General features: G+C 32.7%; 2 protein-coding genes, 1 long non-coding RNA gene and 1 other non-coding gene across 6 annotated transcripts; 2 read left to right on the forward strand and 2 right to left on the reverse strand.

The window, feature by feature from the left end:
• The first annotated feature begins 14563 nt into the window (after positions 1 to 14563).
• LOC129948061 (homeotic protein ocelliless-like) lies at positions 14564 to 56477 on the forward strand. Of its 2 annotated transcripts, none has more exons than XM_056058878.1 (8): positions 14564 to 15156; positions 26235 to 26306; positions 39760 to 39986; positions 41353 to 41504; positions 49846 to 50315; positions 50403 to 50526; positions 55903 to 56097; positions 56168 to 56477. In XM_056058878.1, the coding sequence occupies exons 2-8, from the start codon at positions 26266 to 26268 to the stop codon at positions 56267 to 56269; spliced, it is 1311 nt and encodes a 436-aa protein (XP_055914853.1). In that variant the 5' UTR covers positions 14564 to 15156; positions 26235 to 26265; the 3' UTR covers positions 56270 to 56477. The 2 variants fall into 2 exon arrangements, with proteins under 2 accessions (XP_055914853.1, XP_055914854.1); XM_056058879.1 differs by having other exon boundaries at positions 39763 to 39986.
• A 385-nt stretch (positions 56478 to 56862) lies between these two features.
• Positions 56863 to 120655, reverse strand: LOC129948062 (E3 ubiquitin-protein ligase ZNRF2). The gene is made up of 4 exons (XM_056058880.1): positions 118908 to 120655; positions 67690 to 67785; positions 60234 to 60339; positions 56863 to 60167 (listed from the first exon to the last, which is right to left on the reverse strand). The coding sequence occupies exons 1-4, from the start codon at positions 119521 to 119523 to the stop codon at positions 60110 to 60112; spliced, it is 876 nt and encodes a 291-aa protein (XP_055914855.1). The 5' UTR covers positions 119524 to 120655; the 3' UTR covers positions 56863 to 60109.
• LOC129948669 (U11 spliceosomal RNA) lies at positions 77650 to 77807 on the reverse strand. The gene has a single exon (XR_008781955.1). It is a non-coding gene; the product is annotated as a U11 spliceosomal RNA (small nuclear RNA).
• LOC129948063 (uncharacterized) lies at positions 108147 to 109284 on the forward strand. Of its 2 annotated transcripts, XR_008781822.1 has the most exons (3): positions 108147 to 108348; positions 108419 to 108561; positions 108656 to 109284. It is a non-coding gene; the product is annotated as an uncharacterized LOC129948063 (long non-coding RNA). The 2 variants fall into 2 exon arrangements; XR_008781821.1 differs by having other exon boundaries at positions 108147 to 108561.
• Positions 120656 to 121896: the final 1241 nt, after the last annotated feature.

The following is a 121896-nucleotide window of genomic DNA, read 5'->3' on the forward strand; positions in this document are numbered from 1 at the left end:
GCCATCCCTTAATAAGTTAAGAAAAGATTTTCAAAAGAATTTTGTTACTTTTTCTTTCATCCACATGCAGAGCTTTCTACTAGTTTTTTTGAGTTATTAAAACTTTTATTGGATTGGAATAAAACAAGTTTCTGTTAATTTTGGTAGTTGTTTCTTTCACCTTTACTTTTAATCATTTTGTGAATTAGTTTAGGTATAAATCCTTTTGATATTGTTTAACGATATTTCACTTAACTCTAACTTAATTGCAGAAATTAAGGATTCAAGCATATTGATTAATGTTTAGATCGGCAATTATTAATGTAACTGACAGCTTTCAATATAACAACAACTTTTTCACAGTTGTGATAGGGAGTTCAAATGATGAAATTAAAATGTTAACCTATCAGGTCTACCGAAATTGAATAGTTTTATCGTCTAAAAAAAAAACCACTTGATACCATTCTTTTTTCAGCTTATTTGAGTTCTGAAAAACTCTAATCGCATAGCTTTCGGTTTTTCGTTAATTGTCGTTTTCTAAATTTAATTCGTTTAATATCGCTCGATTTTTCATAAATCTTAAAACTGTTGAGCGACTTGAAATTTTTTTTTATCAGAATAAGAAGAATTTGAGCGACACCTTAAAACTGCTAGTTTTCAAGCTGCTGTTTTTGAATTTTTTTTACATTTCTTTATGACTTTAATAAATTGTATCAGTTGCTGCATGTAAATTTTACAAGTGGAAGAAAACAATACTCGATGTTTTATTTTAATATTTTTGAAATTTTGTCTAAACATCTTAGAATCCACAGATAATACAAAAACCCGCAATATTTAAGAAAAAAAAGTATTTTTAAATATGTTTGTGGGTATTAAGTTGAAACGGAGTGTACCTAATTTCAAAATTTTGTTGTTTAACACAAAATAAGGAGGTAAGAAAAATTTTAACTCCGCAATTTGAACTTTTACTGAATTCTTATTAATGGAATTTATATAAATTTTAATCCTTGTTTATTGTTAAATACAAATGGGATCGTGACATAATGTCGAAGGACAACAAGACTTTGGTGAACTTTGTACTATGTCCATTCATTGAAAAAGAGTTATCAAAAGGATCATTTGTTATTTTAAATACATTTTTTTATTTCTACAAATCTCTGCTAAAAAAAAATCGAAAATATTGTTCATTTCATATTTAACTCTTAACTCTTTAAAAACTTTAACTTAAGGCAGTCAGAAAGTGTAGATAATTATCAATAATTAAAACGCGAGGAACATAAGAAAATATTTGATTTTATAGAAAGGCTGTTTCATAACCTTCAAGAATTTGCTAAGTTGTTTTCAAGAACCATACGGTTTTCGAGTAACGGCAGTTTTAATGAATGTTTGAAAAACACTTAATTTTTGTTCCCTGATCATTTTTTGGAGATTTTTCCATTCTTTAAGTATTCTTTTCGAGGTTTGTAATCAACTTCTTTGACTATTTCTATTAACAAAAATTAAACTTTATAACAAAGCGAAGATTGTAAAACTTCTACTTGCTTCACCTTTTCAACCTATGATACCATGAACGCTTTTTCAGCTACGAACATAAATCCGTCTGTAAGATTTCGGCATTTTTTATGTGATTATAAATACTGTTTCCAGTTTAGCATACAAATAAATACCATGAGTACGAAAGGTAAACTTATCAAACTGTTACTTTTGTATTCACTGCCAGAACAATTAATTACGACGACATAAGTCTTAAACGAAATCGCAGATTTCCTGATGACAATAACACCACAAATTAAATCTTCGTTTAACCCCTTAATACTTAGCACTCTGCAACTGTTTAACATTTATGTCATAATCACCAAAACTCATATCAAATAATCAACCCTTCAAATCAAACAAAACCAAAAAAGAAAAGTGAATGATTCAAATCAATATTCTGTGTTGATTTTCTCCATAAAAACAAAGTCATAATCTATCTGAGAGTCTATCTATCTATCGTTCCTGAGGTACTAAGTGAAAATCCAATGTAACGCATATAATCATGTTAAACCTGATACCCATTAGCAGGGTCATCATAGCACAAATATAGCGCCATAGAATCTCTCATAATCATCATTTGAACTTAAAAGCTGGGTGTAAACAAGCTCGAGCCCACGTCAAACCCTAAAAACGAAATAATACATATCCTTCCAATAAAAGAACCCAACAAAAGAAGAAGAAGAAAGAAAAAATAAGGACTAAAACTCTCAAACGAACAAAATTTGTAACACATGTCAACACAAATAAATTACATTTCATTGAGATTTAATTTCGCAGCCCCCTTTTGGCGGGGTTGATCGTCCTCGTCCTCGTACTGCTCGTATAGAATAACGTAGTGGTGGCTTTTTAGCCTCAAAACCACCAACTTTCGATTCGGCTAGGATTTCCCAAAGGATAAGTGCTTACTTCTGCTTCTGTACTGCATATTATGTGTGCCATTACGGTAAGGCATCATTGTAGCGGCAGGAACGTTTTGATGTTAAGCAACTCAAGACGACGAACCAGGAGGACTAAATCAATGAAGGCGAATCGAATTTTCCACCCTCTCTCTTGTCCAATGAGGCGCAGCATAATCTCTCAAGGGATTGTTAAGTCGTCGAAAGACAAGGCCCTGACTCGACATGGCACTTATGCTTCTGTTGCGGTGACGATGATAGAACTTTTATTATTTTCTGACATAAGTATCGTCCCTTGTTCCAATCTTCCTGAGCCGGAGGAGCAAGTTTACCTATAAAAGGTTTTCTTAATACGTCTCCGCAACAATAATAACGCGCTAACATTGCAACAACATGTCCTTAATAAAATTTTAACAAGTGTAACAATTTAGCTGAGCATTGGGTGGCTCTGATTCAGAACTCAGGCCCGTTGGCTCTGGAGCTTCATTTGTACACAAACTTTTAGAACCCTGTACCTGTCAAGTTGAAGCCGAATTTCGCTTCTCCTAACAGACAGACAGTTGGTGTTTCGTTTATAGTTCGCCACGGACGGGTGGTCTTTGGGTTTGGGTGGTGGTTTAAAAGGTTTGACGTTTTGGGTTTGGAAACCCGGTCGGGCGTGCAAGGTAATTACAAATCTATTACTGGTTTGCTTTGTATGCATAGAAAAGCAGAGATATTGAATTTCGCATGGCATACGGTCGATGATGATGATTTTGCTGTTGCTGTTGATGCTGATGGATTCGAAGATGCGCTGGTAGTTCTGTTGAAGAGGATTCCCAAGAGGCAATCTATTCATATAGTACATCGTTTTTGGAATTCATTATTGCGGTGCGGTGGTGGTGGTGTTGGCTGATGGTCATGTAATATTCCATTTGAAGCAACAATAGCTGCAAAGCTGTCCTGTTTTGATGGCGAATTGAATTTCATTTACTTGGGCTTAATATTAAAACTCAAGGATCTATTTCATGGCATTTAAGCTATAAGGAGTACTCATTTATGTGTGTTATCAAATATACCATATTGTTAGGGTTAATAAGATTGGAATAGGACCTTCCATATACAAAACTTTATATGTGTTCCACTTTGATTTTACGGAATTAATTTAAGAACGCAGGTAAATCTTGAAATCATACTTGCGTGTTGAGAGTAATTTACAAATATACAATAATTGTACACAAACAAAATACAAAATATTTAATGGATTATAAATTTTAATTAACGATACATGTGTTAAAAGTGAATAGACCAGTTTTTTAACTGTCTTAAAATTTAATATTAAGAAAGTCAAGCATTTAAATAGCCCTTATATAAGCGACTTTGAACCAACTAAACTCAAGAAACGTATTTATTCAAAAATACAAAACTTAATTTTTGATAAGGAAAATATTATAGAAGTTTTTGATTTACAATCTTCACTGCAAAATGTTTAGTTTTGCTGCTTTTTCACACATCCTAAAGGGGCTATTACTACACTTGAAATGTTAAAATACCGTGTGAGTGTTAGAAAAATAGAAAGAAATTTAAAAGTAGAAATCAGTGCACATTGTTCTTAGAGTTATAAATATCAAAACGAGAGTGAAAACAGAGTTGAGGAAGGGATTACTCATTCTTGATGTGCGGTTGAAAAAGAATCTCTATACTTGACATAACGACCGAAATTGAGCTGAGAGGTAAATTGACGAGCTTTCCTAGAAGTCCAAGAATTGCCACAGAATTGTTTGATGTGTGGAACGCAACTGTTTTTTTTTCAAAAAATAATTTGTTTTGTTTGTCAATTTCAAACTATTATTTTGTTAACTATAAAATTAAGTCAAATATGTGGCGTATATTGTTAAACGTTTAAAACCTACTCTAAATTATTTTTAAATTCGATTTTAAAAATGAATTTTAGAATGAGGGTAGTATCTTTGATAATTTTAAATGGTATAATGTATACTTTAAAGCTAAAACACTCTTCTAGCTTTAAAAGCAGCAAAATGTTTCTATATCTTTTGTAATGTATGGATTTTGATCTATTTAGAAAACTAAAAGTGTTTAAACCTCGAGCTTGTCCATTGAAAGGGCTTAAAAATATTGAATTTTACTCAAGATATCGTTTTGATAAGACGACTAAGATTCGATATTTAATTGAAAATATTAAAAAGCCAATAACAAAAAAATTTGCAAAATCTCATCGATTCTTTATTTGAAACGTTAGATTGGTCCATGACATTTACTTTTTGAAGATAATTTCATTTAAATGTTGATCGCGTCTGCGTGGTGCATTCGGAAAGTCCAATTTTGGGTAACTTTTTCGAGCATTTCGGCCGGAATAGCCCGAATTTCTTCGGAAATGTTGTCTTCCAAAGCTGGAATAGTTGCTGGCTTATTTGTGTAGACTTTAGACTTGACGTAAATCGCATGATCTTGGTGGCCAACTTACCGGTCCATTCCTTGAGATGAATTGTTCTCCGAAGTTTTCCCTCAAAATGGCAATAGAATCGCGAGCTGTGTGGCATGTAGCGCCATCTTGTTGAAACTACATGTCAACCAAGATCAGTTCTTCCATTTTTGGCAACAAAAAGTTTGTTAGCATTGAACGATAGCGATCGCCATTCACCGTAACGTTGCGTCCAACAGCATCTTTGAAAAAATACGGTCCAATGATTCCACCAGCGTACAAACCACACCAAACAGTGCATTTTTCGGGATGCATGGGCAGTTCTTGAACGGCTTCTGGTTGCTCTTCACTCCAAATGCGGCAATTTTGCTTATTTACGTAGCCATTCAACCAGAAATGAGCCTCATCGCTGAACAAAATTTGTCGATAAAAAAGCGGATTTTCTGCCAACTTTTTTAGGGCTCATTCACTGAAAATTCGACGTTGTGGCAGATCGGTCGGCTTCAGTTCTTGCACGAGCTGTATTTTATACGGTTTTACAACAAGATCTTTGCGTAAAATCTCCCATGTGGTCGAATAACACAAACCCAATTGCTGCGAACGGCGACGAATCGACATTTCACGGTCTTCAGCAACACTCTCAGAAACAGACGCAATATTCTTTTCTGTACGCACTGTACGCATTCGTGTGGTTGGTTCAATGTCCAATAAAGTAAACTGAGTGTGAAACTTGGTCACAATCGCATTAATTGTTTGCTCACTTGGTCGATTATGTAGACCATAAATCGGACGTAAAGCGCGAAACACATTTCGAACCGAACACTGATTTTGGTAATAAAATTCAATGATTTGCAAGCGTTGCTCGTTAGTAAGTCTATTCATGATGAAATGTCAAAGCATACTGAGCATCTTTCTCTTTGACACCATGTCTGAAATCCCGCGTGATCTGTCAAATACTAATGCATGAAAATCCTAACCTCAAAAAAATCACCCTTTAATTTCACAAAAAATGCAAGTCCTTGTGACTTAACATTTTTTCAGAAGAAACATCCACCAAATTGATGTCGTTAAGTGTATTTCCGATATAAACAGGAAAAACACTAATTTCCATTACTTCAGGGGCAATGCATGGAATGGTATTTCTTAAGGTTTGCTTTCAATTTTTGAACAGGTTCTTTAGTTAGAAGAGTTTTTTAATAAACTAGACTCGGGTTTATATTTTTAAAAATATTTATGTAAAATATTTAATTGTTTTAAAATAAAAGTTCAGTAATCGATTATTGTTTTGCGAGAGGAAACTGGCTAAGTATTATCAGTGACTTCGAGGTTTAAAATTCGAATTACTCTGGTCATATGCCAAGAGTAACTTCTCTCATATTGCCAGGTGACGGTGGGGACATATAACGCAATTAGAAGCATAAAGCGGGTTGAAAATCGCTCTGAAGTGTACAGACGAAGACTTGATGCTCAGTTAAACTACCTAACCGAACAAGAAAATTGGAGTAGTGAAAATATTTTAGATAGTGTACGGCAAGCATCTAGTATGAGAAAAAACCCCCAAGTTGTATATTCGTGGTTGAACGGTTTGACTGGGAATGCATGAAACTTCTCAAAAAGTGTTTCGCTCTTCTTAACCTTTTTAAGAAGAACAATTTCGTGTTTTTCAAAACACTTAACCTAGAGGCGAACAAACAATATTAACAGCTTTTAGTTCAAAAACGGAACCTTTTTCACGGAACCGGATTTCAGTGGTGTAGCAACTGGTCTCTCATCATGTAAGGACTCAAAAACATTTTGGTCAATAGTGAGGATGTTAAAGTGTGGCATCTTCGATGTTGGCAGTTGAAAAACTTGCTGGTCACTTCAAAGTTCTTCTGAACCCGTTATCGGTTTACCAAACGTTTTAATATGCTCTACCTTTAGTGAAAATCCCGGAACTTGATGGACCAATTTCAATGAAAGAGTTGCAAGATACGTTGAAATCAAGGAAAAATGATAAGTTTCCTGGAATTAACGGTATTCCCGTTGAATTTTATAAAAATGCATTACAAAATTTTTTAGTTCGTATTAATTTATTCTTTAACAGCGCCCAGACAACTACAGGGAAATATCGTTTTTACCGTGCCTTCGGAAAATATTCACCCATCTTCTATACCATAGGTTAACGAAATGGGTTAAAGATAAATTACTACTAAGTATTTTCCAAGCTGGTTTTCGACCGGGTCTATCAACATATATTTGCACTCATTATTACAGTCAAGATATGTTTAGAGAAAATACGATACGGTTAAAAGGAGTGCTTTAATTTATAAAATTTCTACCCTAGGTTTATCAACAAAATTTCTCAACTTATATAAACTTCTTATAACCGATACCTCTGCTGCTTTATGGAATAGAAGTAGTATGTCTAATTTCTTCAATACAAGTGCTGGTGTTCTCCAAGGTTATGGATTAAGTCCATTAATGTTTGCACTATATATTGATGACGTATCCAAAGATTTCCCTGGTGGTGTTAAGGTTGGTTAAACATTAATAAAAATGCTCCTATACTTGGATGACATTGTATAGGGATGATAATCCAATAGCTTTGCAGTTAGTCGAAAATCATGGTTTTTCAAAATACTCATCGAAAAACAAATCATAAATCAGTTCAAATACTTAGGTTTCTTGATAACTCGTAACCTTGATTTTCGCACACATGTAAAAGAAAAATGCACTGCAGCCAAAACGGCAATGAATCTTATGTGGAATAATTTCTTCTGTAACTGCTAAATTTAGAGTGTTTGATGCAAATATTAAAACATGCATGTGCTATGCAAATCAATTGTTTGGCTATCAAGACATAGAACAGTTTGAAGTAATTCAACGCTTATTTTTTCAAGTGCATCTTTAAACTGGATAACTCAACACCTACATCAATCCATATTGAATCCGTTATGCCACAAGTATTTTAAAAAAATTTAAAGTCAGATGCTGATCACATAATAAAAGTTATGAAAAGCCTTGATTCAAATCTTTAAAACAGCACTTAGACGTCAAATATCACCTTTCAAAGAATGGAATGATCTAGCTTTTAGCTCACAGCGTAGACTTCGACCTCAATAATATAGCCCATATACAGATTGGCAGGACTTATTCTACAGATGTATAGCTAAAATAGATAATTCTCTGTATTTGCAATGTCTGAATAGACAGAGCGCAAACATTGACAACTAGGCTTATAGGTATATATACAAAATTAAACTACACACTTTTTATTCGAAATTATTTTAACGAAAAACTCTCTTTTAATCGAATGAGTGTTATATTTAAAGCAAGGACTGAAATACTTTGCTGAAATTATAGACCTTATAGAACTGACCTTCGCCCGATATGTAGTTAATGCAATCGCAATGAAACCGAAAATGTGTATCATTTTCTAGCTGTGTGCCCAATCTTACAAGAAATACGCAGGCTTTAACTCTCAAAGAGTTTCCTTGCATTTGAAGATACAAAGGATCTTTTAAATGGTTGCTCCGGTTGGAACATTCTTTGTCTCTATATAAAACATGCCTTAGGTTACCGTAACTGTTTCATCGATTGAATTTTAAACTAATTTAAATGATGATTTAATAAAATGTAAATTTTTTTTCTGTTTAAGCGTGTTCTTCATTTTTTTATTTTTTTTATTTATTTCAAATTTCTAAATGTGATATAATAATTTAATACTTATATATTTTCGTAAATGTTATACTATTTTTTTATTTATATTTATAACTTTAACCTTTTCTTTCTTTTTTACTAAAAACTCCAAATAAGTCAATTGGGCAGACGGCAAAATTTTTGTCAAGCAATTTTTATATCAACAAAATGTAAACAATTATCGATAAATTAAGAACATATTAGTAATAAAATAATAATAGAGGCTTGTTACTACTTGAGGCCTATGTTTAATAATTTTTTTTATATTTCAATAACCTTTTATCATAATTTATATTGAATTTTTATTTAAATTACATTTAAGGACACAATTACACTGCAAAAATGTGTTTACCAACACTTCCTCCCTTTACTTTTTTTAATGGCATGGCAAAATTTTATGAGGACATTATTGTCTTAAATTGTGTCTTCAAATCTATATAGGATATATTGCACTGCAAAAATCGATCTTATTTTTGTTTAGATATAAATATTGAAATAATCTTTCAAAGTTTTCTGACAACAGCATTCAGAAAAAATAACTTTTCCAATCCTTCCAGTTTTCATGATTTATTTTCCAAATAATTTGGCATAAACTGACACTAGATTATTAAAATAAGCTTGCTTTGCCTCATTGTAGAATAATTATTAGATTAATAAAGGGGTTACACTGCCCTAGAGGTAGAAAAATTAGGGTTATTAGGGATTTATGCGGTATAAATACTACAAAATATATTATATCTATAGATAACTTCCTAATCTTTTCATTTTGTTAACATTTTAAAAGTTTTACGAAATATTAATAGAAACATTTTGTATAAGATGAATTATGTATTAATATTTATTTGGTTTTGTATGTTTTTGTTTTTTTTTTTTTGTTAAAAAAGGTGTCATTTGGATTGTTCTAAAAAAAAATTTACAAAATTTTTACAAAATGTGAAAACCTTTATTCTTTGATGTTCAATTTTAAGGGTATCACTTTTGTTCGAAAAAATCGAGGTTACAATTGTTTTTATTTCCATTAGTTATTATTTTAGAATTCTTATCAAATTGGTATTACGTCACAACGCATAAAATAAAATGTATTCGAAGTCACTAGAGTTATTAATTCGAGAGGTATTTGGGATAAACCAAATTTTTCAATTCTTTTTTAATTTCTATAATATAGAAACCATCTTCACAGTTTTTCGAGAAGTCTATTACCCCGGTATTTCGAAAGTATTGATGAACGGGCATAGGACTTTTTGTACACGCACATACAAACATCTCCCTAAAAACCTTTTATTTAGATTCTATTGCCTTAAAACGTAGGTAATTGTCAAAAATTTGCGTTGGACAAATCGAACCGATTACAATGTTCTTAATAACATTATAAAACTAAAACACTCAATTTATTTTTCACCTTCATCTTTTGTATTGCTATGTCAACACTTTTTGAGGCGGAACTTACAGGTCGTAAACCGTAAAAAAAAAAAATTACGCTTTAGGGAATTATAAGCCAATAAACTTTAACTGTGACACCAATAATATTCAACACTACGATTATCATTTTATATATTTATATAATATGAAACTCTCAGAAAACAGAATTGGTATAGTTTTCCAACAAACGCATTTAGGAAAAATAAGTTCTCTGCCTTGTTTTAATCTCATCATTGATTTACCAAATAGATTTTTAAAAAGTGGTTGCTAAATCTGCAATTTTGTAAAATTCAAACTGATCTTAAAATACTATTGAATTAAACATGGAAGTAAATTAAATCAAGGGCTTAGACCACCCTAGAGACCGAAAAATTCCCGGATTTTTTTATAAATACTAGAAAATAAACAGAGATCATTTTTGCGATTTATTTTGTACCTATTTTTTAAGGGATTGACAGCTCCTGTAATTATTTCGAAATCATTACGAATCGAATAGTTTCTTTTTACATAATTTATAATAACTGCAAAAAAAAGAACCTAGGATTTTTACAGTATACTGAATTTTTGAAGAAATGGTGCACTTCTAGAGTGAAAAGTAAAAACAATTTGTTTATAAAATTGTAAGTTAATTTTGTATAGCAATTAAATGAACTATACAATATAAAAAAATCCCTCTTACTTTAAAAGAAAACTGTAATTTTCAAGATATATTCAAAATTTCAAGTCTACCGGTTAAAATTTGTCTGAGTTATGAGTCCGGCCAAAATCTAGAAATATGTTATTGAAATATAAATTCATTTGTAGTTTTGACTAGTAGCAAATTGGGATTACTTTTATACAATACTATAGTGCAAAAACTGAGTACTTAAAGATTTTCTTTTGTCATAAAATTTAAGGATTTAATTAAATACTGTTTGTGGTCCTAATTTAAAAAAAAAAAATATTTTTTGGGGTGAATGCATACATTTTTCAAATAGATGACCACTTTTAAATGCAAATTCAGTTTTCACTTCTTTAAGTTCCTCTTTTTGGTGATCAGAATTAAATTACTAAATTATAAAACTTTGATAACTTGGCTTTTAAAACAGTACAATATTTAACAAAATCTTACTTTGTTCTTATAACTATTTTTTTACTGTTTTTATTAAGAATTTGTTGAAGTTAGTTTTCTAGAACTAAAATGCAGCACTGAACTTTTAAAGTTAACCCCTTAGACTTTTCAAAATATTAAAGTTACATACAAGTTGTCTGCTTTATTCGGTATAAAATTCTTAAAATTTAAATTCTAAAATAATATCAGAATAATATAAAAAAGATATTCCCACACCTTCTCTCTAGACTCTAGGTATCCAAGATTAAACTTACATTACCTATATTAATTTTCTACCCATCATATTATAATCATCGCTAATAGAGGTGAATTTACAGGGATGTAAATATCCACAGCGCGAGTTATATTCCCTCAGGACAATAGTAATTTAATTTGTGCATTTTCCCTTCACATTCTTTTTTTTTGCATCAGGACCTCATTCCGTCCTAACTACCTTTCACATTTTTATCTTCTTCTCTGAATGTTTTGGTATTACAATTTCATTAGCCAGTTCTATACTTTATATATGTATGTGTATAGAGGAAAGCTATATAACAATTATTTTAATGAAATTGCCATACCAACCAATTCGTTTTGCAAGAAAAAAAAGAAATAATAAAATATTAAAAAAAATAGAAACATCATCATCCTTATACCTTACAACACATCATCATAACATCCCTTTTTATGTTTGTTTCAAATTCATAACTTAAGGATCGTTTTGGGGGTGGGATACGGATAGGTACCATTATAAATATACAAAAGACTCAAGAAATACAAGAAACATAGCCTGAGGACGGGGTTAAGCAGATGCAAAAGCGAGTGCCAAAACATCACTAAAGGTATATATCAAAAACAACAATACAAAAATAAAAAGACGTTAAATCCTTGACTACAAACTACTATCCTATCCACCACCCGCAAAAGAAAATCAAAAATGTATCTTTTTAAAAAATAAAAACCTCGTCTATTCCCCTCCCCTAACTTAAACAAGAAAAAATCCACAAATAGAAGAATGAAAGAATAAAAAAAAAGAATCGAAAACATTAAATAACTCTTGTGTTTTCGATTTCAAAATGAAATTAAATTTAATGAGCATTTTGTTGAAGATACATATCTATCTATAACTATAGATACTAAAGTGCGGGTGTATCTATATACAATTTTATATAAGTATAGATACATAGATACTTTGGGAAGTCAGTCATCAGGCAAAGCGAGAGAGATAGAGATGATGGCAAAGCAAAAGGAAGAGAAGAAATAAACGAGAGCTCTATGTGATGGGGGGATAGGTACCTATCTATCTGTCAAGAAATTTAATTCTGCCTCCAAGACACAAAATAATATATAAAAGTTGGGGGAGAGATAGAGACCACCCACACCAAAACTCAAACCCATTCCTACACCTATCATCGAAAAATTTGCTCTAGGAATTCCCTCTGGGAACTTTCTGATGTCGGTGGTTCAGGAACAAACTAATATTTCATGAGAGCTGGAATACTCCTATATCTATAAAAAATGTATCTATACTTTATATATATAAAAAAGAAGAAAAAAAAATTGGCTACACAAATGCTAGCCGTAGATACACAAGTAGTTACTTTTGTTAGAATGAAGAATATTAATGGGAACTGGAGTTGTGGGTAGGTAGGTAGGTGCCTATAGATACTGTATCTAACTATGTATCTATAGCTAGGTAGCTCTTTAGATAGCTCCATACCTTACCTATACCTATACTATGCCTTCAAGAATAACAATTTTCCGTTTTTCATTTCAACATCAACGTCGTCGTCGTCGTACTCACTCGTGCGTCGTTTTGGTAATCGTAGTCATCGTCATCGTCGTCTTTTTCGTTGTTTCGTTTTGCAAATAACAACAAAACGTCAAGAAAAATATAAAAAAAAAAACAAACAAATCTCTAGGTTTGTATCTATGTATCTTCATGTATGAATCTAAAAAATACCACTCAACCGAGTATATGTACGGATACGGCTACGACTACGGCAACGTATACGGGGCAAAATCATCGCATATCGTCATCAGGAACTCCCACAGTCCTGATGGCGAAAAATAAAATGGGAAGCTCCGCCCAGCTCCAGCAACAGCACCAGCAACACACAAGAGCGGATGCCCATTTCTCAAAAACCTGGCTGTACTCGTATACACACGTAAATTCTCTATACCTTCTATCTACGTTCGTTCCTATAACATCATCCATTCGTATAGGTATCGTTCATTATGCCCCCGTTTTGCTCCAGGCGCAGAACTTGCGCACAGATACTTTTTGCCATTCATCTCGTCTTTTTTTGAAGTGGAGAGTATCTCTATCTACCTTTTATAAAATACCAAAAACGTATAGGTATCTACATAGAGTTCGAGACCATATCCAGGCTTATGTACCAAAAGAGGAAACCCTGATAAATGGTGCTTGGCTATATATGATGTTTTACACCCTCTCGCATAGGTAGGTATAAAAGGTGGACAATAAATGCGGTAAATATGTTGACTAAACTTTGGCGTATCATTCGTGAAAGTGATGCTCATCGTGTCATCTCTCATAGAAGGTACCTACCTAGTCATCTCCTCATCATCATCTCATCTCCTACTATAGGTACCTTACAGTGCGTCTATATATCTCGACCCATCTATAGAATTTTTGTCGAAGAAAAATGTTGTTTCTACGACGGATACGACGACGCACGGCTCAATAATTGTTACTTACCTTTGCGTTTGCTTATTCAAACACAAAACTAACTTACTGTCTCTTTGTTATAAAGCGAGATATATGCCATATAGCCATATCCTATCCAGAGATACCTCCGCTCGGGTCCACCAGATCCAAGTCCCACTCCTGGCGAGATGCAATGTGATGTGGTGTTGTGTACCTACCTAATTGGATATGATGGAACCTCCTATCTCTAGATTATGTTTGGCTCTACAATTGCGTAACAAAACAATAATTATAATGTTACATCGATTGCGGCTTAAGAAGCGCTTTCGAAATGAAATTCAAAATCGAAATAGCTGTTACTACATTTCAAACCGTCACCATCGAGCCGCCATTGCATTGCAATCAGCAGCACGAGGACGGCCATTTTATGTGATGATAAAAAGGTTAAAACCGACTCTGCTCCTGCCAGCAGTTAATTAGAATTACATCTTCTGTGAATTGTTATTTAGATACAAATTTATCTCAAACAAAAGGGCTACACACACAGATACCTACTCGTTTTACCTTCCTTTGGTATAAAGTTTAATCACATTTTCGAAAACTAGTTTTCAAATGATTGTGTCTGGGCTGAGGGCGCTACTGCTGATGGGAGCTGTTAGCTGGAACTGGTGTGGGTTTAAGTTTTGGGTTGGGGTTTTGAAAGGGTGGTAACTTTTATATCCCATCACCGTGTATACGTACGACCGACCGAACGAACGACCTCGCGCCAGCCATCAGCCATCGCATTTTCTCGAAACTCGATCCATGATGCTGGGGCGCATCCTTTTTGTATCCTTTTCTTTCTTCTTCCTCCGATGATGTAGTGTAGAGATACATAAACAGAAAATTTTCTATCCGCAAGAGATAGTTGGGTATTTTATTTGTTGTTGCAATTTTATGTTGCTGTTTTATTCATTTCTTTTTGGTTTTTATTTTGTACGTAGATATATTTTAAAATTTATATTCTGTGTCGGTTTCCTTTTGCTGAACTTGCAAACTTGTTATATTTGCACACGGATTCGGATTCAGATTCAGAGATTCAGATTCGGAATCAAAATCAAAATCACAATCGGGTACTTGAACGCTTTAAAAAACCTCCTCATCGCACATCATATAGTGTTGGCTTTCAGTTAGTGTGTCGTCCTTTTGTTACCAAATTACTTCTTTATATACCTAAATTCGTAAAACAAAATACAATAAAATAAAATAAAATAAAAAAGACTGTATATATGACCAGGATGTGCTGAAGGTGCTGTGAAAACTGGTGTGCTGTGGAATATAACTACTTTAACTACTTCGTCCTTTATTATCAGAAGTTCGAAGTTCGACTAACTCTCTCCGCAGCCGTCGCCGCGTGTCATAGTGTATAATCTGCTTTAATTAATTGCTATCAAAAAAAACTACGAAATGTCTGTTAATTAATGTGAGTTTAAATTTTTGTATATACCTACTTTACCTATATAGTTCTATAGTAAATATACATAAATTGTGCGTGTTTATATTTCTTTTTTCATTTATGTGCCTTCATAAAAATAAATAAATAAAAACAAAACCAAATAAAAATAAAAATAAATATAACAAAAATAAGGATAACATTTTGTGTATATTAACTACTTTCGCTGGGATTTAATTTGTGTTTAATATAGCGATTTAATATATATACGGTCGTATAACATTCGAATATAAAAACAAAAATTATGATGTTTCAGAAAAGTGAAATATAAAATAGGAAAATAAACTTAAATAATGTATCGTAAACTATAAAATTAAGGATTAAAGTTAGTTTCTTTTTTTGTGTTTATTTTCTTCATTTCTTTTTGTTTTGATTTTATATTCAAACATTAAAATTAAGAAATATTTTTGTTTACATAAAATATTTAAGCACCAAAAACTATGCAATGACAAAGTGAATTATGTACTGTATAAAAATATAGTGGACTTAATTATATGTTGCGTGTACGTTATCAAGATATTTTCAGCTTGCAAAACCTTGCAAAACTTTGTGCCAAAATACAAAATTCCGTTGAATCTTAATGAATTAGTTTATATTGTATATATGTATATTGAATAAAAATATGAGTACTTTCACTAATTTTGAGTGCATTTGTAAACATTAGGAAAACTTTCGTTTTTGTTCTTTTTTTTAATAGTCAAAAAATGGAGTTAGCTCTAAGCCGACAATATGTCAGTTTTTTAGTTTGTTTTTGTTTGTTAACCTTCGAAAAAGCTGAAAAAGTTAAATATTTTTAACCTAGAAATTATATATAATACCGTACTTAACCTTTGACGAATGAGCGTTTATCTATATTTGTCTATTTCTCTAGTCGTTTTTGTGTAGGTGTAACATTTTTAGTCTAAGAAAATACCTGCCTAAATCAAATCAAGGATTAATTTTGTTTTTATTATTATTATTGGGTTTGTTTTTATGTTCATAAGTGCAGTATATTATGTACTCTATAGAGTTTAAAGTATTCATACTTTCATAATATTTAATAAAACTAATATACACATAGAGTTAATTTTTTGAAGTACTTTTCCATAGAATATTGTCACACAGGATATTTATATTAGTGTTTATTTTAAATTGAATTAGAAAAAAAAATATATGTATATGTAATGGATTTTTCTATTTAAATTGATTTGAACTTGAATTAAAGGATTTGAAAGTTTAAAAATAGTTTCATGTGGGCTCTTTTAACGCAGGTATTACAATATGGCTCATTAACATTATTTCAAAATTATCTTGTTTATAGTTAACATTCGTCTTATATTTTCGTGTTTGAGAAAATTTGAAATGACCTGTGTTTTGAAATCTACCCATAGTATAGTAGGATTTTACACTAATAAAACAAAACCAATATCCGCAGTATGAATACTACCGATAAAAGTTAGAGTAGAATCTTACTAGGGATGGGTTTTTGACATTTATACGAGTCTCGAATGGATCTTATGTGATTTCGTTCTCAATCAAATACTGGTACGATTGATATTGCATTTGTATCTGGATGGCTGTGTTCGTTTGGAATCATGTGTTTTCCATTGGAGAAAAAACAAATCTGATACTGTTGATATTATTTAGTTTTGTTAATGAAAATGGACTTACTGGGCTTATTTTGCAAGAGAAAATAATAGAAAAGATAGTTAAGTTTTGCCATATTTCTACCAAAAGTTTATCTCAATTTAGATTAAATAAATCTTTTTGGTGTTTCAACCGCACAAGAAGATTTAAAAACTGATTAAGTTTGATAGGACTTTCTAAAATGCAAATGGTATTTCGATGTTTCTTATGAAGTACAAGTGAGATAGTTTGATTCGTGTTAAACAATGAGGAACTGAATAGTTCAGCACCATATAAGAATATGCTACCTACTCCATGTGCAATTTTTTTTAAATTTGATTAAAACAAAACTATATTTTTTGAAAACAAACATGTAAATAAACAGACCATAATGCATTATCTGTAAAACCAACTCCTCTTTCTTCCCAAATTTGTAATTGACTCCAATAATCGGGTCGAATCAAGCTCATTTCAACTCGACTCAGTTATATAATGGCTGAATCATAAGCACGCTTCGGCTGCGTTACGGTGGGCCTGCTTCGAGGTGGCTTTGAATGACATTTCCATTATTTCATCCTTCCAAAGAGCAAATATTTTGTTTGTTGACAAATATTTTGTTTGTTGACGTTCCTTTCCTTACGATTGTCAAACGAAACGTGAGGTCGAAGCTCCATTGTGACATCATGCATTGAATTCCTATGGCTGAAATCGTAAACGTGAGGTGAAGCCGAGCTTAAGCGTGTATGGGATTCAGCCATAAAGAATCGAGAGTAGCTTCAAGCTCGCTTCAACACCACATGTTAATGTAGTAGTCTACGAACAAACCCCCTTCTTGAAGTTTTTATTTTATGTCAAAGCTGCAATTGTTAAATGAACTTTTTTATAGAATCTCAATTTCCAGATTTTTTCTTACCATTTCTTTTTGAAAATTGTCCATTTTATTATAGTAAGTTTTTTTTTCTAAGTTAATTTAAACATTTGACTTTCACAAAAAAATCTTCTATTTGTGTGTGTTTTTTTTATTATTATTCTGACAGATTTTCTTTCAGTTGTACCAATATGGAATACTACTATATATGGAATACCAAAAACCGCACTTATTCTAAGTTATAGCACGATTATCTAAAACAAAAAAAAAACACTTCAAAACATAACACATCGTTTTATTTCATTTTTTTTTAAGTATATGACTTTTTTATAATAAACATTTAGCAATGCAATTTACAAGATCTTTAAAAGACTTAAATCAATTGCGGTGACTGCATTAAATGAAGTGAAAAGCAATTAAGATTCGTGGTTTGAATTAAACTTTTAATACAAATACAAATTTAAAGTAATTTTTAAAGTCATGATTTAAAGTCAATTATTGACTAAAAGTCAATCTAACTTCGAAGTTTCCTCGATATTTTAAAGTTTTTAAAACCATTCAAAGATCCAATTTAAAAGTCAGTAAATCATTTGAGTGCAGTTTTTTGACGTACATTTATAAATATTATAAGATTATCTAATTAAAGAAAAAAGGTGCATATATTTATATCAGAGTTGGGAGAAAATGATTACGAAAAAATTCCATTAATACTTAAAAATGCAATTCAATAATTTAAACTAATAATTACATGCAGTTCAAATACTTGAAATTGGATTACATGAACGTAATTGAAAACAAAAGTAATTATCAACGAAGTTAATTACTTTTCCAGTTATCATAACACAAGAGTGTAATTAAATATTATTTTAGACAAATGCAATTTATGCGATATAACAAAATAATTTCCTAAAATACTTAGTTCTTTTATGTGTGTTACTTTAAATTAATAAAAAAAAATGGTCAATCGATTACATCTACCGTGTTAACCTTATGACATCCAAAACTTTAAAATGTCAAAGAGACTGCTGTTGATTTGACTTTAAGCCATTGTTTGTTTGCTTTGCGAAGTAAAATACTAATTTATTAAAAACTATTAAAAACGGTGCATCTGAACACGACTTAAGAGTGACAGTTCGTGACAAACGAAATTACGCTTTTTATTTGTCTTTAAAAATGTAATTCTCTTTTTTTCCTGAACAGCTGATACTTTTATGTTCAAAAGTGAAACGAATCGTTCAACTGATTAGTGTTCCGATTTCACACAATTCCAGAGACAGATTTCTGTCAATATAAGTTTTTCGGTGGATTTCAATCAGGAAAATTTTGTCAATGACAGAAACTTTTAATGACAGCCCTATCAAGAAAATTCAATTATTAAAACCAATGATAGCTACTCGTATAACTGGCGCCTAACAAATAGAAGCGCTGGCATCTGACACCTGTCAAACTCAGTTGAAGCGTCATAATATTAGTTGAATGTTTAAAATGTATGATACTTAGTCACTTAACAATATTGAAAAAACGGGTTAGAATCATTAATACTTTTTACAAGGAAATCGGTACCTTTTTTAGGGAGAAATCTAGATGTACTTAAACATGACTCAAGTTTTGGCCGAGTTAATGAATTGTGCAATGAATTGGTTAAACTTACGTCAAGTGTTTTATGAATTGTATTAGAACCAGCCTTAAAATTTTCAAAAACTATAACTTATGTGAATACCGTTATTTTTAAAATCATAATTGATAATGATATTCCTGAACATTTTTACAATAATTCTTTATTTTGAAAAATATTTTTTGGAACGTTCGGTTTTTAATCTTGAACACAGTTTAATTCATGGAGAATTGAGATTTCAGTTGAATTCATGAACTTTTAGAATTTAACTTAAAAAATAACTTAAGTTTTGGGCATAATATTTATAAAAACAAATCCATTACGAATGTTGTTGTTGGAGGACAAGAAAACTATGGTTTCATCGTATTTTTGTAGTTCCAAAAATTGTATACTTTAAAAACGTTTCTTGCAAGAATATTTATAGATGGATAAAGATCATATTGCTCTTTTCTGCACTTGAAAAACATGGTTAGTTTAAATACAGATATCAAGAAAAAAGTTAAAATCTTTTAGATGTTTTGTTGATTGATTGATCTTAAGGCTTTCGAAAATTCAAAGCTAAATTAAGCCATTTATTACTGATAACTTGAATTGTGTTACTCGTATGTTAGGAAATGTTCCAGTCCTCTAGACTGTTTTCTTTGGGGATAAGTTAAGTTATTGTTTTATACAAGCCGACAACGACGATGACGTAAAAAAAGCTCAACAATGAAGGCGAACTAGCGTTCGGTTCCGCCGAAATGTGTTGTCGAGTCATCGAAATCAAGGTCCAAGTAATCAAAAGTTGCAAACGAGATCGCGATATTGACATGAACGAAGTTAAATTATGTTAATAAATGTTTTGATTTAATAGTAAGGATTTTTGAAGTATCTCAAATGGTTTGCGCTTTATGGAAACAAATAAGTTGTCAAGTCTTTTTTGGAAAACTCTTGAGCAAGTTCTAGTTTTTAAGGGAATAGGAAGCTATAAGTATGGGCTGCGTCCCAGTTAAAGTTAATCATGGTACTTTGTCAATTTTAAAATAAAACTTTAAGACATTTTTCATGAAGGGGTCATTGCACCCCTGTTATAATATTTAGCTTAGACTTTTGTTTTAAAGAGGATAAGATAAGGGTTAGTGCAAAAAACCATCATCCATAATTATGTATTTGATTTCCACACACAAATTAAGACAGATAATTTTTTAATATCGACTTTAGAAACTCTATCTTGAGAATTGTTTAATATAAATGAAACCCATGTATGTTAATTTTAAAACATAGATTTAGCTTTCTGTCCAGTATATTTATCCCAGTAATACATGGAGTCAAGTATAACCTAACTTCAGAGAAAAGGACCTCATTTACCACATGTGACTTTAATTTTGTATTATTTTATGCTTTATTTTCTAGCATTGCGTGAGATGCTTATAGAATTAAAAGGGCTTTAATTTGTTGTATGTGTAAAGAAGGAAAACAAATATCAAAAAGAACATCGTGTTTCAAAACCTTCACCATTGTAAACGTACATATTTATACAGTCCACCTTCAAACAGAAAAAGCGCATTCTTTTCTATACTTTGTTCCAACAATTTCGTCCCTTTTTATGATTTTACTTCTTTTTTATTTTAGAGCAAGTTCTTTCTTCCAGAGGCAATTGTTAAATCGAAATTAATACGGCTTCGCATAATAACAAGGACTTTTTCTTCGTTTCCCTCATCATATAATATATAAAATATATATATACGGAATATGGTTGTTCTCTTTTATAAGTCAAGTATAGTTTTGTACCCAGAGCCGAAGAGCTGAAGCTGAAGCCGGAGGGCTTAAATATTATTTGCCCACCTTAGCCGCGACAAGGACACTTGAGACTCATGAGCTATGAGCATGAGTTTGAGTTTGAGCAAAGCATAAATGTTGGTTGAGATTGTGAGAAGGGGGTGCTTTATGAAGGCTCTGCATAGCAGGGGGTAGTTAATATTGGCATTTATATATCGGAATATGAAGTGTTTGCGGATGTCAAGTGTACAACCGCGATTTTCTGTGTATAGTAGGTATTATATGAGGTTGACACCACCTTCTACTTCCTTCCTTTTTCATCAATGTTGAAACTGTGAGACGTATTGAATTCACGTCCTTATTATTTTTGATGTAATATAAAAAAAGGAAAAAAATAATGTTAACTGTTGATAACACATATTAGTTTCGCATCACTTGTGCGGGTTGAATTTGAAGGGTTTTTGATTTATCATTATTATTGCGGTGCGCGGTATCCGTATCCCTATCCCGTATCCCTTCATGTCCTGCGGTATAGAATATATTAAAAAATATAAAAGAAAACAAGTGTTACAGTGTAAGGTGTAGAAAGTTAATTAGATGAAAATGATGATATTTGTTTTGAACTTATATCTTCTTCATATGACATCTGGAAAAAATCATATCTTATTAGAAATTTGTGCATTTAAGAGTGAAAAAAGTGGTGGAATATTGCAAGAAAACGGTTTTGTATATTAATTATATGTTCAACAAGATTTCAGCGCTTTAATTGTTTTGAATTAGTCTATTTAGGAATAAAGCTTGTAAGGAATTTCTGTATACGATCAGTGTAATGGTGATACTTCATTTTACAAAAGCCTTAAATAACTTTAACAACTTTTAGTTCTTGTACTACACCCCCTCCCCCTCAGCTAATATACTTACCTATACCTATCTTTATTTATTTAAGAAATCACTTATTATGAGTCGAAACGGAACTTGGAAAAATAAGCAATTTCTTGTTAATACAGGTGTCCCACAAGGGTATGTCTTAGGTCCTTTACTTTTTTTCTGCATTTTCCATAAATTTGGATCACGACCCGAGAGCCGAAGAGACTTTTATCGGTATCGGTCTAAGCCTCGGACTCACTTTTTTCCCCTCAGTTGTTTCATCGGCAGTGTCTATGTCTATTATTAAATGTGAGCTTTGTTCATTAAGGTAGTAGAAAATTGAAGACGTTTGACGGTTTATTAGCTGGCAGATATGTAATTTATTTTTTTATGTAAAATGTCAAATACTTTGACCTTGTGGTAAAAATGATAATTAATACTTATCGTGCTTACTAACAACTTACTCATGCCCTTATAATAAGCCTTTATAGTAGTTTGGCGCTTTCTATAGGCTAACTACTTACTTTGAAATTCTGAAGTGTTAAAAAAGTACTTACGCCATTATCCTTAACTGTGTTCGGTGTATATTTGGATCAAATTAAATTTTTCATAATATTTTAAGAAAATGTATTGTTCAAATGTTTTTATACACCTAAAATATTATTTAGATTATTTCAGATTTGCACTGTGGAAGTGGTTCCTCGCACAAGAGTTAAGCTTTTTCCAATATTTAACTTGATCGAATAATGAGCTTATTTTTTGTCTTCTAGCAAAAACGTTGCTTCTCAAAATAGCTTTATGATTATTCTACCACAAAAAAAATTGTTTTTTTTTTTGGGTTTTTAAATGATTATAGAAGAAGAAAATTTGTGTTTCTTCTAAAGTCGCAAAAGCAACTTATTTTTTTTTTTCTGCTTCAAACTTTTAATTAAGTTCTGATGACTTTTATTTTTGAACATTTTTAAACTACTCTTAAGTTTTTTGTGTTAACTTACTACGGAAATTTAATCGATAATTCATTTTTATAAAATACTAGCTGGACGTTTTTTTGTATGATATTTCAATCGATTAGGATATTAAACAAAGAATAAAATAAAAGACAAATAAACGGTGATTTTTTAAGAGCTTGAAAACTTAAAAAAAAAAAAAACGCATACAATTTTCAAAATCTCATCGATTCTTTATTTGAAACGTTAGATTGGTTCATGAAATTTACTTTTTGAAGATAATTTCATTTAAATGTTGACCGCGGCTGCGTCTTACATAGGTGGTCCATTCGGAAAGCCCAATTTTGGGTAACTTTTTCGAGCATTTCGGCCGGAATAGCCCGAATTTCTTCGGAAATGTTGTCTTCCAAAGCTGGAATAGTTGCTGGCTTATTTGTGTAGACTTTAGACTTGACGTAGCCCCACAAAAAATAGTCTAAAGGCGTCAAATCACATGATCTTGGTGGCCAACTTACCGGTCCATTCCTTGAGATGAATTGTTCTCCGAAGTTTTCCCTCAAAATGGCTATAGAATCGCGAGCTGTGTGGCATGTAGCGCCATCTTGTTGAAACCACATGTCAACCAAGTTCAGTTCTTCCATTTTTGGCAACAAAAAGTTTGTTAGCATTGAACGATAGCGATCGCCATTCACCGTAACGTTGCGTCCAACAGCATCTTTGAAAAAATACGGTCCAATGATTCCACCAGCGTACAAACCACACCAAACAGTGCATTTTTCGGGATGCATGGGCAGTTCTTGAACGGCTTCTGGTTGCTCTTCACTCCAAATGCGGCAATTTTGCTTATTTACGTAGCCATTCAACCAGAAATGAGCCTCATCGCTGAACAAAATTTGTCGATAAAAAAGCGGATTTTCTGCCAACTTTTCTAGGGCCCATTCACTGAAAATTCGACGTTGTGGCAGATCGTTCGGCTTCAGTTCTTGCACGAGCTGTATTTTATACGGTTTTACACCAAGATCTTTGCGTAAAATCTTCCATGTGGTCGAATAACACAAACCCAATTGCTGCGAACGGCGACGAATCGACATTTCACGGTCTTCAGCAACACTCTCAGAAACAGACGCAATATTCGCTTCTGTACGCACTGTACGCATTCGTGTGGTTGGTTTAACGTCCAATAAAGTAAACTGAGTGCGAAACTTGGTCACAATCGCATTAATTGTTTGCTCACTTGGTCGATTATGTAGACCATAAATCGGACGTAAAGCGCGAAACACATTTCGAACCGAACACTGATTTTGGTAATAAAATTCAATGATTTGCAAGCGTTGCTCGTTAGTAAGTCTATTCATGATGAAATGTCAAAGCATACTGAGCATCTTTCTCTTTGACACCATGTCTGAAATCCCGCGTGATCTGTCAAATACTAATGCATGAAAATCCTAACCTCAAAAAAATCACCCTTTATTACAACAATTTCAAAAGTCTTTATTTGGAAATAACATACATTTTTCTTAAAACAATTCGTTATAATCAATAATGTTTGAACTTAATGACAGTTGATAAACAAAATTTTAAGTCAATTCCTAAGAAGTAAAAATTAATAAGCTTTTTATTATTATTTCAAACGCGAGCACGCTAAACATAATTGGCCACGTGAAAAAGCTGGATTTTCTGGATCCAACTACACATCGAAATTCTTTGAGTTAGTGACTTATATTAATAGTCGTGGAAAATGACAAACCATTTGGAAATTGCAGTCGTCTGAATAAAAACTCTTAATTTGTAAGTATCATTGGGATTCGTGTTGGTAGAACTAGTTTATGTTAAAATTTTCAGTTTAAAATTATAGGTTCAAGAACATCGCCCATATTCATTTCATGAATAATCTTGTACGATTGCATAGCTTAGGTGCATTTAAATTTCGAAACAATATTGAAAGGTGAGCCAATTTTTAATCGCAAGCTATGTGATGGCATTTTGGGTAAATCCAGCATCCAGTGATCGTCAGGGACGGTAACAGTGTCAATTCATTTGACCAATATCTCATAACGGGCAATGATTGTGTTATTTTGAAGTTAATAACTTTTAAATGAAAGCCTCTTTCGTATATTCTATATATGGTGCAGAAATTGTCTGCAATTTGATGTATTAAGTGTCTCCAAGCAACAAATTATAACTTCCAGCTCTTCTTCCTTCTTGTGTGAGCGGATTCCGTTGCATTGCTTGGCCAGCAATTAAGTCTTTACGCTTTATGAGGAAATATTTTTTGAGAGGATGGTCAAGTTCCAAGGCTGATAATTTTTATTTCGCCAGAATTAATTTTCAGCCTCACGACTTTTCTTCATCTTTCCTCTCCACACTTAATTGTCATATGATGGAGATCCATGATCCTTTTTGAGGAAAAACGAATAAAATCCGCGTAATGCAAGTGCTTTAAATAGGATGTCAAAGTCCATTGAATCACTCAGCTACCTGACAAAGCTGCGCCGAGTCTATCGCTTATTACCAGCAAAAACAATATTGGAGACAGAATACAGCCCTGTTTGACTCCACTACGGAGTCCTCTGACAATCTACCATCGTGTAGAAAGTGACACTTAGATACATCATATATTGCTTTCATAATAGCAATTAGTTTTTCTGGGATGCTGCTCCTCCGCAAAGCTAACCAGATGTACTTTTCCTGTTGACGCAATTAAAGGCCTTCTCGAAGTCAATGATCAGCTGGTGTAGTGGTGGTCGATATTCAACGCACTGCTCAATTATCACAGGGTGTTGATGTGATCAATACAGGAAGATCCAGCGTGGAATCCTGCTTGTTCAGTATCGAGTGTGGCCTCAAGGTGTTCTCTGATGCTTTCCAGTATGATTTTTGCTACTATTTTGGCAACGGTGGGTAGAACGCAAATACCTCTCCAGTTTTTGTACTTTGTAAGATCTCCAGGATTTTTCTATAAGCGAATGAAACAGTTCGCTTGATGACGTTGGCGCTGCTTGTAAAAGCCTTGCGGGTATTCCATGGAGTCCTACCACTAAGTTGTTCTAAAGTGCCTTAATTGCGGCAAAGATCTCATCTTCACTGGGAGGTGCTATGCGGATTCGGGGATTAGTTTGTTCGGGCGGGAAGACATCATCGGTTGCACGTTGTTATCGAAGTGGTCTTTACATTTAGATTTAGTTTATTTACCCTAAGTGCAAACAAGAAACTGTTAAAATAAAACTGCCTCCGATTCTATCATTTTTTCCAGCTTTATTTTGTTACTTTTTGCAAACGTTTGAAAAACGATTCAGTGTAAATTTAAAACGTTTAAAGGCATATTCCAAAAAAAAATTAATACCAATTTTTTTTATCTAAAATTGAATATTTTTAATTTTTATTTCAGAAAACTTTACCTGTGGAAATAATTGTCATCTATGTTATTACTCGATATGTGGAGCTCATCTCTATCATCTGGGTAAGACAACAAATGTATTTTAATTAACAAAATTTAAAAACAAAAAATCAATTATATCCCGAAATGGCTTACAGATTATTTCACTGTCATCTTTTTTCGCCCACAAAATTAAAACAAAACAATATTTCCCACATTAAAAGCTATCAAATTCAAAATTTTATTAGAAACCACCAAGGCTCCCTGATATCTGTCTCTTTATAGATTATAAAATCTAAATCACGACCCCCTTGTGTGTTTTTACTCTCACGTTTTATAAAAATAGTTTTTTTTTAAATATACTCGTATTTATTTTTTAAATTGATCTCATAATGGACGAATTCCTTAAGTCGTCTAAATTCTTTTATCTTTCGGTCTCGGTTGAGATTTTAACATTTTGAGATTTCAAGATTCGATATATGTATATGCGCATGCATCATGCGATTGAGAAAACGAAAACAAGAAGCTCAAATATCGTCACCATTTAAGTCGTTTCGTTCGTCGGTACGAAGCGGCACGGTGCGGTGCGGTGAACCAATCAAAAACAAATAAAACTTAAAATATTCGATCGGAATTCTTTTTGTTTAGAAATTTAATACTCATATAAAAGTGAGAGAATTCATTGGTGGTGGTCATATGAAAGGTGGCCATCAATGACGAGAAAACCCCCAACCAGCAAAAGACATCTCCACATCAGAAAAAGGGAGACATTTTATACATATATATATTGGAAAAGGATTAAAGTTAATACCTTCCTTCGAGAACATATGAATCTTAGGGTTTGATATAGGAATTCCATCAACAACGCACCCAACACAAAGTGCAATTTGATCGACCGATCGAATTTTAGAAGGGAGACGAAGACGACAAGATGACAATAACACCGCGCCGATCGACGAAATGAACACACACACAGAAAAAGAAGTCCTGAGTCGGTAAGGATAAGACGGAGAAGTCCCTTTGTCTGAAATAATAAAACATTACAAATATATATGTAGGTACCTTTATGTATTGCTATAGGAAAGTATATGCAATGTATTTTTAACGAACTATATTTAAAAAAAAATAAACTATAAAACGCAAGAACCATTGAAAGGGCGTGAGGATTAAAAAAAATGACTATCGTCTTTTATTTTTCAGATCGAATTCAGTTTCCTTTTATCAGTTTCTTTTTTTGTCAATATAATCCTTTAGAGTAGAGTGACACCTTAATAAAAATAAAAACGAATTGAAATTCTTTTATTATAGAAAATTATTTCGTAATGATCTGATTTCTTAACCTAAGCTACTCGATCCGTAGCTAGTTATATAGAAAACCCCTTGAAAATAATCTAACTCGAGATTTAAATCATATAAGATACATAAAGGTCTATTATCGCAAGGAATAAGTCTTATAGACATTAAAGTGCACAGACTATTACCTTTTTATTTAATATGAATTTACTTTAATTTCATTCTCACTTGAACATTATTTTTGAGAAGGATCACGGCACAATATGATTTGCGAGAAAAATGAATATGACATCAATACCAAATTTTCGCAGATTGACTTTATAAATTTTAACATTACAATTCTTCTAATTCTAATTGGAAAAACATAATTTTTTGGAAATTGATACGATACAGAAACAGTTTTTATCGAAAATATATGGAATGCTTTTCTTTAACTCGAAAACTTAAAATATTAGTACAAGACAGACATATTTTTGGATGCATTTTTTATTATTAAAGGATGGTTCAATTTTAAAGGCCTATGTTGATTTTGAGTAAAACATAAATTATTTTGAAATCGTTGTCATTTCTTTTTATTATGATAAAATTCGTATAGTTCAAGTACGTATGGAACAAAATATCTGTGAAATAGCCGCCGTGACGCCGGAGGAACACCTTCATCCGATCTTGAATTGTTGTTGGCTTATTTGTTTCAAATAACTCTAAATTTGAATTCCAAATTGGGCCATAAAATAAATAACTTTAACGCTTTGTTCGATAGTGTATCTTTTCTTAGTTTAAATTGGGTTAGGTTAAAATTGAGAAATGTCTTGACGTTTAGGAGTGGTTCACATACATAACGTCGGCTCCGAAAACCCAGCCACCATTTATAACTGTTTTTATGTCCGCTTCGGGAGCGAGTCCTTTTTTTCAATTGTGCACTATTTTTTGCAATAAATTGAATTCCCGTATTACATCCATGGTTTCTTGTACACTGGTGTACCACAAGGTTCCATACTGAATACTCTCTTGTTTTCTGCTTATGTAAATGAACATCCATCTTCAATAGATAATTGCAGCTCTCACTTGTATACTGATGACGTTCAGCTTTACTTCAGCTGTCACCTTGGCCTTATCGAACATGGAGCTTTCTGCGTCATTGAAGACCTTAAGAGAGTGGCAAATTGATCCTTGTCAAACGGACTTATGTTGAACCCTAAAATATCCAAATGTCTTGTAATTCTGGTTTCTACCAGGACGCTGGTATTTTTTTTCCTGGTAAAATAAAGATTATCTGGAATCTGGTAAATAGAACCAGGAAATTTACTTTCTGGTGTATTTTCTCCTGTTAGATAAAACCAGTCTTCTGGTACTTACTATCAGAAATACTGGGTTTAGTTTAAAAATTATCTTTTTGTCTTCTGGAACATTTCACCATCAAGTTTTAGTACAGTAAACCTTTCAAGCCCTTCCCGCCAAATAATCGTAAACTACATGGCGCTTCAGATAATTTAGTTTAGAGAAAAATCTGTATTTCTTTATTTCTTGGATATATTAGAGAAGATGTTGATGTCCATGTTTTCTTTAGGAATACCTTATGAGTTATTTTGACTAGAAAATCCCGGTATATTCTACCAGGAAACAAAAATATTCATGGTATATGCTACCAGAATTCTGGTACATTTTTACACGTGAAACAAAAATATTTCTGGTATATTCTACCAAAGTTCTGGTGGGTTCTACCAGGAAAAAAAGAATTTCCTGGGGCTTCCAGAATTCTGGTACATATTTACCAGGAAGAAAGAATATTCCTGGTATATTCTACCGCAATTCTATATTTTACCAGTAATACTGGGGAAAATTTGACCAGGAAAAAAACATTCCTGGTTTATTCTATCAGAATAATGGGTATAATTTTTACCAGAAATCTGGTGTATTTTACCAGGAATTTTTCGAAAAATCCCCTGGTTATATTTACCAGTAATTTTGGAAAATTTTACCAAGACGCCTGATAGGAATCTGAAAACCACTTTTTCTGTATAAATTTTGTGGGAAATCCGGTCAGCGGTAGTAGTTTTTTTTTTTGAGTATATGAACTTCGCGAACAGATTTATTTTGTACAAAGTAAATTTTTAAAATTTGGAAAGGTTGTTCAAGCGTTAAACGATTTATGATGAATTGCCAAATATTACTGAGGAACTAGATTAACACAATTTGGCATTCTTAACTGTCAAACCATAGACAACAAAAATTGCAACTTCTCCTGCAGCTAAAAAATCACAAAACCCTTAACAAGATTACTTAAGAGAAAAAAGAGCAACAAATAGTTCTGGGTGGTTTGACTGACATTTAATACTCCCAAAAACTAAAATTAGTTGAGAAGTTGTTAGAAAATTTGTTTTAGACTGACAGGTTTTTTATACTAAGCAATGTGTTCCACAAAACGAATATGTCTCCGTTACTTTAAACTGACTGTTTAAAAAGTGTACATATATATAATCAGCATCGACAAATAAATGAAAAATTGTTGATGCGCAGTGGCAAAATATATATATTAATAAATACACATCTTGAGTTTATAAATGCAAATCTTCGAACTGTCACTTTCACAGATCACATTTGTAAAATTCAGCCATATGACAATTATTTGTGAGCTCTTCTAGACTTCTAATAATAATCATTCTAATATTGAAAATGGAAAGATTAAAGAGATTTCTTATCTTAATTTAGGAAAGACCGTTTAACCCTCCTGCAGCGTTATACGATTTTCATTGATTCAAAACTCACCTGTTCTTCGCGATTAATTGAGCATATGCCAATAATACCTTCTTAAATCTGGGGTTGCAAAAGTATCATTTAATCAGCAATGCTGCGTATGCCTTCTGTGTGCGTTGTTTCACCCGTTAACTCTTCAAATGATTAGCCTCTCCAACAAAAGAAAAAAAAAATAAAAATCTACATTTAGATATAAAGGTAGATACTTTATTTTATAATAATAACGATGATGAAAAAGATTAAATGCTGAATCTAAAATCTCCTAACTCGAAATATCTATAAAACATGCCTGTGGTTCATTAATAAAATAAAGGGGGTGCTATCATCATCGTCATTGCCATCACCGACGACGACGTGTGCCGCCGGTTGTCGGTTGTTGCATAGCAACTTTTGACTTTTTGTTCTTTTCAATTTTACAAATTTTGAAAAATATATACGAGCCATATGCTTATTTTTGTCTGATGGCTATAGTAAATTGTATTCATAACCTAAAATAATATTTGTAATGAGATGAATGTGACCAATTGAGGAGAGGGCTTTCTTTTAAATGAAGTGGTATTTTTATGTTAAGTTAATCTTTGTCTGATGTTTGGTATCCAAGGACACACATTTTTAAAGGCTAATGAAATTCTGGTTGTCTTTCTATAGAGGAAAATAACAATGCTGTGATAAAAGGGAGTTTTGAACCCCTGAATGAAGTTGATGTTTTTTAATTTTGTCACTAATAAGGTTGTCCGATTTTTGATTGAAACGGAATTGAAATTGATTTTTTACCGAAAAGGTATTTTGAAAAAATTGAAAAAAATGTTGATGTTTTAAGGCATTAAGAAAATAAAATCGCAGCTCTTTTGAATTTTGAGGGTATTTCGTTATTTGTTCATTGTTTATATCCAAAATAAAATAAAATAATACCCTTTTATAGTCAACTTGAGCAATTGGTCATATTGCACTTTGGCAAAGTGAAATAAGGCTTTTAAGGATTATTTTTATATTATTCATGATATAGCTTTTTACGGGCCAGATTCAAAAATAAACATTTGGACTTTGTTTTTAATAAAAATAGTTTTCACCAGAATTAAAGTTACTAATTTTTGAGAAAAAATGCTTATAATACAATTCGATTCATTTTATCTTCATTCAAACAGTTTGAGGTTTTTAGAAACATAGACTCATACAGACGTTAGTAGAAAGACAGTCTAAAATCTAAAATTTCTTGATTTGCTTCTTCTTAAATGTGTTCTGTTAATATTCCTCTTTTAAATCAAACGCTATAGTTATGGTTTGATTTCAATTATTTTATTATAAATTACTTCAAAAGTATTTATAGTATGTCATGAAGACCTCATTCATAATAGCATAAACATCATCGCATCAGCATCTTACGAAATGTTTTTTGGAATAAAATCTGACGTTTAATTTTTTACTTTACTTGAAAGCTCACAATTTCATATATGTAAGGACAATAATAAACTTAATTATAATAAAATTAACAGCGGGTGTTTAGCGCCCAATTTCTTCACTTTTGGCCTAAGAGGTCCTAGAACCCAAGCCAGGCACAACACCTGATCGACTGTTCTAACAAAAAACTAATACTCCTCCAATTCTTAACATCACTAATACCCGATCTAATTTCACAACCCAATCTTCGGAAGTAATACCCTTAAAACTGGTCTAATTTTGATTTTGACACCCAATTGTTATTTCAAATATTATTTTTATATTGATTTGATATTTGTAGTAATAAAAAAAATATCAAAATAAGACATCTATTATCTACTATATTATCTTTCTACGACTTATGCCGTCACAATCTAGCAAGGTTATAATGCTGAAGTAGTATCTTTAAAAAAATATCTATCTTATAGCCTTTTCACACCAAACCCAAAACCGGGTTTTCGGCAAAAAGTTTACGAAAATTATTTGTGAAATGTTAGTAAATGATGATGAGTATTTCAAACAACATTTCAAAACGAGGCGCAGAACTTTCGATATACTCTACAATGAACTATAGGATCTGGAAATGCAAGATACATACTTTAGCCTTTAGAAAGCCAATTTGATTTTCAGTAAGACAAATATTTATACGAACTCCAAAAGAACGAATCTGATCCCGTCATTGAGTGGTTTAACAACCACCCAGTATATCACCATCGGATGCGGATAAAATGAAAATATCCAAGTACTTCCTTTCACAAAGGGCAGATGTTCTATACGGTATGGATTCTCTCAAGATTCAATTTTTGAAAAAATTCTTGAAGTGCAAACATTTTCCTAAGAATTTTTCTTTGCCGTAAGTCTATAATTCTTTCATATGCTGTTATTGAGCAGCATATCAGCGCAGACAAGGCTGTAACACAAGCTCGTCGAGTTTTAACTGAAGTTCTGTGGACGGGTGGAATGGGCTCACGACATGAACCAACAAGAACTACAAGCTCATTGGCTGCAGCCATCCTCTTTGTTCACTTCAACCTGTTCTGAACGATTTCGTGTAGGTCCTTATGGCCGGAACAGAAAAAGTCAATTCCTAGTTCCAGATTCGTACCAAAATCACACTCATCCAGAGCGATCACTAAAGCTGTAATGATGGGCTGCAATTTTTCATGACTGTCTCTTTGGTTTCTTCCTATGAGGACTCGCCTGGCTTATCCAAAGCACTGAGGATCTTCTTGGTGTTGGCATCGCTTCCCATGAAGGGGAGATAGCCCACTCAAAAAATCAAATGGGGTGGCGCAACAGTCCGTTGTGAACCAGGGCCTAGTGACTTACAACTCTCAACCATTCCTGTGTGCGAGTAATGTTGTCAGGAATAGAGGGGAACTACAATTTTATGCCGAATCCGAACGGCTAGTTTGAGAAAGCACTTTTTCATGACAAGAATTACTCTTGAAGGATTTGTCAATTCCTCGCAAGAGGCAGTACCCGCGAAAACTAATTTTTTTAAATTATGGTGGCACAGGCAGGGATTGAACCCAAGACCCCTTGCATGACAGTCCAACGCACAAACCATCATGCCACGGGTACTACGGGAGATAGCCCACTGTTGTGGTTTATTCACTGGAACAACGATTCCCACATTGTGGAATGTTTTGGTGCAAATTTTCCTAGCTCGCAGCGACTTAGCCTGCTTACATTAATATGAGCACTGAATTTTTCGAAAGGTTTGTTTGTTTATTTCAACTTTGATTTGCAACTAGTTTTAGAGAGGTTTTATATAAAACTTGTGTGTGGAAAACTTGAGTTTTCGGTGTAGGTTTTCTTCCAAAACCGATAATTTCGCGAAAAACGTGTTTTTGGTTTATTGTGAAAAGCATATAATGAAGAAGTCCTAACAAATACTCGATTCCAACAAAATTAGTTAATACCGATTTGAGTTCTAATTCTAGAACTCAATTGGTCGTCTTTAATAGAATATACTTTACGTTTGTCAACTGTTTTTTTGTCGATTACAAAGTTTTCGATTTCTACGATATTAAACATTTTAGATTCCCCACCAAAACAAATGGTTTCCAACTACACACATTTTAAAGTTTCATTTATTTTCACGTATATATCACACTGGAAATCATATTTCAAAAACAAATGCCATAAAATTATGTACTAGGTTAAAATAATATAAATTTAATTCCAAGAATATTTCTGTCTTGTATTATTATTTAAAGTTCTCAGCCCATAACAAAAAAACAACGGATATTTTTGTTTCAATTTGTAATTTTCTTTACTCCAGGAAAGGTCATAAATGTACTGCAAAACTTCATCGCTATTCGAAATGAAATCTGGCACTCAGTAGTTGTATTTTTTTTGAAGAGGACTCAAATAGTAATTTGATGTTTTTATTGCTTACGTCGATAACCTAGTCTAATTAAATCGCTGATTTTCTTTTGGGAAGGAGAAAAAATGTATAAAATCCAAGGAAATGTATCAATGTTGACAGAACAAAAACATTTCTCATGTGATTGAACAATTCTTAACTTCTTGAACTTTGCGGTCAAAAGATGCCTATTGATGAACCTTTTGTAAATAAAAAAAAAGATCATTTTTACATCCTTCATATTATATCTTACATAAACAAAGTATACCTTAACCTATTTTGAAAGTTGTTGAAAGGTCTACGCATCAAAAAACAATTTCCATTCTAATAATTGCAAATATACAAACCGGCAAAATTACTTTGTACATCAATTCACGGTAAATATACCCATCATCACCTTTTTCCTTTTTTCTTTTTGTTGCCCGCCAACAAAAACAAAATTCTCAATTATCAATTTGCAAAGTACAATGTTTTGAAAACACTTTTCAAATTGCAATCCCAGAAACTCCGAACAATGAGTGTTTATTGCCTCAGTGAGTGTTTGACAGCCTCAAATCACAGAATTTGTCTGAAATCAAATGAACCCATATTTGTGTCTTTCAAAAAATGAAAAAAACCTTTAAGGATAATATAAGATACCTATTCGAATTCGGATGCAAGGGTGAACCTACCTAAAGCCTATACAGTCTGTATTCTTCGTGTTTTTGAAAAACATAGCAAAAAGGAGAAATGAGATTTCCAAATCCGAAAACAATAGCAATTTGCCAATTGAATCCACATTCGTATATCTCTGACCATATTATTTTCAAAACACAATGGATATTTGCTGCTCCTACCGTTGTGTTCGTCATAGTGAATCGTCACTCCGTCATCGACGTTGGTTGTTCGACCAGATTTTGATTTGGATTGGAATCAGGAGGTTCTTCTTTCGGTTTTGGAATGGAATGGCGATGGCGTGTCAGTTGTTGTCATTCATCTATGATGGTGTTCCCTCACGCTCGTCATTCTCTGTATGGAAAATCAATAGGAATCGAGTGTGGCTGGGCATGTTTCGAACAAATGAAGGATATCTGGCCACTTTCGAGAGATCCTTCATTGTTGATAGCTGAATTGCCACCATCAGTATACTCGTATACCCGTTCTAAAGCTGGAATATGCTTTTTGTTCTATATGCTCCGAATACGAGAACGAAGAACTAAGGAACATTGCCTAGTAGTGCACGAATGTGTAAAACATTCTGCTATTTTGAACACGCACGTTTTTCAATTCTCGGTCCGGCTTGGCATTATGTAGGAATAGGAACACTGCACATCACAAACCTATTGTTCCTGCATCCTCGCCTAACTCTATATGCATTCATATTTTGGAAGGTTCTCGGCATATATGTGAGTGAGTGAGTTACCTTTATTTTCGAAATATGTACATCACATATTTTCAAAGAGCTCTCCGAAAAGATCTGGCAAATTAATCTGGCTTTGGGTTCGGTTCGTTCTGTCGTGTCGGTTTGGTCGTTAGTATTATCAATTCTATTCTATGCGTAGTGCATATTACATTGGACTTTAACAATGGGAGCGAGATGTTTTGTTAAAAATCTTACAGAAATTTGTTTTGAATTTTTAGATATGGAAAATGTTTCAACAAAAAACTAAAAGGTTTTATATTCAACAAATAGAACATAATTTTATTTTTAATTTTAAAATGTTTCGAAATGAAAGTAAGAATTTTGCTTATAAATATTGCTGTTATCAAAACTCCTAAGATTGTTTATTTTTGAGAAAATTTATTGCAATTTAAATAATAGTTGTATTGAAAAAATATCAAAATCAAAATAAAATTAACGATATTTTTCGAGCGCACAATCAATTGATTTGCATCAAACAATAAAAGAATATTTTTGGAGATTTATCAAAAAAAAAATAAGTGAATCCGGTTTATCAGTCAGTCATGTTGGTGATTTTCCGGCGGCGAAAAATTTAATAAACCAATCAGAACTAAAGAGTGGTTAAATTTTAAGGCCGATGTTGAGGTTTGAATAAAACACAAATGGTTTAGGAAATAAGTGTCATTTCTTTTCTGTATAATAATATTGGTATAGTTCAATTATGTCTGGACTAAAATATCAGCCAAATAGCCACTGTCACCTCTATCCGATGGTCCACCAAATATTCATTGACGCTGATGAATAATTGAGCTTTTATGCCGTTAATGTGCCGAACTGTCTCATCCTTTAACTCTTGGTCTTGAGTAGTTGCTTGTTTAACGATGTACACCTTTTCTTTTAAATAACCCATAATTAAGAAGACCAACGGTGTTAAATTACGTATCGTTTACATCCGTAACTTTCGATTCGGGCCATTAAAAGTTAGTTATCATCTTCGTCTCATTTTGGAAGAAACACGGATGCCCCCGGCCCATAAACCGCACCAAAAAGTCACTCTTATGACCATCACTCTTGGATTATCATTCGCCCAAATGTCGCAATTCTGCTTATTGAAAAATCCACTGAGGTGAAAATTTGCCTCATCGCTGAAGACGATTTTGTTAGAAAATATATCATCTACTGTTGCCATTTCTTGGCACCATTCTGACTATTGACGACGCTTGAAATGGCCAAAAGGCTTTAGTTCTTGAGTCAATTGTACCTTGTTAGTTGTTTCACATCTCCTATAGACGTTGTGCACGATTTTTCCGATTGTACACATTTTACGATTTTAACAGCCATTTTTATCATAAACTTAAATAACTATAATGCGTAGATTTATTATTAATCTTTCTATGGTTCAAATTGAGTTTGTCTGGAATTCAGAAATATCACATGAAATGCAGAAAAAATACTTGACGTTTAAGCGTGGTTTACATTCAACATCGGTCCAATTTAATGACCTTAACAAATTAAAGGTTATTATTTGAACTGATTCCTAATTTTACACTTTTTGTAGTACAAAATAAGATTTTAAAACATTTTCTATATAAGTTAATTAAAATAAACCAACGTTTTATTTTCCAATACTTCCTAACTTTTCGATCGTTGAATGTGTGGCTCGAAGCAAAATGTGACCAATTACAGGCCTATCTGCAAATTATCAGTGATCCCAAGAATTTTCGAAATGCTTGTCTGTAAAAAGTAAATTTTTTTGTTAAGAATTTAATATCTGAATACCAACATGGTTTTGTTTCTGGAAGATCTACTGCTACGAACTTTTCGTTGCTATGCGATTCTGCACTTTGCGGGTTCGAATATGGTTTACAGACTGATATTATCTTTACGGATTTTGCAAAAGCTTTTGATAAAGTTAATCATAGTATACTAATTTTCAAGCTTTCAAAACTTGGTTTCCATTCTAATTTCATAAAATGGATTTCTTCCTATTTAAAAAAATGGGTTAATTTTTAAAATTGGGAAAGTTTAAATCCAAAGGTATTGATGTAACTGCAGGTGTTCCGCAAGGAAGTCATATTGGCCCCTTGTTATTTATCCTTTTTATAAATGACATTCCGGTAAACTTTAAATATTCGAAGTATCTTATGTATGCTGATGATGTCAAGATTTTCCGGCTCATAAAATCCTCTACAAACTGGCTGAATGGTGTGAATCTAACAAGTTGTTTCTGAATGTTGTCAAATGTCAGAGTCTTACATGTCATAGAAAAAAAACACCTATCACATTTGATTATATACTATCAACAATACGGCTTTCTTCGCTTATTTCAAATGGTTTGCGAACTGCCATTCATTTTCCTCATCTTGTATGCTTTAAATCTGGTGTATTCAGCGTTTTAATCACAACTCTGAGTTTTCCGATCTTGTTGATCATCTCTGAAAACTCACCGGAAAATTTCCTCTGAATGAAAAAAGTAAAACAACTTTAAAACTCTGAACAAACTGAATTGAAAAATAAAACACAATATTGAGTTTGGCAGCATAAACTAATTTTTTAATGAATAAGACGGAGATAAAAAGAATAAATGACAAACCGAGTCACCGAGGCCAGATTCAGACGACATAAAAATTGCATTCCAATAAAGACAACTTTATTGGATAATGTATTGGAAAGTTAGTCAAGTAAAATCTCCCAAACTGTCAAGTCAATTCCACCTACATACACATATCGAAAGTACAGCTAATCATAATTGGAAAATAAATAACTAATATATCTTTAAAATACAAAATACAATTCGATTTATAATTGTAGCTTGACTGAGCAGTGCTTTATCGAGAATTGTGTTTTTGGTAGTTTTTGCACGATCATCTATAGGTAAAATTTCAGGAAAAAATTAAGGTTCAAAATGTTTGACATTTGAAAAACTACCAAGCTGCCTTGGTCAAAATGTACGTTTAAAGAACGCAGTTGCAAATAAAGTTCCTTATGTTGAAAGTCTGAACCTAGTTTTATCACATAAGGTATTACCTACATTTTACATTGTATTCGCGCTTAGAATGTCATTAAAAACTAAGCTTAATTTATAAAAGGAGACATCAGAAATTGAATCAAAGGCATCTTTTATATTTTTATTTTGAATTTATTATTTTTGGGAAAAGCTATATTTAATAAGCTCATCATCTCACGTTTTCAGTTACAAAATCTCATTCTAAGCCCTAGTTTTTAGTTTCCACAGATTATCAAAAGCAAATATAGTGGAGGCTATAATTTTGATCAATTCCAATTTTTTTGAACTTGACTTAATTATCCATGAATTCATCGGATTCCAACAAAGTTTTGGATTTACAACCGTGTCGTAAAAACTGGCCCCTCATATTAACATAGCAGACGTCAACATATTGTAGCAAATAGAAGATCTTCTAATTTCGCTAATGTTCTTCACGGGGTCCCACAAGGATCAATACTTTGGCAACTATTTTTTTTCTATTTCAATTAATAATTAACCACAGAAGACATAAATAGTTAGAAACTGTTTTATCCATTTTTATGCTGACGATGGTACTTGCAAATTCTTATCAGAAGTCCATCTCTTGAATGAGGATTTGCAAATCAATTTCCACCCAAATCCTTTCAAGTCAAAACAGTACTAATCCCTCTGCATGTAAACGACCAAACCATAGCTTATATTGACTTTCGCAGTAATCTTATTGTGATTCTTATTCGAAGTCTAACTTGGAATGTAGATTTTAACAGGAAACGTTAAGTTTAAAAGGTATTCGAATCACTTAATACTTCATTCCACGGATAACCAAGATTCTATAAACAAGACCTCTTTTGCCTTCCAAACATGAAGATCATGAGATTTGTGACTCAATATGTACAAATTTTTCTTTTTTACATAAACAAAAATTAAAAAAACAGTAATCTCGTTTTTTAAGATTAAAAAAGTAATCTAAAGAACCCCGTAAGCCTCATTAATTTTAAATAAAATATTATATCAACAATCCTGTAAGGTATCACTATCATATCAAAGCTTAGCCACCTAAAATACAATCCAAAAGTCAAAAGTTATTATATAACTCCCTTTCAACAAGCACGATATTTATTTGTTTAACCCGACACGCATTATATTAACAATATTAAATTGTATACTTGCAGCTTAGGTTGCACATACATAAATATATGAAACTATGTACATATATATTTATGTAGTTCCATAAAACATCCCTTACCTCTGTGTAGAGTACATAGGGTAATATATGTATATTTTATGTGTGGTGTATATGTTTTTATAATTTCAGCAGATGTCACCCTGATGCAGATTTGAGATTTTCACCATTTGCAACGACAAACCCGACAAATTCATCAGCAGTTGGAATAAATCCAACCCCGTGCGGTGGATCTGGACTTGGACCAGGACCAGGTGTCGGAGGACTCACGGCAGCAATGCCATATCTTAAGCCAGCACCCTACCTTATGACAGTGGATTCATTGCACAGCATGGGTTATCCCACAACAAGTATGTGCAGTAAGTACGCACCCCTTTCTTTTTAGTCCTTTTATCGCTCGCTTTTAAAATATATATAATTTTACTCTTTATTCACTGTATACTGTCGACTGTCACTATAATGTCAGATATAGCAATGTACCGTTGTTGTTGTATAGGGAAAAATGACAAACCTAAATTTTTGACGTAAGGGATGTGTTTTCAAAAAACTACATCATATGAGTACTGAGTCTAGGTACATGTTTATCGCTCTAAAGGTTTTTTGTTTACTTTTCAACACATCATTTTTATACTATGTGTCAAGTCATCAAGCCAAGCCAAGCGCGTTTTCCCGAGAATATCCTGTGAGAAATCCTGCAACACATTCCTAGGGTAAAAATGTATCGTCGAATATTGAGGCCGGAGTAGGTATAAATTGCTTAATTGAAAAACAAACAAACCGGGCCACCCCAAAAACCGAACACTATCATTCCAAAGCGAGAGAAGATTTCAGGAACCCAACCGAAGCAGCAACAGCGGTGGTGGCGGCTGACGTCTGGCGTCTGCAACGGCTTCACAAGCCTCCAGGATATTTGCCCACGATTAGCTCTTAAGAGTTTGACTCTCAGTGTAGTGGCTTTACGCAATTGCGCTTCCTTATTTGCCTACGCATTATTCGCTCCGTTTGGCCAAGTAACAGGCAGGTACGTACGTACCGCCGTGTGTGCTCTGCTCCTTAGTCCTTGATCCTTGTTGTCTGTTCACTTGTCTGCCTATGGCTTTAGCCTATAAATATATGAATTTAAGCAACCGAACCGTGTGGTGCGTCCGCCCGCCTGCACACTGCAAATAAGAATAATAGGAATAACAATGATAATTATTATTGTTGTACGGAATTGAAATGGATTCCGGTTAACACCATAAAGACGTTAACGACCTCTACTTTAACTTGATGGGCTTGAGATGGGATACGAGTGTCGAGAATGCTCTTTAATCATCATCATCACGGTTACGATGGATTTGCCAACCCTTAGACTTGGATGAGCTGCACGTGCCGTAGTTTTTATTAGGCAACAAACCATAAACAACCTGACGCGAATTTTATCGGAATGTACTTAAATTTGTTAGTTCTAGTCATGGTTGCTTCTTGACAAAATTCCAGAAGTTCTTGAAATCAATGACCCTTGGTGCTTGAGGCATTTGACACCTCGTCCGTGTCGTTGTTTAGCTTAGGCGTTTTGTCACAGTCAAAAGGTTTATTGAAGGTAGATTAGGTAGACGGTACTCAAAAAAAGTTCGTATTTGTTGTGTTCCATTTATATTGTTTTTCATTTATGTACATTTTTGAACCAAAAGTACTTTTTAAATCAGATTAAAAATATATGTTTTGATGGGTGGGGGTTTGCAGATAATGCACGAAAACCGAGGCGGGAAAGGACCACCTTTACCCGGCCACAACTAGATTTGCTGGAGATGTTGTTCAATAAGACAAGATATCCGGATATATTTATGCGAGAGGAAATGGCACTGAAGATTGCTTTACCCGAATCGAGAGTTCAGGTGAGAATTTATGTATTGTTTAAAACATATTTTTAATTTTGTTATATTTTAAATTAGTTTAAATTTTACATATTTTGTGTACTTAAATGGTAAGAAAATGAAAGTATGGAAGGAAAGAAAGTAGTACACACAAAATTCTGCTCAATTTTTGAATTTATAATATTTTGACACAAACGATTTTTTAAAACATTAGACATTTAAAATATAGTATTTTGACATAGAGTATTTTGAATGAGGTATTATACGATCCATATAGTATTGTTGTCAAACAATATTGACTTGTCAATAGGAACGTTTGTTTCACATTAAACAAATAAGTAAAATGTCAGAAATGAAGAGTGCTTTCCAGGACTTCATTGTCGAAAAGAAATTAATGACGTAAGCATCGTTTTGAATATTTTACTGGGTTTTTAAAAAAATTAGTTTCTATTTCATTACCGTGTCACATTTGTCGAATAATCAAAAGAAAATTCTTTCGATAAGGAGCTTTGATTCACTCTAGTTCGAAAACATGAACGCTTCATTACGGAAGGAAATCAAAATATTATCTTTATCATGTTTTGCTGTTTCGACAACATGAAGTGAATGCATGTCAAGTCAGTCAAGTATACTATACTCACCGTAAGAACATATTAAAATTAAGGCTCGTTTAACACTCCACGGTTTTGACCGTACGACAAAAAACCTTACGGTGACACTTTGTTGGAGGCGCGAAGAAGAGCATATACGCCGGCAAAATGCCGGCGCCGCGCCGTAGAGCAACCGTCTACTGCCACTACAGTAAAAAGCAGCCGGACGGTGCGATAAGCTTATACGATTTCATTCGTGCGGCAGAGTTCGATCAGCCACTTCAAGACACGATTACTTGTACTTACTTACTGAATATATCGTGTTTTGCCGTACGGTTGAAAATTAGCCATTGATCCGGTTTATACCGTCCGGTTTTTTGCCGTACGGTCACAACCGTGTAGTGTGAAACAAGCCTAATTCTATAGGCAAAGCAATGATTCAGACGTATTTTTTGATATTTGGCTAAACCACAACCACGCATTAGGTCGGTTGGTATTTTGACAGGCTTCTTATCGACTTTACGATATTTTATGTTTCATTAAACGCGGCCAAAGAATTTTTAAAACGTATTGTAGCAAGGGCGTTAAGAAGAAACTTTACTTACATTTTTTTGTTGAATTTATTTTATTTGCTTATACCTTAAACAACAGAAGGGAAGACACTGCTGCTGTACACAGATTCTGAAATAAAACAAACATTTTGTCATTGTCAATGACAATACGGCTGTCATCTGTCAAAGTACGATAAAGTAGAAAATAGATCCTTTCGGACGTTGAACTCGAGATTACCATTTTTACGATTCAAAGCGAGCACAAAGCTTAATATATGTACAATGTACATACATATATATGTACATATGTGCATATACTCATATGTCAAAGTATGCTGGACCGAACACGTGAATCTGGCTTAGCTAATAGAGTTTAGTTTGAGGACTAGAAAAAAAAGTTAAGGCTGTTTCTTCATCTTTTTAAATTTTATTTACTCGTACCTCAATTCTAAATATTTCTCGGCAAATATTTTTCCTCGAGAGAATATTTTTCCTTATATTATGCTTTACAATCAGCTTTTAGCACCTGGGTTTTCCAAGCACGATTTACTTTTTTGATTTAGTTTTTCAACAATTTTGTCTATACCGAGACTTCAAAAACTTAAACCCATCTAACTTAGTGCGTGATTTTGACTGCGTAGAATGGAACTCACTGTATTGTATGCAAAATTTAAATAATCAAGTCAGGTTTTTACGGCAAAACGTCGATCAGCTTTTTGAGAGGCATGTTCCTTTATTAAAACCCTTCTCGTTAGGCATACGGCTTCACCTTGGCTGAATAGCGACATCTCTGCTCTGATGTCACGATGAGATGCCACCTATAGTCAATGGAGACGTTACAAACTGGAGTACTTCCAGAAATTGTATTGCAGATTGCGTAATCAAGTTGTCGTAATGGTCAGAACGGCAAAAAGACTTTATTATGAAAATATATTTGTTTCCTTAACCCCTGACAAAAACTATTGAGAAACCTGTGTGCTTCACCCGTTTCATCCCTTACTGAGGAGGAACCAACTACTATCAACAGCTCTCTGAGTAATGCAATAGAAGAGGAAGACATTGTAGAGCAATAATATCGATAAAATCTAATGCTACTGACCAAATGGACCCTAAGTTCTTGAGACTACTGCTTCCATATATACTGCGCTATATAACCTACATATTTAACAGCATATTGACTACTTCAGAGTTTCCTTTAGAATGGAAGAAGGCTAAGATTATCCCCATACCCAAAAAGCAAACAGGGACTGCTACAGAATTTCAGCCAATTGCCATTCTTCCGTTTCTCTCGAAGATGTTTGAAAAAACTATTCTGGGGTAGATCTAATAATATCTTACAATCAACAACCTGTTAAGTACCTTTCAGTCTGGCTTTCGACCTAAGCGCAGCTACAAATCCGCCTTACTTTTTGTAACTGATGAGATAAAAATGACAATGGACAGTGATCATGTTACATTGCTAACACTGTTAGATTATTCAAAGGCTTTTGATACTGTTAACCACTGAATTCTTTGTAGAAAGCTGCGAAATAACTTTGGGTTTTCTTTAGAGGCCTGTAAGCTTGTTCTTTCGTATCTCAGCGGAAGGCAACAATGCGTTGTGGCCAATGGATACTCGTCCACATTTCTCAATGTTTTGAATAGAGTTCCACAGGGATTTATCTTTGGACCATTCCTCTTTTCACTTTACATAAATGAGTTACCACAATTTGATAAACATTGTTTAATTCATCTTTATGCTGATGATGTGCAGCTCCTGATGAGTCGACTTTTTGGGGCTAAAAATGATGCGGTAGCTTTAATGAACGAGGATCTGCTCAGCATTTCACAGTGGTCAGAAAAGAACGATCTCCGCCTTAACCCTATCAAATCAACATCCCTCCCCATCTATTGGAAACATTTTGATCTATCGGGTTGAAATTTGACGACGAAACCATTGAATATGTTAGCACTGCTAGAAACCTAGGAGTAGTATTCAATCGCACTCTCACTTGAAATGACCATATAATAGTGCCATTGGTAAAGTCTATGGAGGCCTCCGCCAAGTCACTCGAAATTTCATCCCGATCAAAACTAAACTGCTACTTGCTAAGACCCTTAAACTACCAATCGTGCTGTATGGGTGTGAAATCTTTTGTAAACTAGACTGTGTGACTAGCAGCAAATTGAATGTTTCCTTATTTATAATCTACGTCGTTATGATCACATATCCATTTTTGCGGTACGGATTTCTTTTTGTAGCCTAGACTGCTTAATAAACTTTCGCTCTCTGGGTTATCTTCATGAAATCATCTTAACACAACAACCTGCATATCTATAATGTAAGCTAAATTTTCCTCATTCAACAAGGTCTTTTGCTTATTACCCCGATACAATTTTCTAAATGCTGAGCGTCAATTTTGTATTCATATTGTACGCCTTTAGAACTCTCTGTCCATCGCTATGAGAAAAATAAGAAGCATAAGCAGTTTAATTTTTTAATTTTCAACAATTTTTCAAATAATTGATGTTAAGTTTCATTTTCTTTATATAAATATGTAAATAGAAGTCTTAGGTATATAATTTTTATTCAAATTCTGAAATTAATGTAAAGGCTTGCAACAATTTATAAGAATCATGTCCTACCTTGTAAGCCATTTTCTCCAATAAATAAGTCAATTAACAATTAGCGCCGAATGAATCTAAATATTCCAAATTTTTGGCATTCTAAAAGTGTTCTTACCCGTATTCCTCTTATTTTTGGAAAAAGAGAAGAAACGGACAAAATTCCCGGGTATTTTCAATTGGAATTAGGCTAAATGATGTTCCGCTTCGAGTAAGATCGTTTCGGTCAACACGTATGTAAATCAGAAGTATTTTTTGAGAACATGTTTGACGAATGCTATATTTGTCAAAAATATTTGAGAGTATGGAACTTCCTATGCAAAAGATGTAGTTAAAGTTAATTATTAAATAAGGTTTTAGGTGTCAACAAAAAATTGTCTAACCCAGCCGCATTTTGTTAAGAAACATTATTGCAAATCGCATCAGTTATGCGAAAATCGTGTTGAAAAATTTTCAGAAAAACGATCAAAGCAATGCTATTCATTGATCTGTACCTTAAATAAAAAAAATATCTCCGTTTTCGACAAAATTTCAATTCAACAATCTGTATATTTATAATTTTTCCAAATTTTTCAAAAAAATGTTTCAGAAACGGTTTAAAAATATAGATAAAAATATAGAATATTTAAAATACTACAATATTTGAACAAAAATCAAATCCGTTTAATAACCATATTTGTTTTAAAGTACTGCCATTAATGTCAATTGTTTTCCGAAGTGGAAAGACAAGAAAATACTTTACAGTACTAGTCCATCATTTAATGCTAAGTGTTTTTATTCTAAAAACTTAAAAACCTTATATTTTAAGGACTAAATTAAAAAATAGTGCAAATAATGTAAAGAGTTGTTTTATATTTAATTTTTCACAAGCATAGAATAGTTTCATAAGTCATAAAAAATCAAGAAAAAAATAAGTTTCATAAGAAATTCAAAACACTCTAACTTATGACTTATTCATAATTTGCAGCGGTCATGTTGCTTTACGTGCAACGCATAAAATCGAATAGTGACATGAGTAAGGTAATCGAAGATAATTCAATTCAATATCTCTGTTAGGACTTGATTCGATTTCATCATTTAGACCGGTCAACAAGGTTATGAAGGTGGAAATCAATATTATTCTTTTTCTAAGTGTTTTCAGTGTTTTAGTTCTATCCAACTTCAAAATCAATGTATAACGTCAGGTTTTTGAGATACAGCCTTTTATAATTAAAAAACAAAAACTTATTAGGGTTGCCACTTATATTTCTAGCCTAGGCAACAGTAAGTGATGCCACTTTCAACGGAAAATTTGACATTTTTAACCATAACCTTCTACAGAACATGTTTCATTTGTGTGCGATTTGTGTTGTTTACAATAACTTGCAAAATTCATCGAGGGCAAAAAATGGAATTAACTCGTGAACATTTTCGTGCGATTATTTTTCATAACTTTCGACGTGGATTATCAAGACAAGAGCGCAGCGATGAACTTTATTCTTTCTGCAGCGATAAAGCACCATAATATAGCACTGTAAAAAACTGGTATAACGAATTTAATCATGGTCGGGCGTCGTTAGCTCCAGGACGAATTCCGTGAAGGTCGTTCAAAATCGGTTGTTGTGCCACAAAATGTCGATGCTGTGCATAAACTGATAAAGCAAGATCGGCATGTTACATATTGTGAGATAGGGGCATATTTGGGCTTTAGTATGAGTAGCATCAATAAGATATTACATGAACATTTGGCCGTAAAGAAGGATTGTTCGCGTTGGATCCCGCATAATCTGACAAACGCTCAAAAGAAGGATCGTGTCGAGTGGTGCAAGGAAATGGTGAAAAATACGGTCCAGGTGCTTCAAAGGCTTTGTATAATATCTATACAATTGACGAATCATGCGTATGAGCCAGAAACAAAACAGCAATCGAATGTATGGGTCTTCCAAGATGAGTCAAATTAAACAAAATTTGTCCGCGAAAGAGGCACATCGAAGCAAATTGTTGCCTATCTCTTCAGTATTACCAATCACGGGGCGATCACAGTAGCGTTAGAGCAACGGCTCAAACAAAGGAATTTCGACCAGCCAAAACATCGAATCAATGGGTCATCCTCCGTACATTCCTGATTTGGCAACTAATGCCTTATTTTTATTTCCGCACATTAAAAAAAATGTTCAGACAACGTTTTTAGGCCCCTGAAGAAGAAGTTGATGCATTCAAAAACTATGTTTTGGAGGTACCTCAATCGGAGTGGAAAAAGTGCTACGAAAATTGGTTCAAACGCATGCGAAAGTGTACTGCTTTTTATGGAGAATATTTTGAAAAAACAATAAAACCAATTTTAATCGTAATTCTTTGTTTTTTCATTATTAGGCTTTTTGTGGCTGTATTAATTTATCAAGTCGTTTTTTCCAATAAAACACGTAATGATTTTTAAAATCTACAATTCCTTGCTTTTTAAAAATCGTCTTTAGTTATTACTCTTCACCTGTTTTGCATTGACCTTGAAATAATACGTAAGAATTTATGTTAAATCGGATCTTAACAGAAAAACAGGAAACGCTATGAAAGTTTTGTTTAATCTTATTAAAAACTTAAGGTTATAACATCAAATTTTTAGAATATATTAAAAATAATATAAAAATAATATTGAAACGGATTTTTCTGAGTTTGAGCTTCTGTAGCTAAAATCAGAGTTTGAATGCGAAGTCAGCACTAAAAATTAACTCTAAAACCAATCATTCAAAAACATAAAGGAATTACATTCAAGGTTTTTCAAAACTTCAAAAAGATTCAAATGAAGACCCATATATGTAGGTCATCTCAAAACTAGTAAGAAATTACGAAAAACAAAGTGAGACGCTAAAATGATTTAAAAGTTATCTAGAAGATAGAGATTTGTTCTTTCCAAAATCATAGTAAACAATGTATTTTTAAGGGATATGTTGTGTTGTATCTTGTCGTGAAAAGTGCTTTCTCAAATTATCCGTTCGGATTCGAACAACAGTACTCGCACACAGGAATGGTTTCTAGAGTTGTAAATCACTGGGCCCTAATTCTCAACGGACTATTTCGCCACCCAATTTATTTAGGTTATATTGTGTTTTAACTCAGCCTTAAAAAACGGTTTTTGGTTGTCTTAAGCATTTTAAGAATGGTTTTAAAAAGCTGGTAATAGAACAAAATTAAAGGCGAGATTCTAATTCAGGACATCTTAATCATTAACAAAAATATTTATTAAGTTATTTTTCAACCAGCGTAATCAAGTACGGTATACAAGTTGTAAATTTTATTTTTTTCCGGATATTTTACGTCTGATTTCCAGGCATTTTTTTTCCAGAAAATTCGAAATATGCTGTTCAACTTTCAAGAGACTCATTTGTGTTTTTGTAAATAAATTTTCCAGTTTCGTAAATAGGTCGAATATAAATCTCGAGGTAAAACAGGAAGCAGAAATTCTAATCCTCATTTTCGCTGACTATAAAACGGTTCTCTTCGTATTCCCTAAGCAGAGCGCCGTTTTTAATTGATGTCAAAAATTGTTTAATACTTCTTTGAAATATATTTAAACCTATAAACGTACAAATGTATGGAATATCTATAAAGTACAGAAGGGTTTTACATATTATTTAAATAAGGAAGATTAAGCACATTTTTGTTTATGTTTTTAAATTGGCTTATCAAAACTATTTGGAATTAAAACGGAATCCAATCACTACTCAAAACATGTTATGATTACCTTCCATTCAATACGAAAAACCCGTTTCGAATAACAACGTAAACTATGTATATGTACCAATTCTTCATTACACCCGTAAACTTGTACTTTTCAAAAAACATTCTCTTCAAAAATTAAAAAAAAAACAACAACGTTTTCAAAACTAAAATGCGCAAGCGTAACATTTCTGCAGGCGAACCGCACAAATTACTCAAAGCAGTCCACGCCTTCCCAAGACTCCTCAAAAACAAAAACAAAAAACACCCATCAAATCATGATATTCCGCATCAAGGGTGGGAAACGGTACCCGCCCGACATATCAATGCCTTAGAAGGCACTTTCCGTTTCATTTTCAGTTTCACCCCATAAAACCAACAAGCCTCTAGCTGCGCAAACCAAAAATCAAAACCATCTCCAACATAGGAAAGGTAATTTAAGGTACCTATAATATTCAGTTCAGTATTCCAGTTGAGCGTCTGGCTCTGGACCGATTGAAAAAAATTGAGTAAAGGAACCGTGGACATTTTCTATTGTCATGGATCACGCATGTGTTACTCTTACTGTTCCTGATTTGAGCACACAATTGGGTGAAGGGAAAACCCAAAGAAGTCACGTTTCCTGTACGTGAGTTGAATTTATGTGATTCCGTTCGTAAAAAACGCAGTCACAAACAATATCGTCCCACAATATTAAAACTTAATAGGTAGGAATTTCTGAAGGTTTGGTTCGGTATTCCCCTCATCCCGCTGCGCTCATGGTTCTTCTTTTGTCTAATGGCATCATTATAATGTTGACCCCTATCTGTGAGATGAGGCTATGGCAATCGCAAAGGAAGGATACAAATTAGTTTTTGATTATTTTATTGTTCCGTCCAACAACTCATAAGTCACACTAACGCACGTCCATATATATTCAAACAGGTCTGGTTCAAAAATCGACGCGCAAAATGTCGTCAGCTGCAGAAACAGCAACCGCCAGCCGCCAATCTGTCAACATCGTCGTCGTCATCTTCGTCGGCGACAAGAAACGGGGGCAGTGGTGGCATTCACAGCCACAGCCACAGCAACACCAAGCCCATCCCCAAAGATAGCAATCGCTTGACATCATCATCATCATCCTCGTCGTCGTTGTCTCTGTCGTCCACGTCCACATCAGCGATGACGACGGCCGCGACGGGATACCACAGTAGCAGCAGTGGAGGAAACATTTTAGGGAATCTCACTAGATCGGGATTGCTTTCATCTTTTGTGAAAGTCGCCGATGATAACCATCATCATGTTGGAAAAGTTCGTCCTGTCGCGACGAACAAGTTGAAGGACATGCATTCAAATGTCGGCTATGTTGATAAACTTGGCGCGATGCCAAATACCGCTGCAGCAGCACATATCAGGTGAGAAAAAAAATGGAGGATTATTCTTTTTATTTTTTAATTACTTATTTTTCCTCAACATTAATTCAAAACTTACCTTTTTTGTAGTTCCTTAATAGAAAGTCCCTCTCCAAGAGGGGAAGCATTACCCCTGCCGCATACAACTTCTCCAGTTTATACCAAGTCGTCACAAAGCACCAATTACACTGGGACAGGAAATTTTCAACCTGGGGTAAGTATTTGCTAAGGGTTTAGCGAAGTCTTCAACCCCTTAAATGGGCTATTTTTGCTATAAAATGAGTCTTAGCTAAAATTGTTTTCTTGTGGCAATGTCAAGAACTAAAAATCGTTTAAAAAATATGTCTTTTATAGGAGGTCCCTTTCATATTTTATTTTGGTAAGAATTTTGAGAGGAATAAAAAGATTTCTTGAAACTAGTCTCGAAACAAAGGCAAAGCACAGATAATAAATTTATTTATTTATTATCTGTGGGCAAAGCATATTTACAACATTCATACAAATCATTGCGATGTAAGAAAAAAAGAGTTGTTTAAAATTATAAAAAATATTTTTATGTGAACAATTTTCAGAAAACCAAGAAACAAAAATTTTCTGTGAGCATATTCCAATACCGTAACTTTAACATTCTCCACAACATTTTAAAGACCTATCGCTTGCAGGTAAAAGATGTCCTCCTTGGATTTTTAAACGAGTTTTATGGGATTTTTCAATATTGATGAGATTGTGGCATATGTATATATTAAATATCCGATAAACTTGCAAATATATTTTAGCCAGTTTATGTTTTGTTATGGGTTTTCCATGAGTAAATTTTGATTTTTTTTATGGCGCATGGAACATGATTGGAATTGTACCACGTGTACATGTTGACGAATGCGGTAGACTTGTCAAATACTCAGCTAAACATTTTTTTCAAAATTGTATTAGTATTGGTGCAAAGACGGTTAAATCTGCCAAAAAATCCAGATTTGCAAATTTGATCTTAAATAAAAAATAAATCAATTTATTTTGCCCATGGAATGCAAAAACATGGGAAATTTGTGTTTTGACAGATCTAGATCAAGAATAAATTGAATTATTTTACACGCGGAAACCCCCATTACATTTCTGAGAATTGTGTTCAGTTAATTAGGTTAACAAAGCAGGAGATTAAAATATAATGAGAATTTACAATTCCTTTAAACCTTGAAATAAAATATGTTATTTTCTTGAATTATGTATGTAATTGAGATTTATTGAAGGATCAAACCATAAAAAAATCAACTTTCAGTTAATTTCTAAAATATTGTAAACATGAAAGCGTCAACTCTAAACTCGACGATGACGTAGGATATTTTCACTTGGATTAAAATTAACAATTCGGCATAATGCTATTTATTTTATTTGTTGGAATTTTCGCCATACTGTAGGTTTTTTGGAAAAAATAATATCAAATTATAACTAATATAACCGAGTTGGACATTGGAAAGTCGACTGGAAAGTTAGTTAACAAAAATCTCCCTAATTATCAAAAACTCTACTTATGTCAAAATGACATTTGACCATGTTTTTATATTCAACTAAAAGCTGAACTTTATTAATCTATGCTTTATTTATTTTCTGCACAATTTCATTTGATATTTTGTGAAAAATGGTTGCTTGTCAAATTGGAAAAGGAATAAGAAAAATAAAATACAATGAACTGAGAGCAGAAGTAAGTGAAATAAAAAGTTAAAAGTAACTAGCTGTCTTGCTGTCTTGGTCAAAATTAAAGTTCGAAGGATGCAGGTTATTGCAAATGAACTCTCTAATAAGTGTGTTTTTTTGGTATTCCATACAAAGTAGGTGCTTTGTGTTTTTTTTCTCGTGATTTAAAATAAAGTGAAAGTAAGTGATTGACGAACTCTTTCTCGGAGTAGGTTGGAAAAACTTCTTGCAAATAACTTTCAATGCAATCTCTTTTACATTTCATCCAAGAAAAGGTAAAAACGTTCGTCACACTATCATTCCAATCATCTGAAGAGGAATCCGACGAAAAATCACTATCGGTGTCTAACTTTTTCATTAAGTATTATCTTAGCAATCACTTGATTTTCCATTTGAATAATTTATATATCATTATATTATATATTTATTATATTTTTCACGGTAAAAACACAAAAAATGAAATAAAATAAGCGAGAAACGAAAAATTCACACAATTTCCTATTTGTTTTTTTTTTGACAACTGACTTTTATCTGACTACTCCAACTTGATCTGACGTTTCTCGCGAAACTGTGCTGTCCTGTGCTGTTCTGATCTAGACAAAACCTAGGTGAACACAACTATTGTTTAACACGAATCAAACTAACACATTTGCACTTCACACATCGAAACACCATTTGCATTTTAGAAAGTGCTGTCAAATCATTTTTAAATCTTTTTCTGTGGTTGAAACACCAAAAAGATTTATTTAATCTAAACTGCGATAAACCTTTGGTGGAAACATAGCAAACCTTAATTATCTTTACTATTGTTTTCATTACCAAAAGTAAATAATATCAACAGTAAGAGATTGATTTTTTTCCCCAATGGAAAACACATGATTCCAAATGCACAACTATTCAACGAACACAGCCATCAAGATACAAATGCAATATCAATCGAACCAACATTTGAGAACAAAATCACATAATATCCATTCGAGACTCGTATAAATGTCAAAAGCCCATTCCTAGTAAGATTCTACTCTACTTTTTATCTCTAGTATTCATACTATGGATATTGTTTTTGTTATTCGTGTAAAATCGTACTATACTATGGATAGATTTTCCAACAAAAGACGGGTTATGTTGTCTGAGCCTACCCATTGTATATACAAAATTAAATGCAATGAAGATTATGGTTGGTAGATATGGCAGTCACAAGTAGACGTTGTTGTACCGTTTTGTGACCATTAGCTCGTTAGACTTTTGAATTGAGAAAGAGTATTTTATAACGCACTTACGACTATATAATGACATAACAGCTACGCTAAAGCCATTTCTTCACCTTCAGAAAATAAATCATGTCTTTGAATCTCGTTTCCAAAAATTCATCAAGATCTTTAAGGAATGCCCTTTCGAAGCTTAACATTCAAGAACTGGCCAGGGCAGCACGTGAAAATAAATCACAGTTTCCCTTTTATGTTGGTCTCCGCAACCGCAATAGAAGCGGTTTTATTATAGGTAGCCCTTATCTTCCTGGATATAATAGTCTGTCTCTGTAGGACTGTTCCACCTGCGGTTGGATTATGTCAAAGAAATTAAGTATCTTTTCCCCCTCATAGGTCCAAGAAGAATATATACCATTTCCGGAAATGGGCTATGAAGGGCCGATCCTTACCTGTAGGACCAACTTATCAGCTTGTTCATTTTTACAAATGGCACTAAGGCCTGGAACCCAAACAAGAGTGATACGGAGCACGGCTGGATAGTTCATCTCGGCATTTTTGGTATATTATAGAGCATGTTGTAGTCAAATTGATAGCCATAACAGAATCAACTCCACACTCCATCTTTGACCCTTCAGAAAAGGTAGTGTTATCGAGGTCTTTCGTAACCATGCTTTCCTTTCTGGCAGGAAAGATGGCTTTATATATCTTTTCTGAGGTTGAAGGCAGATGCGCATCAATTCCATCACTATTTCAGTCTTTTAATATTATTTCAAGTTCTACATAAGTTCTTTAAAAAAACACCTGACATAGGTGACTTATTCGCTGTCTTCGGTGAGGATACAGTAGTTGAGCCTACCAAAAATATGTCTATAAACTTATAAACTTAAAGGTATTTTCTTACATAAGCCTAAAATATTTTAAAAATATCAAATAACAAAATGACGTCGGTCGTGTTAACACCAAATATCATCGATATTTATTTAGCTGATTCATTTGAAAACAAAAACCATTATTCAGCATGGCTTGATAACGTTCGTCAATCTCATAACTTTTTGTAAACAACAAAGTTGCATTGCAGGCCATTGCGAAATAATTCTCCTTGGGATCCTTCCTTCAAACATTGTGAAGATAAATAATGCTTGAAAGATGTTCTCGAGATACATTGGCAGCGGAAAAATCGATGGGATTCTTGTTTCTAGTCAAAATTCTGTACGAAAAAAAACCTTTTAAAAATTTCTAGAATCCACATTAAGTAAGAATTAAAATTGTAACAAGAAAAGAAAAAATAGAAAACTACATACGTAATGACACAGAGCCTCTTATTTACTGTTCTCAATAAAAATAAAACCGCTAATTTTACACTTTGACCTCTTTGTTTAATCATCCTTAACTCAAACTTGAAGTTTTAATTGTGTGAGGGACTGGTTCTAATCTATCTTCGCTTGGTGATAGAATGGGCAGGTTCAGGAACCATAAGGGACTTCATTTGTAGTCAACTTCATTCTTTGAACGTACATTTTGACCAAGGCAACTAGTTGGTTTTTCATGTGTCATGAATTTCAAATTCAAAACTTTACTTCACAAATCTATACTTTAAGTTCATAGTACAAGAACTACCGAACACATTATTGTCTACAAAACACTCCTTAGACAAGCTACAAGTCCATTAAGATTTGTCTTTTGTATTGTAAAGAAACATAACTTATTTCTATTTAAAATCGACAAGCAACCCTTTTACAGAAAACATTAAATGGAACTGTGCAGAAAATAAATAAATTATGGAGTAGTAAAGCTCAGCTTTCACTTGAATAAAAAACATGATCAGTTGTCATTTTGACATAAGTTGACTTGACTTGATAGTTAGGGAAATTTTTCTTAACTTTCCAGACAACTTTCCAATAAAGGTGCCGTAATTGGAAGGCATTTTTTGGCAGCTGGCCAATCAGATATTAGAAACTTGCTTTCAAACCCCTTATGTCGCCCGAAACTGACAATTCCTAGGCGTAATACATTTTTCTTGGAAGCATAAACGTCTGCAGCGTTTTATGCTAACCAAATCAGTACACCAAATCAGAACTTAAAACTGGCATTTGAACTTCATGAATCAAATGCATAGCCAAACCTATTTTAATGTTTTAACAATGCATTATATCCTTCACAGTTTAAGGTATCAGGATTCGCCGAAAATCAGAATTTTAAAAATGTATGGAACCACTAAAAATTGCCCAAAATTAAAACCTCTAACATATGTATATAAATATATTTATGATTAACAAATTGTAACTACTTTTGTATGTATTTGTTTATTAAAACTAAATAATTTCTTTTGGCTGACATATTGACATATCTTCTTTTAATAATTCAGTAGCAATTGGAATCGAATAAAGGTAGAAACTTCTTTGACATCCATTTTTAAAGCTAGGTTTTTGCAGATATTAACTATGCATTTAGCTTAGACACAAGACAGAGGCTGGCCCAGAAATAAAATAATTTAAAAGAAGTATCATAAGTGATACCGGAGGTCCCAAAAGGATAAGAAGCCTAAGACTCATTGCCAGGAAAAGAAATTAAACTCTAGTTTGTAAAATTCAGTAATCGGTGCATAAATAACTTCTAATGGTTTTTCTTTCACTTTTTTCCTAATTAAATTAGTAAAAACATTTGTATACTAATTTTTGTTAATAAATAAATAGGTGGCTACTCCATATTGCAACAACAACTCAATTTGGTCACCAGCGGCCATAGAAGCAACCATGTCATCTCCGTCATTAGACTCCAGAGCATCAGCATGGAGTCCAGCATCAGTCGTGGCTGCAGTTTCGTCGCCTACAAATTCATATCAAAACTATCAAGGCTATTATTCAAGTGTCGACTATGCTGGAGCAGCTGTAAGACATCTTTTTATCTTCAAATAGATGCATATCTATCTCATTATAATTTCTTATATTTACTTTAAAGGACAACGCCATCGAATCCGGTTGGATGAGACCTCGAGAAGAGAATTGGTTTTGTGGAAATGCAACACCCAACTGGGATAGCATACAACGAAGTAACAAATAAATTTATTATGAAACCTATTTCCTTAAATTTCAATTTTTATAAAACAAAAATCCTGTAAATAAATATGAAAATGATTAAAAAGTAAAAAAAATGTTATTTTTTTATAACTTTACATTTCGCTTTGTTTTTATTTGTTGTACAAACTAAATGATATCCTTACAAAAAACATTTCATTAATATTTAATTATATTTAATATAATAGGTTTTAGTTTATTATTATTATATTATTATTATTTTTTTCTGGTTTTATTTAAATTTCTTCTTTTTTTTTTTGAACATAATTTTAATCATAATATCACTATAGAATATGAAATATTTACAATACTTAGAATATACAATTGTTTTTTTTGTTTTATTTTTGTTCTTTTATTTAATTAATTAAAGAAACTTTCACATGAAACATTTTATATTTTGTTTGTTTTTATTAATTTACTGTCTAGAGGTGAGATACTATAACCTATTTGCGTTTTAATTTCTTTTCTCTAGTTTTGCCACTTAACTATTAGAAAACAAATCTTAAACATTAAACTAAGCATATAGTAAAACATCCTTACACACCATACTTTTGCAAAATATTAATTTGTTTATATTTGTATTATTATTATTTTGCTGCTGCTCAAGGAATGATATCATTCGAATGGGATTTTGTTTTTATTTTGTTGTTTTCTTATTGAATCACGTTGTTTATTCAACGTGCTATAACTTGTGACTTTTTTAGCCTTATTCTGCTATTCGTTTATTGGTTCAAATAATTATTAATGGGGTTAAAATTCAACAAATCGATCACATGAAAAGTTCGTTGGATATCAACTTTTTTTATAGTTTTAAATTCATACTTTTAACTTAAGCCCAGCTTTAACACGTTTTTATTAAGACTTTAAAAAAACTCAGGGTAAGTTATTACTATGTACTTCTTTAAGCAGTTTCTTAAAATGATCGATTAGTCCCCTGATGGATTTTGGAACATTTACGAAGGCTTATCCTCGCACCATGCCCATATGACTTTTATTAGCAATAACAAAAATGTGTTGTTTCGAAAAGCTTTGAATTTCAAAAATAAATATAAATACGTTCTTCTTTTATAAAAATAAGGTTTTAAATGTTAAGCGGCACTATCTGAACTGATCTTCCGGCTGTTGTGTTTTTCAAACTTCTAGTTGGTAAGTATAAATATTAACCTAGCGCCCATAGCAAATAGCAGAATAAGGTGTTTTCTTTAGTTGTGTTAGAAAATACAGCATGAGATTTGAGGTTTTTTGTTATATGTCTATCTATGCTGATAAATTTTTTAATATATTATTTTTAAATTCACATCAATTAGATTAAAACACGATAGATTACATTAAACGATCTTGTCTGTTGCATTTTTAACTTCCAGATTTTTAAACAGACGTTAAAATGTGTTGATTTTCTTTTCATACAATTTATCTAACTGAATTGCTTTTTGCTTAATTCCAAGAAGAGTCTATTTAATTTGTACAAAAAATTTGTTATACGTTTAATTTATATTTATATATTTATGTACTATACGAGAATAATATATATTTGTTTTATATATATATATTTTTTTTATAGTTTACGTTTTTATCACCAAAAATTTAAATCCCACTTACATTTTTTTTTGTTTTGTGTTTTTGTTTTTATCAAAAATTCATTTACAAAACTTATTAATTATATTATAGTTGTAATTTTTATTTTATTTCAATGATTTATAATAATTTTGTTTTTTAATTATATGTAGATATAATTAATAATTCTCATTAAATCGCTGGCCACTTATTTCTGTTTTGTTTGTTTTATTTTTCTTGTATACACATTTTCGGTTGAATTGTTGTTTTATTTCTCTTTTTTTCGATGGGGTATTTGTTTTTTAAAAATGTTTAATTTTTTTGTTTTTTATTTTAAGCTGGAGAACAAAATAATAAACAATAAGACACATTACGAGAGAAATTGCAAATGAATAAGTTATTGTTAAATTGTTATTTAAAGACTCAAATCAAATTACTTTTTACTTAATTAAAAAATTAAAATGGAGGACTAATTTTTTGATGTTCAGTTATTTCACGAGATTCTAAAAAATACAAAAAATGATAATTTGAACAATTTGGAGATAGTTGGCTTTAAAACGTTTATTTTAGCTAAAGAATTTCTAAACAAAATGGAAGCAGGGAAACTTCGATGTTATTTTAATTTATCTCTACAATTTTCCTCATAATTTTTCCCAAGGACAGAATTTCGAAATTCCTATAATTTTGCACTTTGCTTTGTAAGCTCAAATTTATAATATTTAAATAAGAGCCCACATAAACGAAACTAATTTCTTGATAGTTCCAAGTTTAACATCACGTTTGCATGGGAACATTGGGAAATTTTGATCACGATGGGAAATTTTATTCACGATAGGAAATTTTATTTTTATTACAGAGGTTCCAACAAGCGAGTTTAGAAGATTAAAATCTCAAATATTTTACATCACAAAAACTTAGAAATTTGGCTGAAAATCTCTGACAACTAGAAAGATTCTATTTTCTTTTCATTTTAGATCTTTACTCAGCGCTGAAGATGCCTTAGATTGCCATTCGCCCCTCCAGCCGCAGCAGGCAGCCATAACAAGTCCTCGTCATAGAATAATCGTTTATTTGGATTTCAGAAAATTGTATTTAAATGTAGAAACGTTTAAGTACTTAAAAAAGAAGCTTTCACTATGAATTTTTTACAAGAAAGCTCATGATTGGACCAATTTTTGTTTTTAGCTTTTAGCCGACATCATATAAGGATTGGAAAGTTAGGAAACAATGTAACAGTTTCTGCACTACAAACAAAATTACTAAGAGCATAAAGATATTTAGAAATAAATAGAAATTATTAATTAATTTTTTAAGATATTTATCAGGCTTCTCTCAGAAATTGGATAAATTTGACCTCCACTTTACTTAAGCGGTTTTTTTATTCCACTGTGGGAATTTCTTTTTATCGATTCACTTAAAATATGACTGCTTAATTCAAAGAAGATCAATTCAGTCATAGCATAGCACTAGGAGATCTTAGTTTGCCTAATCAAGCACTTGAGAACTTTAATAAACATGAAATCAATGAAGAAAAAAAGTTAAGATTGGATTTGATTTTGTAGAAACAACTAATTTTCTATAACATTTAACTTCTTCTATTTTGTTTGTTTCTTTTTGTTTTCTTCTAATTTTAGTTTACAATTCCTCTCTATTCACACATTTTGAGTTTTTGTTTTTTTATTCTTTTTTGTTGTTTTAAGTCTATTTCGGTTTAAACATTAAATATTATTTTAAAACAATTTCAATTTCAATGATTTAGGTAAGGTAAAACTTTTGAAAACAAAACTTAATATAAACCTACAATTGAGTTTAATAATAAAATAATATAAACAATGCCATTGAAATATAGATTTTGAGTTACAGAACATATAATTATTAATAGGTAGATAGATAGAGGTACATAACCGTTAAAACAATAATTAGAAACAAAAAAGGAAGGAAATAAAAACAAATATTAATTCACATATGAAGAAGATACAAAATTATTAAAACAAAACAACGGGGATTGTGGAGAAAAATGGGGAATAAAAATCAATAATAATTATAATTATATGTACACATATATATATATATAGAAAAATATTTTGTTTTGGTTTTATGACAAGAATAATAATTTGGTAGGAGTTCTTTACACCTCGCTTCGTATATGTTTTCTTTTCTCTTTTTTTTTAATTTTCTTTTATCAATTTTTTGTTTTAATTTTCTTTTTCTTTGTTATTATATTATATAATTTCGTAAAATAATTATCTAATTAACTTATTAACTAGGTTTACTAATCGCCAGGATGTTCGGGACAGGAGCGATTTACTTCAAACCATCTATCTATACACCTGTTGGGTGAATAAGAAATGCATGTTATTAATTTGGAATTGTTTAAATTAAAATAAAGTTCTTACCCTTTGTGATAGACACAAAGGCATGGCAGCCTTGCAATTACGTCCCCAGGGTTTAATTCCTCTAGGCAGATCACACATTCACCTTTCGCGTCGGTTAAAACATCCTCTGTAAATTTAAAAAAATATATATTATTTAGAATTGAGAGCCATTATTAGTAATTATAAAAATATCAAAGGAAAACGATATAAAATTGCAATTAAAACCTAAGTTTATTGGAAATCAAATAACACAGTTAAGTCCGACTACTCTTTTTTTACAGAAATAAACCTAGCCATTTTTTGACCGCCCTCTAACTTCAGAACCAATTAAGTACAAAACGTCAAATTTGAACTTCGTAGTATTAGTTTCTGAGATACAGCATTTCATGAAAGAAAAACTGTAACTGATTGACAGACTAACTGATCATCAAAATAATGAAGCAGTCCCCGATAACCTTGAAATTGGGGAAACATTGTAAAAATTGATATTATTTACGATTTAGGAGGTTTTTGTTCAACCCCTTTCTTCTACAAGATATATGCTAAGATTACTACTTATAAGGCCCACTTTTCAGCGCTAAAGCTAACTCCGAGTTAAAACCAGAGCAAGTTAATCCTGAATTCAGAGTTAACTGACGAACAAGTTTTTTAGTCGGGTTTTAATGTTAACCTCATTTTTTTTTAAATTTGTTATCACTGAAGATTTATCTACTGAGCTGTCAAAAACTGTAAAAATCGATAGATTTTGACATTTTGTTTGACAGCCACAAGCCATTGTTTTTAATCGCATTTTTTTTTTTAATCAAAATGAATAAACGAAATTCGAACTTTTTGTCCAAATAAATTAAAATGAAAATGTATTTTCCTTCTCAAGGAGTTAAACTTAAAATTTCGTATAGATCCCTAACGCTTAAATCTGAACAATATGCATTGTTCCACAAAAAGGGGCGTGGTATCCACCCACTTTTAAAGCATTTATTGTCTTTTACAAGGAACACTTCTGGTTCTGTTATAAATTAAAATACATTTTAAATTTTAAATAAGACAATGTAATCGAGAATTTGAGGTAAAACACTCGGGGCGTTGTATCCGCTCATTTTTTTTTATACACAGTGGTGCTAGAAACATTCCGGATTTTGTTGGTCAAGTTTATTAATCCATGTTTTGCTACCCAAGAATGTACACATTTTTTTTTATATTTTCTATATTGTAATTAGATCAAACAAAAATGAAAACATGTTATATACACAATAAATGATGGTAACAAAAAATTTAATAAATTCAGAAATTCATCTGCTAAAAACTAACCAGATTTTTGTCACTAAATCTTAAAAATTAATATTTTGTCCAGTAACCTTTATTTTTAATAATTTCTTGGCATCGACAAAGCATTGACATGATTAAATTGTCAATTATTGAGACAGGAATATTCTCCCACTTATTCTTTAAAGCTGCAAAAAGCTTGTTGAAGTGTGCGTTATCTTTCCAACCCTCCTTTTTAAAACTGCCCATAAGTTCTCGATGGGGTTTAAATCGGGAAATTGGGACGGCCACTCTAAGACAAACCACTCTTTTAGAAGCTTGAAGAATATTTGGGATCATTATCCTGCTAAAAAACCCAACGCAAAGGCATTTCCTCTTCAGCATATGGCATATATTTCTAGCATCACTGTATTTGTTTTAAAAACAGAGAAAAACATCAAAAATTAATACATATATAGCGTTCAAGAGCAAAAATATACAATTACAAAGATGGGAATCTTAGGCTGTCGTTTAGGTTTGCCCACAATTTGCAAAGGTCCATATGTCAGAAAGTGTGCGTGGAACTATGAAAAAAACAAAACGCATTTTTAGATTTAATATTCCGACCAATACAATAGCTTTTTTTTTTTAAATTTCATAGGGGTGTTAAAGATGAAAGCAATTATAACCAACAGAAAGTACTGATGTTCTGTAATTGGATTTTGTGTTCTGCAATAATAAAATATTCATGTCGATTACAGAATCCGTTGAATGAGTTGCTGTTTGATTTAGAATTCTTTGACATTTATTGTATGGTAGAAATGTCAAAACTGACAATTAACGCAAACTATTCCTCCAATTGTTAATAATGTTTCGATGTGATTTGTTCCTTTTTCTTATTCAGTAAGAGAGTTTTTTCTATTCTTTTTTAAGCTATATTAGTTTGTTCTATAAGAAAAAAATATTTGTAAAAATATGTAATGAAGAAAAATCAATTTTATTTTACTAAAAGTTATTAATTTTGTCGGTAAAATATGAACTGATTTTTGGAAATGGACTGTGTATAGTTAAATAACATAAGAAAACTAACTTGATTTTATAAAATTTTTCTAAAGTTGATCCAAAATCAAACTTTAATTCAGTCGCAATAAGTTGTGCCCTCGCTATTGGATTTATGATTTTTCGAACGCACCCTTGATGCAATTTTTCGAAGTGAATTCTAGAGTTTGTTGTTAAAAATTAAATTTATTATAATGATTAGACTGTTTTTATAACAAAACAATACATTTTTTTGCAACCAACATTATAAATACAAAACTATAGATCAATGGGAATATTTTCGATGAAAAAGAACAAAAATATGAAAAAAACGGAAAGCAAATGACTGACAAATTGAGCTGTCAAAATTTCGTTTTCACCAGCTCCCTCTACAATATTTGTTGTTGTTTTTCCTATATTGATAAACATAATGTCAAAATTACAAATACAACAATATTTGTGTTTTTTGGAATAGAAATTAATATGAATAACAAATATTTTTTAGCAAGATCACTGCAGATAAAAGGCAAAGTGAGATCCTGCTGTGGATAGAAATTTGACTTTCAAAATCAATTTTCGAGTTTTTCATTTTTAGAATTTTGTACGTTTGTTATCTCTTTAATGCTAGATGGATGTGTTCGTAGAGTAATTTCCAACACACAAACCACCATGACGTAAAACTGAAGATGAACTCTGATATTTTGACAGGATTTCTTTTCAATTTATTTTAACTCAAGACTCAACTTTTGTTAAATTTACTTGTAATTGCATTGCATTTTAGAATGAAACCTAAAAACTATCTTCAAAAATTAAGATAAAGATAAGAAAATTAAAATCTTACTTCTCATTCTGGGTTCCAATGTTGCTAAATCTTAGCGTAAAGGTGGTCTTCGAGTTTTCTGTACTTTGTTTTTTAATCATAAATAATTGTTAAACTAAATAAAATATGGTTTTGTTTTTGTAAGCTGACTCGACTAAGTTGTTTAATTATACGAAAATAGATATAAGCTTTATTATTTGTTTGTTATCTTGCACAAAGTTAGTGTCACAACAAATATATAGCGCCATGTGTTGCACGCGAAGATCTACACATACAGTGGCTCCCACTACTTTTCGAACACATGAGAAATAAATGTTCGCAGTGCATTTTCTCCAAGAAAGTGTACGGAAGGTGTAAAACTTTATAACCATTTTATGTAATATTTAACAGGTTTTTATTTAAAATAAGCCATAAATTATAATTTTAGCCATTCAACATCAAATTAATATTGAAAACAAAAGCAACTCTATAATTGAACACCTCAACATAATCGTATACTTAATTTTGTTTCCCTTCGATTCAATGGTTTCCCCAAGGCGTCGAGGTATTGAAGATACAAGTTTTCAGCATACTCTAGGGCTTATTTTTAGAATTTTTCTTGTCTTAAGGTCTTCAATGTTTGTAAAGTTTTGTAAGCAACTAGGCGTCCCAGTACATCATATTATATGCTCTATTGCATTTTGATTTGGTGATATTTCATGTGTTTTACGCACTTTAGAGTAGTTATACAATAACCAAGACCTTGCTTTATAAGATATACAGTGGTGGACACGAATTTAGCACATTGAAAAGCACTTTCAATTCTTTATTACTTGCAAATAAAGGTTATTTTTTATGTGTTACTATGACTAATTTATATGAAAAAATATTGAAAAGAAAGATACCGTTTTGCGAAAAATGAAGATTGTTTGTGATTCGTTTTGCAATCAAAGAATGTATTTTAAATTTTTGCTTTTTTTTAAGAAAATAATTATTTTTGAGGTAATTAAATATTCCTTTAATGATCTATATTAAAAAAAAAATAAGAAACAAATTAATTTGTCATGGCAAAAGGAAAATAGTGCTCAAAGGAAAAAAGAAGTCAGATCTTGAAAAAAAGGGTGGACGGTAACAGACATTTCTAAGTTGTTAAACAAAACCCCCGGGCCAGAAAGACAACTACAAATAAAGATAGAATTATTTATAGGTTATCGACCAAGGGTCCGTTTCAGACCTCCAGTGCCATTCGAAGCGAACTTTCAACGAATTATGTAGTAAATGTTTCCTTAAGGACAGGGAATATGATCCAAGGTACACCATTAACACGGTGAAACACGGTGGAGGCAACGTTATGGTCTTGGCAGATTTTTCATGGCACGGCGGCGGCGTTGACCACATCGTAAAAATTGACACCGAAATGGACGAGAACGTGTACAGAGATATCCTGATACCCTACGCCGAAGACAATTTGCTGTTATTATGGCGCTTCATGCACGACAACGACCCTAAACACACTTCAAAGTTAGTAAAGTGTGCTTTAGAGGTGAATAAAATCGACGTTATGAAGTGGCCAGCACAATCACCCGATCTTAACCCGATAGGATTTGTGAAATGATGTTAAATATCACATTGAGCAAAAAAAAAAACCAACCAATTTAACACAATTGTGGCAGGAGATTCAAAATGCTTGGTATGCAATTCGAAAATTACGATGTGAGGCTTTGGTTGAAAGTTTGCCAAGAAGAATTACCTCTGTACTGCAAAATAATGGGTTCCCTACCAAATACTAAGAAAAAATTAGAAATGATAACGGTAAGTAAAATTCTATCAAGAAACTGTTGGATGTGCTAAATTCGTGTCCAGGTGAAAAATTGATGTTTCTACATTCCATACTTTTTTCTTCTTACAAATGTTGAACATATTTCATGAAGTACTTTAAAAACATAGTGCTATGTATATGAAATGTAAATAAAATATAATAATAAGAAAACAAATTGAAAATTAAATGGTTTATATTTTCTTTAACCCGTGTGCTGAATTCTTGTCCACCACTGTATGCTTTGCTTTGGTAGCTGTTCTGGTAGAATATGAAATTGTCTAATAGTCCGAGCTTACTGGCAGTGGTCACTTACTGTTGTTTAAAAATTATTTATGTTAGTCCTTTGATACATTTTGCCTCCCACAAAATGTTAGTTCCGAATTCCAGAACTTGCAATACATCCTCATAATAGAATGAACCACAACGTCAAATTCCCAGCTAAACATTTTTTTTTAAATTGCATTCGTATTTGTGCAAAGAGGGGTAAATCTACCTATTATTTTTCTCCATGGAATGCAAAAACAGGGGACAATTGTGTTTTGACAGACCTGAATCAAAAATAAATTGATTTATTTTACCCATGAAAAACCCCATATCTAAGTCTTCCATAATACAAGGTTAACAATAACATTGTCATTTGATAGGAAAATTACCGTTACAGAGTTACCACAGTGCAAAAACAGTGCGTGTCCGATTATGTATAAAAGGTTAAAATACTTGATTTCGTTTTTATTTATTTGCTTATTCATAACTGGAAATGCAGTTTTGTTTATTTAAAATTAACTTAAGCTTAAATATAAATATATTAAAACAACTATTGATAAAATTCTACTAATTCTATATATTTTCTTGGAGAAATTGCATTGCGAACATTTCCATTCTCTTTGTCCGATTAATCGTGGGAGCCACTGTACCTAACGAACCTTTAAAATGTCTAAATATAAAGTAACAATATTTAAAACTCTTTTTTTTTGGGTTAATGGTTAAAATCTAAGTCCATTAGACCACCAAAGAAATTAGCAACGATAACAAAAAAGTAGGTGATATGAATTAAATAATTATTATGGACGTTAATTGGATATTAGGTTGGAAGGTATAATGACATCAACATCACTAAAGAAGATTACCAGGTAATTATTTATTTATTAATAAAAAAAAAGAGTGGCAAAGACACATTTTTACAAAACTGAATTTCATTGTCACCGAAAAGACAACGACAACGACACATGGTTGACGGCAGCGACGAAGAAAAGGAAAAAAAAACACGACTTGGGTTACGATGACACTGACGTACACGTGACGACCGCTTCGTAATGAGTTTTTGATGTTTTGAATTAATAATGATTTTTGGGAATAATTTTGTTAAGAGCAATGCACAAAAATCATTATTGTTATATTATATGAAAGACATACAACTTTTTTTCGGTTCGGTTCGTTTATTTATTCAAATACAGAATTAATATGCTTTGTTTTTTATTTATAGCATTTATGAGAGAATTTATTGCTATTTAATAAAATAATAAATTATTTATTGAAATGGGAAATTCTTATCATAGCTTTGTTTGTTTACAAATATTATGGATCATTTTATTCAACAAAAAAGAATACAATAAACTTTACATTTTGTTTGATATTTTGTGTAATGTTATATGGACTTGTTTTAGTTACATAAACTTTAAGATGATTGCCCTTAAAGTATCTAATATTGATAATTTACTTCGATATCAGTTGTTGTAAGTTAATATGAAAAGCCCTTCAATTTTAAAAATTGTGTTGAAATTGTTATCTTGCTATACCTAAGTTTTATTAGATATTTTTGTTTTAAATTTAATTTAAGGGTCAATAAATTTGAGAGGCAAATTAAATTTGTAAAAGTCGCAATTAAAATAAAAGAGAACGTAACATTGAAATTGAAATACTTTATTGAAATCACTTCCATTCGATTTTGACATTCTTAACAACTTGAAATGCAATTTGTAGAAAAATGGAGAACAATTGTAGGGTCAAGGGTAGCGAAATTCGGGTCAAGGACCAAACGTTCTTTACCACACAAAAAAAAAAACTATGGAATTCTAAGCATTTGTATCATGTCCGAGAGCCAAGTCCTATCCTTAACTGGTGCAAGTGGGTGAGTGGCAATAAGGATAAGAATCTCATTTTGGTGTACAGGATACAGAGAGAAGGATTCTGATAGGAACAACAAGAAAAATAGTAAAAGATGACACCCTTAAAAAATTCAAAACATCTCAAATTGGTGTTAATATCAAAATAATTTGACTTTTATATTTTGTGCTCTCGTGAACCTTGAAATTTATTTCTTTTTTATATTTTAATAGAATTTGTTCTTGGATAGGTATAGCACCTACATACTACCTACCATAATAGCTATGTTATAGCAAACATTATAAAAGAGTAATAAAATTTTGCAATTAACAACGGCAATAAAATAAAAGATTAAATTTAATTTAATTAATTGTAAGACTGCACGATTTGAAGAAAGAAAATTATTGCGGATGTACTTAAGTAAATATAATAATAAATTAAGTCAAAAAATTAATATCTTTTTCTTGTCTACTTACCATTATATGAGAGACGAGGTTTTGTTAGGCACATAACTAAATGACATTCTATGTCATCGGGCAGAACGAATTTACTACAAACTGGGCATTTGATACCTGAAAGAAATAAGATTAGAAAATTTGATTAACGATTTAATAAGAAAATATTTAAAATTTTAAAGCACCAGAATAAGTACGCATCAATAATTTTAAAAAGCATGACATTTAAGTGGTCAACGTTGAAGACTTTTATGTCACCTACTCCCAAAATAGTTGATTTTGAACACGATTATCTGCCATCAAATCATGTTCATTGGGTGGTTTTTGGTCCCAATACGGTGGCAATTATGGCTATCATTGGATTTTATTATTTAACATTTATGTTCGAGATTAAAAACCAATTATGATATTTACCTTTTTTATATTTATCAAAATAAAACTAATATGCTGTTAACATTTTTTATGTACCCAAGAAATGTTCCTTATGTTCATTTTAAATTTGTCAATGTTCAAATCGTTCCATTTTCTTTGCATTTTCAATTGTCACTTTTCCTTTCAATGATCAACTCCAACCTCAAATGGAACTATGTGTCCAATGAAATTTTAATGATTCAAATTCAAATATACGACAACTTTTTCGTTTTCATAGTATTTTGTTTTCCAGCGGAACATATTTGCATATAAGTGAAGCGTCTTCGAGAACGTGTCAAATTAGAACGATAGACACTTAACGTGAATGGAAATTTTTGACTGTGATTAGTTTTCATCATTGAACATTTTGTTTACAGATTTAAAAGTGATTAAGAGAGTCAAATTTGTAATGTTTGGTGTCAAAAAGAAGTTAATAAATTGTATATTTTGGATATACAGTGGTGGCCAAAATAATAAGAGTGGATCATTTTTTTTTTCTTGTAATAATAAAATCTATGCCTTAAACCTTTTAAATTGGAGCAAATTATACATTGACTTGACTGTAAAACATTTTCAGTGCTACCAACCATTAATAATGGTCACTTGCAATGTACCGTTAGTTTTACTCACAAATGTCAGATTTGCAATGGTCGAAAAAATAAGAGTGCTGTGTAGAATTATTGAAGTATTACCGGTCTTTTTCCCATCGCAACTTAGACTTCTTTCTAAGTGTTTAAAGTACATTTATTTTTTAAATAATGGGACGCAGAAGGCCCTAGGACGAACACAGTTTGATTCTGTCACTAAGAGATTAAGACAAAACATACAGTTTCATTGCAGATGCTTTTTAAAGATCTCGATGTGTTGTTGCTAGGGTGCTAAAGAAGCGAAGTCTACCATCAAATTTCACCGAAAAAAGAAAACGCCCAAAAAACAATAACTTTGCTGGACAAAAGGATTGTTAGAGAGGTGTTTAAAAATACAACATCAAGCGGTATAAAAGCAAAAATATTATTGGATATCAGCTCTCGCACAACCCGCAGACGTTTGCAGGATAAACATTTATGTACATGGTCGAATTGTGAGGAATCTTTCACATTCGACATGCAGAAAGTGGCGAAATTGTTGTTTTAGTGACGAAAACAAGATACAGATGAAATGTTTGACTGTTAACGGTCGAATTCTTTTTCTTATGGGGGAATAGGTGCTATATATTGGACAAAAAGAAATATGACCAAGAAAACCTATTTGGACATTTTGCTTTCATATACCGAAAAAAATATGCCTTTAGTGTGGACCTACCAGCAAGATAACGATACTAAGCACGCGGCTAAGGTGGTGACCAGGTGGAATCTTTGGAAAGATTTGAAGAATAGGGTCCGGAAAGAAATGCACTGAATCATTGGAATTGTATAAAATTGACAAAACAGAATAGGGAATAAATTTGCTTCAGGACAATATAAACTACATTTAAATATAGCGAATTTAATTGTGTAATGAAACTTTCCATATCAAAAAGATTTCTTTGAATGATTTACAGTCAATTAGTTCACAATTTGGAGGAAACACGGTAAAATATGAATTTCAACAAATTGATTCCGGATTGATTTCAATGACAACTGGTCCCAAAAAATAGACCCGTTCGTTTACTTTTCAGAACTCACAATTTGAAAATATAAATGTTTGTATGAATATTTGACTGAATTTTTGACCAAATTTGCCAAAAATATGATGACAAAATTAAAAAATATGCTTCAAAATTTTCAACGACTTAGAAAATTGTTATCTTTAATAACTTTCTTTGGCTTTTTAAGACAAAAAGCAGCTAATAAATAAACGGGTAATGACTAGGCCTAGTTTTCAAGTGAGAATCGCAAAATTAAATTCAGTAATATTCCTATAACTTATAAACGAGTATCGAGTTTACGTTTGTCTGCTATTACAGTATATAGTTCCCGACACACGATTCACATAAGTGCGAAAAAGAAAGCAGATGTCAGAAAATGAGAAGCAAAAAAAATGTCAGGTTAGTCTCGGGCAAATTTTTCGTAGGCTCACTTTGGCGTTTCTTCTGTCTCACATTCGTTTAATAGTTCTTTTTCATTCAATTTTCTTGTTGCTGGGATAAACAACATCGAATTTGTTTGAAAACCAGAAAAGTGTGTAACTTCAACATATTTAATAATTTCCAGAATCCATTTCCAAAATCCTATTTATTTTGTTTTATAAATTTTGCTCAACTTCAAAAACTATCGAAAAATTAAAGCCAACGAGGACCATTCAAAACAAAACAAACAATAATTGTCGAATTTGAGGCATGGAACACGAGTCAACGTGTAATAGTGTTTGAATCAACGAATACAAATTTCTATGGAAAGTCAAAAGTGAGTCGTGAGTCAACGTGTAATAGGGGACTTTGCTATCTTTTAAATAAGCAACGCAAAGCTGCGTTTGATAATGAGAAAAATCAAGTTTCGAAACTGGGTAAATATTACAAGTTAACAAACAAGAGATTATTGTAGGTAAACGTCACTTTCCACGAGTATTTGGGTTTTAATAATAGCTTTAACTCTGGTCTTATTTAGCTTTTAGTGATTTGCTAAATCCACGAATTTCTGACGTTTCAAATAAATTAATAGGTCCGTTGCCCTGTTTATGTTTTTTTGCTTTGTTTTTTTTTTTCACAAACTGTCAATATTAAGACACGACAGTGGGATTTGCGCTAGTTTCAATTTCATATGTGAAAGGTAAATTTTGAAATATCAAATCATATTTATTAAAATAAACGGTGTTGAGGACAAAATAATCAAATATTTCAAAGTCAAATATTTCTTCTTCAAAAGTCCCATATCAAGGCAATCACAATAGCTACAATTTAACTTCTTTGAAGACTTGTAGCAACTATATAATTCGCAGTTGCTCTATGTAGCTCAAATTATATAAAATCTCGATTTATTCGGGAAAATAAGCGTCAAGACAAGGTGTAATGGCAATCTTCTGATGAGCCAAACCATTACATCGGGGCGAAACGTATATATGAACACTTTTATGCTGGTTTATATTTATATTTAATTTCGTGATTTTAAACCATATTTATTAAATTTTGATGTTCCAAAATTCGTTCGAAATTGTCATTGCTCAACTAAAATAAATTGGAAAAAGAAAAAAATATGGGAAAGCAGAGACAAATTTTACAGCCCAGGGAGAGTACGATAACGACAAGCTCCTCTACCAAAAACGTTATTATTTATTGTCGACAAAGCTATTGTACTCGTGCCTACAGCCCACATTAAATTTACTTCTAAGCAAGTTCGATTTTAAGAGATATATAATAAATGTTAGTTTTGACAGTTCAAGCCAACTCAACATTTTCGAAGTGGAAAACATGAAACATCATTTCATCATGATTTCATTTGAAGTGCATCTCTTTACAACTATCACAAATGTAAACAGATGAAAGATAACACTTTCAAAAGTTGATTTTCAATCCTTCCACAAAACAAGAGTAAGAGATAGCAAAGAAAATTTACGAACCTATGAGTCCATGAGCTAGTTTACAAACTGTGCGAATTTGTTTTGTAATAAAAAATAGCAACAAACTTCAAAATTTTGACCCCTTTTACAGATTCAACAGATAATTTGTTGTTTACATTGTTGTTTTTATTATCATATTAATTGATAATACCAAACGTGACCGATCAATCTCTACTGGCGCTACTTTGATTTCTTGGTCAAAAAACAAATGACGTTTAATTTCATAATAAAACGTCAAAAACAAAAACAATATAAAAAAGTTAAAATACAGACAAACAAAAAACTTATTATATATTCGTATTTATTTGCATTTTAAATTAAATAATATCTATCTATAGATATTGCTATAGATAAAATTGTAATTAACTTTCTATTCGAATTAAAATCCAGTTTTGGGCGCAAAATAAACTTCCTACATCTTCCATGAAGCGAATAGTCGAGGTTAACTTGTTTTTATAAAGTCACGTATTACTATACAACTATAGTATTTAAGTAAATGTTTTAAAATAAAAATACAAAATTAAAACGTCAATAGCATGCTTCATCGGTATCGTTGGCGGCCAGCAGCGACGACAGACGGCAGAAAGCAGAACGATTAAACTCATTTTACCATATTACAAGTTGTAAAGTATCTACAGTCTTTAGGTACCTACAAAATAACATTGTAGATACATTGAAGGTAGGTATGTTACATTTGGAATAAATTAAGGACAGAAAGTACCTCGAAAACAACAGAAAAACGTAGTTAAGTTTGCTCCAATGAACTGAACAGAGAGGGTAGGTCTGACTTTGGCTCCGGCTTTGGGTAAAAGTTGAGTTGACCAAACCAATTCCTATAGAGTTCTTTTTGTTTAAATTTAAAAATAGAACAATCCATTAAGAGTTATCTTTCCGTAGGCAGGTGACTGTCTGTCTGTCTGTTTGTCTGTCTCCATTTCAATCAATAACTTACCATAAATTCTTGTGCTGCGGTGCTGGTGCCGTTGTTGCCGGAGCGCTGAAGCATTTAAATGACGGAATTCTGTCTCAACATCCGGCATACACGTACTCACAACATACCCCATTGCAGGAGTGGGTTCGGCGACGACGCACGGTTCGTTGGTGGCTTAACTATGGGTGGGTTGTTGGTTGTAGACTTATTTCATATGTTAAGTTCTTGTTGCTTGTTGTTTCAATAAATCCACTTGTGTGTCTCTACAATACGGTTTCAATAAAAAAAACCATTTCGAAATATCGATTGTGGGATGTCTCTCTCAATTGTGTTCAGTGTTCAGAGCGAATCGAACACACCTCATATTTTTTCATTCCCCCCGTATAATGGTAATGGCTCTAACATTCTTTGCACTAACCCCCCTTTTACCCCTTCTCAGATTTATCGATCGCGACATTTATATTGTGACCCCTAATCAAAGTGCCATTGGGTATATGACATGCACCTTCTTCTACTTATCTATAACTATATACTCGCTTAAACTAATGAGTTCTCAAAACACTCAGCCTATACAAGGGTGAATGGGGGGGGTATTTGAATTGGAAAGAGGTCGAGAGGAGGTGGTTGTTATAGGCTATAGGCCATAGGCAGTTATAGAAAGGGGGATATGGTTGTGGAAACTTGTTGCGGATTCATTTATTTATTCAGAAATTAAGAAACCCCACAAGATGTTTTACGGTTCAATGCTGCTGCTGCTTGTGGTGCGAACATAAAGAGAAAGGGTGCGGTGGTGGTGGCTATAGCAATGGTGATGGTGATGGAGCAGCTGTGGGTGATTTGTCTGGGGGAACTGAGTGTGAAGTTGATTGTACCTATACTCAACTCCTTGTAAGCAACATTCCGCCTTTTGCAAACATACTTATAAATTATAATTCCACGTGTGAGGTTGGGGAATGGTGTTTTCAATTTGTTTACCTACTGGCATTTTAAATCTTAATTTATTGCAAAATGTTGAAAGTTATACCTGGATAAGGTTATAAAATTGAAACTTCTGTTTGTCTTCTGCCTCCCTCTCTTCGCCTCCTATAGAGGCTCTCGTGCCCGTAGGGGGGTAAAAGTAGGCAAATTAAAAATTAACAAACCTCTAGAAGAGAGATGCCAAACGTGGTTGCCAGTTAACTTTTTAAAGAGGTGCTTAAAATTAAGACGTGCTTAAATTTAACGAAAGGCCGTCAAAACTATGTCATATGTCCGTTGAGATCTAAACATAAAATGGAGTGCACTTGTACCACGTATTTAAAGTGAGGTTAAAAATAAGCGCCGTTCAAAAAAGAGTCTAATAAATACAGCACTTTTAATCACTGTTTTTGTATCAAAAACGTTATGAATGAACTGTTAAATTCAATTTCCGAATGGATATGGCTATGACTCCATAGAAAGATTTAAGAGTTCAGAATCTACAGTGACAAGCAAAAGTGGTCAAATGTTCTCGACTTTTTAAAAAAATTGTTTAAAAGTAAGAGTTTTGAATAACATTAACATTTTTTTTATTTTTCTTAATTTATTTATTCAACTAGCAATTATAATGTATAATGATATTTAAAAGAGGAATATATTTTACAAAAAACAAAAAATAATATTGAAGCATAGTTTGAAGAGACCAAGTGTGAGAAGACCATTACACTTGGTCTCCACTTCAACGATGGCAACTACGCCTACTTTATAAAACTGTAGCCAACTTCAGGCAAAAAAAACGAAGATGAATTCATTCGAATTCTAGAAGCCAACCGCCATTGACGCCATATTTTTTTGTAAGATATTTTCCTTAGAAAAAGAAAACTAAATTTTAAAAAACCTAGTTTAATAAACGTGTTATATATATATTATATACTATATATCATTACGAAATATCAAAAATATTACATATGTATATCGAAAACTTCTGTGCTTAACATCAAAAAAAGCAAAAACATCGATGTACCATTAATAAAAAAAGGACGGAAACGCAAACGACTACTTTCTATGACTTGGATGCTAGAAAAATGGAAAGGGAGTTGAGAAGTTGTAGATGCAAAACACCTAAGGAGGGAGCCAAAAACATAGACAAGTCAGTTAGTGAATGGACTGCACGCCGGGCACTCAAAAGAATTGGATTAGCTAAAGAAAAACCAAAGAAGCCTCTGCTTTCAGCGAAAAATATTAAGGCCAGGTTAGCTTTTGCTAAAAGGCACAGATATGGACCATAGACCAATGGAAAAAAGTCATTTGGTCCGTAGAGATGAAGATCAATAAATTAGGAATGGATGGTAGAGCTTTTCACGTCCTGGAGAAGGACTTCAACAACATCAAGTTTAGAAGAGCGTGAAACATGGAGGAGGCTCGGTGATGGCTTGGGGCTGTTTCTTGTGGAACTCTATCGAACCTTTAGTAAAAATCGATGGCATCATGAACAAAGAAAATTATTTCGATATTTTGAAGACAAATTTACCAACTTTTACTGCATCCATGGGCTACAATGAGTGTGAAGTGACTTTTCAGCAGGACAGAGATCCCAAACACTCTTCGAAAATTGTCACAGAATGGCCAGCACAGAGCCCTGACCTCAATCCAATTGAAAATGTATGGTCAATTGTAAAATGAAGGTTGGGGCAGAACGAAATTTGTCCATTGATTTTTAAGAGCTTTGGCAACGAATGGAGTCATATTCCAGAAGAATTTCTTCATAATTTGGTGGAAAGTATGCGCGTTGCTCACAAGTAATGAAAAAAATATTATAAATAATAAACGTAAGATTAGTAATCTATCTATAAAAAAGATTTATAATTTTAGAATAATTGAAAACATTTGATCAATTTTGCTCGTCACTGTATATCAGGGACAAAATACCAAACGCGAAAATACCAATTTTTGATATGCCAAAGAGCTATTTCGAATTTTTATGAAAACTTACAACTATTATAATCAAAACAATGGCGGATAATTGAACGATTTAGTAAAGTATTTAAGCCATTTTTAGCATTTGTATCCAATTTTCAAAGCAGTGGATACAATTTTCCAGTCAACAATTGGAAATTCCAATTAATAGTTCCGTTTACTTTTTATATTTTTACAAACTGTCACTTTTTAGACATGTTTGGATGCTGTTTTTTTTTAATAAAAGGCTTGCTAATTGCCACAAGTAAGCAAATCAAAAAGAAAGGTTTAAAATTTTGGACGCCCTTAGTAAATTACACAATATTAAGCAAATTTCTTAGTAGTAAATTGCTAATCCCTTAACAATAGGTTGTTTAAAATTTTGCGCCAATGTTTCCACATAACCTTCTTTATTAACCATGAAAATGAAATACTTTTACATTACATAACAAAAAACTTGATATTTTATGTATTTAGGTATTTTCTATAGAAGTGAAAACAAAACATTGTTTTGTAAAATAAAAACGAATAGACTATGCAACTTTTTTTTTTAAATTTTCTTTCAACCTGTGTAATTTGTTTAAAATGTCAGCAAATGGGAAGAAAACAACAACCACTTTCTCTCTTCTTGTTGACATTTGTTGTTATTTTTTTTCTTGAACTATGTTTTTGATATGTTTTCATCTGTGGGGGTTATCTGTCATTTATTGAAATCGAAAAAAAATGGCGGAACTAGTGTTATTTCACATGCCATATTTTAATATAATTCTGTATTGCTGTCAACGTTAGTTCACTCATTCTTAAGGTCCGTTCCATAGAATCTTTTGCATGCGTTGCGGCAACGTATACAACTGACAGCTCGATTAATTAAATACGTTCTTATCAGAAGCGGTCCAAAAGCAACGCATTTTCCGGGCGCAACTCAAAAAGTACCTATACTTTTAGCATTCTATAACTCTTGTTTTTTTAATTTTTACAAATGATAAGCTGTCATCTGTCAAATTAAAATCAATTATAATTAAACAAAAAGAAACCAACCAACTTAATTTTGTTTCACAAAAAAAAGAAAAAAAGCTTGCTCATTATTTCTGCATTTTGTAAATTATTTTGACAACAAACAAAATATTATTGAATAAATATTTGATCAGTTCTATAAAAATGCTCTGAAATATTTCAGCACGCACTGGCTTTCAGAAATGGAACACACCTAGTAATTTAAATTAAGTTGACCTAAGCTGTCAAAACATCGCAAAGTATCATATCAAGGTCAATGGATTTGTTGTCGCAATGCATACGACGGACGAATATTTTTTGGTCGGACCCTTAAAATGTTGATACTTTTAGTTTTGACAGCTAAAACATTGTGATTCCAAAATAAGTTAAAATTGTATTTGAAAATATTTAATTATTATTATTCGCTGATTACGGAAATCATATTATTTGTATCCCATTTTAATTTGTTAATAAACGTATCAATGCCACTACTTCAATTAATCCTAGCCAAACAAATCAGCTGATAGAAATTCAATAACTATTATAATGTATCTATATAAAGATTTAAACAAAAAAACTAAAATTAACCTCCTGATAAGATACGAATATCTAATTAGAACACAGCACATTTCAAGAGAATGGCAACCATCCGGTTTTTACCTTCGTTTTCGTAAACCTATTTACCTGCCACCACCGTTCCACTGCTAAAACTACTAAACCAATCACCAAAATTCATCAATTATTCTCCACTTCTCTCTACGTCTACTCTACTTGTTTTACGTACACGCAACACCGGTGTCAGCGTCATAATAAATTTAAAAAACAACTAAATGTGAACAATTCTTCAAGTCTACACGTCACGATACGACAACGACACACGGGCACGGCTAATGGCTTACGAATTCAAGAAGATGACATTTCAAACAATTACCGGAACGAATGTGACAATACACTAGAAAAGATACATTCAATTTCAATGAGACTGAGTAAAATGATACTGAGACTGACGGAATTACTAAAACTGATGTTTGATGATACTGCTCTGCCTTCTGCATCCCTTAATTCTGAAGCTCGAAGCCGATAGTGAAGTACTGCACCGAACCGATGCACGTTATTTTGTTAAATGGAAAAGATTATACGTGTAGACACCAACAGAACACAGACTCATCATTCATGAGAATATTTACTAATTTAGATGAGGGGATGCTTGGCGCAATTGTATCGCAGCCTACAATCCCCACGTAGCAAAAAATTATGCACTGGATATGTAAAGCCATACCCCACAGGAGCAGTCTGTCAAATGAGACAGAGCCGCTGCAATGCGCCTAAGGAATATGTTTCAGCGAGTACCCTTTTTAATATCACCTTCGATTTCAGCTTTACCTACAGATACTTCCACCCTTAGTGAGTGTGAATCATAAAGAAATGAATTGTAATTTAGCACATCTTTTTCAAAATTCAAATGTGTTTTGTTCATGTTTAGTGATTTTTCAATGTTGAATGTTTTGAAACTGTGCTGTAGCTGTGCTGAAATTATAGTCATGCGTGTGATGGAAGCCCTTTACTTTTCATATTCATATAAAGTCGTTTTATTTTTCATGTTCTCTTTGCTTCCGTTCTCCCTCCATCTACATTCATGATAAATTTTAATTTATTGTCTTGTCATCTGAGATCTGACGTACTCTACGTCTACACAACACATGAGTAGATTCTTTTGTTAGATTGTTATTATTTTTATTTTTTTATTTTCTAGATTTGCACAATTGTTTGAATTTGTTTTCTTTTTTTTATTTAATTGGCAAATTGATAACTTAAAAAACTTGAAACAGATAAGCGTTCCGCTTTTGTTGTCGAGCTATGAGAGCTTGGAGAGCTAGGTTAGGCTAAGTGAGTCAGTTTAGTAAACCAAGGGTAGGTTGGTTTGTGAGGTTAGGGTTGGCATTTGTATACCTACCTATGATTCGAGATGATGATAAAAGTGATACTCTAAGTTTGAGTGGAATTGAAAAGTTATATCTAGGTAGGTATTATTTTATCAATGGATTGTCATGGCAGCATTTATGGCAGAAATATGTCATATTTATAGGTACCTATACCTACAAGTGGATAAGTTTTGATAGATTTCAATTTTATTGACATCTCTTTAAAAACAAACAGATAATTTATGAAGTAGGTGAGTATTATTTGTGTGCGTTTTTTTTATAGAATAAATAAATCAATGAAAAAGATTGCTTTATCAACTCAGATGCAATTTTATCATATTTATCACTTGATTTTATTTTGAAGCATACTGGATTACATATTATGTTAAAGAATTAAAGTGAATTAAAGATGAAAGCTCATTTTACAGAATCTGTTATTGCTTAAAAAAAATAAGTAATTTTATAAAAGACAAAAACAACATTAAAAAGATGTTTCTTTATTTTATGCCAAAACTAATTTTAAATTTATTTATTCTTAAAAAAAGGTATTACGGTTAACTATCTCCGCTTACTAAAAAGTCCACATTATTGGACAATTTTTGTTTATCAAACAACTCGAATAACTTTGGTTTTATTTAAGTGACACCCTGAACGCATTCATTTACGTTTGAAGAGTGAACAGGTTGGGTGGATAAAACAAAATACTGCATTTAAAATTGTTATCTCAAAGTCAAAATATACTATATTTCAAAATACTGTATATACAAAATACTGTATGATCAAAATGCTGTATCTTAAAATTGTGTAAGTATTTCAAAATGCTCTTAATAAGGCCGAAAAATAAAAATCGTTTTAATAATGTATTAACATATTAACAGCAGTGTTGCCAAGTTGACCTGCTTCATGTCAAATTTGACAAGATTTCATCGCTGTTGACATAAAATGAAATACAAATCTTGTCAAAAGTGTTTTGACTTGTTTTTTTACTTTATTTAAAAATTCAATATGCAACTTTGATGCTGATTCGAATTTGAAAGACTTAGAGTTACAAACTTATCCTTATCTAGGATCAGAGTGCGAGGAAAAACTTAACGATTTGAAGATCAATTCGGAAGTTACCGACGAAGACATTCATATTTTTAGAAAAAATTGCAAAACTTTTATTATCAAGCTTATACAAGAATTACAGCAGAGAGTGCCAAAAAAACAGATAAGCATGCTTTCTGTCGACACATGCCTTTCCCAAAATAAAAGCTGACTTCTTCCAGTTCTGGAAGAGATGAAGGTTGACCCTGATTCAAAAGAAAAGACTTTAAGCCAATGGAGCAATCTTTGTTTCAAAAAATGGAAAAAACATAAAAGAGATGGTGGCTTTCTGGTGCGAAGTTTATTCGTATAAAGATGCCAGTGGAGAAAATCCATTTAAGAAGTTGGCAAAGTTTTCTTTATCAATATTGGTTTTACCAATTTCGAATGCAGAAGTAGAAAGAATTTTTAGTCAATTAAATTTGATTAAAACGAAACAAAGAAACAGAATGCAGCTGTTGTTAACTAATTCTCTTTTGACGATTAGAAATCATTCGCGCAATAAAAACTGTTGCAATAACTTTGCAATTCCTGCAGAAGTAACAAAAAAGGTTAGAACTTATGCTATATACAAAAATATATACATTCAATGAGATGGAATGTGATAGCTCAGATTTTGAATATCTTTAACTTTATGTACCTTAACTTAAGTACCTATGTATGTACCTATTTTTATATAATAATAATTTATAAAATATTATTTGTTTAAATTAACTCGTTGAATTGAAGTTGAAATACTTTTTTTTGTTTTGTTTAGAAACCAAATTTTCAAATATTTGACTTTTTTGACTTTATTTGGAAGAGACAAATAAAGTCAACAAGTCAGAATTTTATTTACAATTTCGACTTGGCAACACTGATTAACAGCATTTTGAAATACAGAATAAAAGCAACTATTTTGTCTCTCTTTTTCTTATTAATAGAGAAAAGTTAGTCCGTTAACTACAAAATCCATTGTTCATATTAAAGGTGTTGGCAAACGAGTGCAGTTGAATCTATATTTCGGTGCTATTAAGTTCAAAGGCAAGCTAATCAGTGTTCTTAGATAACTTTTGTAAAATGGATGGAAACAAATACCTTAACGAAATAACTAAAGAAAAGAATATAAAAGTGGAATGAGTCAAATTAAAATATTGCAAAAATATTCTATTCCAAAAATAGTGATTTGCCGATTAATACAATTTTACAAATCTAAATAGTCATTCCAAATGGTTCATCGCGACCAAGAGACGAGAGGGCAATAATAAAATCAATTAAAAAAGACATTTTCATATCATCAATTGAAATACGAACCCAACTGGACCTGAACGTAAGCGCGGGAACATTTCGGAGACGAGCTGTCGATCGTGGACTAAAATCTTTAAACGCTGTAAAAAAGTCTTTTATTTCCTCCAAAAACAAGCTGGCCAGATTAAAATTTGCTTATGGCCACATCAACTGGAACGTTAGAAAATGGAGGAACGTAGATCCTCCTTTCAGGAGTCTAAATTCAATTTGAGGGATTCCGATGGTTCCCGTTGTGTTTTCAGACCAGCCAAAGAGGCACCGGAGGTGGTAAGGTCATGGTGTGGGGATGTTTTTCAGGGCATGGGCTGGAACCGATTTATCAAATAGATAGTACAATTGATCGTTTCATGTACCGTGACATTTTGCAAAATATAATGCTGCCACACGCTGAGGATCAGTTGCATCTGAAGTAAATATTTCAGCCGGACAACAACCCAAAGCACACTTCCAATACTGTTAAGGCGTGGTTTCAAGAAAACCGGATTGACGTGTCAGCACAGTCCCCAGATCTTAACTCCATAGAAAATCTATGGGAAATTGTAGGGATTAATTGCAAAAATAAAAACGATCTGTTTGATCAAAACAAATTGGCTTGGGAAAGTATCCCAAACAGCATAATAAGCAATTTAATTGACTTCATGTCTTGAAAAAGGTGTTGAAGTGATTAAAAACAAAGAGGTTTGCTAAAAAATACTTACAATATTTTAGTAAGTATAAATGTTTTTTTTTTTAAGTTTTTTTTGTTTTAACCAGCCTAATATTGAGCTTATTGTACTAATTTTGTTATATATAATGAACTATTGCAAAATCAATTTTATTTTATATTTCCATTAGAAACTGTAAATGTGTATTTTAATTTAAAAAACAAAATAAATACAATAATTTTCTTCTTCTTTTTTATTTCTCTAACATTGTAACATGAATTGTTCCTATCATAACCAACAATTGCATAAACAATCTGCCAAAACTTCCAGCGTAATACAGTATTATGAAATGCAACATTTTAAATTTACAGTATTTTGAAATACTGAATATTCACCATACAATATTATTCCAACGCAGTATAATAGAGACCATACAATATTTTGAAATAAAGTTTTTCGATCCGCTCCCGATTGAACACACCTAAAATTTGACATTTTAAGACCTGGTCAAACAGAATGCGGCCAGGTCTGACGGGAACCAGTTTTGCACGTCCCATTCTTTGTCTTCTATAGAATCATACGTTGCTTTTCAAACAGAACTTTATCAATGTCATCGGTTTAAAACTGACCGCCACGTCATATTCAAGTTGTAAATTTTTACAAAGAACACGACACGGTAAAACGTCAAAACAGAAAGAACTAAACAAACAAAGTTATTTTTTTAATATCAAATAAAATTCATATGCAATCTTTATTAGGAAAATCAGAAAGTAAATTTCAGTTTTATTATTTTTTATTTATTATAATGATAAGCTTCATTTTTCACTGTTGTTGCTTTAACTCACTATTAACGAAAGTCTTAAACTACTCACAAAAATTCCTAAGTTTTGTTGTCAATTATAGACATTGTAATTTGTTGAACTCGCTTGCTGAATTTGTTAATTGTCACAAAAAATTACAAAAGCAAAGAAAAGTTGGCTTGACTAGAATTAGAACTGAGCCAATAGAACTTCGAAAGTTAAACGCATTTGACGTTTCAGAACGCGGAGGGTAGTATCGTGTTTAAAGTTACATTGCTTTAAATGTTTAGAGGTTTCTGAGTGTTTACAACACTGAACACATCAAATTTCAAGCGTGTTACGATAAAGAGGGGAAAGCAGGTATAGATTTTGTAATAAATAAATACTTCAATGTTTTATTTGTTAAAAAAAGCTAATATCAGCCCTTAAATGTTTTATTGAAATAAAGCTTTGTTTATGTCAAAAATAACGAATGCCATTTTCTGCACTTTAAATATTTTACAATTTCAAAGCAAAAGCGTGTTAAAGAGCTCTGAACTGAAAGGGTGGTTTTTGTGCATTCAAAGTTAATTTAATTATATATTGATACAAAAACATGGTTAAATGAATTTAAACAAGTTGCACGAAGTGCTTAACAGAACCTAAGCAAATCGACCAAGTTAAGAGTAAAGTACGCAAAGTCTTTATAACCTTAAACCTTGGATTTTGTATTGCAAATACAAATGTAACCCAATCATCTAGACCAGACAGGTTTCTTTTGCATAATAGAATTAAAAGTGTGTCGAGAGCTTAACAAAGCTTTTATTTGCAATCACAAGAAATAATCTTTTTTTTTCGGTTTCAAATAGAAAAACCAAATCAAATAAAAAACGAAATTAACCCAAGACTTGAAATGTTTCTAAGTGAACCAATTTCTGTTAAGACAGATTTAAAAAGTAGGTAAAGCAAAACATTCTTCCATCACCCATATATGTATATGCATAACAATAAGTTTGTTTGCACTTTTAAGGCCGGCCGTGCTCCAATTCGAGTGCATGGTATTAAGAACTGATAAGACTTTAAACCGATATCAATTTGATGAAGGCAAAAAACACACGTCTGATGTAGGTACCTACATACACTATGTGGACTATGGTCCTATGGACGGATGTTGGACTATAACTTGAACTTATTTTTTGTTTGATATTTTATTCTAAAGGCCCGGTTTATTCATAAAGCACATTAGGTTAGTTTTTTTGTTTGGTATTCCACAAATTTGAGTGAAGGAGTATAATACATTTGTATACAAATCATTTAGGTCTTGAAGTTGAGATTTTAAGGTTAATCAACCGATAGAATATAAAATCTCATTTGGATCATTTCTTTTGAATTTTCGGATCAAAATATATCTCTTAAAGTTCAAGGTTAAAAGTGATGCCAAATAAGAGGAAAATCAATAAATATAAAAATACAGTGTAAGGTCATTCGAATTTGGCAGCAGTATATAAAAATAGAAAGACAAAAAGAATGCTCATCAGAATACCATCGAGACCAACTGCGGACGTAATGCCAAGTACAGAGATTCGTTCTCTAGCCGTACTTTGCGAATGTGGAATGCTTTAAGACACTCTAAATTCTGTTATTAAAATATATAGGAATTCGAAACTAATATGCACCGGAAATCAAATCTATTTATTACAAAAATCTTATTATTACAAAATAAAGATCCATATTTTACTTTAAAAAAAACTAGGCTTGTCTCCAATTGGTAATCCAATTTTTTTCTAAAATTACTAATTATTCAAATGAAACTTAGAGGCATTTTTCAAACCTTGCAAATCTTATCTTTTAACGAATATGTTAACTTTATCAAGTCGTATATTATAGTTGACAGTTTCTTTATGCATTTAAAAACATCTGCACCTGCAATTATGAAAAAGACTTGAGCTTGATAGATTTATAGCAAGAAACCGAATACACGAAAGAGTGATTCCACAAAAATTAATATGATCCTTTTTATATCTGCATTATGACACTTTCTATAATCTGCATCTATAAAGATATCTGCATTTTTAGTCTACTGTCTCTTTCCAATTTACATTATTTCAACATATTGCGTCCTCTTTTTATGCAGGTTTCAAAATTCAGAACAGTGTTGATTCACCTTTAACAACTGTGTGGGAGGCGCGCACTAAGTAGACAAATGTTAAGAGCGCTAAACGGTTTTACCAAGATCTAGTTAAAAAGCTAGTAACATTTAAAATCGAATATATTTTAGTTTTGTTAATTAATTCAGCCTGTTTTTTACTTCCTAGAATCTCTTCCGTCAAAAATTTTGACAAATTGGACGGGTGCACGTGCCAATTCTAATTTTAAGTCCGATGTGATAATGGTTCTTTAACATTTTGAAAATTTGAACATTATTAAGTCAAATAATTATTATATTGACGCAGAAAGATAATTTTTTATGATTTTCTTTATTGAGGAAACGAATTAACTTTTATTGCTTCAATCACTTAAACAAAAATATAATATAAATTATGTTTATTTACGTTTTGCCTTGAATATTTTATATATGTACATATAATCATAATATTGTTTACGTATTGGATTTGGGTTTTTAATTAACGTATATTTTTTATGTTTCAAAATCACGAGTTCATCACGTTTTAAGATAAATTTATCTACTGTCATCTGAGTTGGTTTTGGGATTATTTTTATATTAGATCTTGTTGTAATAAAATAATAAAAATAATCTTCGCCTGCAAATTCTTTTGACATTTTAAGTGCATTGGGATCTAATTTCACAGATCAAGTATCAATTGATAAATCATATTTTTCTTTGTTTTATTAAATGACAATATAATACATTTCTTAAAGACAAGGTGTCAAATGAGGGTTTAAACGCAAATGTTCCCATTGAGACGTTGTGGCGCACGGTAAGAAGAGTTTTTATTGAATGTGTATCTGAAACGGTACCGATGCAATCTAGAGATAAGGATTTGTGGATATCCCAAAACACCTGGCTCAAAATTACACACCGCAGTTCACTCAAAATTAATATAAAAAAGAGGCTGGAATGCGACCCACACTGATAACTTTCCATCCCGTCTGTCGATTTGTCTTGCTTAAAAGTTTGTCTATATGTACTCGTATCAATTTTTACCAAATTTGAGTACTTTTTTTTGTACATTTTATTTTTTATGAAAAAACTGTTTGATTTTTATATAAAAAATACTGAATATTGAAAACAATATTTTCTGTGAAATAAAACAAGGTTCAAGCCAATATTTTTAAGTTTTGAAAAGCTATTTGAGTCGAAAGTAAATTTTTACGAAGTTTTAGTATTGTTTTATTTTTAGAGTTTTATTTTTTGTAAAAAAAAATTGTCAATTCGATTTTTTAAAAAATTTACCAAATGTTGAAAACAATATTTCTTATGAGATAAAATTACTTTGAAGCCAATATTTAAAATTTTTGAAAAGATATTTGAGTCGAAAATCAATTTTTACCAACTTTTATAAATTTTTTTTTTAGGTTTTTATTTTTTGTAAAAAAAACTGTCAATTCGATTTTTCTCAACATTTTTCAGAATGTTGAAAACAATATTTCTTATAAGATAAAATAAGCTTGAAGCCTAAATTTCAAGTTTTTGAAAAGATATTTGAATCGATATTCAATTTTTAAGAACTTTGAGTAATGTTTTTTTTAGATTTTTATTTTTTATAAAAAAAACTGTCAATTAGATTTTTCTCAAAATTTTATCAGATGTCAAAAACATTATTCTTCGTTGCACAAAATTGTTTTAGAGATGAAATCATATTTCAGTCGTAAAATTTTGGAGGTGACAAATTTTTTTTTCAGTTTTATTGATTTAAAAAAAACCGTTATATTGATTTTTTTTTCAAAAAATATACCTCTTTGGTATCACGTTACAAATTACAATATATTATATACAATTTAATTCAAGTCTTTAGCGTTTTTGGTTCGTAGGATATTTGAGGTTAACCAAAATTTTCACCTTTTTTTCAAACTGCTATGGTAAAAAAAACACCCACGCAATTTTCTTGACAGCCCTTTCTGCATCTTTCTGCCATATTATCTGTATAACAAAATTTATTTGAAGTCGATATCTCTTCTGGTTCTTGAGCTATGGACGACGAAAAAAACGTCGCGAACGTACGGACGTACGGACGTACAAACGTACGTACACACGCACACACAGACGTCTTTCTAAAAATCTTTTATTTCGACTCTAAGGACCTTGAAACGTCGAGAAATGTCAAAATTTTCAATTTGACAAGTCGGACCCATTACAATAACTTCCTATGGGAAGTTAATAAAGAAACTGATGCTCATGGGAAAACGGCGAAGGAAGTTTACAGCTCAAAAGGTATTGCAGAGGTGTGTGAGACGAGATAGGAGAGCCAAAGTAGACAAATTGGAAGAAAGCGTTGAGGAAGCTGCAAGAAGAGCTAACGTGAGGATGCTGTACAAAATCACTAAAGATCTTGTAGGCCAACAAAATATTGTGAACCATTCTGTTCGTGACACGAACGATAGTCTTTAAGTGTCTATGGAAGATCAATTGCGGAACGATGACCAGATTGCAAATGCAAACGCTAATGCTAATCATTAACTGCCGGACATACATAATTAGATCTACCAGAGGCATTAATATTGACCTTTCCGACATGCGGGGACATTAGAACCGCGATACACCTTTTAAAGAACAACAAAGCAGCTGGGCTGGGTGGCATATTTGCCGAATTCCTCAAAGTTGACTCCGACTTGGCTGCCGGTATCTTGTTGCCACCTGTTAATTCTGTTTGGGAAAACGAAACCTTTCCCAGGGAATGGAAGGAAGGGGTAATCGTCAAGCTACCAAAAAAAGGCGATCTTAAGAACTGCAATAACTGGCGTGGAATCACCATTCTGTCCGCATTTCCAAAGTTAATGGCAAACATCATTCTCGAGAGGTTACAATCTAAGATCGAGTCTAGGCTCAAGAGGCATCAAGCGGGATTTCGCAGTGGTCGATCTTGGGTCGACGTCGGAGTCCCAATCGCCGCTTTACCTCATGTTCGTCGATTTTGAAAAGGGCTTCGATCACGTTAGTCGTGATGTTATCTGGAGATCGCTTGTTGCTATGGGCATTCCTGATAAAATTGTTGTTATAGTAAAAGAGTCTTACAACAACGAAAGGTGTTTCGTTTTGCACAATGGACAGCTTCCCGATGCATTTGACGTGCGACAGAAAGTAAGACAGGGTGATGTATTGTCACCGATTCTGCTCTTGCTTGCTATTGATGATGTTATGACTGCTACGGTGGGTGAACACGAGAGACGCCTGAAGCAAACATTAAGCCATTTGGACTATGCTGACGACATATGCTTAATGGAAAACAGAAATGGAGACCACAGCCAAATGTGCCACTGTCTTCAACAAAATGGGGAGGTGGCTGGCTTAAGGATTAATGCCAGTAAGACTAAGTTAATGCACACCAGCCGAAACCAACAACAACAGATTATTGTGCGACAAGTGGCAGTAGAAGAGGTCAACCAGTTCAAATATCTGGGAAGCTATTTGGCACTCGATGGTGGAACGGACCTGGATGTCCCCAATAGAATAAATAAATACCGTAGTGCATTCGGAATGCTTTCTAAAGTGTTGAAATCCAGGAAAATAGCGCTCCGTACCAAGTTAAAGTTGTTTGATTCCAACGAAACGTTGAGCCTCCGAAACGTGGAAGTGCTCTGCTTACATCTCGAGAAGGTTGCAAACTTTTGTTAACCGCTGTCTACGTTACATCCTGAACATCCGGTGGCCACAAAACATATCTAACGATGAACTGTGGCTCAGGACATGACAAACAAAACTGGATGTTAACATCGCGCAGAGAAAGTGGCGCTGGAAGCCGGATGACAACATAGCAAAGCGGTGCTTTCAATGGAATCGTCAAGGTAGAAGGCGGCCTGGAAAGCCAAGAGAAACATGGAGATCATCTGTCATGAAGGAAGCTCGGTCCCAAAACTTGGAGACGTGGTCCCAGCTGAGGTATCCTGCTAGGAATAGAGAGAGATGAAGGAACTGGTTGCCGACCTATGCTCCAGGAGTAGTTAAAGTGCTGCTACTAGCAGCCGGAAAAGAAGAAGAAGAAAAAATTAAATAAATTGGGTGGTGCAACATTCCGTTGAGAACTATAGCGCTTAGTGACTTACAACTCTCAATCATTCCTGCGTTCAAATACTGTTGTTAGGGATGAAGGGGACCTAAATTTTAAGCCGAATCCGAACGGCATATTTGAGAAAGCACTTTTCATGACAAGAATTACTCTTGGATAATTTGTCAATTCCTACAAGAGGCAGTACCCGTGAAAAATAAAACTTTAGATGAAATAGGCAGGGATCGAAATCAAGACCTCTAGCATGACAGTCCCACCCACTAACCATCATGTCACTTTAAGTTGGAATACATTTTATAAAGGCTGTTATTTTTCATTGAATTGCATAAAAGGCTCCGTTTTTATAATTTTGTATCACTCTATCAACTTTATTAGTAAAACACATCAAAACCGTACGAAATTAATTGAGAATCGGTTGAGTCGTTTTTGAGAATTTGAATTATTCAAATAATTAGGACCCTAGCCTAGCTTAAATTACAGTAAATAGACTCATACGGAAATATGCAGACTTTAAAAGCCTTAACCTTCAAAATATCGCAATTAAAAACAACAAAGCTATAAAGTTGAATTCTTAATAATACCTCGTCACATACCACTAACATTTACCACAACATCTATTAAAAGAAAAATAAGCATTTCATGAGAGAGAATTAATTTTTCAAAAACAATTTACATTAAAATCGTATGAAATTCAATAAGAATCACTTGAGTAGTTTTCGAGAATTCGAAAAAGAAAAATGGTTCTTGTCTAAGCTTTGACAGCTTTGAGAGTTCGAAATGTCAAACTGTGTTGATATTTCTGTCTTGCAATTCATCATGAATTTTTGTATTGCTTAAAACAAAGTTAATCCATTCGCGAAGTTCTTTGAGCACTTCCTTGATTTGACATAAATAGAGCAAGACAATTCTCAATCCATTAAAGAACTACAACTGCTTACATAGAACAAATCAAAACCCTAGGGCGAATTACAGTAAACAGACTCATAGGGAAATATACAGAACTTACTATACGTTTTAGGACTTTTTTTTCTTATTCTACGTCAAAACAATGTTTTGCAGACTTTAAAAACCTTAACCTTCAAAAATATCGCAATTAAAAATCTTCAGTTTTTCAAACATTATAGATTGTTAAAAAAAACAGCAAAGCTATAAAATTGAATTCTTAATAATACCTCCGTCCTCATATACAACTAACATCTACCACAACATCTAATAAAAGAAAAATAAGCCTTTCATGAGAAAGCATTTATTTTTCAAAAACAAAGTTTCCTAGAAACCCGCAACAATAATTTATAAAATAATTATTATTATATGCAATTTTGCTATAAAACTAATTGCTTTAGATTCATATTTGTGTGAAATGAAAACTGAAAATAATATCATTTTTTTTATTTTTGTTTTCCATACAAAGAACACTCAAATATATTAAAAACAATAGAATGAACGCAAATTATTCTAAGCTCCTTCATTATTATTAAACAAAATTGTTTAGGTGAGCTTTTAAACAATAATAATAATTAAATTGAACAACAAACAAAAAGAAGAAAGAAAACAAAACAAAACTGACTAATGCCGTGTCGTAAGAAAAATAGAAAACAAAAGCTGCAATGGCGTGTCCAACTTATATGCAAATGAAAATTATTATAGAACAGATACAAATTTTCCAAATGTGTGTTCATTTTATAATAACACAACACCAACAACAACAAAGCAAAAACATGCATAAAACCCATAATTTAATGACTAAAAACAATCAATTCTAAACAAACATTAAAATAAAAAAGTAATAATGGAAAACACCACCAACTACCGCATCGGCGAACCACGGGCACGTTTGTTGGGTCAAAAATAAAAGAACTGAAAAATGAAAAAAAGAAGAAAAAAAACCATAAAAATAGGTCAGAATGCAAATCGGACAAGTTAGTACGCTTGGGGCATGCTGGGCTGATTCTAGCCTGCTGATGGAAGCAGAATCAAACAACCTCCCACCACCATTCCCATCAGAGCTTTTATGCATAGCATGTAACTGCTGCTCTTGCCGTTGCTAATACCCAAGAGTGGATTGATTATAATCAAAAACACAAATGTAAATCAAGGACACTACGTTCTATGGATATTCGTATATCTAACTGAGAACTGAAAATCCGATGATATCCAAATCCGACTTTTTGACCTACAATCGACAGCAAAAAACCCTTCCATTCACATATTTCTTTTCTTTTTGGCAGAGAGAAGTTAATATTTTTGAACTTGTCTCCATCATAAATCTGGAGCAACATAAAATCCCATATCTACAGAAAAAAAAGGAAGAATTTATCTTTTCTTCTTTTTGTTTTGTAAGTGATGTGTTTTTGGAATAATTTTAAATTCCATTAAAGTCCAAAATAACGAAGAAGAAGAAGAATGTAGTATTTGCCGCATATTTCGCTCACTTTTGAAGAAGCACTTTCTATAGACCGATTCACGTTTTCTTCAACTGAAAACAACGAACGCAACGCAACGACTATATGAAAACGTCTAAAGGGAAAATTCTGCATGAATCAAAAAATGCGACGACCAAAGGACCGACGTTATATACGAGTTCGAAACCGACAAGGCACAAAGCTCTTTTCTCACTGGCCACTAGCAATCCATTCATTGGTAGTACAACCTACAGCTACCGGCAATACATTATGAAGAAGAGAAGGTATATCCTGCTAAAACGGCCGCGGCAGCAGTCCCGTCCGCCCTCCTATTTGCGCTCTATAACATCGCAAGAATAAAATATCCTTGCATACGGCTATTGGCCCATACCCCATTTGCTACCCGCTTTAGTTTTACACATGTTTCTGTACCTATGTATGTATGTATGTACCTAAATGTAGGTAGATAAATTTATAGTGTATCTACAGAATAGAAATTAAAATAATAACAGACCATTCACAGTCAAGTAACCATTACTCTCTGTGCATATAAAACAGGCGAAACTTCTTCGTGATGAGATCACAGTACTGTGCAAAATCATTTCAAACAAAAAAGTAAATTGCTGTGATACTTCGATAAATTTGAACAATAACAATTTTGGATGAAGGGCAACGACGTAAATCACAAAAGACTTAAAAGCAAATGAAATCGTCTAAGATTAATTAATAAAATATTTAATGTGATTCACTGTGGCGTATACGCACTATTTTTTTTTTTTTGTTAATTAGCATTTTGCTTTACTTTGCTTTTTCTTTTCGGACTTTTAACAGCATTTTGCAAAACAATATTTTTGAACCCGTCAAATTTATAAACCGCGTGAGACAGTTCTTGTCTATGCTTTGACAGTTGGAAATGTCAAACTGTGTTGACATTTCTGTTTTGTAATTAATCATGAATTTTTGTACAGGGTCCTTCAAAAAGATCTCCCATATTTTAAAAGGTAATGACATATGAATTAACAATTTCACAGAAAAATTGTATTGATTTTTTTTAATTGAATACTATGCCATATTACATTAAATAAAATTATTACTTAATTTGAAACATTATATCCGTAAAATTTTGTCCTCTATTATTATTACGAAGCCTTTCTCGGAAGTTTTCCATTGCTCGTCGAGTTATTTGTGGTGTAATGGCTACCACTTCCTGAGTGATTGCCTCCTTAAGTGCTTCCAAAAATGTTGGGCGATGAGTTTAGACTTGGGCCTTTAAATGTCCCCAACGAAATAACTCACAAGGCGATGAATCGGGGGACCTTGGTGGCCAGGTAATGTCTCCTCGTAAAGAAAGAAGCTGCCCTGGAAACATATCTCTCAAATTGGTTAATGAACGACTCCGTGAAGTGTTTGCTGTGGCTCAATCTTGTTGGAAAAAGACTTCTATGTGGTTCCTAGTAAACTGATTTAAGTTTGGTTGGAGGAAGGTCTTAATAATTTGACAGTAGCGATCCGCATTAACTGTAACTGTAACACACCAAATTCATCAACAGCACACGAAACTGTCACATAAGGGCTGTGAAGTGGTCGTTGATGAATTTCTTGAGGGTTTTCTGTTGCCCAGTATCGGAAATTTTATTTATTTACAGTACCCGATAAATGGAAATGGGAATCGTCAGACGAAATTAAAACACCACCAACGAGAATGTTTTGAAGAATGTCTTCACAAACAGCTCTGCGATTTTCAAAATCTTTCTCACTTAATACTTGTGGGATCATCATTTTGTAGGAATGCATATGAAGATGTGTGTGCAAAATTCGTCTTACACTCCTATCAGGGCAGCTGCATGTTTAAGTGCTGAACACCTCGGAGATTGCTGGATAGACGCACTTACACGTGCCACATTATCCGGCGTTGTTGAGGTTAAAGGTCGGCCATACGATTTTCTCTTTAGCGCAGAACCCGTTGCTTAAAGTTTAATAACCAAACTTGAATTGTTTTTCTATCCGGAACAGGATCATGTCGTCCAAGTTGAAATCGAATGCGAAATGCTCGCTGAGTAGTAATGGCAAAACCACCGTTACGGATATACTCCTCTACGACAAAAACGCGATTCTTATCGAGCCACGCCATTATGATTACTAAAAACGGCACGTAGACCTCTATCTATCTATACCCGGAATACCATTTTATCTATAAATAGCTTTAAATATAAACGTCTAAAAATACGGGAGGTTTTTTTGCCGGACTTAAAACAAAATGAAACCATTCGCGAAGTTCTTTGAGCACTTCATTGATTTGACTTTTTTGAAGTGATGAAGCCTATTTCTGATCAAATCGCTTAGTCAATGAGTAAAAGGTCTGTATATAGAACAAGACAATTCTCAATCCATTGACGAATTACAATTGCACACATCCATTACTGATGTCCGAGCTTGGGATCTCGTAAAAAAAAAAATGATCCAGCTATGCCGGATTACGTTGAAAAATACGCATACGCAGATAGTGCGCAACAATGACGTAAACCTGGAAGGCACTATCTTTAACAGGTCTTCACAATTTCTTTGCTAAGCGGACGACATCGACATCGTCAGCCGTTCCATGCGAGCTCTTCTAGAAGTATTTAAAGCTTTAGATGACCAGGCGAAACCTCATCTGTCCACCGTCTAGGACAAAACGTCACTGTTGGTAGGAGTAATTTTTGAGGTAGTCAAAAAGTTCACCTAGCTCTGAACAAATACCAATTCCTCGAACCTTCTGGAAATCCAACAAAGAATTACCCTTGCGTTGCTTCTTCGGTTCGGCCCAACAAATGGGTTCAAAATTGTTTTCTCGGAAGATAAAGGGCACGTTACAGAAAAATCTAATTTTACCATTACAATTCTACTGCACCGAGTGCTAGGCGATAAGTACCCTGATATGGGCACTTTCGAGAGGAAAAAAAATTGAGTATAAGATTCGATGGTAAACTGTACGAGCTGAATCAAGATGTGGATGTAATCCAAAGAGCCAAAACACGCCAATTACACTAGCTCGGTCACATCGAGCGAATGGACAACAATGCTCCAGCCAAAAAAAAATCTTTGAACCCCAGCCCCCAGGTTCGAGACGACGAGAACGAAAGATAGGATGAACCACCGCTACAAAGACCAGGGGCCCTACTCTGTAGTGCCTTTTGAAAGCAAATATTTTCGAAAACGAATATTTTGCACTCCCTATTTCTAATGCAGATAAGAAATCTAGTTCTTACGGAATCCGCAGTTCGACTTTTCGCACCTGGCAATAGCGTTCGAAAACAGAAATTTTGTTTCTACACTAAGAGAGGCAACGGATTGCAATTCAAAGGTCGTTTTTAAAGGACACAAAAGGAAGATTGTGTTAAGTAGTGTGAAATAGATAAAATATAAGTAAGGAAATAATAATTTTATTCAAAATCTAAGCAAATAAATTTCATTTCAGGGAATCATCAGCGAAAAATGTAAATACCAAACACAAGCAATTTAAATCACTTTAAATAATTTGTGATAAAGATTATCATCATCTTTAAATTAAGATTGTATTGAAACTGTTTTTTTAAAAATGAATATTAAATTATTTAATTTTTAATGGATATGGGCCGATTATAAAGGTCACATTAAAATTAAATTGAGAAAGAACAAAATGAGCATTTCTGGTACCTTCAACAATTTGCCTCTTTACTCCTTTCTCTATTTTCTCCATAAAAATTAATTTCAACTTCCTCGACTTTTTTGTGATTTGTTTTGATTTTTTTGTTGTTGTATTTTTGCCTTGACACATCTCATAAGTAATACTTCGAGACTCGGCAAAAGTACTAGATGATTGTTTTGTTTAATCGAACATTTTACAGAGTATTACAAATCGCATTACAGAGTAGGGCCCCAGGGGATCACTGACGCAAGAGCGCTTGGTCTCGCCGACTGGAGGAAGCTTGCTAGGGACAGTAAACGATGGAAGAACGCAATACCCTAAATGGATCGGCAGCACGATAAGTGAATTACTAGGAATATCCGTTGAAATTGATTTTGGAATGGTTTACAGGATGGCGGCATCAAATTAATATCTTTCGAAATGAGAAAGGAGAAAATAATATTTACAAAATAAATGCCATGAAATTCCAGATCATAACAATAACAATTTCATTCCAACAATTTTTTTGTCTTGAATTATTATTTAAAGTTCCCAAGCTCTTAAAAAAGTACCTGATATTTCAAAACAAAACGACTAAAAACTGTTTGCATAAATATTTACAATTCGACAATTGTCTATGAAAGCCTGCAAAATCTGTAAATCCACTAACCTTTGCATAAACAATTTTTCACACCCCACTGTAGGTACATTAGATATTAACAAAATGCATTCTTTTTTTGTATTGAAATAATTTCCTCAAGAGGACGAGGGCAAAGGAAATAGTTCGTGTATAGTGTTTTTCTTTTTGTTGTGCTGTTGTTGTTTGTGTTTTTGTGTTTGTTGTTGTTGTTGTCATGTTTTTTGGAGACAGATATAACACTTTAACTAAATGACGCATCTATTTGCTTAAAGAATTGAAAATGATTTGGTGGAAATGGTGTCGTGTAATTATCTAAATTGTTATGGTCTCTCTCTATAATATACGCTATTATTACTAAGGCTTCAAAAACAATGACGACAATATTCAAATTAATTTGTATATGAATCACACCAGAGCGCCAGCCAGTCAGCGGCGACAGCGGGGGTTTATCATCATGACTAGACGTTGGCATAGGCATGGCACATGGGTGGTTTATATATATGTAGGAATCACATAAGGTATAGGTACCGCCTTTGAGGTTCACTCACATTAAATTCATCTTTGAAAATAATTATAATTATCGTTTTATGAGAAGCTTATTGTTGCTTGTCTTGAAGAAATTTAAAACGAAAATCACAATTCACATTGTGAAATCTAAATGGAACTAATTTGTCAAATAAAAATAATGACAAAATATTTATTATTGCCTTTGTCATAATGTGAAGTTATATTAAGTGATTAAATTTTATTTTTTTAATAGTAAATTAATTTCTGCCAAAATTGATTAAATTTTAATTTGGCGACCGAAAGGGAGTGTTTGGAGTTTTCTTTTATGCTTACTAATCGAAGCAAGGTTGTTGAAAAATAAAAATAAATATTCAAATTCCAAAAAAATATAACTGAAGCAAAATTTAACAAAATTTTAATATTTATGATTCGTTTCATTAAATTGGTATCGTAATATTATTTTTTATTTTCAACTTTATTGAAAAATGTATTAAATAAAACTTTGCGAACAAAATTCGTTCATTTTTTATTTAGAAGAGATATTTGCTTAATCAAAGAAAAATTGTTTAAACTTTATAAAGAAAAACGAAGTAAAATTGTATCAACAAATTAAGTAAATGTAAACCTTAACATTCAAACACATATTTTGTTAAAATTTGTTTCCATGGGGAAAACATCTTTGGTGGAATAATCGGGAAAAGCAGCCTGCACGACAACACTTCCGACAACGGATTCAGGCTCATAGATTTGCAGGGCGAAACGTCATGGTAGCCAGTACAGGTTTTCCACACCTCAACATCCACAAAGGAACTTATAAATTCTTGTAATTGTGATCTTCTTCAGAAGGAAGAAGAGAGAGCATAAGAAGCGTTCGGTCGAAGTTGTTGATAAGTTCAACAGCAGGAATGAATTTCAAAAGTTTTATAAAGCAGGTGAAACGGAATTCACAAGTCCATAAACCTAGAACCAAAGGCTGCAAAGACGAAAGTTGAAACATCATACTGGAACCGCAGTCAACGCTGAGGATATAGAAAGACCACTTCTGCAGACTGTATAACGGCACCGACGAACCAAATTCCGCTGTCAGGCAGGATGATCCATTCAACATAGTCGACGAAAGCCAACAATCTGGTCCTTCCGACTTAGGCGAAGTAAAGATTGTCATATCTAAGCTGAAGTCTAATAAAGCCGCTGGAGCAGGTAGCTTGAATGCCGAGCAGCTGGAGATAATTTGGTTAGGAGCATGCACCAAATTATCTGTAAGATATGGTCGGAAGAAAGCATGCCTCAGTATTGTTTGCACGATTCTAAAAAGACCCTCTAAACTGCACGATAGAGGAATCAGTCTTCTTAACATCGATTACAAAATCTTCTCTGCCATAATTTGTAAACGTCTAAGCACATCGTCAATAACCTGATAGGTCCTTATCAGTATGGTTTTAGACCAGAAAAGTCCACAGTCGATCAAATATTCACATTACGGCAGATCCTGGATAAAAACCAAGAGCATCAAATTGATACCCACCATCTTTTCATGGATTTCAAGGACGCGTCTGACAGCATCTACAGGGACGAGCTGTAGACGGCAACTTCATAATACCTCCCTCATAAAAGCGCCTCTCCTTGTTTGCTTAGAACTCGGACAGCCACTTTTCACAAGCCTCTTTTGAGTTCAACTTTACACCACGAAGGGCGTTCGCCATGGACAGGAACAGGTGGTAATCACTAGGCGCTATGTCCGAACTATATGGTGTATGCTTTAAGACCTTTTATAGCTTCTGGAGAGCCATGAACGAAGCGTGTGGTCCGGCGTTGTTCTGGTTGAACACGACACCCTTCCTGTTGGCCAATTTTGGACGCTTCTGGTCGTTCGCCTGCTTCAAGCGGTCCATTTGTTCGCTGTAAATGGAAGAATCAAGCGTCTGGCCATATGGGAGCAGCTCATAGTGGATGATTTCCTTCCAATCCCATCAAACACACAGAAAATCCTTCATGGCCGTCAATCCACTGTTTGGCCACTGTTTGGGACGATTCACCGGCCTTCGACCACGACCGTTTTCGCTTGATATTGTCGTATGTGATCCATTTATCTTCAACAGGTACCATCCCCCGCAGAAATGGGTCGAGTTCGTTCCATTTCAGCAGCATTTCGCAGTCGTTGATTCGGTTCAAAAGGTTTTTATGCGTCAAATCATGCGGCATTCAAACATCAAGGTTTTTTTTTTGTATCCAGCCTTCTCCAGATGGCTTAAAATGGTTTGGTGACTAATTCCCATCTCCTTGACGATGTCACGAGATGCCACATGCTGGTCTTACTCGATGTTTTCTATGATTTGATCGATATTCACCGGTCACCGGTCTTCCGTCCACAGCCTTATCGATGGTGTCGTTTTTACCGGCTCGAAAACGTCGAAACAATTCATCCGCGGTTCGAAGTGGTAGAGTACCATCCTCTAGCGAATTTGCTTTTAACGAAGGAAAACTTTAAAATAGCGCGAATTTCGGCGTTCGAAAACTCCATGTTCACACATCTATAACTGTTGAACGCAATATCCAAACTAATCATGCATAGCGTTGTTTTATAGAACTTTAAAATGTGGTATAGTATTGCCAGATACGAACTCTGTAGCGCTTTGTACATAGCCGCAAAATTCAAAAGACAAAAAGGCGGAAGGGAAATATTTTCCAACTTTTTATAGTAAAAAAAATTGAAACATAAGATAAAATATTAAAGTTTAATAATGCTTGTATTTAATTGAAATGAGTAAGCCTTAATTTTAGTAAATATTAATTGAATGCTGATAAAATTAGTTCTTAATTTAAAGCTTGACTTAATTAAATTCAAATACACTTTTGATTAACTTAATTAATTATAATATTTGTGATTTATTCAATTTTAAGATAATTTATGAGATATGTGAAAAATATTAAAAAGTACCCAAACATTTCAGCTATCCAAAGAATTTGAATTGCTGTCTTGAATATTAATTCCAAAGTTGATGGTTTGTTGTCATAAATCAATGAATAAACATAGGCTCATCAAAAATAATCGAGAGGCGTTTAAAGGTTAGGCTTGAACGATTAGGCAATTAGTAATACGACTACTAATGGAAATGAAATTATCATTCATCGTAACGGTAGCTTTTTAAATATTTTGAACGAAATAAGGGCCGATGGTGCTGCCAGCCAACAGCTTTTAAACCGTATTTAAGTCAATTTTTGTAGATTTTAATGGTGACTCTTTAATTGCTCAATTCTTACTGAACAGAAATGTTAGTTTGACATTCTCCACTGTCAAACCATAGACAAACCACAACTTCTAACGCAGCGAAAAAACACCCTTTACTTATAATTATGCAACTTTCGTCTGTAAAGTCGAAAAATATAAATTTTAAGTCGTTTTCTACCACTTAAGAAGATTCATTGATAAATTTGCTAAAGACGAAGCATATTCAGATCTCTTACAAAATAAAAGTGAAATATAAATCCCCAAAATTATATTTGACATTTTTGTATTTTTCTATTTTAATTGCAATTTATTATTTTTATCTCACATCCGTTGTTGAATAATTCATGCACATATTTTTAGAAAAATCTTTGACAAGTATGTCTAATTTCTGAATACAAATTTTAAAAAATAGATTTTTTGTTAATTCAAATTTCAATTTTAATTTTTGCAAACTAAGCCGGAAATTGTTACTCTGATCTACTTTCAATTTTTTGAAAAGTGATGCGGGCATTTCCCAAATTTTTCCACTCAATTTCCTTTTTTCAAATTTCGACATTTTTCACAAAAAAAAAATAAAAATTGGCATTTTACCAAAATAATTTCTAGGATAATTTCCAGAGAGCCAATTAATTAAATTTTAAAATTATATAAATATTATAGAATTGTATATATGTACATACATATGTACATACTTAAGCTATGTACATATTCATTTATTAAATAAATCTATAGAGATATTTATTTTATGTACATTTTGATGAAAAGAGCCCGACATTGATAACAAAAATTGCTTCCATCCGAAATTCAAAAAAAAAAACAAAGATTTTTTAATTAGTTTTATTTTTTTATTTTTTAATGATTCATAGAGTTCTTTTGAATCTTTTTATGAATGGCAAACAATATCAATCTTAATAGCTTCTCTGAAAAAAGACCTTTTCGTTTTATATTCTAATTTCAATTAACGCGTTTGTTAATGGTTATGGTGCAAAGTCGTGTATGACTTATGAAGAAACTAAAAATTTTGTTGCTTTTTAATTTTATTTTATTAATGGAAAAGTTTCTATGATAGATTTATTCAAAAAATTAATTAATGATCATAAGTTAACTGATAAAGAGGAAGATTTTTTGACGTTTTAATCATAGAAACAAGATATATTAATAAAAGTGTACGTTGTTTTGTTTATTTTTATGACTTTATGGAAAAAGTTAAAATTATGTGTTTTAATATTATAGCAATATTGAAATTTGTCCTTAAATTAATAGTAACGTGTGATTTTTAGACGTGGCGTTTTCAATCTGGGAATACTTTTTCGAAGTAGGTTTTTTGACAGCTGTCACTTGATTTATGTTCAGCTGACTTTGGTTTGCCGATTGATTAACTTGGGGCCAGTTTTTAAGAAAAATAGTCGGTTTGCTCAAAGCATCAATTAAGGAATCTTTTAGTTTAATTTTTAATAACGGGTGTTTTTGTTTTTGTTGCAAAACTTTTTCGGAGTATGTTTTTTTACAACTGTCACTTGATTTATGTTCAGCTGACTTTGGTTTGCCGATAGATTAACTTGGGTCCAGTTTTTTAGAAAAATAGTCGGTGTGCTCAAGGCATCAATTAATTGAAGGATATTGTTAGTTTAATTTTAAATAACGGGTGTTTTCTTAGACGTGATGTTTTTATTTGGTAATACTTTTTCGGAGTACGTTTTTTTTACAACAACTGTCACTTGATTTATACTCAGCTGACTTTGGTTTTACGATTAATTCACTCGGGTAAAATTTATTAGAAAAAATAGACGGTCTGCTCGAGACATCAATTAATTGAAGGAAACTTTTAGTTTAATTATTAATAACGTGTGTTTTTTAGACGTGGTGTTCTTAATCTGGCAACACTTTTTCTGTCACTTGATTTATGCTCAGCTGACTTTGGTTTACTAAAGGATTTACTTGGGTCAAGTTTATTAGAAAAGTAGTCGGTCCGCTCGAGGCATCATTAAATTGAAGGAAACTTTTAATTTAATTGTTAATAAAGCGTGTTTTTTTAGACGTGTTGTCCTCAATCTAACAATACTTTTTCGAAGTACGTTTTATTGCCAACTGTCACTTGATTTATGTTCAGCTGACTTCAGTTTGCCGATTGATTAACTTGGGTCCAGTTTTTTAGAAAAATAGTCGGTGTGCTCAAGGCATCAATTAATTGAAGGATGCTGTTAGTTTAATTTTTAATAACGGGTGTTTTCTTAGGCGTGATGTTTTTATTTGGTAATACTTTTTCGGAGTACGTTTTTTGTACAACTGTCACTTGATTTATGCTCAGCTGACTTTGGTTTTCCGATTGATTCACTCGGGTAAAATTTATTAGAGAAAATAGTCGGTCTGCTCGAGACATCAATTAATTGAAGGAAACTTTTAGTTTAATTATTAATAACGTGTGTTTTTTAGACGTGTTGTTCTTAATCTGGCAATACTTTTTCTGTCACTTGATTAATGCTCAGCTGACTTTGGTTTGCCGATAGATTTACATGGATCAAGTTTATTAGAAAAATAGTCGGTCAGCTCGAGGCATCAATTAATTGAAGAACACTTTTAGTGAACGGATTGTCTCGCATCGAGGACCTGTAGCGTGCTTTTCAAGTGTGTGCGACTTAACAACGATGAATTTTTTGTGTGGGGTTATGTGAAAACGCTTGCCTTAGCAGATAAGCCCGAGACGACTGACATCTTGAAAGAGAATTTCCGGCGCGTCATTTCAGGCATACGGCCCTTATTTCTACAAATTTTATTGAAACATGTGCCTCTCGGCTGGAATTCATTCAAGCCAGCCACCGCTATTACTTATTTTTATATTAAAGCAAGATTCTTGGCCATAACATCAAATTATATGCATTTAATTTCTTCTTCAAAACCACACGTCTAAAAAAAGACAACCATATTATAGTATACTTTGGAGGGCTTACAGTAGAATCATGGAACTAAAGGTTGTAGTGAATCAGTACCCTATTCAAATTATCCATGCAATGAAATTAAAAATGAATTAATAATTATATTTTGAAATTAAATTTAATTTTGTTTTGTAAACAAACAAAGTATTAACACAACTGAATCGTAATGAGAAATTGTGTTGTAAATAGTTTGTTATTGAATATTGATGTTTTACAACCAGAAAATGTTTGCACAGGACAGAAAATCTTTTCTTGATTCTTTAAATTTAATTTTATTTGCATAATTCCGAGATGTACTGAAAACATGAGTCGTACATATCAAACCATTTACTTTTAAAAAACATTTCCAATATTATTTTATTCATCCTCAAAAGAGTATTCAGGTACGGTAAGTGGCATCAAATGTATACATTTTCAGGAAGTTCTAGGATTTCTGATTTTAAAATCATTGCGAATTTTTCAACACTGGAAAAAAAACAATTGGAAACCAAAAAGAAAATTCCACGAAAATTCAACTTTCATTGGATTTCTGTTCGAGGGAAGTTTATTTCAGAGAGAATAATTTTCGAAGCATTATTCCAGGGGAAACGAAATTCAACTCAAGTTTCTTAATGGGCCTTTCAAGTAGGTATATATATTTTTAAGTAATTCATTCAAAATCATACTTTTCAATCTTATTTATATTATTATACATATTTTCCAGCAATTGTTTCGCAATTTATTGGTATTAAACAAATTTGACAATTAATTGGATTATTTTAAGAGGAACAATTGTTTCGGGGGAAAGTAAAGATTGCACTTTTGATGGAACAAAAATTTCACTCGGTATTACCGAAGGACTGTTTCATGAAGTCATTAAATACGAATTTTAAACTCTACATGTCTAAGAGAATTGCAATATTGTATTTCATTCTTAAGTGTCATGTTCATTAAGTTGATAAAGTTACAACTTCCTTTTTTTGTGGTCATAATGTCACAAATATAAATGAACCCCAAACATGTACTAGCAAACGTTTGAATTATTAAAACCTTATTCATCAATATCAATAACATGTGATATTAACATGTAACTAGCTTAATGAAATATGACCCCTAAGCTGAAAACTGAATGCAGTCAGCTGAAATGTCTTGACTTCTTAACATATGTACATTTATATATCAAGATATATGACTTGGAACTTGGAATAAAACTTAAAATAGAAATCACTGCGTAGGTACGTTTTTCTATAGTGTGCATGTGCAGTGCATTCAAGCTTATTGAGTTACTCCTCCTCCATCATTAGTCTGATGGTCTGATGTCTATGTCAATCATTTAATTTATAATGCAATTCAAAAAAGAAATATATAAACTTGACGCCACAATGAAATTAAACAAGAAAAGAAAAAAAAATACTATAAACCTCGTTTACCCTTAACTGGATTATGAATTATGAGCTTGAACACCTTGAACGCTTTGAGTCTCGAGTGAATGTATATTTTGCTTTTGTTTTTATTTTACTCTCTCTTTCGTGGTTAAGTTTGTTGTAAAAAAAATAAAAACCTGTATAAGATTGATTACAAGAACTTTCATTTTAATTATACCTCAATATACATACATACATACATACATACCTTTCTACCCTACACTAGACGTCAAATGAAGTTGGGGTTTTACAACAGTATTAATTTTTGCAGTTTTTATTTTCCTTTGTTGACAATAAACGGATATTGGATATCGTGTTAAAGAAATTTGCATTTCTTGTTAAACTAACTTCTACTATGAATATTAGGACCCCGTGGCAATACCGCATTAAACTTATCATATAATTTCTTTCTTCTCATTTCTCCTAAATTGTAACATTTTAGTCGAACTTCCATTAACCCGAAAGCCAAAAAGTGACAAACAAATTATTTCTTAATATCGAGGTTGTAGCATTGGAATTAGAATTACTATTTAAATGTCCAGCCTAACAATGATAACACACAAATATGTCATCGCAATTGCTTCAATTTATTAAAGTATTATTTGGCGTTCCACAAGGAAGCCCTTTCGGACCACTTCTGTTTAATAATTTTAGAAAAAGAAATATCCTTTTTATTAAAAAATGCATCATGTTTGATGATATAAAATTTTGTTTGTCCATACAAAATGCATTAATCTTTAGGAGAACTTAAATTTAATGCCATTGCTTCTTTGGTTTTACTATTGATGGCCAAAACCTTGAAAGTATGAAACAAAAACGGGATTCCTGATCTAGGATTTATTTTTCAACCTTTTGTTGCTGAAACATACTATTGGTTTCGTCAATAGAAACTGCAATGACTTCTCCAATCCTAAGGCCAATAAACATTAGTAGGAATTATCGAATTAAAAGAGTTCAACAGGCTTTTAATAGATTCCTTGTTAAGCAATTAGGATTGAACACTAAAACTTCAGCGTATTTTTCAAGGCATATTTTAATTGGTCTTGATTCCCTAAAAAAGAAGTTTCTTTTTTTTAAGTTAATCTTTAGAAATTGTATATTTAAAAAAAAAACGAACGAGAGACAACTAACATTCGGCGCCAGAAAATGGGACTGCAAAATATTACCAATTTGTGGTAAAATTTATGATTTTCCTTATTTAAAGGTATTTAATTCCATTTTTTAATAATAACGTAGTTTTGACTTGTCAAATGTGAAAAAATTACAAATTTAAAAATGACAATATTACCAAAAGGGGACTATGCTAAATGAAACCTCTTATTGGAAAGCCCCATTTAAAGTGTTATTAAATTCGAAAACATGTTTCCATCACAGCAATAGGGGAATATAAACAATAAAGTGAATTTTAAATCTTACAAAAACAATTTCCTTAAAAACTAGAAACTATACTTGAATATTCTTGAATTTGGACTCAAGTTATGAAAATCAAAAAAAAAAAAAACAATCGAAAAAGACGTTTTTGGGTTAATCAGTACGAAATACATTACATTTTGTAAACAAGCGTTACTTAACCAATCGAGATACTTTAATACAAGAATCTAGTTTTTACTTTAATTTTTGAAAGCTTCAAAAAAGGTACCTACTTTCTTTTTCTAAAAATATCAACAAAAAGTCTCGATTAATATATTTTATTTGAAAAATTTTATTTCATTTACGTAGGTAGTTATCGATTTGGTATATTAAGCCCCATAAAAACTGACCTATCAACTTTTGTTCCTTTTTTCTTATCTCCATAGTAAAATATGTATACAGCTGCAGTCAAAACAATAGAACTCGAAAATATTATCAGCTTTATGATTTGAAAGAACTGACTTAGTACTTCGAATACATTTGTCTCCTGTAAAATCAATTAGATTTGAAGCCTTCAAATATATATGCCAAAAAAGATTCTAAAGTCAGTCCAATTTTTAAAAAAATGTAAAATTTCCAAAGAATTTTAAAAAAATTGTCAGTAAAAAAATACCTTCTTTTTATTTTTCAATCCAGAAACTTTTCCAATTTAGAGACCATGTTCAAAAGCATCATTTCAGATGCATAAAGGGAACATCTCACCCGTCTCTTTAAAATAGGACCAGCCAATAATATAAAAGGTTATAGTGAGCAAACATTCAAAGACAGACATAGTTATGCTGTCACAGCATTTATTGATGCATTAGTCTTAGCGTGCGTGATGATATATAGCCCATTGCATTCCTTAATAAATGGCTTATTTAACATTGAAATAATTTTTCAAATCGGGCCAGTAGTGCCTGAGATAAGAGTATTCAAACAAGCAAACAAACACACTCTTCAGCTTTATAATTAGTATTAGTATATACAAATATAGTGCTATTTTTTTGTGACAACAACTGTATAACTGATTAGAATATAAGATTCTATTTTTAAGAAAAGTGCCATTTGACTCATCTGTAAAAATAAATATTTAACATAACTTGAAATCAGTTATCGTTACTCATGAGAATGATAACCAAGAAAAATGCAAACTAATATTTTTCTTTTTGTTGAAATTTGTATAACTGAGTTAGATTTTTGTACGAGTTTCTACATTTTACACTCACTGTGATCATTATCAATCATAAGTGACCCCAAACCTAGCTTCATCGAAAACCTGAACTGCCTGCATCACATCTCTTGACAAACAATAACATTATTAACAATTTCGTTGTTTTTTTTTTCTCAAAAACCACCCATGAACCTATAAACATAACTTGTCGTTAGAAATTAATTCGACAAGCCTAACAAGTTCTAAATAAACAAGTTTCGTTTTTTTTAAACATTTTGTTGAATACAAATCTCAAAATCGTTTTAGGTAATTTTTATGCCAGAAATAGAACACACGACCAATGCAACTATGAACAGTATACATCATACCTCATAGATACAAAATATGTAATGAGAAGAAAGAAATATTTGAAGCCTTAGAAAATTCATAAACCATAACCTCATCGTTCTCAGTTGTCCGTAATATAAGAACCCCCAAACAAAACAATAAGAAATATAAGAAAAAATTATTAAAAATGCTTACCAATATATTTGCTTGTTGGTTGTTGATGTCCATTATGGGTATTTTGACTGCTAAAAGCTTGCCCCATTTTGAATAATTTATTTTATTCGAGTATCTCAATCACAAATCAGTTCTCACCACAAAAAAAATTACTCTTCAATCCAAAATGAGTAAAAGAACTTGATTTAATTATTATAATTAATTGTATCAGTTTTTGTTGAAGCGATGATGAACAATGATTGATATACGATGCAGGACAACTTCTCGAATCAATGAATCCGAAAAAATAGGTTGTTAGGTTCTCTAAATGTGCTATTTCCTTATCAATAAAATGATACCACAGTCAGAAAGGAACAAAAACAGCTCAATCTTATCACCGAACTAACAACACGACGACGACATTAATGAGAAGACGACACAATCAAAGTTCTGGTTAATAGCAATTATTAATCAAAACAAAATGTATTGTAGTCTTTATTAATAAATTCACGTTCACGTAGGTATGGCAAATTAATAAACAAAACAAAAAAGACCGTTAATATAATTGCGTTGTTTTTTTTTTTTGTTTTTTGAAAGAAAGGAGAACAAACGTTTTGGGTTATTATCGTTCACGTTCACTGCCAGCAGCAAAAGATTTTTGTATTTATATTTATTTTTTATTAATAAAATAAAATATCACCATGATATTTATTTAAAAGGAACAAAAGAAGCGCAACAGAAGTGTTCCCTTTTTTATTTTTGTTGGGTTCGTCGTCGCCGTCGACGAGAGAAGGAATGGAACCGGAAAAATGATTACAGCCCAACACGACGACGATGATGAAAAACAAGAAGAAGAAGAAGGTTTCAACAAAGACACGCTGCTGTTTCCACTGCTACTGCTGTCTGGTGCTTGATGCCTGGTGCAGTATAGGTATATGGTAGAGGAAGTCACAATTCACAACAGACTCACTGTGGTGTTCCTTGTTCAGTTCGTCGACGTCTACGTCGTCGTTGTCTGTTTTCTTTTGCAGTTGAATTATTTTATTTTAATTTTAATTCTTGAATCTTTTTTGATTTGTTTTATTTTCGCAGAAAATTATTCTATTTTTGGGATTAAAATCGGTCTAACCGATGACTTTTTAATCGAGAAACAAAAACTCACAGCAGAGATCACTGATTTGTTTGTTTCTCCTCCTCCTCAAGTGGGGGGTATTTTTATATATTTATTTTATCAAAGATGAAAAAATGTAATTATAGCCCAACGACGACGACAGAACGGCCAAAATTCTTTTAGAACGGTTGATTTTGATTTTGAATTCACTTTAAAATTTATATATCACCACGATTTGGTTTTATAGTTGCTCAAAAAAAAAACTTTTTTCTTTTATTTTCTTTCGCAAATATTTTGTTAAATAATAAATTTGCGAACAAAATTTGTCTAACCTGTCTACGACGGACAGAAGCAAAACTTATACCGAAACCGAACAGCACGTAATTTCAACTGCTAAATAAAATTACTCATTTATTTAAAATTCACAAAGAGACTTCTCGACCAAACCAAAAAACCAACCACAACACAAGTACTACGAGCGACGACGTCGAAGTTGACGATAGAGGAGCTTTTAGAGTTTCTTTCTACTCTAAGAAGTCTGACGGGCTGGCTGGCTAGCTGACAGACTGAATGATGAATATTAATAACAGCCGACCGACGAGACGACGATAGACGAAACGAGCTACTTTGACTTTTGTCTGAATGTTGAAATTGAAACTGGGAACTCGAAACTCGAAGCTTAGAGATTGACACAACAAAAATATTGCCCTGGTTAAAAGTGAAAGATTGTGTAACTTAGTTTTCACCTTTCTTCAATATATCTACGCAAAGGTAGCAGCACTTAATTTTTATTTTGTATTTTTGATTTTATCTCTGCCACATCTTCACGCTAATTCAATAAAATAAAATGTTTCTTTCGTCTACTTCTCTGTACTCTACTCTGGCCTTTTTGAAAAAAGCTCTCACTTCACGTACATAGAAGCTGATTTCGATTTTCAATGTCTCTATCTCTCGAAATGGCACTCTCTGTCTCTGGGGATGATATATGGTTGAGAATGAGTTTGAGTTTTAAGGGAAGGCACAGTCTTGCCTGGCTATAGCTCTGCCTCTGGTTCTGTTCAACATTCGATGACTCTCTTGAGTGAGTAAATTTCCTAAAGCTCTTTCTGTTCCAAAAAAAAAACAACAACGAAAAACGAACGAAAATACAGTGGGGCTGGTCGTGGTCAGTAAGTAAGAAGTAAGATACAAAAACAAAAAGAATCAAGTATAAATCTCGTCCACGATCGAAACTGAACTGACTTAGCTGCTGCAAGACATTGAACCTAATATCTTGAAGGGCATTCTGAGAAGAGTACGTACAATTTGTAATTTCACATCAAAAATTCGATTTATCAAAATAAACAATAATAAGAAGGCCAAACGAAATGGATTTGTTTTTGTTGCAGGTATTGAAATAAGGAAAAACAGACAAAATCAAGACCATTGTGGTGAAACTGGAAAGAGACGATAAAGAAGGTTCACAAAGGCCTTTCATTTTATTTCATTTGATTAAATCTTATCAGCGCTAACCTAACCGTGATATCAGTTATTGGCTTTCCGATATGAATGTTTACTCTCTCGGTGTTATATTTTATACAATTTTTTGTTTTGTTGTTAAATTGAATATTTGTGATGTTGTTATTGTAAATGTACATATTATCAAATTGTTTTGTTTGTTATGCACTTTAGATACACGTTTACAAAAAAAGCTATTTATCTTCTAAAGAGATTAAATCGGGGGTATGGTAGAGTTTTTTGTAAGACGTAGAAAGTTGGGTTTGAGATATTTTTTTTATAGTAAATGCAAATGTTCTAATTTGCAAAACATAATATTGTTATTGTTGTTGAAATTATTTTGTTTGTTTGTTTACTTTATACCCGAACAAAGATCGTGTCAGAATCAGTAGCTAAAAATCTGTTATTATTAATTTAAAACGTAATTCATTAACCATATGTAAGTTTTGCGATAAGAATGAGATAAAATAATTGCATGACTTGATAATAAAAAGTTCTTTCTTTTAGAACGTATCGAAAATATGGTTTAATGGTTTTTTTTGCAACGACAATTTGTATGGTCTTTTTTTGAAATTAGGCTTTTATGACTCTTATGACTCTATCTCAGATCATTCTTACTTCCCACGAGTCGTTTTGACGCCCCATCGTTTAATCTAGCTTATTGACTTCGATGATTTGATATAAAGAGATGGTTAGGGTTGCACTTCAATAGCTTAAAAGTGCTTTAATAACTATAGAGTGTGTGGAATTTCATAAGTTCTCTACAATTGTAAGAACTATTGAAACTAATATAACATGTTTTGTTAGAAAAGCGCTTTTAAACGAACTTATAGGAAATACAGAAATGTTTTGTTGAATGCATTTTTTAAACCATAGTTGAGGTTGATATGAAAAAGCTCTTTTTTTTAAGCACTAAAATGTACTTTGAAACTGTTATGCCAAATTGCTATTACAAAGAAAAACAGAATATTTTAAATTGTTTTTTTTTGAAAAGATATAAATAAAACTTTTTATAAATAATATTCCTTCGTGAAATTATTTGCCGTTTTTTTTCAACGTCGAATTTTTGAAATTGTAACTTTTTTAATAAATAATTAAACCCCTCGTATTTTTAGATTTCCCCTAAGCGACAGTAAAACTATAGTTCACTGAGGCGTATACGCGTTTTTTTAAACAAACTTTAATTAATATTGGCAACCTGATTGAGCAGATCACATCTGCCGGACATTGAAGTCGTCGATAAAAAACGTAAACAAATTGATCAATGAAAACTATGGATTAAACATTAATTTGTACTGGGACAACAAAATTCGGGCCGTTAAATCTAGTGACCCGAGTATGTTTCCGCAAATTAACAAGATCTTTTGGAGGAATGATCAGAACGACCTTCATTGTGTTAAGCTCCAGGGGACGACAGGAGACCCGCCACACAGTGGTGCGAGAGCGGAAAAAAGTCATTTTTAAAAGCCATATTTATTCTGTAAACTTTATGTTTAAGTACTTTTAGATAACCCGAGGGTATGATTTAAAAGTATAATTTAACATATATATTGTATGTTCTGATTTACAAGCTCATAAGTAAACGAATTATTTAACTCAAATCGCGAACCGTATTTTCAACAAATTTTGAGATGTTTTTTTCCGAAGTTCCTTTAAATAAATTCTCTAGCTTCTTAAATCATTTAATTGGTCTATTTTCGATTATCTAAAAAAAAATAAAATATTGATTATTTATAAAAGATACCTTCTATAAGAAGTCTGAAGCTTTAGTACTAGGAGAAAATGCATTTTTTCTAACTTTTTGATTTAAAAAAAGCGCCAAAAGATACCAAGAAAGTAAGTATGCCATCATATGCTCCATACATTCATGTTAAAGCACAAATCAGCTGCAGATACGTCTAGATGTGGAAGTTAAGATCAAAAATGTTTCAATGAATCGGATTTCAAAAATACCGTTATGATAGTGATTTTTACCAAAAAGTTTGATTTCTTCCGTATTAATTGTCAGAATGAACTGGTTAAGCCCATTATTTTAAAAAAAATGTCAAACTTTATTTTAAAAATAAAACAAAATTAATACATTGACCCAGGTCTAAGAATTTCGATTTTTGCGAAAGTGTACCTAATGTGTATTGTATTGAAAACTAATATGGGAAGACCACGAAAGAGTTTTGACGAATGCTGTTATCGAGCTAAAAAGTATAAAAGGGACGAAATTAGAAATATATTTCCTCAAGTAGAGATAAACTATGCAACAACATCAGAGAGCTTTTCCTGCTCACAATTTAATCCGGATAAGGCTCTTGCATTATTTATGCAAGCAGAATTGTCGAAATGCCAATGTTTGTCAAATTTTAAATAAATCCGTTGAACTGTTCAGATTAAACATACTTTTTTCCGCTCTCCCATACAACCCGAATCACTCTGCGCCGTCTTGGACGATGACTTCTTTGTTGTCGAAGATCCGTAGGAGAAAGCAAAGGCCGTGAAGGCTGCTTTTCAGCAAGTGTACAAGGTGAATTCTAGCATTTGCCCTAATCACGACCTGGAGAATAGAGCCCTGCATCCCCACTTATACCTGTGTAACGACATAACGCAGTGGCCATCCGAGAATCTTTGATTTACCAGGTTCAATGACGAAAATTTGGCAAATGCCATCATCCGAGCAAAACGGGATTAATAGACTATTAGTCCCGACGATAGAGCTCCAGGTCATCTTCGATTCATTAAAGAAAAAGAAGTCAGCAGGTGTCGATGTATTGTACTACGACATTTACCTCCGGAATAATAAACAAATAAATTGGGTGGCACAACAATCCCTTTGAGAACTAGGGCCTAGTGACTGACAACTCTCAACCATTCCTGCGTGCGAGTACTGTTGTCAGGGATGGAAGGGACCTACAGTCTTAAGCCGAATCCGAACGGCAAATTTGAGAAAGCACTTTTCATGACAAGAATTACTATTGGAGAATTTGTCAATTCCTCGCAGGAGACAGTACCCGTGAAAATATTTCCGGATAACCAGTTCGGCTTTAGGTCGAGACAATATTCATGCTGCGTCTAAGCTTGTTTCTGATATCCATTGGAACAAATCTAAAAGGCAATATACGGGTGCTTGTCTGATTGACTTGGAGAAGGGTTTCAACATCGTATGGTTTCGAAGGCCTTCTGTATCTAAACCTGACCAGACTTACCAAATTAAACCACTGTTGTATATGCTTTATGAAATGCATACTGGTAGACGATTTATTGTCAAAATTGGAAATGTAACATCTACCAAAATCTTTGATATTAAAAATGTTCTTCAACAGCGGGCGTTTAACTCGCCGATCTTGTTCATCATTTACACCAGTGATCTGATAGCAATTCTAACTCAGGCAATAGCGTATGCCTAATAACGTACAAAACGGCCCCAATATTGAGGTTATCTAGACACTTTTGCAGGGGGACTTCGACAAGATTCAGCAATATTGCGATGGCTGCAAGTTGAAAATCAACCTTTAGAAATAAGAAACTATTCTATTTAGGATACCGCTGTATGGAGTCTCAAGGAATACGAGAAAGAACTGTTAAGGTCTAGTGATGGTTGGAACAAATCGACAGCCACTGGCGAATAAAAGTGTAGTAAAGTACCTTGCCGTCTGATCGGAGCCTTTGCTCTGGCAAAACGGTTGGTTTTTAGCTGCCATCTTGACAGCAAGGTGAATATGTTTTGCTACATGGCCCTTATCTGGCCGATGATTGCCCGGTATGGTTCAACGTTGCTCCATCTTAAAACGAAAAGATTTGGGTATTCGAGAGACAATGTCTGCGACCGTGTCTTGGACTACACAGAACACCAGGTTCTATACAACAGAGCCAACATAAACAGAATAGATAATAACACTCAGAGTGGTTTGAGGTTTTACACGCTATAGGAAATGAAATGAATCGATTATTTGCTGTCTATGGTTTTGACAGTTGATAATGTGAAACTGTTTTGAAATTTCAGTTCAGGATGGTTAAGCAATTTATCATGAATTTTGTACAGCCAGAACAAGGCTTTCTAATTTTAAAAAATTACTTTGAACAAAATAAATCTGTTCTCAAAGTTCATAAAGTCCATTTAAGGTATTTAACTGCTAAGCCTATTTCTGGATGAAACACTTCGTCAATAAGCAAAGTAAGGAGCAAAGATAATACTCAAGCCTCATTTGAACATCGACCACATTTGTTTCCAACAAGATCAACTTCTCGCGATCTTTACAATCAATTTATTATAGAATCAATGAAATAACAACTTTATTCCAAGAAGTAGTCCTGTTAACCCCTTTTTTCTTACTTCTCGGTTATTTTGTATTTATGTCTACAAACCAACAACTTTTGCATTTTTGAAGTTTTTTACTAGTGGCCTATTTTAATAAGTCAAGAGTCAAGCTCCAGATTGACAGAGGTATTTTTTTCAGTAATACAGTGTCTCATGAGTTCCTGTCATGAAAAGTGACTTTTCAAAATGTGTATGTATGTTTATAATTAATATGACCGAAAACAAATTTGTAACAAAGGTTACATGGTGCTTGAGCTTTGTAAAAAATCGTCTCATCTAAATAGCAATTTTTTTCTTGGTGAATCAGTATCAGTTTGTATATTACAACTCCTGGTGAAAGCGTAAATTGATTTTTCAAAATGATCACTTGCAGAACACAAAAAAGTGATGAAATAAAATTTCACAAATTTTGAAATGATTTCCAAATTTGTGCTTTGGAGTGAAGAATGTATTCCTTTGGGTAGAATCTTGCTTCAAACTTAAAATTTGAACGAACTTTCCTAAATAGGTTAAGTATTACCAAGCAAATTTAAATTTGTATCTATCATTTTTCACAGAACAAAGAAAAGCTGATTTTCAATATTGATTACCAAAACAGTGACAATCGACTATGTTCTTACGCGATTTAAATGTTGGGTACTATTAGTTCATGTCTACCTCGATTTACCCAGTAAAAATCATTTTGGAAAATGATGTCTTTAAAATAAACCTTTAAATTCGATCGTGTACAAAGAAAGTTATGAGATCGTTTCTACTCATTCACAAACAAAAACGTCTTTAAAAACTCCAAATTAAGCCTCGCAAAAAAGGAATAAAATAGTGTTGGACCAACAACAGGAAACGGAAGAGAGTGTCAGAACATAAGGAAATTTTAGCGGCAAATTTAAGTTTCTGTACAATTTGTATTTTACATAAAATAAAAAGAAATCAAAGCGATTTGCCCCCTCGAAGGAGATTTTAAACAAAAATGTTTAAATGACGTTAAGAAAGCAATAGCAAGGATATCGTCATTGAGTGATATTATGAATAAACGACAATTTGCGTTAAAATAAAACAACTGTTTTAGATTATTTGTCAATCTAATAAAAGGGACTACAAAATTTATCGGTATACATTTTAACTGACCGCATTTTAATTTTTGATAAACCATCAACATACCAAATCAATCAATTAAATCAAACTTTATAAAAATCAATCCAAACGGATTTCAAATACAAGGTCACACACAAAAGTGAAACTATGTATTATTCAAAGAAATATTAAATTAATATGGGGTGATTCACCGTGAGGTTGGATTATCAATGGGCTCTTTTTTAATAGATCACGCGTGACGTTACGTCATTTTTCATCATAATCTTTGGGTAAGTCATCATTTAAGTTCAATTTGTGTTAAATTTTTAGTGAATGGGTTCTGGAAAACTTCCATTTAGACTGCAAGTTGAGGACTAATTTTTGGCATTTAGGCGTTTTGAAATTGTTGATAAGTTTGTCAGATGTTTTATATTCGATACTAAACACATTTTGTAAAAAGTCATCTACATTTTTAATAAATATGGGTCGTACTCCCTTTGAACGCGGAGTGATGAAAAAACTAAGACAAGCTGGAAAAACAAGCAACAAACACCTTAAACTGTTCAAAAAACAAAGGGTTTGAAACTTTACGCCTAAAGAAGAAACAATGAAGAAAAAGATAAACTTCTTCGCTATACTATTGGTGAAGTAAGAAGAAACCATTTTTTTTCTCTAAGATAACTAAAAAATGAATTAAACTGATCAGGGACAGCTAGAACAATAAGAAACCAACTTATAGAAGCAATTCTACCTGGGAGAAGTTCGCGAAAAGTACCATTTTTTAACCAAGACGAGCATTATACAAAGACTTCCCTGTAAACAAACAGTTACACCGTTTTTATTGGAATAACGTTTTGGGATCGGATGAAACGAAGATCATACACTTCTGATGGAAAAATGTAAGTTAGAAGGCCAAAAGATAAGAAGTTTAACTCCACAAAAAAGACAGTGAAACACGGTGGTGGGAATATAATGATTTTAGGGTACTTTTCAGTATCTGGTGTATTTCCAATATTTGGGATTTTAAATTTAGTTAGGCTACCATTAACTAAATAGGGGTGCCAATAAAATGGGAGTTCATGCAGGATAATGACCTGAAGCACCGCTCAAAATTGGCTAACAAATACTTACAACAAAACAATCAATGTTATGGAATGACCACCACAATCCCCCGACCCAAACCCAATTGAACACTTATGGGGTATATTAAAGCTAAGGATCGGAGATTGTAATAACAAAAAGAATGACGAGTTGTGGTCGAAAATTCAAAGAGAATGGTACTCCATAAAATAGAGACAAGTGCCAAATTGGTGAATTTGATGGGTGGAACAGTAAAGGCAGTTATTAATAATAAGAGTGCCTCTACAAAATATCCAAAGAATTTGAAATACTTTTACCGTTAAGTTACTTTCTCGCTACATAAAAAGTACCATTCTAATTTTGTTTCTATTATTTTCCACATAATAATCAAAAGTCTCCTTTTAATCATTATTTCTCATTATTATATTTAAAAAAATTGTTGCATTTAAGGAATAAATTAAAATTAAGAAATAATAAAAATCTTTCTGTGTAGTTTTTATTTTCCTACTCTTCACAAATACCTTTTTATATGTTAAAAAGAATGATCACGAAGCTTGTTTCTATTATTATTATTTTTTCCATCACTGTAGGTGACAACAGAAATATTCGTCTGTCAGCACGGAGTTGCAGCGTTTCCGACAAAAGTACAACGACTGGCTGATTTCAAGTATTTTTTTGACAGACGTTAAGATGGCCGCATTTCATCCGGCAGAGTTTGGATAGGTCGCCCTTGCCTTCCTGAGTTTAAATATGTATATGACAGACTTAGCCATATTATCCTGACAGACGCGTTCCAAATTGCAGTTTTTTAAACAATTCTTTGGATAACAGATGTACCCGATAAAAATTGATATAAAAAGTTTGGAAGCGTGATAAGAATTGTTTTAATTTAATTTTTAGTAACGGGATGTTGTAGGGAAACCACTTCTGGTAAATTTCAACAAAAAGACATTTACTTCAATAAAACTAAAAAAAAACTATCAGCAGAAGTCTAATTGGTGCTAAACTGTTGACAACCATTATTTAATTTACGACTATTATTGGTGTTTTTTTTAAATGGTTTATGATGGCAACCAATTATTAAAGATTTTCAATAACAAATAAAATTAAGTTTAACTACCAGAAGCTTTAACAAAACCGATATACAAGTCGTGAATACTTTATACTATTTTAACTTAAATTGTATGTAAGTTTAAATAAATAAAGTTTCACTCCAAAAAATGTAATTGTAAAAAACAAACGTTTATATTAAACCAATTTCATTTCTACCCCGATTTAAGTCGTGGTGGGGTTTATGAGCAGGTGGAATCATTGGTCCCTATTTCTTCAAAACTAAGACAGATCAAAATATTTCCGTCAAAGGTAGCCATTATAGCGCAATGCAAACTAACAATGTGCTTCCTGGGATTCAAGCCTATGCTAATAAAAACAAGGCGAATACTTTTCTGACCATACAGCTCTTGAGAAATCATTTTAGCAGTCTAGATTGTTTGGGTAATTTCTATGGGACTATGTAAAGTTTCAGGTCTTCAATAAACCGTAATGCCCGAATGAGTCTACCAACATTTACATGATATCAACAAAGTAAATGCCATGAATTCCATTTTTTAACCCTCCCTATATTAAAGGAATCCAATTAAAATTCTCAGACGAGACGACTAAGTACCTGAGCCTTGTTTTAGATTTAAAAAAAAAACAGAATTGGAAACGCAATGTACAGGAAAGAGTCAAAAAAGCTACTGAAGCTCTCTTCTCCTGCAAAAAAGCTATAGGTAATAAACGGGGCTTACAACCCAGAATCACGCATTGGCTATACACATCAGTAATCAAAACAATTGTAATGTACGGTGTAACAGTATGTTGGACTGCTTTAGAGAAAGATTTAAACCGCTACAAATTAAATAAAGTCCAACCTTCAGCTTACCTACATATGTTTAGCTGATCGCGTCGCACGACCCCATCAGCGGCACTAGACACCTTACTCTACCTAACACCTCTTGACATATTTAGCAAACAAATAGCTGCCAGCTCTGCTATTCGTTTCAAAGCTTCGTCGCAGTGGACTAACAACAACATTGGCCACTCTGTAATTCTTAGGTATTTAGAATCAATTCCAAAGCACACAGACTACACCATCCCCCAACTGAAATTTCCAGATTTCTATACCTCCCAGATCTTTTTGGGAGGATAGGAGATTCCTGGAAGATGGGTAAGTCCATTTTTATACAGATGGTTCAAAAACAAAAGAAGGGGTTGCTGCAGGTGCGTACTCTGAACGACTGAAATTAAGTCTCTCATTCCTCCTTCCATTGTACCGTGTTCCAGGGGTATTTTCCATATCCGTATTTTCTCATCATTTTTAATGGAGATGGCGCAGCACTTTAATATTTTGCTGGGTGCCGGGCCATAGAGACATTCCAGGTAACAGGCAGATGAACTCGCCAGGTACGGTAGAGTACAGGCTATCTGGCAAGTACTGGCATACCAATCGCTACTTGTAAACTGTTGCTAATGCAAGACGCTGCGGGGAGGGCAGGACTCAGGTGGAACAACATCATCACGTATCAGGTCACGAAAAACATCTGGCCAACACTAGATTTAAAGCGTTCAAGGTGCTTGCTATCTCTGAGCAGGTCGCATATAAGCACGATAATAGGTGTCTTAACCGAACACTGTCTTATAGGAAAGCACGTCACGCGGCTAGGCGTATTCTCAAATGACTTTTGCAGAAGCTGTATGGACGAGAAAGAACCGCTCTTGACCTTCTCTGTACATGTACAAGGAGAGTTCTTTTTTAACGATCTAAACGGTCTAAATCATATCAGGATAATCAGCCTCTCACGTTTCGTAAGGGACTCAAACTGGTTCTATTGAGATTAGGAGGAAGCCTCAAGATTCATGTGGTATCACAATGGGCCATTAAACTGGCCGAAGTGAGTCCGTTTTCCTTCATGGACTGGACACCCATTTTAACCTAACCATTGGGTTTTTTAGTAATTTTTCAATTTAAAAAAAAGTAACAATTTTAGTAAATTAAAAACGTCTTCAAAAACCAGTTCTGAAAACATTTTAAAGAAATATAGGAATTGAAATAAGCTCTTTTAACTTATTGGACAAGTTGAACTATCAAACCATGTCAAAGTCTACTACTTCATTCATGTATAAAACCTACACACTATTTCCACTTTTAAAACCTAAGTCAGACTCATCATATTTTCATTTGAAACAACAACAAACAACAAGAAAAACTATCAAATCATTTATCACGATTGCATAATCGTAGTTTCATACGCAAATGACTTTGTTCTCGGCGCCTAACGAAACAAAATAAAAATCAAAACTCATCATAAACAACAGAACTTTCATATGCTACTCTACTCCCCATCGCAACCAACCAAACCAAACCAAGCCAACTAATTGTAGTGACCTTCCACGCAGTTAAAATATACACACGTTAGTAATTTCATTCCTCCGTACTTTGTACATAGAGATACAACACTTACTACGAGACGACCTACCATCGCGCACATAGTCTGTGGCTTTGACTCGTACTCGTATCGGTATCGGTATCGTAGCGGGTCACTTAAAAACCAAATTGATAGTTCCTTTCCTATCTAGGAACGTGAAGCAAACAAACAAACTAACAAAAATATGTATGTATAAATAAAAACATTTGATTTACTCACCGTTTAACGACCAAATATGAGATGGCAACGATGTCGCTGTGTAGACACGACCCATGGCACTATTCGACGATGCCGCCATCGACGCAGCTATCCCATCAACTATCCCGGCTTCCTCGACCTGTTCCAAGCTAATAGCACCACCGGTTGTGGTTCCTCCATTCAGCAAAATCGAATGGCCTCCGTAGATAATGCGATCGCCGGCTCCACCAACGCCAACGGTATTGGGAGTGCCCGACGACACCACAACTGCCGTAGAACTGGTACCTCCGCGATTGATTATTGCGCTGCGATCATTATGGCCGACTAGGTGTGGATGATGGTGATGATGATGGTGATGGTTGTGAATGTTGTTGCCTCCGTTGTTGTTGTTGTTGCCAACGCCCCCACTCCCGCTTCCGCTGCCACCGGATTGATGCAAGTCTGGGACAGAGGAGAGGCTGCGAGCCCTCTGGCGATCGTTCTGTGGGACTTGTATGCCGGGCAGAGCACGCAACACGTTGAAGCCAGGCCCAGTGCCGGGCGGAGAAGTCACCTCGGTGCTGGAGCTGCTAGAGAAAGTGCGCGCCCGTGGACTCTGGTGACCACTATTTGCTGGGGTACTCGCCTTCGCCCCCATCTAACTGACAATGGTTGGGATTTTTCAGAAACTGTCAGAAGACCACCACAGAATAGTTTCTTTCTCTTCGGTCTCGTGAATAAGCAAACCAAGAACAAACACCGTTCCTTGTTGTCGTGTGAACAAACTCAGATCACACCAAAACAAAGGAACTTTAAAACTTGAGACAACGACTACGACGACGACAGTCGAGGAAGGTTGTGGTGGAGGAGGAGGCGGAGAAGGTATTTGTTGTTGGGTGGGCGAAAGGCAAGAGATGGCTCTTTGTTCCCCCACTCCCACTGCCTGGTTGACTGCCGCAAAAATTAGTTCACACAGCCCGCGGCGGCGGCGGAGTTTCGAAATAATTGTTCTGTTTTTATTCGATAGAAACAAAAAATAAGTAAATTTTGCAAGAACTTTAATCGATTGTCATGTGCACTCAATTAATCTTTATCACTTCATCTTGGTCTTGGCTGGGCTAGCCTAGCGACATGTAAGAGCTCTGATTCACTGTGTGAAAACTCACCAATTTCTTCTTCTTTTTGCACACCCTTCTAGAGTTCTACCTTCTCCGTCCACTCCGCGCGATGCGATGACTGATTTCGATTTCGATTAAGTTTTAGTTTTGTTTTTTCGTTTCCAAATATTATGAGGAAACTCACTTTTTACGTCTGCGAGAATTGACAAGCGAGAAACCGAGAAAACCTTTAAAAGTTTTGCGACGATGAAACAGCTCCAAAAAGGTTCGCTGGTTGATGACCAAGTCTCTTTTGTTATGGATTCTTTTTTTCCTTCTATTATCACTGTTTTCTCGCCGAGTCTTGGGCTCTTGAGAAAAGAAGAAAAAACTAAAAAAAAAGGGGTTGCTTAATCTGTATTCATGATTGCTCCTCCGACCAATTAACTAATTTATTTATTCGGTTTTGGTTTTGTGGGATGGACAATAATAAGACACCAAATAATGCCTCCTTGTGGGATTTTTTCGCAAATTCTTTCTTCTGCTCCAGAATCAGCAATCTCAGAACACTTTGAATCAACTCTGTTGGAAACACAAGTATTTTTTTTGTATTTTATTATTTTATGTCGCCAACATGACGAAAATAAAATTTTGAAACTGCAGAATTTTCAGACGACTAAACAGACAGCTGTGTTTTGTGTGTTTTATTTTACTTCTTCTAAATTTTCTACGCAAGCTTTTTCCATTGGAGACGATGACGTTTTGCTCTGTTTGATTTGTTTATTGAAAAACTCGATTCGATTCGAAGTCAGTGAAAGAACTGAAATGAACAGATCATCCTATTCTTCTCGATGTAAAATGAAAATTCCACATTTGGCCAAAGAAAATGTAGAATAATTTGGAATTGCAATCATATTTCTAAATGACATTCAATTATTCAAATTCGTTGAACGTCAAATATGAAATTCAACATTAATGAACATTATGAGAGACATTTAAAAAGGTTTAGTATGAAAATGTCAAAACTCAAGACAAATGCAAGAAAAAAACATTCCATAAACATCCAGAATTTGCAATGAAAGGTGTAATACACGAAATATGAATAATATTAAGTAAACATAGCTTTTGTATCTGCATGAGGAACTTAGATGGTTGTTGTCTATCGTTGGACATTTGAAAATGTTGAACTGTGTTAATAATTCTGTTCAATTATATTTGATGATTCATCACACTTCAAAAATAATTCTGTCCGTTAAGTTCATAGAGAGCACTTCGTCCATTTTTATGCGGTGTAAATTAAACTCCTATCTTGTTAAAGTATAAAGAGTGAGAAAAATCTTCAAACCATTATCAAATAACCATTTTATTCTTTTCAATTGAGCGTTTGGATGTCATCGGATCTTCTTTCTTTTGAAATGGGAAGAAGCTGCCGTTATGAACCATAGTTACTGATTTTTAGGTTCAAAAGAAAAAAAAAACAACCGACAGTATTCTTATAATCCAAGAGTGATCTATTTTATGAAGGACCAATTTCCAAAAGTTCTTTTAAATATTTTAAAAGCTTGCTTGGCTGCAGCTATCCTCTTTGTTTACTTCTTCCGATCCGTACAATTCACTAAGAAGAAGCTAATTGTCTGGAAAATATGTCATAGAATCAACAACAAACAAAAGTGTTACAATAAAGTTTAATTTTATTTAAAATATTTTCTTCTTCTTTCACAACAAATTCAATCCAAAATACTGAGCTTATGACTATTGCTTCTGTTGGCCAAATGTGTCTTCAGAATCGCCATATATAGTGGCCATCCGGGAAAATATAAGTGGGATTGCCAAGATTCTGAACAATTTCGTGTAGGTCCTTATGGCCGGAGCAGAAAACGTCAATTCCTAGTTCCAAATTTCGTACCAAAATCACACTTATCCAGACCGATCAC

This window comes from Eupeodes corollae, chromosome 2 (genome assembly GCF_945859685.1).
Source record: "Eupeodes corollae chromosome 2, idEupCoro1.1, whole genome shotgun sequence".
NCBI lineage: Eukaryota > Metazoa > Arthropoda > Insecta > Diptera > Syrphidae > Eupeodes > Eupeodes corollae.

What these genes read in the sequence shown, in the direction of transcription:
- LOC129948062 (XM_056058880.1), bottom strand. Translation starts at nt 119,523, where the DNA reads ATGGGGGCGAAGGCGAGTACCCCAGCAAATAGTGGTCACCAGAGTCCA. An exon ending in TCATATTTGGTCGTTAAACG is followed by an intron (nt 67,786 to 118,907) that starts GTGAGTAAATCA and finishes TATTTCTTTCAG; the next exon opens with GTATCAAATGCCCAGTTTGT. An exon ending in CTTTGTGTCTATCACAAAGG is followed by an intron (nt 60,168 to 60,233) that starts GTAAGAACTTTA and finishes TTCACCCAACAG; the next exon opens with GTGTATAGATAGATGGTTTG.
- LOC129948061 (XM_056058878.1), top strand. Translation starts at nt 26,266, where the DNA reads ATGTTATTACTCGATATGTGGAGCTCATCTCTATCATCTGG. An exon ending in AGCTCATCTCTATCATCTGG is followed by an intron (nt 26,307 to 39,759) that starts GTAAGACAACAA and finishes TTATAATTTCAG; the next exon opens with CAGATGTCACCCTGATGCAG. An exon ending in CAGGAAATTTTCAACCTGGG is followed by an intron (nt 50,527 to 55,902) that starts GTAAGTATTTGC and finishes ATAAATAAATAG; the next exon opens with GTGGCTACTCCATATTGCAA.